This window comes from Lontra canadensis, unplaced genomic scaffold (genome assembly GCF_010015895.1).
Source record: "Lontra canadensis isolate GAN:19392208 unplaced genomic scaffold, GSC_riverotter_1.0 scaffold2, whole genome shotgun sequence".
NCBI lineage: Eukaryota > Metazoa > Chordata > Mammalia > Carnivora > Mustelidae > Lontra > Lontra canadensis.
Window position 1 is genome coordinate 41,996,288 of NW_022630996.1, and position 132,279 is coordinate 42,128,566.

The window sequence follows — 132,279 nt, forward strand, 5'->3', positions numbered from 1 at the left end:
GCTAAGCAGGATTTATCCCTGAGTTATACCGGAGAGTGGGGAGAGGCAGGGGATAGCACAGGCAATATCAGAGCAAAGGGTAAATTGTAGCTAGTCTCCCAGTCATCTATGATGCATACAAATCCTCTGAAAGCATATTGGCTTACAAAAACTATTTTTCTCAAGGTCTGGACTATGTGAGGAGAGAGGTGATTCCCACGGAAGAAGGGAGGATTAGTGAACAGGCAACTGAAAGTATCTCTCTCATGCAACTTATGATGGTTTACTTGAAAGTCAGATGTAGTCACATTTATATTATTCTTTTGGTTGTTCTTTCTACAAAATATGTGTTCAAAATGGCATATATTAATTTGGTCAATAACAAATTGATTGGCTAATTCAACTGATAATTTTCTTAGTGGGTGGTAAAATCATGTTAGCTCTTTTGCTTTGTTTTTCCCTAAATAATGAGCCATATTATGGACTCCACATAAGGGTTTGCCATTAATAACATTAATGCTTGCTATACTAAGCCATTTCTGCCCTAAATTCTTTAGGCTGTAGATATCTGAGAATTAAGATCAGAAGGATAGCAAATAATTCTTTTAATTTTTCAAATAATTTGATAATTCACCATGAGAATATTACCCTTTTGAAAACGTGGAGATCACAGAAGCTTGTGAGGATAAAATTATTAAATAAGCATTCCCCCCTTTTAATCAGGGCACGTAGGAAATCACAAAATAACATTCTTTGTTTTGTAAAGTCACTTCTTTGCCCTAAATAGGCCTTCTAATTCTCTTTTAACTTTCATATGTGTGAGGCAAGAAATTCTTTAGTGGCAGCTATAGTTAGATTCCTATCATTTACTAAAATAACACATGGACTCCCTTTCGTGATGATATCTTCCATCTTCTAATAAATGTATAACTGCCTCTATAACAATACCCAGTCAGATGATGAATGTTCATATAATAATACTACTTCTCTCCCCCATTTTTTTTTTCAAGAAGTTCATGGAACGGCTTGTACAAAATCAGATGTATTTCAGCATCATCTCTGTGAATTGTAGACCATGAGAGTCGGAATCACAGCCCTCTAATCTGATGAGTAAAGAAAGTAAGGCCCTAGAGTTCAGAGAACTTTCTGGAAATCACCAGGCCCGTCAGTGGCAGAGTAGGATCTCATTTTGTTTTCCGGTTGACCATTCTCTATGTCACACCATGGTATTAATGATTAACCTTAAGGACAGAACTAACTCTAACCAGGTTATCAGGTCAAATTCCAGAATAAGAATAGGCTCGGGGGCTCCAGGGCAGCTCTATGGATTAAGCATCTGACTCTTGAGCTCAGTTCAGGTCATGATCCGATCTCAGGATCAAGAGATCAAGCTCCACATGGGGCTCCGCACTCAGTGGGAAGTCTGCTTCTCCCCTCCCTTTCCCCTCTCCTTTTGCACCCCCCTCACTCCATCATGCTCTCCACTCCCCCCAGTAAATAAATACATACATACATACATAAATCTTTAATGGGAGAGTCAGCGGCACCCACTCAGCCAGGTCCCTGCCGGGGCAGGGTCTGGTTATATCCTCCACTTGTATTCTGAACCCCTAGCCCAGTACTACCTACATCCGAACCCACAGGTACCTAAGGTCTCCTCAGGTCCCTGTTTCATTACATGTCCCAGCAGCCCGGCAAACCCAGGGTTCAAGGAATGTCCTTGACAAGGTGCTTCTCTCCTCCACTCCCTCTCACCATGAGAAGAAAGGGACACACAGAGGAGCACAGCTGTAATGCGTTGCTCACCATCATAGCACCATCACACTGAATTTAAAGCCGAATTTGAAGAATAGACTCTTTCAGCTCAATCATGAAAGTGGGTTTTTATTTCTCAATGTTAATTGTATTTTCCCGCCTCCAGTAATTGGATTTAGAAACACTGGACCTGTATTTTTTCAGAATTATTCCATTTGCAGCCTTCACTCAAACCCACAACTCGTTTGTTCAAATCGTATATTTCTAAACACCAGAAAAGAAAATGTGCTCCAATTCCCTGATTTTTTAAACAATTAAAGTACAGCTAAGAAAATGAAGCCTAATTTCTCCTCCCTAGCCCTTGCCTCCTCTTCTTCTTTGACCAACAATTGCTATAATCCACACTAATGAGGTAGACTGTGTTAAGAATTTTCTTCACTTAACATTTCTCATTATTAATAAATTTTACACTGACAACTATAAAGTGAACACTTTGGATTTATGCACCTAACCTAATTACATATGCTGCATGTACGCATTTCATTATTTACTTGACAGATTCATTCCTTGATATCATAAATAATTAAACAAGAATCAAATATTAACAATCAGATACATGTTAATTCTCCTCAAATCTGTGGAAACAAACTATATTTTTATCTTCAGTTCAACAAGCACTGATTAAAATTTCTTCATTAGGCAAATTTCATAAGCAAAGTTCTTGATCTACTTTTCTTACTTTCACTGAAAATTAAACCTGGAACAAATTATTCCAGGATCACTTCATGGGGAAAAAAAAATGAACATAACGGTATTTCTAGCAAGACATTGGATTCGTAATCTTTTTCAAGCACGGCTGTATCTTATATATAAAACATTAATCTGTGTGTTTGTTAGGAATTTTCAAATATGGGGTTTATTATAAGCCAGGAGATAGCACCATATTGGTTGCTGATAGTATATTACCAGAGCTGCTTGTCTAGTGAGGTGATGGTTTTAACCATACAATAATTTTATAACTTAAAGAATAATATCTAGCCATTCTGGATAATGGTAGAAGCAAATTTACTGGGGCTGAAGATTTACCCCGAGGTCACAGTATAGCTGTTGCTTTTTCTGCTTTAATGAGCTAGGTTTAAATTTCTTTTATTCAAGTATATCAACATCTTCATTGATCAAACTATTCTCACATTTTATCAAATTTGCTTTGGTAGAGCATACCATACAATTTCATCATTTAAAAAATATTAAAGATTCATAGATAGCCACATTATTCATAATACAAGATTAATGCCAGGCTGACAGGTTTTTGTAAAGATCTGACTCTTTTTTTCTAAGTGCATATACCATATCTATGTGAAATGTACCTCTGATGTTGCATATTGATTACTCCCTTCTCTTCTCTTCTGATGCTAAAGAGAGAATATTATGGAATGATTGTCAGGGTTAGTGTGTCTCTGACCTACACATGTACTATTAATAATTTATGAGCTGATTTGAAATACAGCACCAAGAAAACAACCGAGGACCACTGCCACTGCCTGGAATGACATACACCCAAGGTTGACAGCCATGTGCACCCGGATTTTGAGGTTCCATTGAAATACACAAAGAGACACAAATGCTCTAAGTGCCAGAGCTAACTGCATGGAAGGGAGCCATGCTTCTTTGTTAGAAACTTCAAGCAGCTACATTTATCTCATTTCATCCTGTCCTTTCTATGACATTAGATTTCCTCTTTAAATTATTTAATTAGATTGTCAAGTGAGCTCATAGCCTCTAAAAACATTACAGAATCTAAATTCAAGGAATATGGAGGTATATAAAGCAAAAAGATCAGGGCTTTCTTCTTATTTCCCCCATGCTTTCACATCCAGGGGTTGTCTGACGAGTATCCTTCCAGACTGTTCTATGTTCATGTAAAGACAGAAGCAATGGAGAGTTCACCTACCCTCAAAAATGGCATCACACTCTACATACAGTGTTGCGATTTGCTTTTTTTCACTCAACCATCTATCGAAGACATGCCCTGTATCAACACATACATTTGTAACTCATATTTTAAACAACAGTATACTGCTCCATTTTCTAGAGATTGACATAGTCCATTTATCCCTTCCTTCATTAACAGATTGTTAAACTGTCTCCAATTTTTCATGAGTAAAAAACAGTGCCACATACACTGAACATACACACTTATGCACTTGCTCAACTATTTCACCAAGAGAGAGCACCAAAAGTGCCTAGCCATTCGCTCGGTCAGTAACTGATTTTTACAATCTCTTTGATCCAAAGTGCCTGGCCAGCTCAGTCAGTAGGCATGTGACTCTTGATGTCAAGATCATGCATTCAAGCCTTACATTGGGTGTAGAGCTTACTTTAAAAAAAAAAAAAAAAAAAAAACTAAACTAAACTAAAATCTCCTTAATCCATTAATTAGGCAAGAATACATAGCTATTCCTCTTTAGGGTTTAGGTATAACAACATCACATTAATAGGTTTGCACATAACATTTAAGTATGTTTTCTGACAAGTATAGTTTTTTTTTAAGGTTTTATTTATTTATTTGACAGAGATCACAAGTAGGCAGAGAAGCAGGCAGAGAGAGAGGGGGAAGCTGATCAGAGAGCCCGATGTCGGGCTCAATCCCAGGACCCTGGGATCATGACCTGAGCCGAGAGCAGAGGCTTTAACCCACTGAGCCACCCAGGCGCCCCTATAGTTTTAAAACTGGAATAGTATGAAGTAATTTAGGAAAAGATCATCTAAAGTTTTAATTACATTGATTTCATGTGTGAGTAGCTTTATGCAAAAGCAAACTAAAGTCTAAGTTGTTCCTCGTGTTTTAGCAATATGTCATCAAGCCCCATGTCTGTCTGTTTTATTTTTAATATCAACGCCCAAAGCAACCAGTCTTCATTTTAGCAATGTTACATATAACGAACACTTTCAAAGTGTATTGATGGAGATTGACAACTGTTAAACTACTGAATACTTTTTTTTAAAGATTTTATTTATTTATTTGACAGAGAGAGCAATCACAAGTAGGCAAAGAAGCAGACAGAGAGAGGAGGAAGCAGGCTCCCCGCTGAGCAGAGAGCCCGATGTGGGGCTCGATCCCAGGACCCTGAGATCATGACCCGAGCCGAAAGAAGAGGCTTTAACCCACTGAGCCACCCAGGCGCCCCCTGAATACTTTCTTAAAATATATCCAAAGGATTTTAAAACATTTCATCCACAAATTCTAATTAAAAAACAGTATTGTTACATTTATTTGAAACCATCACAAGATAAGTATATTTGTAGAATTTTCTGCTTTCCCCCTAAATTGTTTGAAGCTTTCTACAAACAGTGTAATGGTTACCTAGTGTGTCTGTCAAGTTCCATTATATGAAGTAGAATATGCTTTCAGAAAAGATGCCTTGCATCCGATGACAGGCACTTCCTATCTGCTAGGATTCATAAAAATTGGAACATTGATAATTTCATGTAGAGATTTTCCTTTCACAAGAAGATAAAGGGAAACCTTGTTATGCCAAATGACTTACTAGTCAAAAGTATCCAGGACACTGAAACCTGGAAACTAGTTAATGGTTTGTAACAAGTCAGAAATAAAGATGTTCAACCAAGAAAATGACATTAAGCAGCACTGGCTACAAGAGAAAAGAGCAGCCTGTCAGAATCATGAAAGGGCTATGGTGACAGGTAGACAATAAAATGGGATGACACCCGTTCCTCTCACGGGGGGTGTTTTCAGCAGCTTTCTCTTGAGACTCTCCATGCACTTCCTTTGCAGGAGACCTTCCCTCTGAAAATGGCAGCAGACCCCTTGGAGGTCTTATTAAAATTCTCCTTCTGTGTTATACAGTACATTGTAAAGGCAGATGGGTGTAGCTGAAGAGTTAATTCTTCGTTGTGTAAAGGAAAGTGGGCACAACAGTCATCCCAGAAGGGGGCTCCTTAGCTGACATATCCCAGCAAAACTGCATGGGAGGCATCATGAAATGGGAAGTGAGTCAGGGGGAAAATCAGTCCACAGCACCACCTAAAACGGTGGAAAGCACGAATCCAAACAGAAGCAATATACTACATAATTAATATTTCATACTTAGATCGGTAGCCATTATATCTGCACATGAATTCCACATACTAGCTTAAATTTCCACTGTTTATAGCCCAACAGCACCATTAGGATGAACACCATTTTCATTTTTAAGAGAAATTTTCTTTCCTTTCCATCAGAAAACCACAATGGTAAGAGTGTACCTCTACTTATCTCATTATGGGCTATGAAGTCTATGTCATCAAAGAACAGGAAGAAAGCAAAGCTCCCAGCTAGTGCCCAGTGAGTTCTTTAATGTCAGCAATTTCAAGGAATGAATCTGCCTGATCTAAAATAATACTATCAGTGTTTTTTACTTAACCCCATTCTACTATAAAGTGATATTATTTCACATGTGTCTATTTAAAGTGTTATAATACCACTGAACTAATTTCCAATAGAGTAATAGCTATTAGAACAGTTCTCGAAACCATTTCTCTTTTTAAAATTCTATTCCCAACATATTTTAAGTTGTATGACAAAAGAAACATAGCATAACTGTTTTCAGCCAATTGTTTTTTCTACTAATGTCATTTCAACCGGTGGGAGGTCTATATTTTCCACACTGCAGTTCTACATCTAAAATTATTTCTGATATAGATTAGCTGTCCCTTAGTGAGCTCTGAAAGACAAAATCTTAGTGTCTTTAACCCTGTCTTATTTGACAAGCACATATTTACATGAAATAAAAAGCAAATGTGTGTTCTTTTCCTACAGCTGTCAGCACAAACTTGGGTTGTTTAGAAACTTGTTCACACACAGAGAATTGGTGTTTAATACATGACCTATGATAAAAGGTCAGCGATAGGTAAAATCAAAGATTATTTAAAAAGTTAAGAGTTGACACACATTTTTGGAACAGAAGGTGATGGTGTTATGCTGTAAATTATATAGTCCATTGACAATGAGAGCTTCGTTGTGCATTCATTTGATTGTTTAAGAAAACATAGGTTTAATTTTAGTTGTTCGCTTAGTGGACTATCAACTTTGGGTCTACTCTCAGGAATAGGTATAAGAATATGGTGTTTGTTACCTTAAATTATTTCCAATTAAAGTTGTTTTCAGCCCTTTCCTCCAGGGGACTTTCTAATCGCTAATGAGAACATTTTCTGAAGTCAGGCAAGCTGAGCATTACTATTGCCACCTAATCAGGGCCCCCGGAGACACACCACCTCTGGTTACCCAACAAAGTCACTCTCTTGCTTTACAAAACTGGCAGCTCCTGAGTATGCAGGAGCAGAGACTGACCAGAGGATGCTTTCAGGGGTAAATTTACTTTCCTCCTGCTTCCTCCTGCTTTGCCCTATCCTGAGGCCAAACTTCACTGCCCCTAAAACCACTCTGTTCTGAAGCCCCAAGGACAGAACTCATTCTGCTTCCTGTGGACAGCGTCCCATCTGCTGAACACACATTTTAATAAATAAACTCTATTTCCGGGGAAATACCTATTGGTATTAACAAGAAAATAGCATCTCTACAAGCTTCTCTGAAAAGAAATCCTGTCAATGCCACTCATTCTACCTTCAAAGACAAGTCCCTGTAATTACTTTCTCCTCTTCGTTTCCTTGTCTGGATAAAGCAACAAGATCAAGAGAGCCTATCCATTTTCCCCAGATACCTTCCAAAATGTGTGTCTGCTTTGCAGGCTGAGATCAGAAATTTCATTATCTGTATTTGTATTAGTAATTCACTGCACAAAGAGAACAGGGGGCAGAGGAGGAGAGCAAGCATGGAAGCAAACATCAGACAGACAATTGTATATATGCAAATGCTTGCAAATTTCTGCCAGCATCTCCATATCTATAACCAAGCAACATGGAAGCCTATTCATCCCTCATCTTCTTTGCTGCCAACTATGGTTGCGGTTTTGGAGGAAATTATTGAGAAAACGTTGAACTTCCAGCCACCAGGGCTAAATCTAACTCAAAGCCTCACATAAAAGGCTAAATATAAAATGCATAAATATAATCAGAGATTTTCTAGAAAGACATGAGATAAGTATCCTCCTGGCTACAGGGTGTGGGAAACAATATGCCCTGGGAGGGGATAGGGGAAGGGAAAGGTTGTATGTGGCTCTCCAGCTGACAGAGAACCGAAATGTTGCTTCTTGGCTTGTTCTGTGTATTTGCATACGCAGCCTGAGCAAGAAGTGGAATGGAAGACCCGGAATCAGGCATGATGAAGAAAATGCCCCAAATTCAAATTCATAAATACTCCCTTTCAAATGAGAATGCACGGTGATTAAAAAATGACAGCAAGACTCATCATGTATATTGTTTTGTCTTGAAATCAGTTATAATAATTGGTGTAGAAGTCTCCATGGCTTTCTTTATTCTTATATATTTATTCTATTCACTGCAAATCAGGAATAAGAGTAATAACTCACGCATGCATATTCATTTCACATGCAGTGATTCAGCTCACCCTCACAATCACGCTCTGAGGTAAGGTCAGTATTATACTCATTGTACAGATAAAGAAAGCAAGGCTCAGGTGTTCGGAGATTTTCATCACTAATAAATGACGGGACTGGAACTCAAATTCTCATGATCTGCTGAGACCCAGGTGCTACCACACTCTGCTGCTAAGCTACATTACCAAAGAGAATTCATTCCAAAGGTAATGGAAGCCGCCAATTTTTTTTTCTTTTTAACCTCTCAGCCACGTCTGCCTGCGGCCCACCCCTGCGTTCTTGAAACCCTCTGCTTCCTTTATTCTTGGGAATTGCTCGTTATTGATTTGCCTCCTACCTCAAAGACTTTCTCAGTTTTCTCCAAGATTTCCCCTTCCTTGGCCTTCCGTCCCCTTCTCTTATTTTCCACCATCAGTGAGCAGTCTCACCCACTTTTGTTCTTTCATTTATTCATTCAACAAGTACCTTGGAGGCACCTCCTCTGTGCGAAGCACTCGTCTGGCACACGGGGTAGCACAGTGATGGAGAGCCATCTCCCTGCCCAAATACAGTTTATATTGTTGGGTGGGTGCGGAGGAGACAGATAGAAACAAATAGATACGAAACATGGATACAGGTGGTGAGTGCTGGGAGGGGTATAAAGCAGAGAAGAGGGGTGGGAGGAACGGTGAGGGAATTCGAGGAGACTGCAATTTTGGGGTCAAGGCAGGCCTCACTGACTACACGTGTGCAGAGATAACCTCTGTTGATCACTTCGCAGTTGATTTCCGAATTTCCATCCTTGACCTCTCTGCTTATTCCAATCCCCCCCACCCCACTGGCACTTCCAAATACCATCTCTTCCTGTAGCCCCACCCCCAAGTCATCACCTCCACCTTCGAGGCAAGTGCACTCTTCAAGGAGCTAAGAGAACAGATTAATCAATATGAGCTGCTTTCTTCTTAGGAGTGCTGTCTAGGGAAATCATACAGGGAAATGACTTAGGATTTATAAACAGGCCTGTGTTCAATTCCAGCTCTCCCATTAATTAGCAGTAGATTCATCTCCACACTGGGATAATGGTACCTACTCCTATTAATGTTCCAGGGATGAAATGCCGCAGCGCCAGGAAAGTGAGCCAGTGAGTGAATGAGTGACTGCATTGGTGAGTGGTGTGCTTCCGGCAGTGCTTGAGGTGGGAAGTATTTAAGAGATTTACCATGATGGCATCAAGGCCACTCTCTCATCTCTCAGCTCTGTGTCTCTCTCGTGCAGCCTCATTCTCAAGCAGGCTCCCCTTCCAGGGGCAAGATGGCATTCTGGAGTTCCTGGCTTGCATCCTCGCCCAGTCACTCCAGAGCGTGAAAGAGAGTTTCTTTTACCCATGACTGCGCAAAAATCATTGGTTCTGATAGAGTCACGTACCCATTATGGAGCCAATCACTTGGGCCAGGGAAATACCATTGCTCTGATTGGCCCGCCAGGCTTGGAGGTTGAATGGGCTCCACTCTGAACTGAGAGCAGAGAGGGGCGGCTCCTGTGGAAAAGCAGACAAGATGTTCTGTCTTACGTTATGGTTAGATGCTTCCATGTGCATCTGCCCTCAGATGGAGACCCCTGAGAACAAAGACTATCTGTTTGCTTCATTGTATCCCTGAGACCCAGGACAATCCTTGAATATAGTACAAGCTCAATAAATGTTTCTTGGCATGAATTGATTCATTAAAACTAGTCTAAACTAGTTCTTTTGCTCATTTTAAATTCTGTGGTGTCTCACTCTTTTTATCACCTGAAGTTACATCAGGTCTTAAACACACATACACCTTTTAACACCTTACAAGATTCCAAAAGCAGAAGCAAATAAGCCATCTTCATAACTTACATATATATTGACTTTCTTCCAAAATCATTATCTCAGCTAATTTTACACAGGTGAGAAAAAAGCAAGATTCTGTGATGCCTTTCTAAATGACTTCATTTTGCTGTTCTGTTTTTGTTCAGCAAATGTTGCATTTGCTAAAAATTCAAGAGCGTAACACTCTCGGTAGCCTTTCACAGGGTATCAGTGTGCAGTGTCATTATTCGGTTTTTATTGCGGTCTAGAAATGTCCTTAGTCTTCCCTTGAGCGATTTCACGTCAATCTTTGTGGCCTCTCTCAAGGATCCCCCCGCCCCCCAAATCCTGTGATCTCAAGTGCGGCATTTTCTCCTCTGTCCAGGGCATGCAGCCGCCCCCTTGACGCCCTCCCCAACCCTGCTTGCAGCTAGATGCGACCAGGTGACTGAATTCCCACCAAGCGATGCAGCAACGTCTGCAACTTTCAGATAGCTTCTTAAAGGGGTTTGAGATTTGATTTAAAATAATCCAGCAAAGGGGGAAGGTGCATTTGGAGGACATAAATGGTGTGATGGTGTATAAGTTCTATCACAGGAAGGTGATGTTGAGTGATGGCCACAAGGGAGTACATTTTACTCCATTATCTTTACATGTGTATATGCTTTAGAGTTTCTATTGACAAATAATCGAAATAAATTAAAATGCAATACATTAATTTACTTAATTAATTAAAAGGTGCTTTGCCCCAGTTATTCTCGCCTTTCCATCTTATGAACTAGACCTAGGAGTGAACGGGGCAATGCTGGAAAGCACTTGTGGAAGCTGGCAGGGTCACCCCACCAGCCTGGGTCCCTCAGGGATTTCCTGGGGCAGGGCTTGCCTACCTGTGGTGGAGAGTTCCTGAAAGAGACATCGATTTCTCGCTCATGTGAGCCACTGCTCCTCGGGCTTTCTTTATGACGACAGTCTTCTCCATGTAACTCCAGCTCCTGATTTACTTCCATTCTATTTCAAAACAGTCTCCTTTCCGGTAACAGGCGGTATAATTCACCTGCCTTCACCATTCTTTTACCTTTTTCTGGTTCTCTTCGGGGTCAAAAGAGTGGCACAACTCAATACGTGTTTACCATGGCCACGGTCTTTGCTCCTCTGGGGGGCCGGCTGGACGAACTCCTTGATGGCACTAAGACAACCTTACATTAAACTGCTCACAATCCACTTCACTGTTGAAACTCTTACAAAAATGTCATGTTTGCATTTAGAGGTCTACTATTTACAACAGTTATGGACAAACTTGATTCAGAAAAAGACCATAAATTATGACAGCAAAACTTAGAATGAAATAGTCATGTTGAGAACATTTCAACTAGAACATGAAAGGTTTTTTGGTTTTCTTTTCACATAAAATATGGTTGTATTCTATGGGGTGCATGGGTGGCTCAGTTGGTTAAGTGTCTGCCTTCAACTCAGGTCATGATCTCAGGATACTGGGATTGAGCCCTGCATCTGACTCCCTGCTTAGTGAGGAGTCTGCTTCTCCTTCTCCCTCTGTCTCCCGCTCCCCCTGCTTGTGCTCAATCTCTCTCTCTCTCTCTGGTCAAATAAATAAAAATAAATAAATAAAAACTTTTAAAAATAAAATAAAATAATTTTCTAAAAAGAGCTGTTAATCCTTGTGGTGGATTACCAAAGGACTCTTTCTCCAGTGGTTCTTAGAAATAAGGTTAATTTTCACATTATGGCTTTAGGTGAATTCCCATGAAGGTCAGAGAATGGAATTGGTAGATAGAAAATAAAAAAGGGGTGAGGGGCGCCTGAGTGGCTCAGATGGTTGAGCATCAGCCTTTGGCTCAGGTCATGATCCCGGGTTCCTGGGATTGAGTCCCATGTCAGGCTCCCTGTTCCTCAGGAAGCCTGCTTCTCCCTCTGCCTCTGCCTCTCTCTCTCTCAAGAATAAATAAATAAAACTGCAAAAAATACATTCTTAAAAAAAGAAGAAAAAGTAAAAAAGGGATGCAAACTATGGTTTGTTATTACTGAACCTAAAAAATTAAGAGTTTCAGGAAGCTCTATCAGCAGGGGTAGACTACAGGGTTCCTCTGCTCACTTCTGCAATGGGAGAAAAATATTTTGTGAGTAGAACCAGCCAGCCCCCACCTTCATCCCCAGCATACCCACAACCACACCACCACGACGCCCCCCCAACCCCCAGCCCCCTGCCCCTGCCCCATAGAAGAAACCTGTCTTTGCCAGACTACATGAGCTCTGGCTGTGCAGGTTGGAATTCACGTGGGCAGGAACCAAGAGGATCAGAGATTGTCGTCACCAATTTACATGACAGAAGAGCGAAAGATGGATATGACAGGATAGAGAAGAGGGGGAGCAAGATAAGAGCCAGTGTGGGTTGGAACTGGGAAGTTTGGACAGTCATTGAAGTTGTCAGAAGTTTAAAAAAAACTGACAAGGAATGTGAGGGGCGTATGAGTGTGTGTGTATGTATGTGTGCGCGCGCGCGTGTGTAGAGAGACGGAGACAGAAAGTTTGGAGGTTTTAAATTAGATTTCTTTGGTGTTTTTTTAGGAGACTTCAGTAAAACTTTAAATTACTTTTTAGTTCCTCTTTAAAAGTCAGTCTGGGCTTCAGCTTTATATAGGGCTGTATGACCAAGCAGCAGACGTTTGGAGAAAATGCTAACCTGTCCACATAGTCCAATCTTTCCACCTGAAATCACCTACCAGTTTTCAGGTGTCTCTCTACTATATACACCCTGCACTGGGCACAGTGTCTTATCAGAAACAAGTTGGCCAAAAGAAATATTTTATCAAAACATTCCATTGAACGGTCTCATTGATCAATGAAAAAAGTCATCTTAAGCAAAGCATTTCTTGACTGCCCTGCAGACATCACAAATGGACAATTATGTACCATCTCAAGGCCCACTGAGAAACAGAGGCGCTGTACCAGAGGGTTCTCATACACCCTCAGGATGACCAAAGTTTCCAAGTTCAAGGAGGTGAACATCTCTGAATTACCTGCTCCCGCTCCCCAAGCTCTTCTTCTTCTTTTGCTGGTTCTGCCACAGGAAAGGGGCTTCAAGAGGGTCTGCAGGCCTTTCGCCCACCCCCATGGCAGTAATTCAACTTTGCCTCTAGAATGTGCTTCGTATTAAACCGTAGGCTGGTGCTGGGTGGTAGGGAGTAGGCGGCAGAGATGAAAGGCAGTCTTCACCTTCTAGGAGCTTCTGCCTGACCAGAGGGACAGAAAGACGAGTGACCCACCATGCAGAGCAGGGGGAGAAGTGCTGCCAGAAAGGCACGTGGGATATGAGGTTGGTCGGGGTTCTTGCTGCAGAAAGGGCACCTGATGTGTAGTGGGTGTGGTCAGAGTCGACGTCAGTCATCAGCGCTTAGGAGACAGAAGACCAATCCTGAATAAGTGGTAGGAACGAGCCGAGCAAAAAGGCATGGGAAGGGTAAAAGGAAAGACCCTTCTAAGCAGAGGGAACACGGAATGACTTCATCAGCACTTCATACCTGGTCTCACGTTGTATCATGCTGTAAATGAAGAAACAACAAATTCCATAAAATTAAGTGACCTATTCCCCAGTCACTTACCTTGTAAGCAGTGAAACTAAGATTTAAACTTAGTACCACACTCCCTGCCTCTTTCTAGAACTGGCTATCTGAAGGGGAATCCTTCTTAGTTAGTTATAGTCACACATTTCTCACATCCTGTCTCAGGAGCACCTAGGGTGAAAGCAGGTGCCCCTTATTCATTCTGGAAAGAGGTCCAAAGACTCAAAAATCATAGAATTTTAGATTTCTCTTCTTCAAACCAGTTTAAGGAAACTGCGTACAGAAGCCCCCACCCCCACCGCGCCCTCCCTTACGCACAAATATCTAAGAGATTCACATATTAATATATGAAAGGAACTTACAAATCCTGAGGAAAAATTAATGTGAAATTTTGACACAATGTGTCTAAAATGTAACTGACTGTGGAAACCTTCAACCTACTTCCTTTTAAAAAAAAAAAAACAACCCTTATGAACATCTTTAAAGACATTCTGCATTCTGTATTCAATCTTCTCATAGCGGTGATGATGAAACAGCTATCCAGAGGGCTTGGGGGCCACCTTTGAGTATGTACTAGTGGCAGAGCCAGAACTCAATTCACTAGACTTCCTTCCAGTCAACACTCTAACAAATCATGCTTCAATATGTCCATTCCATACTTTCAATACATAAACAGTACACACAGCACATGAGTTGATAACCTTGTAATTGTCAACTTACAAATTACCCTTGGAAAAAATACAAAGAAATCTGTAGGTGAGAGCTGAGATCATATATACAAGTTTGAAGTGTGTTTATATACACTATTAATCGCTCTTGTCATGGTTTATATTAGTTATCCAAGTCTTGCTGATATCAACAGTTTATCTTCACAGCCTTCCCACTGAAATAATAATACCAATAACAACTACTTGCTCTCTCAATGAGAAGGATAACATTAATATATTGATACCAATTTCTAGTGTTTATCTTTATGCATTCATTTAAATGGAACCAAAGCTGAAGAAATCAGTCATTAACAAGATAATCAGAAAACAAATCTTTGTACCCAGTACTCTGTTGCTAGATCAAATCCCATTATTACTGACTAAAGAGAAAATGCTTTACTTTGCAATTCAGTTGGAATCCTGACAGCACAAAAAGTGAGGACTGGAAATCTTTTTGTTTTGCAAAGATTTATATTATAACAATATTTGTTATATAAAAATTTAAGTTTGCTTGAATGAAAAATTTTTAAAGGCAATATACAAGTGAAAGAATGCAGGCAGTGCCCAACTTTGGAGAGTATTTATGAAGAATAATGTGTTAGGAAAGATCAATTGGGCTTTCTATCCAAAAGTTAAATATTCAGTGTTTGCTTCTGTATCTGTTACCAAAGGCTTCTTTATCGGTAGAAGGAGGCAAATGATACCTTGAAAATGTTTTAAATGTGCAACTTTGCTTATCTTCCTGTATTAATGGTCCCTACAGCCATTGGTGCATTAACCTTATCACATAGCCCAGCAATAGGGGAAAAGAATTGTGAAAGGAAGGAAAAGAAAAGACATTTAGTTTAATCTGGAGACCCTTTTTTCAACCTCGCAATTTTCTGATTGTCAAGGGGGAAAAATGGAAGTTGGGTTTCTACTGGGTTTTCTTGGATATTTCCAAAGGGGTGATTCACTAGACATCACATACTGTGAAGAGGACAGAGATTAGATGATCAATGAAAGGCTCATTATGTGACTCCCGGGTTTTGTGAGGCCCATGAAAAAGCTCTGAGCAGAAGACAGTGAGTGGCTCCTGAGAAAGCCAGGCTCTCCTTCAAGGCTCTGAATTGCTCATTTGTGGATATGACATTACAAGAAATACCGTTTGTCCCTCAGAGGACTTCTATATCCTTCTTCATACAGTCTCTGTGTTCACATAGAGGAAATTCAAAGGCTCCGTCTTTTCATCCCTTTTAACTTTGACAACAATGCCAAACCCGAGCCCGAGACCCCTCTACCTTCTCATTCTTTCAAGGTGCTTAGGAAACCACCTAACTTTATGATTGAAATTAATGTTTTCATTCGACTGCAAATGCTGGAGCCCAACACACATAACAGCAGAGTGAACACAAGCCCCTTCGACGACTTCAGCCAGGTAATACACCTCTTTTTTTTTCTTTCTTTCTTTTTTTTTTCCATTATCCCTTTAATGCAGAACAGGGCTACTGATTACAAAGAGGCAGTTTGACTCCAGCAATAGGTCTTCTTCACTAATCCTCACTGTCATGGAAATTCCAGCTGCTACAAGAATAAGAGGTTCAATCCATATTTGCCAGCTCTAATATGAAATCTGTCAGAGCCCAAATTAATGAGTTCCAAATTCCTTACATCACGATAACAGGTTAAGACTGGTCAATTAATTACATAAATCCTTCCCGATTCATTGTGCGTTTGCAGGCCAGATTGTGTCTTACATTACTCCATGACACAAGGCCTTTTGGCTCCTGTTGTTCTGCAGAAAGGCCCCATTTAAGTGGAGGCTGCCTGCCACGGCAAAATGTTAAATGTCACACGTTAAATTTGCACTTTTCTGTAATTGCTTTTGTTAAAAAAAAATTAAATTAAACCAGAGGGCTCCCAGTACACCATGATGCAGAGGGCTGGGATAGTACTGAATGAATCCCCAGGCATGCAAGTAGTCACCTTTTACCTCCAAAGGTTCACATGGTCTCTGTGCCAGGAGCTTCCCTGGCCGTGGAACTCAGAACATGCATTTTGTGAAAATAAACCAAGTTTCCCTAGAATCTGTGGCAGCAAAAATATACATTTGGAAGATTCTTTTCTTTATAAAAGATTAAAATAGGATTCTTTACATAGCCAGATTCCCTTTTGTCTACCAGCAAAATTAGGTAAGACACTGGTGATCTAATCACCTGTTCAGGAACATACATTGTACAAGGGAGTGTGTGCTACACTTGTGTAGGTCTTTGCCTCCAGAAAAGATGTTGCTGATGGCTTTGCTATTTGGATTTGTAACTGGTACACATCTACAGAGGGAAAATCATTGAGGATTAAGAACTCCAAGGAGTTCAAAAATCATCCAGGTCAAACGTTTTTCTTTTTAAAACATCAAAATGAGTTTGGAATCACAGCTCATTTGAACTAGACCTAGAACTGTGGACTTCACCTTCCTAGGGCGACGGGTCTTTACCCCAGCACATTTTCTTGTGAAATGGACTTGCATGGGCCTAGGTGCTCTGTATTGGATGGAACTGGTCCCCATGCTTCCTACGTCATCTTCTCGTTGAGGGCCGGGAGGTTCTGCGAATACTCGAGCAAGAAGACGATACTCCTAAACACGGACGGAAATCTATGTGGGGCGTAGGTTCCTTCCACTGGGAACCCCTAACACCACTCCACCACGCGGACAACTAGCCAGACCCGAGGCGGCGCGTTCTTGGGTGGTCAGCCGCCGCCGCGGCACTGGCCCGGCAGCGCCCCCCTCTGTCCTTCGGCGGTCCTGCACCGGGTTATGTCACCGGCCGCGCGCCTTTTTTTTTTCCCAGGCGAAGAACAGCCCCGCTTCTGAGACTGCAACCTAAAGAGGCGGCCCACTGGTGTCTCCCCGCCTGTTCCTCACCCCCCCATTTCCCCCGCACACACAGACATTAAACTCCGACCCAGGGCCGTTTCTGGACCCGGAGGGACGCCCTTCTACCCCGAGGCCCAGTCCCGCCACCAAGCGCGACGGTCCCCTCTCTCTCCAAACGAAGGGCGGCGAGTTCAGGCGACGGCGCGTCCGTCCAGCAGGCTTTAAGGTCCTGGGGAGACAGCAGAAGAAAGAGGTTAACTGCTGGGTGCGGTGCGGCCGCAGATAACACACACTGAGCGCGCGGGTTGTGCCCCACCCTCGCTGCGACCCCGGGGCGGCTCGCGGCCCGGCAGGCCTCGCCGCCTCCAGGCCGGGGCAGCCTGTTGTCGTCCCCTCTTGCGCCGGCTGGCTGGGCCGGGGCGGGGGGGCGGGGGGGGGCCGCAGCGCCGCGACCATCTGCAGAACAAAGACTCGGGTCTAGACCGCGCAACCACGCGCCGCCGCCGCCTCCCTCTGCTCCGGCTCCGGCGCGGCCGACCCCGACCCAGCCGCCCCGAAACCCACCGGAGCGGCGGGGTGGCGGCTCCACGCGCGCTCACAAACCCCAGGGGCCCCAGGAGACCACTGAGCCCGGAGCCCCGGGGCGAGGCGTGGGGGTGGGGGCATTGCCATTCAAAGCTCTCTGCCACACCAACCGCCCCCCACCCCCGCGAGGTCCCTCTGCATTCTCATTTTCTTATTATTTTTCAGGCAGCCCGAGTTGTCATTTTCACATTGGGAAGGGGGCCTCGCGGTGCCCACGCTGGCGGCAGGTGGGGCAGGGGAGCGGGCGCTGTAGGTCTCCGCTGTAAATCGCTGTCTTTTTGCGGTTGTTGTTCCCTCTCGCCACCCACCGCCCCCCTCCACCGGGTTTTCTTTCTTTCTTCCCCCCCCCCCTTTCTTTTCGCAGCGCAGTTGCTATGGGTTACCAGGGCGGTTGCCATGGGTTACCGGACCGAGGCCGGCTGGCTCGCTACCTGCCACCCAGTCGCCGCCGCAGCCGCCGCCGCCGCCACCGGCGGAGCTCCGGGGCGGGAGGAGGCGGGAGCGCGCGTGTGCGGGACGCGGCGCGGGGGAGTGTGCGCGAGCCGCCGAGGCGCTGCAGCCAACGGGCGGCCGAGGGTGCAGCGGCGGGAGCGCCACCGCCAGTGGGGTGGGGGCAAAGCTATAAAGAAGACCCGGAGGTAAGAAACTAACAAAAACACAACCACAAGTTACGCCCGTGCTGTGCCTCCACAACAGCAAAGACAAGCGGTGTGGGGTTTGGGATGCATCTACACTTCTGTGTGGGAGAGAAAGGGTATTTTCCTCTTTAGCATAATAAGCCATTTGCATAGTGTCGTTAGACTAGAGTTGACATTCAGCAGAAAACCGTGGCTTAATTTTTTTTCCTCTTCTCTTCGGTATCTTTGGAAAAGAAGTCTTCGGAATTTTAGAGAAAGAGAGAAGGATCATTCACTACCAGAGTTTGCGCAGCTAAAATAAATTAGTGTCCAATGCGGTGTTCATAAGAATGATCTAGAAAAGTTTCCAACAAGAGTGAAGAGCAATTGTGTCTGACTTGAAGGGACAATGGTGACTCGTTTGTGAGATGCATCTGGCAAAGAACAGAGGCAAAATCTTTTGTAAATATTTCAAATTTTGAAGAAATGGTTGTTTACTTACATTCTTCTACAATTTTTGAACTCCCTCTATTACATTGTATTAGTGTCTTATGACCTTTATTTGCAAAGAAAATTGTATCTATGCTTTGAACGTCAAACTGGGGATATTAATTTCAGATGGCATTTCTTTTTGAAACTGTGTTTATATATAATAAAGTAAGAAAAGGTCTATATTCCAAACAAAAAGAGAAAATTATGTTGATATAAATGGTTTTCTCCATTGAAAAGATGCTACATTGAATTCATAGGACCAAGCAATTTAAATATTAAGAAGAAAACTATTTAGAAACAGAATAAGCTTTTGTTTTGTTGTTTTTGTCTTAAAACTGTAGAGGCCTTTCATGGGAAAGGATCTTCTCCTTTATAGCTGAAATACTGAAAACCGTATTTGTACCACAGTAGCTCAATAATGATGTATCCTTATGGCACCAAAAAAACATACTGAGTTCGAAAGAGCATTCAATTTGCTGCTGGATATAACGGTAATTGTGACTAGGCTAAATGAATTTGGTTATGTTCTTAATAGCCATAAAAGAAATTTTATTCTTTTACCTTACTACAGTCAGGTTATGGCATATCACTTGTTTGTATTTAATTATTCAATAAAATGTGCATTAGACTTGAAAAGCTCCTGCAAAATACTTAATATCTTAAGGGTCACAACTACTTAAAGATAAACATTTCTGTTTTTCCTCGGTAATTTTTAAAACTTGCAATTTTAACTGGCCATCTAAATGACTTTCTTCCAAGTGAGACTTTAAAAAAGCCCTAAGTAACAGGTTGTTGACTTTCATTGTTGACACCTCTGGGTTATGTATACGATCAGTTCTCAAACAAAACACATAAAATGGCTTTACAGGTGAATCATTTATCCTTTCCGAATTAGCCATGGAAATACAGTTTTGCTGTACGTGAAATCATAAAGCATCCAAGATTAGAATTCTTTAAATTTAAGTTCCATTAAAGATAGTTTTAAATAAACAATTATTTAATTTAGTTACTTAGGAATTATGTTCTTTTCCTAAAGAAAACTTTAGAAAAATACACCAGAGAAATATAAGGGACTAGAACAAAGCCAAAAAGCCACTAGGGGCTGAAGTTCACCTAAATATCTCAGCTCCAGAAAATCAGTTTTAAGAAGCCAGTGGTTAGATATCACAACCACCAAACCAAGGCTAAAAGCCTCAAATGTGCACAACTATAGTGACTCTTAAACCAAATCCTACCAAAGCTTCTCATTAAAATTTACAGCTTGTTCAAAAACACACTGAATTTAGGTGTAAGTCAGAAGAAATATATCCTCTTGTATAAAATAAGTGATCCAACAAACTGAACTTGTTTTTTTCACGTTTAATGTGAAAACGATGATCTTGTGAAGTTTACATACCACAGTATTAGGCATACTTAATATCAATTTTGATGGCTATGTTACATCATCTAAAAATAATATGACAATCGGTGGCACATTACATGCTTTCAAAAACTGCTGTAAAACAGAAATAATGTGAATTCAAATACATATTGCCCAGCAAGCTAGGGATCGCTCTTAAATGACTGGATGGCAAACTTTACATGTTAGCAAGAGAAAAAGAAATTGCTCACTCTTTTTTTCCCCCTGTACTAAAACAATGAGTCTTAGATGATAAAGTAACAAGATCCAGGACACACTAAATCAAAATATTTACAAAAGCTCAATAATGCTCTGGACCAAACAAAAAGAAGAAGGAAAAAGTAAGATCATTCTTATTCTAAATTGAATTTTTTTCTGTTCTTAGTTATGAGTGTTTCAAAGACTTTTTAATAATATGGTAACTTTTAAACTCCCAGTTAAAATAAAATGAGGTGAGGTAACATTTAATTAAAGCAACAAGTTATTCCAGTTATGTAAAAATATCTTCCCAGTGGTTTCAGAGATATTTCGTACCATTCAACGAAGAAGAAACGTGGATAATTATCTCAAGAAAATGCTGCCTCATCTGAAATTTGAAGTTCGGTGTAGTTTATCTAAAGACCTTTTATCTTTGGGCCACTAAAAAAGAAGATATTTTATTAAATGACCAATCCTCAGGCAGATGCCTTAAAAGAAGGGCTTTTTAAAAATGAAGAATTCTTAAATTAGCAAGTTGACATTCTTTTCGAAATTATGGGAATATTTATTGATAAACTTACTAATTTTTAGAAGATCCCACTTATAACTTAAAAATAAGTGACAAGTGACCACCACTGACACTGGAAGTTATCTAGTGATAAGAAATTGCACATTTAGTCAGAAAATAGTTAACCCGTAAATTCTAATCACACAACGATAATGAAAACTATTTGTTTCCAGAAACCATGTGTGAATCTGGACCATGAAATGTATTTCTGCATCTCTAGATTGCAAATATAAGCAACATGACTAGCGCTACTTCTGTTTTTGTATAAGACATCAACATTATTTTAACATGTCTCTACTCATAAGATGCACCTTCCATCTAAGTGTGACATAAAGTACTGGAAAGGTGAGACGTCTTAGAATATTTCAAACATCCAAAAGCAAAGTGTCTTTCCCAGGGCAGGGGAAGTGCTCACAAGATGTCAGCCACATGTCTGAGAGAGGCGGCCTGGTCTATGCTGTCAGGCTTCATAGCAGTTAAGATCATACAGGCTGTGTTTCTGCGAACACTGTCCCACTGATACTTCAAGGAATGCACTATCTGAATTTTTAAATGCAGGCTACCTATATACCTGTCTTTTAAAATTGAGTAAAACCAAGTAGGTTTTTCTAAACATAGCTATCATTTCATTCCAGGGCAGGATCTTGTTTTTAACCCACAATGTTTGCCTCTAAGGGGGACTTGCATTCACAGGCCTTTTTGCTTTTTACAAAAGCTTAGCCTAAATAAGACAACATAAAAATGCCACTAATAAACAACCTGACGTCTTCAAGAATTTAAATGCCTAATGTCATGACAGTGAGCTTTAGGTAAGGATATATTATTAGCAAGCTTTCTTCTCCATGAGTGGACCCCATTTGCTCTTCCTAAGATGGTAACATTGGAATTATTTTTCAGGATTCCTGTGGAGCGGTGCTCATTTTACATCCGTGTGAACTGCTGTCATCACTACTGTGTCCAAACCCAGAGGATGAACTGGAAAAGAAGAGAGGGGGAAAATAATAAAAAGAGGAAATTGGTTTTCACAACACACTCAAAGCCTGAGTAACAGAGGAGAACTTTAATTATCTCCAGTCACAAAGAGAGACAGGAAATTTGGACTTTTAATTAGCCATTTGGAGTGCAGTTGGATATTTTTTTAGCTAGATAATTTAAACGCGAATAATTCAAGTCTGACTAAATGAAAGTCACATAATCAGAATGCAGATAATTGAATTTCTACTGCATTCATTAATTCAGTGTGGAGGTGTGTGTGAAGACTGCTATGATGAGCTGTCACAGCTCAATAAAATCTCAGTCAATTAATTTTTTCATTATCTTAGTATTACATCAACAAAAAAGTGAAGTGTGTGTATATCTCTAGACACACGTGTATGTGCACTCCGTGTTACACAAACAAATACGCATCACATCGAAATGCAAGGGAATACCTTTCCGAATCGTAATCTATATCGTTCTCTTTTTTTCCTTCTTCGTCTTCTTCGGGGAAACGTCTGTTCATCAAGGCAAACTTGTGAATGGCGTCTTCTACAGAGTACTTAGTCTGCCCCGAAACGCAAGCCTCGATGTCTTCCGAAGTCAGATGGCTCTGCAGGAAGAGGTGGAGGCAGCTGTCGGAGAGCAGGAGTGCGTTCTGCAGGACCCTGGGCGAAAGCAGAGAAGAGCAATGAGAGGTGGTCGGGGATGGACGATTAGAGGGTAGAAAAGAGCAAAACATTAGAAAGGTGCCACCGAAGTCGTCCCTCCACTGTGGCAAACTTTGCGTCAATTACAGACTCTGCTTATTAGAAGGATGAAAGCATATGTTAAGGTTTATTCAATTATTTGGAAATTTAGGTGAGTAAAAACACGAAGCTAATAGTTAAGAACATCTGTTAAAAGAATAACTTCAAGGGCATTTCTTCAATTTAACCATCTGCTATGACCATGTGGATTAATTACGGAAAGATTTTGCTTATAGTCATAGAAATGTATGCTACTTAAAAAATTTTGTTTTACTGCCAACCAGTAGGTGTGCTCTGTGATCTTTATTGGCAATGCTGTCATGAAACATCAAAACTTTCAACGACTATTAAAAACTGTATTAAAAAGCCAATACATCTCTCAGCATGTTTTACATTTTAAAACTTTACAAGTGTGCTTATGTACATGTTTACAAGGGCTGATTTGAGAAGTGGCTTTTTTTGAAAAACCTAAGATGGACTAGAAATCTCCATAATTTTCTGTGGCACTGTGTTTCTATGTTGTTAAAATAAGCCACCAAATAAAATTGCTCCAACAGATTTTACCATATATCCACTTAAAATATGATAATTTTGTGCTAAGTACATACTAGCCTTCCCACATTCAAGGTCAAAGTTTACAAAGTGAGTACAGATTTCAACCAGTGCATCAGAACTATATGGAAAACTAAAAAACGACTCCAGCAAATCTGTACCTGCTTAAATTTATATTACCACCAAACATGGGCTTTTCTTTTTCCCCCTGAAGTGCATGTCTCAGAACAGGAAATTAAGTCAAAGTACACCCTTATTTTTAAATAAAAACTGGTTTTACCTTTTTAGGAAAAATCTTGACATATGATCATTTCATCTCTATGAATAGTTCAATAATGATCTATTATGAGGCACTCAGACCAGACACAGGGGACAAAACTAAAACATGAAAACCTGAGAATAATTTTGTCCAATGTGGGATTTTGCACAGAGAACTCTATGAAATAGATTATATATTTCAGACCAAATGAACCTTCCCTTATATTCTGCATTTTTACACAAATAATTAGAAAAATAAATCTTTTTTGGCCATTCATGTCAATTTACTTAAAATCCAAGGTCACTAGAAGACTTCCTTTTCTCCAAAATAAAACAGAGTTGTTTCCTCAAGAAGGCAAAAGTCTACACGTGTATAGGATCACAGCCAAAAATCTAGCCTCAACAGGCTTCCCAAGTGTAGCTTGGGAAAATATTTTTACTGGCCTACTAAAAGGAAAAGTTAAAGGTTTGTGCCTTTTAAAAGGGCAAAATCTCCAGCAAAGCAGCTAAATACTTCCCCTCCCCTCCATGTCCTCTGCCCTGGCTTCTCCCAGAAGATGACCAAATCACATGGTAGAGATTAATTTACCAAGTACAGGTAGTAAAGTAGTAAATCCCTTTTACTGCTCTTTGAGATTTATTTTCTACATTTACAAATGTTTACCACTCTTGTTTTAAATACTTCAAATCAAAAGAAGATTTATAGGGCAACAACCCGTTAATATTAACTTGTGTTTGCAGAGTTTCCCATGTCCTGTCAGTGGTTTTCCTGCCAGCCACGCACAAGTAACTGTTCATAGGATTACGCTCACTGCTTTATTTCTGTTGGAAATGTGTTTTATTTTCTTTATAAAATAATAGGTAATCTTTAAAATTGATTTTAGATGGTTTGAGGCATTACACCACAAAAGTAATGAGCACTAATGCCAATGATATTGGACACAAATTCATTTTAGCTTTATTTCATGTCTAAAGCAATTCTACCGAGCCTTGAACTGCTCACGTGCGGTTATTAACTTGCTAGTAACCTAACACATGGGTACAGCAAACAAAAGTGATCAGAGTCCAGGCTGATTGGGACCTCAAGGCTACTGTCCTTTTTCTTGAGCTATAATTCAATTTCCAATTTTACTGTACATTAGACTCATTATTTCCCAGTGTTTTCTTTTCTGCTTACTGCTGCCATCTGGAGGACATGACGGTGAAAAGCAAGAGGGAGCCCAGCCCGCACACACCCAGCTCACAATTCTGACGTGGGAGGATGTGACCGTGGCCCAGTGGTCCGTGGCCCAGGGAGGCCAGATCTGAACAACCACAGGGGCCTGGAGTGCAAAAATAGGACCCCTGCTAGGCACGGTTTTGGTTACTGGAAGGCTTTCTGACAGGCTGGCTAAATTTATGCTACTGTGCTCCATGGGGATGGGTTTTAAATGAGCAAAGTAAATTTTTAACATATTCATAATTTTTACTCTCAGGTATTTCATCTCGCAGTTAAAAATACCAAATTTTGAAAGTATTTTTCCATCTGGTTTGGTGAGCATAGCTAGTTTGTTTTAAGGAATATCTGGTTTACTGTATTTCACAGAATGTTGTGACTGCCAGCGTCATAATATTAAATTCTGTTTTTACCTTAGTCGTATTTGTGCCACATTTTCCACCAACAAATCTAATAGCAGAAAATCAACTTCAAGCTTAATATAAAGAGTACTTTGTAAAACGGTCAATAAAATGTCATCTTTATAAGCTTCCATAAAAGTAAATGTATATAATTTTCAAGGCTTTATAAAAAGAGCAGAAAACAGCCTCTAGAATTTTAAAGAAACGTCTTAAAAGATATTTACAACATGAGTCAAAAGTTATTCCTTTCCCCCAAAACAACTTTAAACTAAACAAAGCAAATCCTGTTTTTCACTTGAACTGGACACAGTTGAAATCTGGTTTTCCTCAACATGATTTTATTAGGTGTATTATATACTAGTTCAGTTGGGAACAATATATAGCTATGCAAAACCACTTAATCCTAACTAAGGATGCCCTGTCTACTGAACCCAATATAATGATATATACACATGTGTATAGAGTGTGGAAGGTTAGCACTGGGATGTAGGGAAAAAAAATTAATTCAGCCTGTTTACCTCTTACCATGAGAAAAAAATAAATAAATAAAACCTACAAATCTTTACTGAAGACATTCATGATCTGTGCTTTGGTGCCCTCTATTGAACACAAAGACTTATAAAGATATGTGTGTGTGTGTGTGTGTGTGTGTGTAAGAAACTAGTGTTTCCATGGTTTCCATCCTTTAAATAAAAACTATAATATTCCTTAAATTTTTAAGAAATAGAAAACTGTAGGGGCGCCTGGGTCGCTCAGTGGGTTAAAGCCTCTGCCTTTGGCTCAGGTCATGATCCCAGGGTCCTGGGATCGAGCCCCGCATCAGGCTCTCTGCTCAGCGGGGAGCCTGCTTCCTCCTCTCTCTATGCCTGCTTCTCTGCCTACTTGTGATCTCTATCTGTCAAATAAATAAATATTTTTTAAAAAAGAAAAGAAATAGAAAACTGTAATACAAAAGTCTACACTGAAAGGTATATATAGTTATATTAACAGGATGAATTCAGTAAAGAAGGAAAGCTGTCTCCCATCGCGATATGAATCAAACATAAATTAGTAGGACTGCCATGTTTATAGCTGGTGACTTACCAACACTTTGTAATTTTAGTCTACAACTTTCTTTTTCCATAACTATTCATAGAAGAGACTTACAATTTACAATTAGCCAGGGGGGAAAAATCCAAAAGGGCAATTATAGCCAAGATTGAGAGAAAATGATTGCATTTGAAAAATGTCACCATCATCCTGACTAAATTTAGCTAGCATTTAAGAGGTCCACTAATTATAAACTTGCCAGTTCCTGGAATTAATAGTTGCCTCCACCTTTCCTATAATTTCCTTGTCTATAAAATCAAGATGATACCCAATTCCTAATATTATTGTAGGAATGGAGATAAAACATGTAAAAAGCTAAACACAGAGCAAGTGTTCAATAAATGGTATGACTTATTATTTGGTGCCTAGTCAAAGAAACAACTTCCCAACTCCTTTATAAAGACTGGCCTGGATATGTACTTTGTTATTAAAGATATATAATTTCACCTTAAGGTAAAAAAAACAAATATATACTTATGAACACACATATGGGCAGAGACAGCAGCATTTTGTTTCAAAGTATTTGAACATACATACTGTTCTCGGTTCATAACTTCAAAACCTCCATAAAAACCAGATTTGAAAAATACATGTTAAAAATCTACAACACAAGCATATTTCCCATTTTAATGTTAGGGTGTCTTCCCTCTCAAGTTCCTAAAGTTACAAAAAAATCGAAGTGTGGGCTATTGATAGTGACCTTCCTTAACGGGCAGTGAATGGGGCCTCGGGGGTATGTCATGCTGGGGTCAGGACCCAGCACCGAGAAGGCAGAGCTGCACGCCGTATCCAATTTCCCCAAGTGGGCTGGGGCTGAGGGGTTCCCGGGGGGGCAAAGACCTGCAAGGTTGCTACTTCTACACAAACTGGAGAACAGGACCGCCAGGCGTCAGAATGTGGGGGTCACAGAATAGAGGGTCAGGAGGACCCGGAGCGGCCACAATGTCTACACCATTTAGGTCAGGCTTCAATCCAAATCGTGGTAGTACAGACTCCTTGCTTTCTTCAAGTTCCAACCATGTAGAAGGACCAGCTTTTATCTTCAATGTGAACCCCATCAGCTTTGAGACTAGAGTTCACACACTGTAGTGGAACAAATAATGACACCAGGGAACTCGGTCTGCGCTCCATGACTGCATTTCTGGGTGACCCTCCAGACCCAATTTTCCCCTGACATGGATACAGTACTTCCCCACCAGAATGGAAGCTTCTAGAGAGTAAGGATCTGGGTCCACCATGTGCGGTCGTATTTCCCCAGGACCCAGCCTGGCCCCGAGTAGACAATAAATAGGTTTCCAGCGTCCTTTCCAAGTGTCATCTTAATGACACAACCCACGAGGTCAAGCAGCACCTGTGTTTCATGATCGCACTTTTAACAGCAACCTGAGGCAGGACACAAGAATCAAGGGGCTTTTCTGAGGTTGGATAGCCAGAACAAACTTCGGAGCTGTGATTCACGGGAGCCCAGGAACCCAGCCCCTCAAGCTCCTGATCCAGGATCCCTTCTGCTAAGATGTCCACATCGAACGAATGCAGTACACAAGCAGCCAAGTGGCACAGTTTGCAAAAATAACCAAGCCCAAGCCTGCCCGCTCTGCAGCCAAGTGGCATCACTCAGACGTTAATTTGGTAGATCAGCTGTGGAAGGAAAGGTCGTTTTCAAAACAGTGAAGTAGAGGCGCCTGGTTGGCTCAGTGGGTTAAAGCCTCTGCCTTCGGCTCAGGTCATGATCCCAGGGTCCTGGGATGGAGCCCTACATCCAGCTCTCTGCTCAGCAGGGAGCCTGCTTCCTCCTCTCTCTCTCTCTCTCTCTCTCTGCCTACTTGTGATCTCTGTCAAATAAATAAATAAAATCTTTAAAAAACAAAACAGTGAAGTGATTCCTGGTCAAAAACACACGCCCCATGCTTAACTCACAGTATAAATACAGAGACACATGCTGTCCTTTGATCTCCAATAAGGAGACTTCTCCACAGAAGACAAGCAGCTTCCCAGTGCCAACAGTGACTGCAGGATGGGGCTGTCCCCATCCAGGCCTCACTGCCAATGGCCAGTCTGTGGCTCCCCCAAGCAGCATCTGCACTGACAGGCCGCTTGGCAAACTTGGACTCATGGGCCACATCTTAAGGGAGACGCCATCAGCCACCTGGGTCTCAGAGGGACAACAATTAAAATCAGAGCTGTCTCCGAAGGGAATGGGCAGAAAAAACTTGACCAGGCCATTGTTCTGTCATGCCTGTGATATCCAAGAGAATACCACTGTAACGGATCCTGAGGACTTAATGGGTTCTTCTGGTCTCTTGTCATTTTTATTCCTCTGGCTTCTTTTTCTTTTCTGGCCCTTCCTCAATTTATAATCTTGGATGTTTCTGTATGTCTCCATGACCCCTTCCAAAGAAAGACACTATATCAACCTAATGGAAATAAATATTAATATTCATGTGCATACTTAATATCCAAATCCTTTATGAGTGAGCCATATGGGGAGAAGGCAGTATATTATTTCAGGTTAGCTCTAAGGGACCATGCAGTGAACGCCAAAGGACATTACTTCAGATCCTGAAGTCAGTAGAAAAAGAAAGGGAGCTTAGGAAACTGGGCCCTGCCTCTAACCAGTAGTCATATGACTTAGCCCATTTCCTAATCTACAAAATAAGAAGTTCAGAAAATTAGCTCAAAGCTATTTCATGTCTAAGTGGATTAAAATAATAATGGTCAAAACCACACAATACATGCCAAAGCGATGTGCGTGCTTTACTGTCATCAACTCACTCCTCTCAACAACTTACAAAGCACATACTATTATTAACCCCATTTTATGGATGGCAAAACGCAAGCACAGAGCAGGTAAAAGACTTGCCCAAGCCCAGCCAATAAGTAGCAGAGCCAAGATTTGAACCCAGGAAGTCTGGCCTGAGCGTCTGAGTACAAACAATGTGCTGTTTCACGGGATGGGTATTCTAGCACTCCAGAGTGGGAAAAAGAAATTACAGTAGTGCAAATTAGAGTTACTTTAACTGCAGTACCTACCATCAGCAAGCAATCCAGAGTTAATAACCCAGACTATTCAAACACCAGTAACTACTCCCTTATAAAACACTCCCTCCAAAGAGCACAGTTAAACTTTTTCTTTAGAAGAACCCAGGAAAGTATTCACTAGCAGCCCATCATGGAGCTGATTTTGGTCCATCAGTCCCAAGTGTGGTAAATACAGACAGTTTTTAAGAAGTACCTTCTTAATAAGGCACGTTTGCCTCCTGGCAAATTTTACCTTTGTCAGCTAAACTCCCAAGTAATTTGGCTCTTATTTGTAGCTTCACGGACCATACACACATTTATTACCAAACTCAATTAGCTCATTGTTTTCCTTCTAGAAGATGCGGTCCCGGATGTGCACCGTGTGAGATAAGCCACAAGATGGCGCTCTAATATAGGAAATGAACTACGGAGCTCGGCTCTAGATTATCATCATTAGCATTTCCGAACAGTGATCTTCTCCCCCACATAATTAGAGGACACTTCACTCATGCAAAGCACTTTGCTCACAACTGCTGTCTGGCCACAAGAGTTTCTGTGCACTTACTTTCTGAGGAAATCTTCCAAACCCTGACGACGCTGATCTACATGCTGGCGATTATTCATGTTGAAAAACAGGTTTTTAGATGGAAGTTCTGGTAGTTGTCTTGTGAGAAAGAAAAAAAAAATTTTAAATTATCAAATCAAGGTGGTTTAGTGAAAGCAAATTATGTGTGAGAATTATCATGTAACTATCAGATAGTTGTGTATGTACAATATGGCACATATAGTTACATAATAAGGATATAAGAAAATCAATTAACTTAAAGAAAAACCCATTTTTAAACATTTTTTAGACCTTTCACGGTCAATACACATCAAGCTGGGGAAATTCAAGTGGTAAATTTTGAATTCAAATGTAGTAGCTACAAAACTAACTCAAATTATATATTGCAATCAAGAAGAAAACCTACAAAACCCTTCATATATTATATATCTTAATGCCCGACAAATTTTTAAATGTTGGCTGTAATAATAAAGTCTCCTCAGTATCCCTTATTTAAATCACTTACACCAGCAATGCATTACTTTGGAGTCTCTGCCTCAGCCACACAAATTCTCTGTATCTTCTTCGCACACAGGATGTTTTCATGGTAAAACACATGCTATTGGTCTGTTTAAAGAAAAAGAAACATTTAAGCCTCACTTAAGGAAAAAAAAAGAGTTTTTTCTTACATTTCTAATTCACTATATATACACCCATATTCCTTTTTAATAGGATTTTTAAAAACCAAAAATAAATCTGTATGTATTTTGTACTTTTTTTTTTGTACATCCCATCTTGTACAAAACCCACCTCTGAAGACCAGTGGGGTGACATCAATGAGCAGTGTTGCCCTGAGACAAGGCAGGACCCTGCTGTTCCCTGAGTCCTGAGGTAGCCTCCTGCTCACCTATTAGTGCTTTCAAAGATGAATCATAAAAATTAAACAAATCCTGAAGTTTAAATGACCAATAAAAACTCAGGGTCGTCCCTCCCATTTTAACACCATCATTCCGTCTGTGGAGCTGCAGAAGCCTTCGGGAATTAGAGAGCCCTTCTTACAGCCCTTGACACGATACCACAAGAAGCCATCATATCCTTGATACGGCCATCAGTACAGATCACACAAATCATCAGGCATCCTGAAATCACTTTTGGGGGAGCGGGTGGTAGGGAGGAGTGAAATTACCGCAAGAGCTGCCACAGCACCAACCCAGACATTTTCCTGCACCCAAACCATGTTTATACCCTGAACATTCTCAGCAGACTGCTTCCCCAACTTATGCCCAGATTTTCTTCTAGAACCTATCAGTGTCATTGATCTTACTTCCAATGTTCTAACTTGCTGAATGGTGGGTCTTCTCTCTCCTATGTTTATCTTTTGTCTGCATCTTGGGAGGGTCTCCTCTGACTCTGCCGAGCTAGAAGCAGCAGCCCCCCTAGAACCACCAGGATCAAGGCAGACACGCCCATCCCAATGGGATTCTCTCTGTGTAATCATGATTGTCTGACACTGCGATCAGGATGTCTGGGGGGAGTGGGTGCTGGGGGCTGACCACGGGGAGGAGAGGCTGTGTCTACCACAGCAGCCGCTCTGGCCCCACACAGCCCAGAGTAAGTGGGGCTGGGCGGCCTGTCTGTATGCTTGGGAGCTCTTTGTCCCGTGACCTCCAGGTGCAGAGGGTCACCAGGGTGTCCTGAAATCACTTTTAAACAAGAGAACTCGTCCTCCTTTTCTATGGGATGTGCAAGGCAGAGTGAGGCGTGGTACAGAGGGACAAGCATCTGTGTGGGGAACCCACATGCCAGGCCCGGCTCTGATGTAGAGCAGGACACTCAAACTCCAGTTTGCTGAACGGTAAAATGGGGATGGAGGAGGACATACCTATTTCATAAGCACCTGGCAAATATTATCTATTAATATTATTATTAGAGAGGAGATGTTGGTTTCCTTCCAACTACCTTACAGCCGACTTCGGAAAAGCCACCTACAACAGAGTCCCCATCCTAAGCAAAACAGCAGTGAACCCAAGACTGGGAAATAGGTTTCTCCTCTCTCCTTTGTGCAAACAAGAGAGTGGCAAAAATCTGTCTACTGGTTTTTCAAGGAGATCTCTATTCTCTATATTTATTTCAAAATTCTATTTTATAACCTTTACATTGCCAAGTGAGAAAACTGCTTGCCCCCAAGATTTATATCCTTTCAAAATCATTATGATTCTACCACTTAATAAGCACCCAGCAGTTGTTTTCATTGGCAAATGTAAGTGACTTCGGGCCGGAGTTCTTCAACTGTTTCCATGAAACGTATGGCACAGTTCCTGCTACTCCTGAGCTTGATAAAGTTAGAAAACCTCAGAAGGCAGAGAGGTTCAGACATTTGCCTCCAAAGCAGCTACTGGTCTGAACCCCATCACCTTTGACAATACGGCAGCAAACGCAACAGATGGAGTTTGGGGCGCAGTAATGTTGTATGTGTGGATTTCAAAGCACACCAGGGCCTCACTCTAACGAGACCCTGGGGGACTAAGACTGCAGGCTGTTGACACCAGAACGGTGCCCTAACAAGGCCTGGGCAGACATCTTCTCAGTGCTCCTACCACAGATAGGACCAGGCCACTGCAGGGAATCCTGACACCTCAGGTATGGACTCGGTCCATTTCAACTCCCTTTCATTTCATGTCAATAACATGGAAGCCAACTGGAGAGCCATCTGGTACCTCCACCAGACAAAGGTCCATCTGTAAGTCCTTCATCAGCAGGAGAAGGTCAGGAGAGAATATACTGTCCACTAGTTTAAAATTCCCAATAATGCTAAGATTTCAGAGTCACCTGGTATCATTTTCCCTTAAGGTTAGTTGAAATGGGTTAACCCCCAGCTTCTCTACCTGTCTGGCATCTGAGTGAGGCTCAGGAGAGCTCTCCAGGCCCCTCCCCCACCCACTCCTAATCAGAAACAGGTATGGACAGTTTAGGACCAGACTATGCTGAGATCACTCATTTATTAAGCTCCTCTAAATGTATTTGCTTATTTCTGCTATCTACCAAGCCCAGAAGATCTATACATTGTTAATTTATTAGCATTTCAGAGAAATGCTGCAACACCATCAAATAATATTGGAGGAACCTATCATTTCTGGCACAAGACAGACATTTCTGGAATCACCTTACGCTATTTACGTAGCAGAGAAAAATCTATGCTTTCATTAATCCCTGAGGATAATTAAATTTCACATCTACCATAAAGTGTGATAAGGACCGACATATTTTTTAGAGGAAGTTAAAAAGGTAACTAAAGAATTTCATTTCATTTTCAAATGCTTAGTCTTACATACTCATGTTACAGTTTTCCACACAGAATGCATATCTGGTATGACTTTATGAGTAAAAAACCAAAGCAAAATCAAAATACAAGGTATACCCTGGCAGCGGCCTTCCATGCAATCAACAAAAAAGCAATTCTTAAAAAAAGGCGGGGGGGGGGGGTTATGGCTGATGCTTGGGTTCCAACAGACCAATTTAAGTATTCACAATGGGAAATTAAAGGTGGTTAAATTTTACTTCACTTGAACTATATAGTCACAGATAAAAATCTGAGTCTATTTCCATGCTCCCAAGAGAATTCCGGACAAAATCAGATGGGAAAAGTGACTATCTTCATGATCAGCAGCCAATAAACTATCACTAGCCTGCCACTTGTCTTTGCAAATAAAGTTTTACTGGAACACAATTATTCATTTATGTATGGTGTATGGTTGCTGTCGCCCTGTAGCAGAGGAACTGAAACGTTTCAAGAGCAAATACATGGCCCACAGAGCGGAAGACATTTACTACATGGATCTTTATAAAAACAGTCTGCTGACCCTTGTTCAAGTTGATCACAGAAGGCCACACACCACACAACGTTACTTGAAAGATTATAATAAAGTATTACTTCCAAACAAAGTACATCATTTCTAGTTATTTACTGACATTAATTACTCAGAATCTAGACTAAGGCAAAATAATTGCACATGTTCATTTCCTCCTTTCCTACTCTCCATATAAAACCACCACACATCAGTTTTCCAGAGAGCTCTACATCCTTTCAAAACCTAAGATTTATCAGGCAATATATTACCCAGAAATATGCTATAACAGATCATAAAGAAATGCCATTAGTGAGCTATAAATACTCTTTACCTGTGAATTTTAGATGTATTCACATATTCATACATGAGGGCAATAAACATTAAAATATTAATATTAGTGAAGGTACAAGAAGGAACTCAAATGAGGAATTTTCCAGCTTTAGGAGCCCTCTGACTACTTTGTTTGAGATACAGGCATTACTTGTAATCTTTCAAATCCAGCTGAGTTAGGAAAATCGGTACAAATTTCAAGTATAAGAGATGCATGCCACCTAAAAATTGCTATGATCTCTGTCAACATTGACTGCATACTTACATGAATACATATCTCATAGTCAATATAGGAATGCCAAAAGTCCTCTTTCTGGATCCGAGGATCTCGAACCCAGACGCTTACAAACTCCTGTAAGGGCATCATAAACAAAGAGATGTCTTTCAGAATCGCGAGCAAGGCTGGAAAGAGCAGAGGGAAGTGATGGCACAAAAACAAAACTGAAATGAGCTGTGGTCATGAATTCTTTAAAAAAACAAGAAGTAGAGCTAATGAATCAGGCACCACAGGAAGTCCAAAGGCACTTTTGCCACAAATGGAATTTTTTAAATACTGCAAAACCAAGCCAGGTGCCCTGCTTGGTAGTCTTACAGGTTATAGGATGGTAAGAAAGTGTACTCAGAAATTAGGCTGTCATTTTTAATCATGAAAAATATGTTCACATTTTTCTCAAATCTTAAAAGTAGCCATTTCTTACTTTCTTCATCTCTCTACATGAAAATGAAATCACTCCCTTGAACAAAATATAAAAGAGTAGCAAAGGTCATATGAAAAGCAAGCAATGGGAGATGAAAATGACTTTGTGTAGGCAGCCAAGCTTCATGAGAATAAGCAGCGATAACTTATTAAGAGAAGGATGAACACGTTTTACCCCATGCTTTTCTATTTTTAAAAATATATTTTCCCCATAGTAAATCATTTCATCTTCATAATAACTTCCTATTATAGGTAAAAGTTAGCGATATTAAAAAAAAATCACAGCAGATAATCTCGTTCTTTTTTAAAGAAATTAAGATTTGGAAATACAGGATAAAGTTTAAAACACAATACTTTCCAAAAAGTGCTCTCTACTAAATAAGCTTAGTTTAAAAATATGAAAGCATGTACAACAAATGATCATGTATGGCATAATAAATTTTGAATTTTAATTTATTCACTGGGTGATCAAATTTGCTAAATGAACGAATTATTTTATTTTATTTAAAGATTTTATTTATTTCAGAGAAAGACCATATGAGAGAAAGCGAGCATGAGCGGGGGGGTGGGGGGGGACAGAGGGAGAGGGAGAAGCAGACTCCCTGCTGAGCTCAGAGTCTCCCAACCCTCCCAACCCCCCCCAACCCCATGGGGCTCAATCCTCCCCCGCTCAGCCCTGAGATCATGACCTGAGCCAAAATCAAGAGTCAGGCAATCAACTGAGCCACCCAGGCACCCCTAAAGATTTTAAGTAACCTTTACACCCAGCATGGGGCTCAAACCCAATGCCCCAAGATTGAGAATTGTGTGCTGTACTGACTGAGCCGGCCAGGAGCCCCTAACTGAATTTAATTTTAACCATTTTAACTTTTCATCTAAAAACGGTGCATTGAAGCTGAAATTCTAGACATTTGTTACTGCTCTGTTTTAGCACATCTGAGAGGCAGGCTATGAACATTCCAGAGCAGAAGCTGAAGGGAGATTATGGTGTTTTCTAGGCAGAGCACCTCCATTCTGTCACACAGATCATAAAACAGGAATTTTCCAGTACAGAGGGTTTTTTTTTAAAGGCAAAAAAATAGTTCACATTCCCTTTTGCCACCTATCAAGTGTCACCTACTAAGGCAACATACACTTTGTTCTTGAATTTGAGACTTCTGCCCCACTGCCCGCCCTCAGTCTACAGGGACTATAAATTAATCTTCCGCAAAGTCTTACTTTAAAATCTTTTCATTCTGTATTTTTAAAGTCATTTAGAAGACAGATAATAAAAATGAGATAATATTATAGTGATGCTCTAAACATTTTTGGCCATTACTTCTCAAAAGCCCATGAAAGTCTAAGAGAAGCCGCCCAGAGAAACTGGAACAAAATCCAGGCACGATGCCTTTGTGCACATTTCATCTCTGTCTCCTGTCGACGTGCATGTTTAACTCACTTCCCCGAGTGCTCTGCACACACCTAGAGTTCTTAGAAGGAATGAACCTGTCATCAACGAATCAATAAACAGAAGGTCAAACAGGTTAGGAAGAGAAGACCAGAGTCCAGAGTAGACCACACTTATCTTCCCAAATCTACCCCCCAGGCATACACTCAGGGCTGCCTTCTGACTTCCTGGGCTCTGGGTACTTTTGCCTTCATGGGCCCTATCTGCCAAAAAAAAAAAAAAAAAAAAAAAAATTAAAAATCATACTTTATGACTATACTGACATGAAGATGACTATATTAATGTTATATAATAAAACCTTCAGTTTGATCTAAAAGTGCATATTATTTTTCCGATTTTAAAGGAAATTAAAACATTTTCCTGGGCCCCTAAAAGCATGGTGGGCCCTGGTCACCACTGTGCCTGTGGAGAGTCAGTGGAGCCCACACTGAGCAAGGCAGAAGGCTGGTAAGAGCGGCCAAGGTTATCCTGTGCCACCCCTTCCCGCCCCGCCAGCCAGAGGCACCCAGTCATCAGGTCACAGGGAACCATGTGCCCTCACAGGGTGCGGGCAGCTCCATTTTTCCACTGGAGAGGCAGGAGTGCTTGAATAGACCAAAAGGGAAATTAAGTATTTCCGACAGCTGAATGTTCTACATGAACAGCAGAAGACATGTACCTGTTACCGAAACAGTGGGGCTTTACACAGACGAGACAAAAGTGAAAAGAAAAGGAAACCCACTTGTCAACATGCCACAAAATTGTGATTTAAAAAAAAAAAAACAAGAAAGATTCTGAACTAAAACTACAAAACCCACAGTTACTACAGTATCACAGAACCCCTGAACACTTGACACACTATTCATTGACGATGGTGGCAATGACAAATAGTTCTGAAAAAAAATCAGGGCTTTTTCCCCCCTGTTTGGTTGCAACCGACCAACTGTGAACTTGGAAGCGTTGAGTAACATGTCCCTGTTCACGGAAAGAGCACTGACTTATGGTCACAAGACTAGAGATCGTTTACCCACTTTCTAAATTATGAACTTATTCATTGAACCTCTGTTTCCACATCTGGAAAATGGGAATAATGCCTGTTCCAACCTCTCTCAGCTGTTTGTTAGGAGTATCAAATCAAAAAACACTGCTGAAAATGCTGGGAAGTTGTTCATTTAGTGCTATGTGAATGGAGGGGTGCCTGGGTGGCTCATTGCTTAAGCGTCAGACTCTTGATTTTCGCTCAGGTCATGATCTCAGGGTTGTGGGATTGAGCCCCGTGTCAACCTCCTCGCTGGGCATGGAGCCTGCTTAACCTGCTTAAGATTCTCTCTCTCCCTCTGCCTCTCCTCCCCACCCACACCCTTCACCCCCACTCCTTGCTTATGCTCTCCCTAAAAAAAAAAAAAAAAGTTTGTGCTACAAGAACATAAAGTATTATCACAAAGAAAGGAAAATGCTTATAAACCCAAAGCATTGAGACCCTCCCACAGACACTGGCAATAAGCAATTAAGCTAACCAACTGTATGTATTTTTTAAAGTACAAACTATTAAGAACCCAGCAGCAGACACTCTAACTCTGTTAATTTCTCAGTGAAACATAGACTGACCTAAAAATTTCATAGCACTTGCTCAGAGCAAGCCCTTCCTAATATTTGTAGAAGGAATGGACAGCATAATGGCAAATTACAGTAAAAGTCTTTTCTTCATCTTAGTGGGTGGGAATTCTCAGACTCTACTATTATTATTATTCATTAGGTCTAATCTTTACATAGGGTAGGGGTCTGCGGAATACATATTCTAAAACTACGCTGGGGGAGAAGACAGTCTTCTATGAACAGCAATGCATTTCAAATGCACACGCCAAGTTAACTACGGTGCTAAGACTGCAAATATTTTTTTTCAATCTTGAAAACGTTTCACCTGGTAGGAGAGCTAAATGTCACTATTCTTTTGTGGGTGGTAAGCTTTTCCTTTCTCACTCTCTTAAACATTGCTATGGCCCGGACGGCCATCCCCAGCTCCTGTTCTTCACACCCTGTTGCACTTCTGGGACAATGGCATCCAAGCATATGGCTTCAAGCACCCAGCATGAGCTGAGGATCTCCTCCCGGTCCCAGTCCAGGCATCTGTCCACGTACCTACCCAGCCTCTTGCTTCCAGGTCCCAGGAGCACAGAGTCCACACCATCTTGCTCCCCATCTCCTTTCTAGCAAGCCTGCCAGAAACCCAGTTACCCCAGACTTCTCTCTCTGACTCACCTCCCAAATCCACACTGACCGAGTTCTCAAGATTCACCCTCCTTTGAACCCCCACAACTCTATCCCCCCTGCTACTGCTTTGGTTCAAGGACCACTCATCCAACACTAATGCAAGGGCTGCTGATGGATCTCTGGGCCTGTCCCCAGTTCATCCCCCACACTAAGACAAGAATGGCCCCAAGGCACACATCTGGTGATGTCATTTTCCTGCTGAAAGTCCTTCAAAGCCTGTCCCATAAACTTCAAGATCAAGTTCAGACTCCTTAGTGAGGACAACAGTGTTTTATGTTTTTCACTCTACTCATCTCTGGAGGTCCCCCTCGATGACATGCCAGTTTGTGCCTCCGTGCCTTTGAACATACTGTTTCCTCCGCCTGAACTGCTGTCCCTAATCCCCTTAGCGCTTTCTTGTTGACCTCACCTTCCTCTTGCCTTCATCTTCTGCTAACTCCAATTCCTTTTTCAAAATGCAGCTCAGTCTCTGGCAATCCTCTCATTCACCCACTCTGATTAACCTGATCCTCCTCCAGACCCCTAACACCTCTGGGCCCACCGTCGGCACTGACCCTACTCAGCATAGCTCGCTGGGCTGCCTGAGGCCCACAGGCCTCCTCTACCAGATGCTGAGCTCCTTCAGGGGAGCATAGGACAGGAGTGGCCTGGCACGGCCAGTGCATCCCATTAGTATCATTTAATGAAGAAATGAAAGCCTGCAGGAATGAATGAACTGCCTTCAGGAAAAAAAAAATGAGATCAAACTTCAATTGAAATAAAATCCTCATCCACTTGGGTTCTTGGACTCCGTGAATTAACGGTAAGTTATTTAGCAGCTGATCTAAAGTTTATCTTAATTTAACAAACCCCTTCCTCTAAGGGTATGCCAATTAACAGCATATGGCTCCATGAGCAATATTGAAGATCTATGAGAACACACTGTTTTCGAGCACCCTGAAGAACTCCAGAAGCACCTATTTACATAGAAATAATTGAAAATCATTCTGATAGCCTCAATAACTTGGGTCCCCTAAGACCTGTACCAGACAACAATTTGTTTGCCTAGTTGGAGTTAAAATATGTACTTGAAAGTAATAAAAGTACATTTATTTTAAAATATTCTATAATTCAGATGGGCCTCCCCTCCCCCACCCCGCAATTAGTAGGAATTAGTGAAGTTTCTCGGCGCTTCCAGCTATGAATAGCACACCCAGGAAGCCAAGGTTCACCTATAATCTCTTAATTAGACGCATCCCTCACGAAGCTGCCCACCATCCTTCAAAGGAATGTTGACAGCCTGTCAGCCACAGAGGACAGCTCCGAGATCCACACCTAGAATCATATGGATTTCCTATGAAAATTGCTTCAGCAGCAGCAGTTAGTCAATTTAATAACCTTATTAAACACTTTAATGACTTCTTGGGCCTAATGACTATATCTAGTATGAAGGAAGAAGCCAGGCAGAGTAGAATTAAAAATTTAAACTAACAGATCCCTACTGTTCTCCATGTGGGAAAAGGCTTCTGAAGAAAGAGACTGCTAGACTCTGAAAAATCTAATTCCTGTATTCTCTTATAATCATCGCTCTTTGATTTCGGTGCACCCTGTTCCCCACCCCCCACCCGACACACACCACCACCCCAGGTTCAACCTTTGTCCATTTATCCCTCGACCTTGGCTTCTTTCTTTTCCTTAGCCTGGATATGAGATGAAATTAACCATAAACATAGCTGTATTGTGTAGGGCACTGTGACAAGTGTTTTACACATGTTTCTCTTTAATCTTTACAACAATCCTAAAGGGTCAATAATATTATCATCCCATTATACAGATAAGAAAAGTAAGGCTTCTAAAGCTGAAGCAACTGGCCCAAAGCCAAATGGCCAATAGGCTGAGCTAGGTTTCAAACTCCCACCTTGCTCCAAACCTGTGCTCTAACGTATCCATCTAGCAGTTCTTTTAGCAATGGTAAATCCTAGATAATTTCCATTTTCATTGTAATTATATTATTTTGGAGGGGAAAAATTACCATCTTTGCTATTAGCTAAAATACCAGTTCAAAAAACATGGACTTCTCGAAGGCTTTCTATCCCATCCTTACAGTTCTAGCCCCAAGCACAGTGTTAGCACATAGTAAGTCCTCATGAAATGTTTAAGAATTAACCAACCAATTGATGACAAGAATGTTTCAAAAACAAAGGATGTACAGATATTGTATGATGAAAATTACAAGATGCAGTTGAAAGAAATCAAAGAAGCATATACTCCCTTTGTCTATATCTATGTGAGTATATGTCTATACCGTGTTCATGAATTGAAAGACTCAACACAGTAAAGAAATCAATTCTCCCCAATTTGATCGATAGGTTTAGTGCAATTCCTGTATAAATCCCAGTTAGAGTTCTGAAGACACAGATGAGCTTATTCTAAAATTTACATGGCGAAGGACCCTAGAATAGCCAAAACAACTTTGAAAAGAACTAAGTGAGAAGAATCCCTCTCTCTGATGTCAAGGCTCACTAGATAGCTACAGTAATCAAGACCATATGATACTGGAAGAGGTACACAGATCCATAGAACAGAACAGAAAACCCAGAAATAGACCCCTACACTGGGGCACCTGGGTGGCTCAGTTGGTTAAGCATCTGCCTTTGGCTGGATTCTGCCCAGGATCCCAGGGTCCTGGGATCAAGCCCCACAACCGGCTCCCTGTTCGGGCAGCTAGTCTGCTCCTCCCTCTCCCTCTGCCTGCCCCTCCCCCTGCTTGTGCACGTGCAGGCTCGGGCTCGCTCTCTCTTTCTCTCTCTGTCAAACAAATAAATAAATAAAATCTTTTAAAAAAAAAATAGACCCATACAGTAATGCCCAACTGATTACTGACAAATGTGTAAAACCAATTCAATGAAGGACAGAGAGCCTTTCAATAAGTGGTTCTGCAGCAATGACATATACAGGCCCAAGATGACCTTCAACCTGACCCTTGTATCTTCTACAAAAATTAATTCAAAATGGATCATAGACTTAAATGCACACATAAAACTGTTAGGAAAAAACAAGAGAAAATGTTTGGGGTCTGGGCCTAGACAAAGAGTTTTAAGATTTGATGCCAAGAGGATAATCCACGTAAGGAAATGGTGATATGCAGGACTTCACCAAAACTAAAAGTTGCCCCTGCAAAGAAGCTGAAAAGACAAATGACAGACCGGAAGAAAATATTTACAAACCACACATCCCTCAAAGGACTTGTACCTACACCCTATAAAGAACTCTCAAAACTCAACATTTTGGGGGCGCCTGGGTGGCTCAGTGGGTTAAGCCTCTGCCTTCAGCTCAGGTCATGATCTCAGGGTCCTGGGATCGAGCCCCACATCAGGTTGTTTGCTTGGCAGGGAGCCTGCTTCCCTCTCTCTCTGCCTGCCTCTCTGCCTACTTGTGATCTCTGTCAAATAAATAAATAAAATCTTAAAAAAAAAAAACACCTCAACATTTTAAAAAAGATTCTATTTATTTATTTGAGAGAGGTAGAGAGAGAGACAGAAAACACAAGCAGGGATGGGGGATTGAGGGAGGAGAAGGAGCAGACTCCCACTGAGCAAGGAGCTCCAGGCAGGGCTCTATCCCTGGGACCCGAGGATCATGACCTGAGCCGAAGGCAGATGCTTAACCAACAGAGCCACCCCTGCTCCCCTCAAAATTCAACATTTAAGAAAAAAATGAATTCAATTAGAAAAGAGGCAGAACACCCAAAGAGCCATTTTACCAAGGAGGACACAAAGACGGCAAGCAAGCGCGTGAAAAGTGGTGCCACGTCATCAGCCGTCAGGGAAACTTGGCTGGCCACCATCACGTGATACCACCGTGCCCAGCACAGGGGCTGCTGGTGGTTCTGCTCTAGCATGTTAGCCACTTTGACAGGTGTGTGTTTTTCTCTACTTTTCACTGTGGCCCAGCTTTATAGTACCGTAAACCTAACCATGTGCTCCTCATAAGAATATTTACTCAGATTACAGAGCACATGGGTGGCTCAGTGGGTTAAAGCCTCTGCCTTCGGCTCAGGTCATGATCTCAGGGTCCTGGGATCGAGTCCTGAATCGGGCTCTCTGCTCAGCGGGGAGCCTGCTCCCCCACCCCACCCTCGGCCTGCCTCTCTGCCTACTTGTGATCTCTCTCTCTGTCAAATAAATAAAATCTTTTTTTTTTTTAAGAATATTTACTCAGATTACAGAAAGATGAGTAGGGGGGACAAGGGCTAAGCAATCAGAAACTCTAGGTGTTAATGAGTATTAACTGTTCAGAGCCTTGGTAAGAAATTTCTATCATAAAAATGAAGACTTGTTTCATTTTGTGTTCGTTTTCTCAGGATATTTCTTTTTCCCCTATTCCAAAGGACATTTTACATGTTTATGTATTTAAACAAGGGACTTGTTCATTCATTCACTCAATGAAAGAGCGCCGACTCCATCCACACTGTTCTAAACTGGAGCGTTTAACCCATGTCTTATTCACCAGGGTTCTGTTCAGGACTCCCACGTAACAATCTTAAAACTAAAATACAGCCCATTTTACACACTACATTCTTTGCAAATAACAAGCTTGAAAGGCAGAAGGAAGTAAGCTTCCTGTTTCCTAATAATAGTTATGACAAATCACCTAAAAAGACATACTACAAGGGATATTACTTGCCACTTTAGAGCGTAGAGGGTATTTAAATGCCATGCTCTAGCAGCTTCGAATGATGATTTTTAGGAAAGCTTTTTATTACTTCAGGAGAAATAACAGTGGATGAGATTCACTTAGACCTGCCTTTTATGGGACTTACAGCAGTTCGTGCTGTTGCAAGCGTCTTTACACAAGTAGAGGCCCAAATTATGGAGTTACCTTTGTATCTCATAACACCTTAGGAAAAGTGTGGTGGAGAGAGTCATCTTGTGCATTAAGAAGTAACTGTCAACCTGTGTTGAACTACACCACAAGGATACAAACTCCAGTTTGTGAAAACCCCTATAAACAAAAAATGCAGTTTCTTCAACAAATAAGTTGCAAAAGGTGAAAATAACAGAATAACAGACTTTAAACGATGTATTAACTAAGTGCAATGTGTGGTCTCTATTTGGATCATGATATATATCATATATATATATATATAAATATATGTGTGTGTGTGTGTGTATATGTATATATATCCCTCCCACCAATAGAATCAGAAAAACTTGAACCCTGACTATTTGATGGAATGAAAGAATTAACTCTAATTATTTAAGGTGTGATAATATGGCTTATTCCTAAGAAGGGCCATTAGTTAGACATGTGTACTGAAATATTTACAGATAAAAATACACAATGTCTAGAATTTGTTTCAAAATAATTCACTGTCTGATAGCAGGAGAAAACGGATAATGGTGGGGGGATAGTTTGGTCATGAATTAATAATGTGCTAATTGTTGAATCCCTAGGTACATAAGGGTTCCTTATATTATTCTCTCTGCTTTATGTTTAAAATTTTATAAATGAAAAGTTAAAACTAGAGAAAGTGAAAGGAAAGAAGGGAGGGAAGAAGGGCGGGGGGGGGTCCTCCCAAGTAAACCGTTCCCTTTATGAAAGGGAACAAATGCGGCACTCGAAAGTGAAAGCAAGTCAGAAACATAGATCTGATCTGAAATGCTAACCATTTGTTCAGCATTTATTGACACCATTAATGTAACGATAGCCCAATACTTGCCAAGCTTAAAAAATATGATTTTTTCATTATTAGAAAAATAAAACATCTATGCAAGTAAAGAAAGATATATATAAAATTTCAAAAACAGATGAGTACAGCATGAAAATAAAGCCCCCTACCTACTGGACTCCCAGTTTTTTGCCCACCTAAGGCAGGACTTTTATATATTTTTTATATTATACATATATAATATATATTTTATATTATATCTACATTATTATACATTGTATAGTATTATATTATATATTACATATTATATATTGTTACATTATACCTATATTACTATATACATTATTATATTATTATATATTATATATATATACTTTCTAACACAAATGGGAGCATAATATAAATACTGTTTTATACCTTGCTTTATTTACTGCACAATCTTTTAAAAAATCTCTAAATGAGGGGTGCCTGGGTGGCTCAGTCAGTTAAGTGCCTGCCTTCAGCTCAGGTCGTGATCCCAGGGTCCTAGGATCAAGCCCTGAGTTGGGCTCGCTGCTCTGCTGGAAGCCTGCTTCTCCCTCTCCCCCTGCTTCTGTTCTCTCTCTCACTCTCTCTTTCTGTCAAATAAATAAATAAAATCATTAAAAAACAAAACAAAAACCAAAACCAAACCTCTGTATGTGAGCATATATAATTCAGTGTGGTTTGTTTTAGTAGTGTTCATTTTAGAACAGCTTTAGATATACAGAAAAATCTCCATATATCCTACATCTAGTTTCCCCTATTATAATATCACATCACACAGGCAAGGAAGGAAGGCGGAAGGAATAACAAAACAATTCATTGTAGCGAGTAGGAGAGTGCTCTGTCTTGTCACTTCCCTTCAAAGTCCCCCACATCAGAGGACCCGGGGGAAGGCCCGCTTATGGGATAGTCTTTAATGATATTCATTGGTTCCAGCCCAGTCAGTTTCCAATCAGTTTCCCAATAACAAAATCAGGCTTTCCTAGAACAAGCCCAAGAGGTTCCCATCAGTCAGCACAGGCATATCCCAAACATGTCAATGTTAAGTTTTCCTCATGTCTGTCCCTGCAGGGTCCCGTCTCCTCCTTTGGTGGCAGGGTCCTCGAGGTGCCTGGAATTCCCCTGGGCACACCTGGGTCTGCTCCAGTCAGGATATCCGTTGCCACAGAGCTGAGGGATTTACTGCCCCTGAAGTGTCAATAACTGGTCGTTGCTGTCCAGTGTGAAGTATGCACACTTTGAAGAAAAACCCTTATCCTAATGGCCCAGATTTCTGGAGGCAGAATTCAGCCATCATGACCCAGGACAGCAGGGGAGATATACACCCCGCCCCCAACACCCACACACACAGAAGGGGTTTCAGTCTACCCTTCCGGTCCTATCACATAGGCAGGGCCATCCCACTGACAACACGGGAGCCTGGGGCAGAGGAACAAACCCAGTGCCTTGGAGGTACCAGAGTGTGGGACCTTGTGAAACACCGTCCAGCAGGAGTGAACTGTTTATTTACCCATCACAGAAGAGGAGCTCAATGTAGCAGGAAGCGAGGGTCTTTAGCAATGCAGAAAAACCAGACAGCTTGCTCTGGACATTGGAACATAAAGAGAATAAAAAACGCCTGACTCCACGAAAGACAGCCTGAAACGTGTATCCTGACACAGCCACCTGCATTTCCATTAGGATTCTGGGTTCTGTCTCATTAAACAGAAGAGTTGATTCAGTTGGGTCCATCTAATTATTCTTATTAAAATATGTAACCATAATATTTTAATTGTAAATTAAAGTTGCATGCATGAATGAATCTGAATTCATTTTAATTTTATAATGGCCTCATGCCAAGGCCTTTTTTATGGGGGAAGATCCATCAGCTGGGATACTGCTCTCCTGGGAATCCAGACCAATGTGCAAATGGAACGTGTTTAACTAACAAGGGAGACTCTGGCTCCCTGTTCTGCTCTCTCTTGATTTATTACAATAATAAAGCTATTTTAACAAGAGAGACTCCATTTGGTTACCCACCCCCCCAACATCTATTAAAAAAAAAAAGAAAAAAAACCTTAACCAAACTTCTAGGCTGGAACTACCAGTTAGGTGGAACTGTGTCTCTCCCAGGCTGTCTGAATTTTTAACAAGGATGGCAAATAGGTCTCAATTCATGTGCCAATGTCAAGATTAATTAGTAAAGTCTGCTATGGGCACCGAGTGGAAAGGGGTTAACACACACTGCCTCCTTGGTCTAGATGCTAGGACAATCGGTGATGTCGCATTCATTCTGCCCTTACATATGCAGTCAGGTGGGACTGGAGTTATTTCCACTAAACAATAACCAGGCACTAGGATATTTAAAGTCTCAGCCCAAACCTCCTCCACTGCTAACTGCAGTGACTACAGGGTAGGTGGTGAGATAAAAATACCTTTTGTAATTGAGGCTTTAGAAAGGCCTCTTCTTGACTTCTAAGCAGAGGCCTGAGGATAAGCAGGAGTTAGCCAGTCAACAGGGAAAGAAGTCTGGGGGAAAAAAGATTATTCCAAGCAGTAGGAGAAACATCTGTGAAAGCCCAGGGGCGCCGGGTACACAGGGCGTTCAAGTCTGCAGAACAAGGTCCAGAATAAGAAGTGAGAAGTGCATCGGGGGAGAAGGGAAGGCAGAGGATGAGTCTGGGGAAAGAAGCAGAGTCCGATCACACAGGGCCTTAGAAACCACATTTACGAGTTTTGACTTTGTTCTAAGAGCAACGCGTTAGACATCAAGAGATCATTCTGGCCACAGGCAGACAATGGACTGATATGTGATGAAAAGCACTATATTACAATACAACCAGGGGCATGTGAGTGGCTCAGTCGATTAAGTGTCTGTCTTCAGCTCAGGTCATGATCCCAGGGGCCTGGGACGGAGTCCTGCATCGGGCTCCCTGCTCAGCGGGAAGCCTGCTTCTCCCTCTCCTACTCCCCCTGCTTGTGTTCACTCTCTCGCTGTCCCTCTCTCTGTCAAATAAATAAATAAAATATTAAAAAAAAAACAATAACAACAACAAAAACAAAAACCAACAATAATACATCCAGAACCTAGCCTGACTATGCTAAGCTCTTGCTGACAGAGGATAAACTTCTAAACATTTAATCTCTTTCTTCTTACTATTGTTTCCCTTTTCAGTTGAAGGACTTCCTAATTTAAAATTTCTTAATGTTATTAAGGAATTTATATAATATAATTATTTATAATAAAGGACTTTTGGGGGCACTTGGGTGTCTCCTGTCAGTTTAGCATCCAAATCTTGATTTTGGCTCAGGTCATGATGTCAGGGTCGTTGAGATGAGGCCCCGGGTTGGGCTCCCCACTGAGCACAGAGGCTGCTTAAGATTCTCTCCTTTCCCTCTGCCCCTCCCCCGACTTGTACTCCCCCCACCAAAGAAATAAATAAAGCCTTTTAATAACTTTTGCAAGATCAAAACTACATAAAATACTTTATGTAGTTGGCTAAAATGTGTGTAGTTTTTATTAATTAAAGTGAGCTTATAATAAAAATGAAGTGATTAATCCAACTGAGCAAAAAATGTAAAAAATTAAAAATTAAAAAAATTTAAAGTAAACCTTCTTCTAATTGGGGAAAAAAAGTCTTTGTTGCTTTCATCGGCAGTTTTTTCCCCGTAAGAGAACAACTTTCAAAATGTGCCTTTGGATGTGGTGCCTGGGTGGCTCAGTCGGTTAAGGGTCTGCCTTCAGCTCAGGTCATGATCTCAGAGTCCTAGGATGGAGCCCCACATCGTGCTCCCTGCTCAGTGGGGAGTCTGTTTCTCTCTCTGACTCTCAAATAAATAAACAAAGTCTTAGAAAAAAAAAAATGTGCCAGTGCTCACATACCCCCACTCCCTTGGCACAGCCTGCCCAGCAGCCAGGCCAATGTAGATGTGTAGTGAAGAATTCACTCACCCAGAGGGAGGTCTGGCCTCTGCCTTTGGCCCCTGGGGGGTGATCTCCAGGCCCCTGGAATGCCTTGCCTGACAAAAGTACCTTTGCTAGCCTGGGCTTTGGCCGCTGGACAGTCCAACAGTGCAAATATGATGGGGGTTTAGGACCACACTGTACCTACTTCAACCTTTGGAGGAACCAGAGACTAACGATATTAACCTGACCCCAGGAGGAGTGGAGACTAAAAGTCAGCCACACAGGCAGTTTGTAACCGAATCCCAGTAAGAACTGGACACCAAAGACCCTGCCGAGCTCCCCTGTGCAAATCATCATACACAATGGTGGCAGCGTGACTCCAGCAACTCTGTAAGGAGAGGACTGAGCTGCGGATCTACATTTGGACCTGGACCCCTCCCCAACTCTATCCTCTGCATCCCTTCCCTTGGCTCATTCTAATTTGTGTCCTTTCCCTGTAATAAAGCATAACTGTGAGTATAACAGCTGTCTTCGCAAGTTCTGTGCATCTTCTTGTGAATTAGTAAAACAGGATGGTTCGGGGAACCCCTGAAATTGTAATTAGTGTCAGAAGTGAGAGAAGTCATGTGGGGACCTACAGTGGGGCCAACTTCACAGAGAAGGGATTTCCTGAAAGAAACAGCCTGTTCCCAGTTTTATTTAATACAGAGACAGGAGAAAAGTCTTGGTATTGTATGGGGTTAGCTCTATAGGGAGGATTGGGGGACTGACTGGAAAAGGATGCACAGTGCCTTCTGGGGTGCTGGGAACATCTGCACCTCAACCCGAGTGGGGTTACACAAGTGTACACATAAAAGATAATCTGCTGAGCTATACACACAAGATTAGGACATCTGATGCATTTTACCATACATATGTTATACCCACAAAGTTAAAAAACAAACCAAAACACTGTCTTTGAAAATGGGGGAGCCCCAAAAAATAGTAAAAAGAAAAATAAAAAAAGGAAAATGGGAGAGCCCACCCTAGAATTAAACAGCAGAAATGGGTTAGATTAATGAGGAGAATCTGAACCCAGAGACAGGGCTGAAAGACAGGATGTGGGATCTAGCAAAGAAGCTTTTGGAAGGATTCTCTGAAATGGATTTTTTGAGTTGTACAGTGCTTTAAACCTGGGCAAGGCAAACAAAGGACCATGTGGCTGTGTGCGTGTGTGTATGTGTGTTTACTCCCTAGAAGTTCCTCTGCCACTATTCAGTTTCATTAGTCTCACCTAGTGGCAATGTGTGTGGTATAGTAGTAGACAGGGTAGGACAAATGAGTACTTCCAAGGAGCACGTGGGTGACTCAGTCAGTTAAGCGTTAGACTCTTGATTTCTGCTCAGGTCATGATCTCAGGATGTGAGATCGAGCCCCAAGTCAGGTGGGCGTGGAGCCTGTTTAACCTGCCTAAGATTCTCTCTCTCCCTCTGTCCCTCCCCCTACCTCTCTCTCCCTTAAAAACAAGCAAACAAACAAAAAAAACTTTCAAGGGAGGGGGCTACTCAGCAAAGTGTTGGTGGGGTGATTGTCCTGCCCTCCTCCCAGTTAGCTGAAGCTCCAGAAGCTGGGACAAGAGGCCTGGGAGAACCATCAGACTGGGTTCAGGAAGGGACAGTGTTCTCTGAACTGTGTGGAACCAAGCCAACAGATTGAAGAGGCAATAAGCAAGGTAAAAGTGAAACTAATGGCAGACAGTTCCCCTGGGTTATTACCAGAGGTAGGGGGATTCACGCATGAGGCAACAGAGGAGAAAACCAAGAAAGTCAGAGGGAGGGAGTCAGAGCCTGGGAGAAATGTGAGTCACGGAACAATATACTTTTATAAGCAGCCCGTGGGAGTGAGCTAAGAGCCAGCTCAGTCACTGGAACCAAGGAACGAGGGCTGAGGACACACCACAGCTAGGGAATGTGGGGAGCGGGGGCGCTGGGGGAGGCAGGCAGGTGTTTTGTTTTTTCACTAGCCCTCCTCTAGGAGGCCCTGAAGTGTTTTGACTCCCCACCACAGACTGTTGGTTAGTGAATGAAGAACTAACTTGCAGTGAATCAAAATGCATGGACTATTTACTTTCGGATTTGCGATGACATACCTCTTTCTGTTGTTCTGGAAACATCTTCAGCACAGGACACAATCAATCTGAAAAATAAGATACCAACACTCAGTGATTTGAAAGTTCCATACTGGAGCAGGTATGTCGCTCTCGGCCTCCCACCAAATCCTCTAAGAGCAAATCTCTCTGGCTACCCACAGTCTCTGGAAGATGAACCTCTGTTCCTTCTTCCCTCCTGTCCACTGCCGACCAGACCAAGGTGAACCTCAGGCTGCCTGGGGACTGGGAGCCCGAGACGTGGCAAATCCAAGGCAGTTGGATGATGACAGGCACTCAGACTGGAAGGCCAGGCAGAGTCTGGATAGAGTTGGAGCTCTGGTGAGCCAGAGGCTGGATGGGGTGGGGAGCAGAGTGGCCATGAGGGGCTGGTTGGCAAGATAGAGGGAACAGAGATGCCCAGAGAGATCCACCATGGAGAACAGCATTGATGGCTTTACCAGCAACCAGACCTTTAAGAAACAGGTCATTCCTGTGAAACTTAAGCCACTCCAGAGTTCAGACAAGAAATGATGTGGCCCCAAGAGCGGTGCAGGTCAGCACCTTGACTGCACTCAGTACCACCAACCTGAAGGTCGATCTCAGGCCTTGACCGTCCCTGGGGTTGTCCACTGTATTTTAAACGCCACTTATTATATGAGCTCGTTGGAGTGGATACCTGGTCCATGTCCAAGAAAATCAAAATCCCCTGACGATATCCATACGTATGGATTCTCACAAACTGAAAGGTGGCTGTGACTGTATGGTCACTGTCTGTCTTTATTTTGAGAATATAAGTCTGACTCCATTTTCAGGATACTTTTTACCATCCACAAATACTTCCTGAGTCTAATAACATCCTTGGCACTGTAGGGAATATGAGAACGTGAGCTTCAGCTTCCAGACCCACATGTGGTACTGCTAAGATGTCCCACAGCAGACAGAGGAAAGGACCTTCTGCAGGGAGAGAGTGGACTGTAGGGACAGGCTGCATGATTTCCAAGGGGAAGATGGTTCTTGTCACCCGGAGGGCATGGGAGGACCCACAGGGAACTCAGGAATGTCAGTGTTCATGGAAGGAAGATGGAGTTCCAAGGGAACAGAGCGGCAATCGCATGCACAATGGATGGAGAAAAGCATAATGGAGAGTCATGAGGCAGTGGGTGGGTCAGTTCTACAGAGGGAAAGGGACAGTGGAGGGGGGACTGGGTTGAATTGTTGCTGCCAGAAAGATATGTCTGCGTCCTAACCTCCAGAACCTATTTGGAAAAAGGGTCTTTGGAGACATAAATAAGAATCTCAGATGTGATCACCCTAAGTTATGGGTGTAGGCCCTGAATGTGGTGACAAATGTTCTTATGAGAGGCAGAAGAGGAGAAAATCCACACACAGAGGAAAAGGCCTTGTGAAGACGGAGGCAGGGTTGCTGAGCTGTAGACACAGGTCAAGGACACCTGGAGTCACCAGAGGCAAGGAAGAACGTTCCTGTAGAGCCTCCAGAGGGAGCACAGTGCTGCCAACACCTTGATTTCAGACATCTGACCTCCAGAACTGTGAAAGAGTTCATTTCTCTTGTTTTAAGCCACCAAGTTTGTGGTAACTTCCTTGGGCAGCCACAGCAAGCTCATGCAGAACGGGTCTGCGGGGATCCAACAGGAGAGCTAGGCTGGCACCACAACTGTGGAGGGGGTGGAAAATCATGCATTCATGCAGCACTCAACAAATATGGTGCTCCTAGCAGGTGCTGTGTGCTGGGCTAGGAACGGGCGTGCAGCGGAGCATGGCCTACACCCGGAGCTTGTGAGATGACTTCAGAACTATAATGTGGAAGGGATGGGAAGGGAAAGGTCAGCTGTTGCAAGAATGGAGGGACAAAATGGGATGGGGGTGCTGGGAAGGCTTCACTGAGCAAGTGGCACTTGAGCCGAGGCCCAAAGGAGGGTACGATTTAGCCAGGAATGCAAAGAGAGAAACACGTTCTCAGCAGAGGGACTGGCGTGTGCAAAGGCTGGAAAGAAGCAAAGCTTGAGAGATGGGTTCTTGAAGGAATTCCTGTGGTGCCTAAACCTCAGACTGAGGGCTGTGTTCATCTCAGGGCTGGTCATGTTTCCTACACATGCTGTTCTGCTCTACACACCTGAGCCGCTGCCTTCACCCCTTTCAGATCCCCCTGCAAACTCCCACTGCTTTCCCATGATTCTGCTCAGAAATCACTTCCCCTCTCCTGCCCCCACTCCCAGCCCCATCACAGGTCCCCTGCCATCATCAACCTTGCTTGCATCACAATATTTGTATATTCTGTCTCCCCAACTGATTCAATTTCTCCAACACAGCATTTCTGTATTTTCCTGTGTCATTAAACTTTGAAACCATCCTGTGAGGGAGATGTGAGCCTCCTCAATTTACGGGTAAGAAAACAGACAGACCAAGTTGCCCAAGATCACACAGCTCATGAGAGAACTCCAGTCCAAATTCATCAACTCAAGCCAGACTACTTCCCAAGGCTATTCTTTCCATTGCCTGAGGCTGCGTCCATGACCGTGTCATATGAACCAATGGGTCAAAGTTTGGGCCTTAATCCTCCTTAAAGAGCTTGAGCTTTTCCCACATAGGCGGAAGGACGCTGCAATCCCAGTAGGGTGCTGGCCACCCTGAGATGTTATAGACCAAGTAGCATGGAAGTAGGAAACAAAGTTTAAACTAGTTCCAAAACATCACAGAGAACCACAGAGTCAACCTTTACTATCTGAAATCACAGGGAGAGAGGTAGAAGGGGGAGGACTTTCACTGTTTACTCTACAGACTTCCATATTGTTCGAATTTTTCTGCTTAATACAAATTCATTTTATAATTTTTGAAGTAACAACTGTCTAAAGAAAATTAAACACCATAATTCAATTAGAAATAATGATTCTAACATAAATTAAGGAAGATTTTTATTTCATGTAAAATAAATAGCAGATTCGAATTACAAAGAGATGCTACCTTTATAACACAAAATGTCATTTGGTACGACACCTTGCCATGGCATTTACTAATGAGAGAAGGAAATTAAATGATCGCACATAGTATGATTTGGGATAAAAGGTCAGTTGTGTATAATTACGTAAACCAAAGCTGCTCACCAGAAACTGCCCTCTGAAAAAACAATACCCTCTTGGTGGGTTGTTATATTAGATTTGTTTAAATTTCCAAATTCCCCAAACTAGCCCATGTGTCTGTCATTATACTGTATATAGGGAACTCTTGCCTCATGGAAGATCTTCTTCCCAACAACTATGGAACCCTGCCTATAGGTGGCCATCAATAAGGCTTTCTTTGGAGAGAGCACATTATCTCCCCGCCACCAATGGGGAACAACAGCACACCTGGATAGTCACCTACTGAGACCCATTATTCTTCCTACTTACCTTCCTAGAAAGAATTATTAAATCTCAGGGTGCCTGGGTGGCTCAGTTGGTTGGTCGTCCAACTCTTGATTTTAGTTCAGGTCATGATCTCAGGGTCATGGAATCAAGGCCTGAATCAGGTTCCACACTCAGTGCAGAGTCTGCTTACCCCCTCCCTGTGCTCCTCCCCCCAACTCATACCCCGCCCCATAAACAAATAAATAAAATCTTTAAAAAATATATTAAATTTCACCACTACTCCAAACCACAGGAATGTTGTTCAGGTTAGAACTGTGTACACAGTGATGGCAGATATGGTGGTTGTCCTGTGCTAGGAAACATGGTGGCCACGGAGATTCATCTGACAGACTCAATGTATCTTCACAACTCTATCACCGCCTTGAGAATATGATGTGCCCAAACCAGAAACATCAGGAAGAAACTGCCTTCATTTTCCCTCTTGGAATATTTCTTCTATAAAATAGAAAATGGCTATGAAACAAAGATAGAATTCTATAGAGCGGGGCTTGGCAAATTTTTTTCTCTAATGGGTCAGAGAGTATATATTTGAGGTTTTGCAGGCCAAATGGTCTCTGTTACAACTATCTAAGTCTGCAATTTGTAGTGAGAAAGCACACAGATGCTCAGTGATCTAATGCAGACGGCTGTGTTCCAGCAAAACTTTATCTACAAAAACAGGCGGCAGTCGTTTGCAGACCCTACCTAGGGAGCAATCAAGTGTTGTGTTTTCAAGTCTCTAACTTAATAAAGCTCTTAGATCAACAAGAAAAAATTTTCACAGTGTTAAGCTTGGTCTGCCTACCTGAAGGCGATCTCCATTCTGACAAGCAAAGTACTGCCTGAGTCTGTGGACCATACATGTGGGTGGAAAGAGAAGGGATCATGTACTTCTCCCAGGGGCGAATAAGGAACACAAGTGCAGTTTACATCATTCTCTAAAGTGAAAATGAGGGTGGGGGGTAAGCTTTCAGCAGCATAGTTTTGGGTTTCCCTACCATCCCGTGTCAAAGGCTGATTAAGGCGACTTGTTAATCATGAACTAGATTGGAATTTATATCAAAGCCACAAGGAAAACCTAAACAGAACAAAACTGGTTTTATCAAAGATCTACAGAGTTATTGATTCACCGTAACAATACACAACTTCATAAACCGAAGAGATGTTTCTCTATATTTCCCACACAAAAGCGAAGAGAGATGACATGTGCTCCTAGAAGACTGTGCAGGAAATTTTTAACCGACCTCACAGTGGGCAGAGCTTTGTGAAAGTAAGGGGACAGGTTTCATCAGGAAACCACTGTTGTTTGTTTGTTTGTTTGTTTGTTTTACTATGTGAGAAGAAGTAATCAACCCTCAAACAAAATACACTTAACTTCTTCTCCCTTCTGGAGATATGGCCGGATTCCAGGAGCTGGGGCCGGAGCCTGGAGACCGGCCCGCAAGCCGTATGCGGAGGAGCAAGTACGAACGAAAGTTAACACCCTTTCGTTAGATGTCGCCACGTCTCACCATCTCAAGTGGATACCTGGCTTCTTCGGACGCATTTCCACCTTCGTCTTAGGGCCTTCACAACAATGCGCTACCACTGTAATGTGGAAGAGACTCTGCTCTGGGTCAACTGTGTTTTAGGAAAGGCATCCGTCCCCATTTCCTTTCCTTTTTTTTTTTTTTAAAGATTGTATTTGTTTATTTGAGAGAGAGATTGAGCGAGAAAGAGAACACAAGCAGGAGCAGGGGCAGAGGGAGAAGGAGAAGCAGGCTCCCTACTGAGCAGAGAGCGCGATGCAGGGCTTTATCCCAGGACCCCGTGATCATGACCTGAGCTGAAGTCAGATGCTTAACCAACCAAGCCACCCAGGTGCTCCATCCCCACTTCCTTTCCTGTTAGAATTCTGCCTCTGGAGAGGGCTTTTATAAGAAAGTTAGAAAAAGCCCTGGTATTGAAAGGATGTAAAGTAGGAATCCCAGTGAGTATTGGAGAAGGACTGCAGGAGGAGCTGCGTGCGTGAAGAGCCTGGGTCAGGTTCAAAGGTATCCAAGAAGGTGACAGTAGATGGAAGGATGGCTGCTTTTAGGAGTATCCAGGAACGTGTTGATCTGCGGTTCCAAAAACCTTATTGCCCATCCTTCAAATGGAGACTCTCTTCCTACCTACATGCTCCCTGCAGTGTGCAGGGAGGACGGACGGGGCAGGGTTCTGTCTATACCTGTGCCTCGCCAGCTCACTGCCCAGCAGGGGATAGGCTCACCATGGCAGGGGATTGATGCTGTGCCGGCCTGGGAAATGCCCCAGGGCGCTGAAAGCCCCAGGGAGGCCTCTGGAACACCTAGTATGATGGTTAGTAAACACCTCCCCACCGTCATATACACAAAAAATTGAAAAAAAACTTGAGAAAACAGTGATAGACATGACCATATGAAAATTTAAACCTGTTGTATGTTTCAAAGGGATATAAAGCCAAGTATTATATAGTACTATTTATAATACATGACAAAGAATTAATAATTTATGAAAAGCTCTTATAAATCCGTACCAAAGAATATTTCTGTAGAAAAATAAGCAAAATTAGGGGTGCCTGGGTGCTCAGTTGTTAAGCCTTTGCCTTCCTTCCAGGTCATGATCCCAGAGCCCTGGGATGGAGCCCCACTTCAGGCTCCCTGCTCAGTGGGAAGCCTGCTTCTCCCTCTCCCACTCCCCCTGCTTGTGTTCCTTCTCTCACTGTATCTCTCCCTGTCAAATAAATGAATAAAATCTTAAAAAAAGAAAGAAAGAAAAAATAAGCAAAGTTATCAATAATCAATTCGCAACACAACAATAATAAAGGTCAGACTCAACAATGAAAAAAAAAAACCTGATAAAAAGCTGGACAAAGGATCTGAACAGACATTTCTCAAAGATGATTTACAAATAGCCAAAAAGCACATAAAAAGACAGTATCACTAATCACTAGGGAAATGCAAATCAAAACCACCATGAGTTATTATCTCACATCCAGTTAGGAAGGCTACTATCAAAGAAACAGAAAACAAGTACTGGTGAGGATATGGGGAAACTGGAACCTTTGTGCCCATGGGAATGTAAAATCATGTCGCTCCTTAGAAAACATTATGGAGGTTCCTTTAAAAATTAAAAATGGGGTGCCTGACTGGCTTAGTTGGAGGGGCATGAGACTCTTGATCTCGGGGTCATTGAGTGTGAATCCCACACTGGGGATAGAGATGACTTAAATAAGTAAATTTTTTTAAAAAATTAAAAAGAGAACTACTCTATAGTCCACAATTCTACTTCTGGGTTTACATCCAAAGGAAGTGAAAGCAGGATCTCGAGGAGATATTTGTACACCTATGTCCATAGAAGCATTGTTTCGAAAGCCAAGAAGGGTGAGCAACCCAAGTATCCACTGACAAATGAATGAGCAAGACGTGGTATGTACACACAATGGAGTATCAGTCAGCTTTTTTTTTTTTTAAGATTTTATTTATTTATTTGACAGAGAGAGGTCACAAGCAGGCAGAGAGGCAGACAGAGGGGGTGGGTGGGAAGCAGGCTCCCTGCTGAGCAGAGAGCCCGATGGGGGGCTCGAGGCAGAGGCTTAACCCACTGAGCCACCCAGGCACCCCTCAGACAGCTTTTAAAAGGAAGGAAATTCTCACATATTCTACAATATGGATGAACCCTGAGGACATTAAATGAAATAATCAGTCACATACACAAAAACCAGATACTTTATGATTCTACTTACTTACCTAAGGCTTCTAAACTAGCCAAATTCATAGAAACAGAAGGTAGAATGGTGGTTGCCAGGGGGAAATGGAGAGCTCTTATAAATGGGTGCAGAGTTTCAGTTTGGCCGGATGAAACCGATCTGGAGATGTCACACAACAACGTGAATACACGTATTACTAGTGAACTGTACACGCAAAATGGGCGAGCCAGTAAATTTTATATATTCTTAGCACAATTAAAAAGTTTTGGAAAAAAGGTCAATGATCTATTTAAAATGTTTAACCTTGCTATAAACAGAAATGCAAATAAAAAATAAGATACCATATTTGTGTCTATTAAATTAGAATGGTTTTTTGATGATAATATCCACATTGGCAAAGATCATAAGAAATAGGACTGATTGCTGCTGGTAGGAATAAGAGCTATTTCAATATTCCAGAAAGACAATTTGGCCATATGTTTCAAAAGAATTTTAAATTGCTCATGTTCTTTGACTCAATTATTCCACATCTGGGAACTCAACCTAAAAAAATTAATCAGACATGTGCAAAAAAAGTTCTGTATGTAACAATGTTTCCAATGCAGTGTTGTTAAAAAAAAAATAGATCAAATAAAATGGAAACCTAAATGTCCATCAGTAAATTAGAAAAAGTGAATGATAGTAGAGCTGAGTAACAGACCAGCTTGTACCACTAGAAATTACATTATAGAAGATTATTAAATGATAGGGTCTGTTGAAGAAGTATTGTCAAGTGATTTTTCTAAGTACGTATCTTTGTTGTTGTTGTTGTTGTTTTAAGATTTTATTTGTTTGTCAGAGAGCTCCAGAGTGCACACAAGCAGGGAAAGCAGCAGGCAGAAGGAGAAACAGACTCCCTGCTGAGCAGGGAGCCTGATGCGGAACTCCATACCAGGACCCTGGGATCACAACCCCAGCTGAAGGCAATGCTTAACCAACTGAGCCACCCAGGTGTCCCAGTATGTTTCTATTTCTTTACTTATTTGAGAACTGGAGCCTACACAGGACAAGTTAACAGTGGTAATTTCTTTTTTTTTTTTTTAATTTATTTATTGGACAGAGAGAGAGAGACAGCTAGAGAGGGAACACAAGCAGGGGGAGTGGGAGAGGCAGAAGTGGGCTCCCCGCTGAGCAGGGAGCCCGATGAGGGGCTCTGTCCCAGGACCCTGGGACCATGACCTGAGCCGAAGGCAAGACGCTTAATGACTGAGCCACCCCGGAGCCCCAACAGTGTCATTTCTGAATGGCTGGAATTCTAATCACTTTTTTCTGTATTTTTCCAGAAGTTTACAATGCATTTGTTACTTTCAAAGTCTGAAAAAGCTATATCACTTTTTTAAAAAGTAAAACTTTATATTCTCAGTTAACTTTATATTCCCATTTCCAAGAAAACAAACAACTACATTAATTTCACTGTTTTACTTCCTGCTACGATGTTCAGCAACTTTTCTATATAAATGAAAACTTACTGACTTCTTGCTTTCATCTCATAAAGATATGCCTCCTTGAGGTGGTTCTAGAGTCAAAGTTGAACTCCGTACCAGTTTTTCTCATACTTGTTCTCAGTACCACCTATGTCCTTCATGCTGCATTGGGCAGGTCTGGGAGGGGGGCTGTGGGCCCCCAAAGCTCCTTGAGGGGAAAGCTGTCAGCCAAGGTCCTACGGGAGAGGTAGCTCTACAGGTATCATGGCAGGGGAGGGGGAATTCCTAGACACAGGTGACAGCATCAGTGATAAGCATCGGACTCCAGTGAGGCCAGTCCACAGGTTAGTGAGGCGCCCGAGGCACAGCCTGGCACCGAAAGAAGGGCAGGGCACCCACTCCCTCCCATATTTGGCCCAGGAAGCACTGGAAGACTTGGCAGTTCCCTGGGACCTGAAGCTGGGAAATGACAAAAGAGAAAGGGAGGAGTAATGATGTCGCAGCAGGAGTTCTGAGGGACCAGAGCTTGCACTTATTAACAGAAGCCATGAGGAAGATAAAAGTTCTCATGAGATATTAAAGAAACTGGCCACCAGAAAAGCTGAAGTATGGTGCTGGCTTCAGCTGCTGACATCCACGGAGCTGCCTGGAGCCAGCGCCTTGAGTGCCCAGTGGCTCAAGGTTTCACGCCTCCTGGGTTCCCATGTACCCCTTTACTCAAGGTAGCTTGAGGTAGATCCCAACGTGGACAATCAAAAGAGCGCATCCAAAATGAAAAGGAAAAACAAGCGTATCCTCCTTGACAGAGCACAGCTGCTCCACTGCGGTCCAGTTTCCATTTTGGTACAGTTTATGCAGAACTCCCTATAAAGCCCACCAAGTTCTTCTCAGTCTGAACTTAGAACTTAAGAAAGACAAACTGAGGGGCACCTGGTGGCTCAGTCAGTTAAGCATCCAACTCTTGGTCTCAGCTCAGGTCTTGATCTCAGGGTCATGAGTTCAAGCCCCACACTGGGCCCCAGGCTGGGTATGGAGGCTACTGGTAGGTATTAAGGAAGGCATGTATTGCATGGAGCACTGGGTATGGTACACAAACAATGAAAAAAGAAAATAATAAATAAATAAATAAATAAAATTTTGTTAAAAACACCAAAATGGAAAAACAAGAAGAAATCTGAGGTTCAGTTAAAGTTGGACACATACAGGGCGCCTGGGTGGCTCAGTGGGTTAAAGCAGAGCCTTCGGCTCAGATCATGATCTCAGGGTCCTGGGATTGAGCCCCACTGCTCAGCAGAGAGCCTGCTTCCTCCTCTCTCTCTACCTGCCTCTCTGCCTACTTGTGATCTCTCTGTCAAGTAAATAAATAAAATCTTAAAAAAATAAATAAAAATAAATAAAGTTGGATGCATAAATAAAATTGCCATTTAAGTTTTCTGTCATTTATCCAAAAGAGAAAAATTAAAGAGGATAAGACATTGCTTCTTAAGGTTTATTAGCAGTAAAAAAATACTGATTCATCATATGAAAAACAATGAAACCACTAACTTGCTATTCTCGACAACATATGGGTTCCATTAATGGTTGTGAAAATGATGTTGGCCAAATTGGGGGTTTAGAATTCAGGAACAAGAAACAACACATCGAATTTTAGCCTCACAACTATTTTGGTGTTATTTAGGAAAAGTACTACCTTAGACTTAGCCACTCTGGACACATAAGACATGCATGTGGTGGGCCTGACCTCTACTTCCCATCATATACAAACTCAGGACAGCCACCTGAGGGACAGCTGGGGTGTGGGGGAAGCATGGAGAACATGACCAGAAGAAACAGAATTGAAGAAAAGAAGCCATTAAAAGCAGATGTAGGAGAGAAGCTGACACTAGAGCAGACACACAGGTAATACTAGACTCCCTAACTTGTAACATCCTCTCTCCCCAAAACAACCCTACCCTCCCAGATCAAACCCAAGAATATTTTTCACATTTTCCAAAGGGTCTCCTCCTTTTTCCATGCTATTAAGGTTCTTCTACATAGTAATATGTCTGGGCTACTCCTTTTCTTCTTCTAGAAAAGCAGATAAATTTGAAATGGCGGGGGTGTCAGTAATTTAAATATTAGTGTGAATTCATCCAATCAGATTGCATTCCTATTAACCAAAAGCCATCTACAGCTATTCACTCCCCTCCCCCACCCCATCACCACGCAGTTTGGATTAGGAAGAAAAAGAGGGGAAACCATTGGTACTTGGGGGTATGGAGTTCTTTGGAGATTGATGCATCCCCAGTGCCATTTCACAGAATCATGAAAGACGTGAGAACACAGCCCCTTGAAGAACAGCAGAAAATGCTCTGCTCTTCTTTCCTGCCAACTATTGGGAAGACATTTTTTTCTCTAGCCCTTCACCTAGTAAGGGGGCTCTGCAGAACTACTACCACAACTTCCATCAAAATACTACCTGAACAATAGCATCAAAAGGATAAAATACCGAGGATTAAATTAACAAAATAAAAACAAAGTGTATATTCTTAAAATTACCGAAGGACACTGAAAGAAATTAGAGAAGATTTATACTAGAGAAGATCTAAATAAATGGAAAAAACATCCTGTGTTCATGGATTGGAAGACAACATTGTTAGGACAACAATTCTGCTCAAACTGGTCTATAGATTCAATGCAGTTTTTATCAGAATCTCAGCTGACTTCTCTGTACAAACTGACAAGCTGATTCTAAAATTCCTCTTTAATTGCAAGGGACCCAGATTAGTCAAAACAACCCTGAAAAAGAAGAACATAGTAGAAAGATTCCCACTTCCTGATTTCAAAACTTACTATAAAGCAATAGTACTTAAGACAGTGTGCAAGTGTCACAAGGATAAACAAACAGATTAACAGTAAAGAATTCACAGTCTGGAAGTAAATCCATACCTTCATGGTCAACTCATTTTCAACAGAGTGCCAAAACAATTCAATGGGGTAAAAAGTCTTTACAACAAATGGTTCTGAGACCAGGGGATAGCCACAAGCAAAAGATTAAAGCCAGAGGTTTACCTACTTTATACCATTTATAGAAATTAATTTGAAATGGGATGACTGGGTGGCTCAGATGGTTAAGCATCTGCCTTCAGCTCAGGTCATGAGCCCAAGATCCCGGGATAGAGTCCCGTATCCAGTTCCCTGCTCAGCAGGGAGTTTGCTTTTCTCTCTCCCCCTGCTTCTGCTCCCTCTCTCTCACTCAAATGGATAAATAAAATCTTTAAAAAAAAGAAAAAAGAAATTAACTTGGAATGGATCAAAGACCTAAATGTAAGAGCAAAAACTGCAAAATTCTTAGAAAAAAACATAGAGGTAAATCTTCATGACCAGGGATTTAGCAAAGGATTCTTAGATATACCAAAAGCATGAGCAACAAAAGAAAAAACAGACAAATTAGACTTCATGAAAATTAAAACTTTCTGTGCTTCAAAGGACACCATCTAGAAAGTGAAAAGACAATGCACAATGGGAGAAAATTTGCAAATCACGTATCTGATAAGGGACATGTAGCTAGAATATACAAAGAGCTCATCCAACTCAATAATAACAAACAAAAACTTAAGGAGCTAACATATAACATGGTGACTACAGTTGATAATACTGCATTTGTACAAATGAAATTTTCTAAAGGAGTTAAATATTCTCTCCAAAAAAAAAAAAAAAAAAAAGGAAAGGAAAGGGAAAAAAGTAAGGTGATGGATGCATCAAGAAAGTATTATCGGGGCGCCTGGGTGGCTCAGTGGGTTAAGCCTCTGCCTTCGGCCCAGGTCATGATCTCAGGGTCCTGGGATCAAGCCCCACATGGGGCTCTCTGCTCAGTGGGGAGCCTGCTTCCCCCTCTCTCTCTGCCTGCCTCTCTGCCTCTCTGCTTACCTATGATCTCGCTTTCTGTCAAATAAATAAAAATAAAAATCTTTAAAAAAAAAAAAAAAAGAAAGTATTATCAAATCTTCACATTAACATTTTAAATATCTTACAATTTTATTTATTAATTATGCCTCAATAAAGCTGGGAAAATAATAATAAAATATATACATATTTTATTACGTACATAAATATAATAATAAAATGATCTTTGATAACTAATAAAGATAACAGATAACTGGTAACTCATTTCAAAAACAGGCGAAGGATCCTCAATAGACATTCCTCCAGGGAAAATAGAGAAGTGGCCAATAAGCACATGAAAATATGCTCAATATCATTAGTCATCAGAAGAAAGCAAAGAAGAAATCAAAACCACAGTGAGACACCACTTCACTTCACTCCCATTAGGCTGGCTAGAATCATAAAGTCCGATAGTAACAAATTTGGGCAAGGATACAGAGAACTCGGAACCCTCATACACTGCTGGTGGATTTGAAAAGGTGCGGCCACCTCATAGAACACTCCAGCAGTTTCTCAAACCATTAAACACAGACTCACCATTTGACCCAGAAATTCTCCTAAGTATATACCCAAAAGAAAGGAAAATGTCCACAAAGAAATTAGTATATAAATATTGGCATTGTTCATAATAGCCAAAAAAGGTGGAAATAACCCAAATGTCCATCAATGGACGAATGGATAAACAGACTGTTGGACGTCCATACAATGGAATGTTATTTGACAATAAAAAGGAATGAAGTAGTAATACCCACTACAACTTGGATGGACCTTGAAAACATCATGTTAGAAATGATCCACGAAAGTCCACATATCACACAAGTCCATTCATATGAAAGTCCAGAATCAGGAACTCTTATAAAAAGAGAAAATAGATGACTGGTTGCTTAGGGTTACTGGGTTGGGTGGGTAGAGAACAGAGGGGTGGAGTTCAGGTATTCACGGAAGTGATAGCTAAAGGGCAGTGAAATCAGCTAATAAAAATTTTCTAAAATTGACTATGGCTGGGACAGATGCCTGCGTGGCTCAGTGGGTTGTCTGCCTTCCGCTTAGATCATGATCCCAGGGTCCTGGGCTCGAGTCCCACATAGGGCCCCTTTGGTCAGCGGGGAGCCTGCTTCTCCCTCTGCCTGCTGCTCTCCCAGCCTGTGCTCTCTTTCTCTTTCTCTCTCTCTCCCTCTCTGATAAAATAAAAAAAAAAAAAACCCTTCTAAAATTTTTTTAAATTAAAAAAAATAAAATTGACTGTGGTAAAGGTTGTATACATCTGTAAATATACTAAAACCAGTGAAGAGTACACTTAATTGGCCAAGTTGTATGCAGATATTTCAATAAAGCTGTTTTTTTTTTTTAAGCGTTAACCTGAAACTCAGAGCTTGACCCATTTTATTCATACCCCCAGGGTATGTATCCTGCAAATCACAATGTCTGCCAAGCTGAAAGCCCTGCAGGCACCATCCTGGGTTCTCTCATCCCTACTTGGCTGTGACCCCAGCCTTGCTCTGCGTTCCCTCTTGCAACCCTTCCTCCCACTAACCTCGGGAGCTCTTCTCCTGGAGCCAGCAAGTGCCCCACACTCACTCTCCTCTCAACAGCTCTACCATGGCTGCACCCTGGCTTCTCCACTTTTCCCTTCTCTTGTGACCCTTACAAAGCTGCTCAGGTCCTCAGAACTCCCATTTCTAAGGACCAGGATTCCTTACCAAATTCCTTACCAAAACCAAATTCCCCCAGTCGCTACAGTCTCCAGACAATAACCTACTTGACAAGTACCTAGAACCTAAGAATTCGTGACCAGCTCCCCATTCCACTTCCTGGAACGACTTCCTTCTCTCCAGTTTCCTGCTTCTCCTTTTTCTACATTTTTAGGAACCTCCTCTCTGTTCTTTTCCACTTTTTCCTGATCACTCTTGGGTAATGACCCAACATCTCCTGGCCTTGCCTTAGGCTTTTCGTTCCTGTGACCTAAGCTCTTGCCAACAATGCTCACCCTGTGACCAGATCGCAACCCAGGAACTGCTCTTTAAAAAGGAAAACTAGAACTCTCCTCTGATTATCACAGCCCACCCTTCCTTTTCTCACTTCCTCATTCTCACCCAATTTGCTCTTCTGCTTGAATGAAAAACCACAAGAACTTTCATCCTACCCTTCCTATTCTCCCTCTGGACTTCATTTCCTTGAACCTTTCAAACACTCTCCCTCCAGCACCCCTCATTTCCTGTTCCACTGACACACTTCTGTCAAACGTCACCCCTGTCACCTCTATTTCTTCTCACCCCACCCACCACTGAAGAAACATCCTCTCACTTCTGTGACTGGTTCCATCACCAAGTAGGAGTTCCAGCTTCGGCAGAGTCCTCCAGGGTTCAGGAATCTTCCAGTCATGCCAGCATCTTCAGACCTTCACCTCTCACCTCCTGCCACCCGTCTCCTCCTGGTCTGCTACCCCTCTGTCATCCAAGATAACTCTTACTTCCTACTTCATCAAAACAGTAAGACCACCAGACTTACACTCTTCATCGTGGTTCTCTGTCCCCTTGAACTCTACCCATATATTTACTCCCTTCCCACAGAAAAGGATCACCCTCTCCCGTCTTCACCATCTTATTTCTCCTACTTCCTTCGAGACATTGGTTCAACGGCCCCTCGCCCTTACTAACTCCGACTGCTTCCTTCCCCAACAAACAAGCTCAGCTTCCTCTCATCCCAGTGTAGAAGGGCAACCCTGGTTAATCCATTCAACCTATTAAGGACCAGGCCCTGCCACAGACATCAGGGATGGGGCACGGAACTAGACACCAGGTCCCCGGTTTCACTGACATCATAGTGGGAAGAGACAGGAAACACACACGTAAACAAATAAATGGACAAGGTAATGAGCAAGCATAATGAAGAAAACAACAGGATGATGTAATCGAGAGTGACGACAGGTACTTGGTGGGGACTACTTCATGTTCGGGTGATCAGGGAAGGCATCTCTGAGCAAGTGACACTTGAACTGGAACCTGAAAGGCAAGAGAAAGCCAGGGAAAAGGCAGTCTTGGGAAAGTGCACTCCATGGTGAGGCTCACGATGGGGGAATGGGTCTTTTTCTCCCTTCCTCTGCACTGACACCCCCAGGGCTGGCCTTGAGGTACACAGTGGATAGTATGTTCCTGGCAGGGGAACGAGTAGTTCTCTGGTGAGACACCGCACATGGCTTCTCAGCAGAAGCCACAGACTCACTGTCCCCTTCCACTTTGAATCAGGACAATTCCCCTAAAAGGGCCGCTGGCAGCCCTCTTCTCTTCCACTCTGCGCTCATTCTGTTTTGGCTACCGCTCTCATATTATATGCAAAGAAGTCCAGAGTCAGAACTGTCTTTGAGGACAGCCTGGTCACCTCCTAGGCAACGTTTCCATCCAGACCTCCTGTCGGCAGCTCTCACTTACTGTGTCCAATCCAGGCCGGCTGTAACGTGACACCTTTTCCCTGTGCACGTCTGAGGCCTTACCAATTCCCCCACCTCGTGTGTTGCCCATTTTAATAATTAATCGTGTCAATATCCACACAGTGCCTCAGATAGAAATCCCAGAAACTGTCTTTGATTCCTTCCTTTCCCTTACTTTCCAAATCCAATTGGTCAGGAAGGCCCACCAAGCCTCTCTCTGAATGTCTCCTGAGTCCACTCCCTTCTGTGGGCCTCCACTGGCACTGGACTAGTTCAGGATCTTGTCATTTCTCTCCTGAACTCGAGCTGGAATAACGTAGATTCCCAGGGCCCAACACACTTAGTAGACTTTTGAATAAACAAAAGAGAAGGAACATGCATGAATGAACAAATTGACTGAGTGAACCAATGAGTGAGAAAATCACTGAATAAATAAAAGAATAAATGCATGTATAGATGCGACCAAGCAAGTACAGGGCATCAGGAGATGAACAGAGAATTGGGGGCGGTGGGGTGGGGCGAGGCGGGGCTGGGTGGGGTGAGGCGGGGCGGGGACTAACTCTCCTTATGTGTCTTCCAGTCCTCAAGTCCTAAACCAGGCACTTCAAACACAGTTCACACGTGACTCACCCGGCAACTATATATATATTGTGCTTCTGATGGGGAAAACGACATTCGAAGGAGTTAAATAACCATCTAAGGTCACCCAACTCATATATGGCAGGGTTCAGATTCAAACCTAGGTCTGTAGGCCCCAAATCCCATCATGGTTAATGGTCACAGAATAGGCTGGACCTCTAAAGATGATCATAATAATAGCCAACACACAGAGTGCTTCTGACAGAGTCACCATTCTAAGAACTTTGCATATATCCTCAAAGAAATCCTATGAGGGGCACCTGGGCGGCTTAGTCAATTAAGCATCTGTCTTCAGCTCCGATCATGATTCTGCAGTCCCGAGATCAAGCCCTGGGTCGCCCGGGGCTCCCTGCTCATCAGGGAGCTTGCTTCTCCCTCTCCCTCTGCCCCTCCCCTCGCTCCTGCTCTCTCTCTCTAATAAATAAATTAAATTTTCAAAAAAAAAAAAATCCTATGAGGTAAGTAAGCAAGAATGTGATCCCCTCTTTACAGTTAAGAAAACAGGGATACCAAGAAATTCACAAGTAATTTGTCAAAGGTCATAAAGCTATGAAGTGACAGGATTGCGATCTGAACCCAGACAGTGTGGCTCCAGCGTCTGTGTGGGTCGTCCCTTCAACCTTCTGTCCCACCGCCTTCATGCTGGAGGTTAAGATGGCAGAGGGTGGTTCCAAGCGGAGGGAACGTGTGATTATGGGCCGCAAGGCCCAAAGGTGGGAACAGGAAGTGGTTCACTGTGGCTGGGACCGAAGTGGTGGTAGACAGTAAGGCCCCAGAGGAAAGATGGGGTCAGACACGCAGCTTCCTGTTACCTGGTCCAGGGCCACCGGCCGCCTTGTTTGATCTGTAAAGTGCGTCCCTCTTTCACAAGGCAGTGAACAGTTAGAGGCATATGTTCATTCTGTTTTCTTAACCAGCATATTTAGTTCTCCTAAATCTGAAAGTGGAAAAGCTAAAAGGCACAGAAATAGTTAATGTGTTCAAGGTCTTACCATGAACTTGCTGGTACAACCTGCCATACTGTCCATGGAGTTAAGTGTCGGCACCCCAACCTACTGGCACTTATCTTCAATGCAGTATTAGTTTGAAAAGATTACACATATTCTTAAAATCTCTCTTTTTTTTTTTTAAGAGAGAGAGAGAGCATGTGTGGGAAGGGGCAGAGGCAGAGGGAGAGAGAGAATCTTAAGCAGGCTCCATGTTCAGCACGGGGACACGGGGCTCAGTGTCATGACCCTGAGATCCTGATCTGAGCCGAAATGAAGAGTAGGACGTTGAACTGACTGAGCCACCCACAAATCTCAAGTTTTTTTTCACAGTACATCAAATGTGAGCCAATAAATTGCCATCTTTACGCCTCCGAACTGTGAAGTTACACACAAATCAGTGAGATCTAAATTTTTCTTAGGAAAACTTTTGTAGAAACAAATTAAAAGGCAGATCCCAAAACAAACCTTTCGCTCTAACATGGCTTCAGAAAGAAAAGGAGAACAGGACTGGCAAGCCATCTAAAGAAGCCCTTAGGTCATTCTGGGTCAGATTCTTATTCTCATCAATCATTGGAAAAGATCATCTGGGGGAATCTGTAAGGGCTACTCTAGTTCCTTTCTTCATGGGAATCTAAACAATCTCACTTCAGTCTCAAGGCCTCCCAAATTGTAGGAGACCAACACAGTCATTCCTCATGGTCAAGGGGAGGGACCTCAGGACTAAGTGAAAGATCCTAAAGAAATGTTCTCTTCCCTCTGAAAGTAAGTATTCAAAAGGGCTTGTTTGGCTCCATGGGAAAGGGACAGCATCAGATCACCCAGTGCCCTCTGCCATGGGGGTGCCAAGCAGGGAGAAGATGGGAGATAAAGCAGAGGCAGAGTGACGTGAGCAATGCGTCAGACAGAAATAACCCCTGCCCTAAGCCTTGTCAGAGCCCCATGTTAAAACCTGGTAAATTACAAGAAAACAAAGTGGCTTGTTCAGCCCCTTAACATAAGCTGTGGCTGAACACAGAGAGGTAGAGGACAGCAAAGTCACTAGGGTGTCCAGTGGTCAGCTGGCCTTGCTCACTCCCAGTATGTGGTTCGTGTCCTGCTCCAGCATAACCTGGGCCAGCTGTCACTATTGGATCCGTGACCTCATGGGACTCAGGTCCACCTAGAAAGGAGCCTTGGCCTGGGGAGTCTGGCTAGGAAAGAACTCAGGGGCAAGGCCTCACAAAACTGACCAAATTAAAGCCAGAAAGAGGGTAGTACAAGAGCTGGACTCTTCATCAACGCAATCAATACATCATGAATAATAAATCATGTTTCTGATTCATTCTGGTTCATTCTTTCTACTACATATGGCTTATTTCTGTTTCGGTTCCTTTTTTTTTTAATTAAACAATTTTTTCTAAATATTTTATTTATAAGTAGTCTCTACACCCAGTGTGTGGCTTGAACTCACAACCCCGAGATCAAGAGTCTCATGCTCCACCGTCTGAGCCAGAGGGGCGCCCCCCCCACCTGCCCCGCCTTGCTGTTTTGATTCTTTTTTCTGCTATTTTAATCTGCTTTCTAAGTCCCTTCCGTGAATATCTGTTTTCTCAAAACACTTGAAGCAGAATCACATGGTGTTCACAGGCTATTTTCTTAACACTCAGCTACGAAACTGAAAGCAACTGGAAATAAAGGAAACTATATTCACAACAAAAAATAGTTACTAAATCTCGGCACTTCTTCACAAGTCACTGTCACAAGGAAAATCCCCAGGGTTTCAGAGCAAAATCTTTTTGTCTTTTTTTAAGTAGGCGCGACGCCCAACGTGGGGCCCAAACTCACAACCCCGAGGTCAAGAGTCACATGCTCCACCAACTGGGCAAGCCAAGCACCCCAGAAATTTTTTAAAGATTTTAAGTAATCTCTACCCCCAATGTGGGGTTTGAACTCACAACCCCAACATCAGGAGACATGCTTGATCAACTGAGCAAGCCAGGTGACCCTAGGCAAAATCTTTTAAGCAAGCCCTAGCACATCCCATGTTATAATCACTCATAATATCAAAATGTGAAACAGTAGAAGGACTGAGTCCTTCACAAGAATGGACTATATTTGGGGTGCCTGGCTGGCTCAATCAGTAGAGCTTTATCCAACTCTTGATCCCAAGGTTATAAGTTCAAGCCTCACGTTAGGTATGAAGCCTTCTTTTAAAAAAAAGGGGGGGTGGGTGCTTGGGTGGCTCAGTGGGTTAAAGCCTCTATCTTCAGCTCAGGTCATGATCCCAGGGTCCTGGGATCGAGGCCCGCATCGGGTTCTCTGCTCATCAGGGAGTCTGCTTCCTCCTCTCTCTCTCTCTCTGCCTGCTTCCTCCTCTCTCTCTGCCTGCTTCTCTGCCTATTTGTGATCTCCGTCTGTCAAATAAATAAATAAAATCTTAAAAAAAAAAAACTTACAGCCTTATTTAAAAAAAAAAAGATAGTATTTGAGAAAGGACTGTATTTTTGAAAACACATCCACAGTAAGCATTTTAGTCCAATAAGACAAAAAAGGAGTTAACTTTTAAAAAGAAAACTACATTTGCTATCTGTCGAAAAATTAGGTTTTTAAAGGGCTTTGGGTCTCATTATCAGTCTGATGACAGCTCCAACTTTGCAATGTTTTTCATTTTTTATACTGCAGGTGAACACTGAGCTCTGAGAGGAGAGGGGAGGTGGAGACACTCCAGGCAGGCGGTTTTGTTACACAAATGCTCAGGAAAGATGGGGGGTGGGGGACCTTAGCCACACGGCCTTGGCAAAGCCCCAAATTCATGAAAGCACTACACAATCTAACCCTTTTTTAACATGCAATCTTTATAGGTATAGAATTCCTTCTGAATATTCTTTTCAGAGCATCATGGATATAGCAGGTCTCCCCGACCTGGCAGAACAATCCTGGAGAACCCAGCCACACAACCTCTTAGCCAAGAAAAGTACCGCAGGTAAGTGAAACAATAGCCTCGCGGAGGAAAGACATCAGTTTACAGTTTACAGGTTCTAACGCAATCATGTATCTTCTAGAAGAACCAGTCTAGAGAGCTGCTGTCTAATACGATACTCATCAGTAACAATCCCACACTGCATACTTAAAACTTGTTAAGGGGAGCTCAGGTGGCTCAGTCGGTTAAGTGTCCGACTCTTGATCTCAGCTCAGGTCTTGAGCTCAGGGTTATGAGTTCAAGTCCTGTGTTGGGCTCCATGCTGGCTGTGGAGCCTACTTTAAAAAAAGGGGGGGGGGGATTGTTAAGACGGTAGATTTCATATTAAGTATTCTTACTACAACAACAAAAAAAATTTTTTTAAATGATCAGATATCTGCTAAGTGGTTTCCTAGTTAGCCACACAGGAAGGACTGAGAAAGAGAAACTGCAGGATTCCCAAATTGTTGCACACAAAGATGTCCCTTCATGCCTCTTCTGTGAACGCGCGCGCACACACACACACACGCACGCCCATGTACACTCACACACAACTAGCGTCTTCCCCTTTTTGCCAGTTAAGTTCGACATCTTGATTCCCATGCGGGCTTCATGGATCTTCTTCACATAAACACTTGGCCCTTCCCAAGAGGCAGCACCGTGTAAAAAAGAAAAAAAAGGTTCTGTTTCCCAAGTCGGCTACCACCTGCAGAAGGAATTGCTCCAAGCTCTTAAGGCCCTGCACGAGCCTATGTGTATACTCCACTTTGAACGAAGTAGCCCAGAGACAGCTCTACGTACGACCATTAGCATCTTGAGTCTCCTCAGAAGATCACTGTAAGCGGCTCAAACTGCTTTATCATGACGGTCCTAAATCTCTAGCTATTCCTCCTGGCAACTATAATAAAGTCAACAGGGGCCAAAGCTTCCATCATTTGCTTCAAAAGCCCAGTTCCTGCCTCCTTTCCTGCACACAGGACTGGGAAGGAGGGAGCCCACCTGCGCGCTCACCGTTCCTCCTGGCCTGGTTCTGAGAAGGCAGTGACGGGAAACGCCAGGCGCCTGTCCAAACACGACCCAGACACGAGCTGAAAGCCCTGGCGGAGGAAAAGAGAACCTCCACTGTGGGATGGAGGGAAAGGAGGAGCAAAGCGCTCACAGATGTGTCCCTACCCCCACCCAGAAACCCAGGAGACCTGGAGCCCAGACCACCGCTTTACCAGAAGGCCTCTGTCCGGCTAACCTGAACGCCACCGTGTACAATGACGACTTGGTCCTGTCACGGACATCGCCCTGTACCCATAAGCTGTCAGCACATATACTACTGTCTCTTGTTTGTGACCTGTCTCCACAAGAGCAGGGCGGGCATTGTGCCTGCTTTTTCACTAGTTTATACCAACCACTGCATAGGGATACAAGAACTATGAAACGGATGAGTGAACCAATAAATGAATGAGTGATATCCTAGTCACACAATCCTCTGAGGTGGGGAAAGTGCTATGGTTTCTGTTTCTCAGAGAAGAGAGACCTAATAGAGGTGATGACTTGTCCAAGGACGAGCAGGCCTGGGCATTTCCTCACATGATCATAAAAAATCCACTCGTTAGCACCCACCTGTCCCTTTGCAAAAGTCCACTTATCAGAGAAGGTAGCAGAGAAGAGGCCTTGAAAGTCGGACACTCTAGCATCGAAATTTTTAGGGGGCAAACAAAACAAAAGTGAGAGGAGAGGCAGAAGGAGGAGAGGAGTTAAGAGCACAGAGTTCTCAGGGGAGGGGAAGGAAGGACACGCTGGGGACCCCCTATTTCAGGGACAGCTCCCTGGGAGGCCCTGGGTATCCCAGAGTCAGCGAGAGGAATCGGAGCTGAGGAAAAGGATTTCCAAAAAAGCAGGGACCAGGCAGCTGGTCTGGAAAATTCAGATTCCCATTTCTACTTACAACGCTCCTCCTCAGGATCATTCTCTCCACGAACTCCGAAAGTTCTGGTGGCTCATCTGCTCAAGAACCAGCTCTACATGTTGAGAGGACACAGACCCCAAAAGGCCAAAAGGAACTGGACTTCTGAAAGACAGCAGGGGTAGGCCCAGGCTCACCCCTGGGCTCAGTCATTAGCCTGTAGGGACCTGTTGAAGCCACAGAGGTCGGGTTTCTGCTCCTCGACCTACGGGGACACAGAAGAGGCTGAGAGCTGGCTTTGAAAAAGTAGGTGACTGTGAGGATCCATACAAGAAAGTCAACGATCAATACCAGTGTTCTCTAGAGACCCTGAACCCTGATGAGATCCTAGGTGGGGGACCCCGCACCCAAATCCTGCAGGGCGGTGGAGGGAGTGCGGAGGGGGATGAAGATGCTCATCTTGGTTAGAAGTCATGCTGCTCATTGTGAGGGGACAGAAAAGACAAGGAAGTGGGAAGACGACTCTGGAGTTAGGGCTCAGAAACCAAACCCGCCTCCCCACCTAAAGAAATGTGATCATTGCTCTACTCAAGTCATCCTACCTGCTGAATCCTCTGGGGCACTAGGTGGAGGCTCTTCAGTCCAGGTCTTCAGGTCACCATCATCTGGCTCTGTACTCCTAAACAGCCTTATTTTCTGCTCCTTCTCCCCGTCAGTGCTCCCACCATTCAACTGAGAGCTGTGAGCTTGCTGTTCTCAGATGCTCCACCATTACTGTCTGCCTCTGCCTTACCCATCCATTAGGGCAAAATAGCAATAGCCAAAACTTCCACGCCCTTGGGATGGCCAGGAACTACCCCAAGCACTTGATACACATTACATTATTGACTCTGCACAACAGCCCTTTGAAGATCCATTATTAGCATCCCCACTTTACAGATTAGAACTGAGGCACAGAGAGATTGGCTTTCTCCAGGCCTCATACTAGGAAGAGGGAGAGACAAGATTCAAGCCCACAGTCAGTACCAGAGTCCTTCTTCTCAACCAGCAAGCTGCACTGCTTCTCACGGCACAAACCCAGCCAGCGTCTCCTCCCGAAGCCTTTCCCGACCCCTTTGTGGACAGCTCCTTGCAATCTTCCTGCCACTTTCCACATTGGCTTGGCATGACTATTGATTAGATTCTTGTCATCACTTCCCTCCTAAATTAGAAAGCCCACGAGAGCAAGGCTTCAGGGTTCTTTCTCCATTATCTCTCTGATCATTTCCTAGAACTGTTGTAACAAATTGTCATCAGTTTTGTGGCTTAAAACAACACAGATTTATTACCGTATGGCTCTGTAGGTCAGAAATCCAACACCAATCTCTCTTGACTAAAATCAAGGCATCTGCAAGGCTGTGGGGGCTCTAAAGGAGAGATTGCTCCCTTGCCTTTTCCAGCTTCTAGAGGCTGCTGGCATTCCTGGCTCCCAGCCCCTTTCTTCATCTTCCAAGCCAGCCACATATCATATCTCTGACTCTTCTTTTGTGGGCACATCTCCCTCTGACCACAGCCAGGAATGGTTCTCTGCTTTTAAGGACCCATGAGATTAGACTGGGCCCCCCTAGAAAACCTAGGATAATCACATCTCAAGACCCTTAACTTAATCACATCCATCCTTGAATGCAAGGAAATATTCACAGGTTCTGGGGATTTGAACATGGACATCTTTGAGGCCATTACTCTACCACAATCTTTGTAGGCATATCTTGAACACAGTGTTCCCCTGACCAATATGAAAATGAATCCCCATCAGACTTCAGCTACACCAGCTCTGAATGCTTGATTATATGGTCCTTCCACTGGTCTCTGATTGTAGTGTGCCCCAAATGGCCAAGAGCTCTTTTAAAGAATGTCTCCCCTTTTCATAGCCCCAAACTGTGATAGCAGTGGACACCTTAAGTCATTTAATAATCTGGGTATCAAACACAGCATTAATGAGTCTATAGGTAGGCTCAATCCCTATCTCAAATACTGTTTTATTGTCCATTTTTGGTTTCATATTTAATATTAATTCTTAAAATATAACACTTCACAACAAAAAAATACAAAAAGGTATAGAATAATAAAAACTCTCCCTCTTTCTCCTACCTCTTAGTCATTTCTTAGAATCTTTCCAGAATCTTAGAATCCTTCTAAGATCTAAGGATCTTAGAATCCTTCCTTCTGTGCATATGCAAGCACATACATATATTTATTTTCCCCCCTTCCTTTCCTGTAAATGGAAGACTCACATATGCCCTTTCTACACCTCACTCTTTACTTAACAATGTAGACTGCTCCCCAGCTGTCCACAGAGCATCCCTGTTCTCTTTCTGTGGCTGTGTACGACTCCCTTGTGTAAATGTATTATAATTCATGTTTGCCAGCTCACACTGATAGACACTCTTACTGTTATAAACACAGTGAATACCGTGAATTTCTCTGAAGGGCAAATTTCTTAAAGTGAATTTCTGAATCAAGCCAGACCATGTGAATTATTAACTCTGACAAGGTGACCCTTGTAGGAAACTAAGACACCATCACCAAGTGCGTATGTATGAGCTCTGTTTTCCCGTAGACGCCCTAACATGGATGGTTTTCAAAATGTTTTTATCTTTGTCAGTCCCAGATAGGTGAAATGTGGTAATATTTCAGTGCAATCTAATCAGATCTTTAAAAACTACATGTGATGTCAGCATTTTTAATGCGTTAGGAGCCACGAAATTATTTCCTATGGATTGTTTGTTCATATCCTTTGACCATTTTCCTAGAGTAAGTGTATTCTTTTCCTTACTGACTTATAGGAATTTTGTATATTAGGAAAATTAATCCTTAATATATAACATGAAATGCAAATATATTTTTCTGATTTGTAAACTGTCTTTTACTTTACTCACAGGGGTTCTGTTATGCCAACTGTTTTTAGGTCATGAATTTTATCGATCATTTCCTTACGGCTTCTAAGTTTTGACCCATACTTAGAAAGCCCATTCCTACTGCAAAGTTATAAAAATATTCTCCTCTGGATTATTCCAGAAGCCAAACATCCATAAGCAGTGACAAGTTATCTCCTATGGTCATGAATTACATCGTAGCCGTAAGTGCTATTCACCAAAATGCACACACATGGAATTTAAGTTTTTTAGAGTAACTTTTATTTTCTAACATTCTGCAGTTTAGAAAGCACCGTCCTGTGACAGTTGCCGAGGCAGGCAACTTATCTGTCTCGTTTTACAGAGGAGGATACCAATACCCAGAGAGGATAAATGACCACCGCAAGCCACGCCATGTGGTCCAGACTCAAACCGAGGGCTCCCAAATGCCAGAAACTGTGCTCACCTCTTCCCTATACTGCCTCTCTTAACAAAAGGACCACATCCACATGCGTTAAAATCTTAAAGGACGTCTCCAAAGTCATTACTAATAATTTCAAAAGAAAGCGAATAATAACTTTTTCATTCAAAAAACAGTATTTATTTAAGTGGGTCACACAGTGATCCAATTAAACAGTGACTCATCTTCAAATGCCCATGCCAATGTTCTCACCAAAGGACAGAATTCCATGTTCTAAACCGTGCCTATATAACCTCACAAATTTAACTGAAGAAGAAGAGATGTGAAAGTTCCCAAGTGGGGCGCCTGGGTGGCTCAGTCGGTTAAGTGTCTGCCTTCAGCTCAGGTCATGATTCTGGAGTCCTGGGTTCGAGCCTTGCATTGGGCTCCCTGCAGCAGGGAGACAGTCTGCTTCTCCCTCTCCTTCTGCTCCTCCCCCTGCTAATGCTCTCACACTCTCTCTCTTTCTCTCTTCCAAACAAACAAAATCTTTTAAAAAGTAATAATAAATAAATAAATGCCATCTCCTCGAAGGAGCCTCCCCTGACAACGCACGAGAGCAAACCCCCCCTCAGTAATTCTCTACCTTTTTATTTTCTCCTGAGAATTTATCACAGTCAGTATTATTCTTTCTATTAATCTATTTTGTTGTTTATTATCTGTCCTCTCAAAGGTCCCATGAGGGCAGAAACCTTGTCCAAATCATTCATGCTTTATAACCCAAACACTTAGCAGAGTGCCTGGCATATAGTCAGTGCCCAATAAATATCGAGTCAATTAAATTTGACTGAAATAGTCCCAACTAATTTTCTTCATATCTGTAACACCATCAAGTTTCGAAGCAGCCCAACCATGTGGGTGGGGAGGTGGAGCATGAGAACAAGGCCCCTGCCTCCTCTGCCAGCCCTCCTCCTCACTCCCGGGGGTCATCATTCGCCTTGGGGGAAAAGAAAGCTTTTAGCCAGCAAGAGCCCAGCAGGGAATGTCTTCAAGACCACGCATCTTCCTCTATTGTTTTCTATCTTTCCTCCTGACCTAACTCCACTGGACAGTAAAGGATGAGAATGAGGAGTAACGTTATCTAATAATCAGAATAATCAGGAATATATAATAATCACTAATAATCAAAAAGAGCAATCCAAGTAAAAACAGCAGATTGCTAACTATGTGCCAGACAGTGTGAGGGGCTTGTAACATGAATTATCTCATCTAACCCTCAAGATAGCCAAATATCATTACTTCAGTTTTACAAGTAAGGAGACAGTGCCCAAGGTCATGTGGCTGGTAAGTGAAGGAGCCAGGATCCGAACACAGACAACCAGCTCTGCATCACTCACCACACAGGACCCCCTACACCCATCATGGCATCCGTGCTGCATCCTTAGAAATAAATGTTTAAAAGACAGCAACCAATAAATTGAGTTATTAATGTCTTGAATTCTTTAGGGGGGTGAAGTGGGGGCAGAGTTCTGTCTGTATATGAACCTGAGAGAGCCAGCAGCCAAACATCTAGACATGTCTTTCCCATCCTCAGGAGTAATACTGAGAGAAGGGTAGGACATTCCCATGAGAGAACTTTTTAGGGTCTGTTAGGGGCTATAAAGGACCCTCTAAGAATCATAGAAGACAATGACAACTCTGTTCAATAAGTGATCACTGAGCACCTACTGTGTGATATTCTAGGTCTGGTCTTGGTCTTAAAAACAAAACAAAACAAAAAAAAAAACAAACTTTTTTTTAATGGTTACGTTACACTGTCTGAGTTCTATGACCTAAAGATCCCCAGACACAGCTATGGAACAGTTCACTTGTAATTCAAAACTCACTGCATGGGATGCAAAAAATGGGATGCACTGGTAACAAGGCTACCAGGAAAAATGGAGAGGCTCCCTGGAGAAGGTGGGGCTTAATGAGGCCTCAATGCTTGCATTAGAACAAGCACAGAAAACAGGAAAACAGGGCCAGTATCCAGGCCCCCGGGAATGGAGGAGCTGTGTTGGTAGAAGATTGCAAGGAAGTAAGTCTAGAAGGGTTCCCATGAGCATCTAGGATGGGAAAGTCCCTGCAGGATAAGAGGAATTTGAACTTCGATCCTGCTGGAAGGCAGAGACGAGTGAGTTGTCGTGCCATGATGGCAATGACTCATCTGGGGATGGGGTGGAGGAGGGATTGACAGGGAGAGAATTTATAGGCTGGGAGCTTCAACAGGCAGTAGCTGGGATGCTCCAGCCAGCAGGAGAGATCGTGGACCCAAGGTGGTGGGGCGGGGCGGGGCGGGGAGCGGGGCGTGGAAAAGCACTTTAAAGTAACAAGAAGCAGAACACATAGGGTGTTGGGGACAGTGAAACTATTCTGCAGGACACTAGAATGGTGGACACACGTCAGACCTTTGTCAAAACTCATAGAGTGGGGGCGCCTGGGTGGCTCAGTGGGTTAAAGCTTCTGCCTTCGGCTCAGGTCATGATCTCAGGGTCCTGGGATCGAGCCCCGCGTCAGGCTCTCTGCTCAGCGGGGAGCCTGCTTCCTCCTCTCTCTCTCTGCCTGCCTCTCTGCCTACTTGTAATCTCTCTCCGTCAAATAAAAAAAAAAACAAAAAAAAAAACACCTCATAGAGTGAACGGCACTACAAGTGAACCTTGATGTAAAATGTGGACCTTGGGTGATAATGGAGGAGAGAAGGCCGGCAGTATACAGGCTCTCTCTGTGCTCTACCCACATCTGCTGTGAACCTAAAACTGCTCTGAAAAGTAATAATTATTTTTTAAAAGATGTTAGTCTATTCAAAAATGTGTACATAATGATAAAAACCTGGACAAGAGCATGATGGGGAGAAGGGAGTCAAGAATGACTCAGCAGTCAGGTGACTGGAAAAAGACCAGTTACCCACAGAGAGAAGAAGTCAGAAAGAGGGCGCCTGTTTTCAGAGCTGAGCATGAAAGAGGAGGCCAGGTGTGGACGTGCTGAGACGATGGAGGACATCCACACAAAATGACCTTCAGGCATCTGACGAACAGCCGGGACTAAGAAAAAAGAACAGGGTACGGGTAGGCAAATCGGAGACAAAAGTGAGCATTATATGTTCCTCTTTCTAATGGAAAGACAAAGTCCCTTTCAGAAAGGAAAAGCGTTGCAACCTGCTGGAAATAACAAGCGTCCCACCGAGCCGGCTGTCTCTGTCACAGAGAAGTGCCGCTCGGGTTTGGTTACTTGTAAGAAGTTTGGTCACTTGTGAGAAGAGCAACATCGGGAACTGTGATCTACTGGTCAAGTTCAAATCCACCCCAAGTGACGTCAGTCCTGACAGGAAGGACTGGCCAGTAAGGTGAGGGCCAAGTAAGAGGGGAGCTTTCACCTCCATCTCCCGCTAAGAGAGTAGGAAGGCCTGGTGAACGGGAAAGCTGAGAAGCCAGCACCCAGCAGCCCGGCTAAGAGTTCCCACTCTGCCCTTGGCCAACGGCAAGCATTTAACCTTTCTGTGCCTCGGTTTCCTCAACTGTAAAAAGGGGGACACTTGCCTACTTTGTGGATCTGCGGCAAAGATCGAACGAGCAAATGTGGAGGCGTGTGCCTCGGGCTCACTGTGTCCGCCACCGTCACCGTTCACTCCCTGCCATCCTAGACTCTTCCGAGACCTCGGAGAAAAAGTGCTGAGGTCTCTTCCTCGGGATCACAGAGCACCCGCTCCTTTAAAAAAAAAAAAAAAATTGTTCTCTTGAAGTATCTGTTTTTTCAGATGGAATAATAATATTTACAGAAGCAGAAAATTTTAGATATCTCTGCTCTGAAATTCAGCCCCACGTGGGGGCAACGAGTACCCTGGCCATTGTCTGCCGCAAATCATGCCCCCGGGAATCTCCGATGCCTGACCTTGATCCAAGAAGGTGAAGATAAGCCAGACAGAAAGTCCTTTTTAAAGTGGGTGAAATAACACTAATAAGTGAAAATATCTCATGATTTAAAAATAATAAACATAAATGAGTCGTGAATGAATGGATGGATTAAGAAAGAAATAAATACACAAGGTGGGTAAAATAGCAAAGTTATTATTCCTTAAATTATTTGCCAAAGGGCTGACTGTAATTAATCCAAGGGCGTTTGACACGGGTTTGTTTACAGGCTTGGTTTAGCAAAGTTCTCAAAACAGAGGTCACAGTTGTCAAGGTTTCTCAACTGTCAGGGAAATGAGCTGACCAGAAAAAACCAGCATCCGGTCTGCACCTCCTTGTAAATCATTGCATTACTTTCCTGGCACTGGAACTTTCACGTGTGTTCCAGCAGAAGGAGGTCAGATTCTCAGGGTCTGATCTCCACAGGTGGCTGATAAAAAGGCTCTGTATCCTGTTCTGAGATACCAGGACCCAGAGCCCTGATAACATCACATCCCACATCCCCCCACCCCCACCCCAGCTCTATCTCCCCCACCCCCCAGCCAGCAGGACCCTGGGGTTGCTGCTAGGACACCTGCCTTCCCCCCTTTCTTCCCTTCTGCTCAGCTCTTCCAAATGCCACCTGACAATAAGGACAGCTGCTATGTCAGTAAGAAAAGGGAAGAAAACTATCAAGTAATCAAAAACTCTTCTTTGCGTGTATTTCTAAGTCCTAAGGAGCACATGTCCCCAATACACAAAGTGCGCTTTGAACTGTTGGGGTAAGTTTGAGGAAGGAACTGTGGAGTAGCCACAGTCATAGAGGGGAAAGCCTGGAGGTCAGACAAAAGTGAGGAGGGCGGGAGGGGCAGGGCTCAGACACAGAGGGAAGGCCCGAGAGGAGCTCCAGGGGCTGCCTTCTCCCTAACCTAGTGAAGTCTCCTGAATGAGCAAGGCACATGGGGGTGCGGATCAGGGCCCACACCAGTGTAAATCAGAGAGCACCGGGGAGCCCTCTCCCACTTGCACCCTAGGGAATTAGCAGAACATCTGGGAGGACTTCGGAATTCCCCAGGCCATGGGCTTGTGGGTTCTCACCAAGGTTTATTAGTTCTCTAAGGAACAGGAGGCCCCCAGATGCCACCTAGCTTAAAAGAGAACGTGCCTTCCTTCCCCAAAACTAACTGAACAGTCTGATTTTCCTACTTAACAAGGAAACACCACAGGAACGGATCCCAAAGCAGAGCATGAAGGGACATCCACCCCTATTTCACTTGCACTCCATGGGTCTCACGTGGCACCCAGGTTCTCTCCGTGAGAGGTGGCAAACTGGGACAGAACCAAACAAGTAGTTGTGGACAAGGAGAGACAGGATCAGAAGCTGATTAAGGGGGTGCTGGGGCAGAAAGCGGAGCACAGACAGATGGGAAAATCAGCCAAGACCTTGAGAGGACTCAGGGATGGGGGAGAAATGGCTCTAGGTGCCAGCCTGGAAAAACAGGCGGATGGCAGTAAAAATTTCTTCAGGTGGGCAAGGGAGGAAGACAGCTTGGTTGAGCGTGGGGAGCAGAGGAGGAAGGACCAAAAAGTTAAAGAAACTCCAGTTTCTGAGGCCACAATCTACACAGACACCTCCGTGGTCCTGTACCATATTTTGCGTTCACAAGGCTTGTTCTTTTCCTTAAGGAGGGCCCCCAAACTGCCCAAGTGTTCGGCCCTACAAAACCAGGGAGGGGATGATCAGTAGTGTTGGGCAGGTTAATTAAAAGGTCTGCGACACATCCAAGGACTCAGATTCAATGTGAACTGCGTAATCTGGACCTCGCAAGAAAGCCAGACCTGAGCATCCAGGAACTAGTAGTTTAAAGTCACAGAAATGAATAAAACCAGGTGGTCCAGTGTTTTCATTGCCTCTGGATCACGTGGGAATCAAGATACAGATTCCCAGGTCTCATTTCAGACCTACTGAATTACACTCTTTGGAAGTAAGGCCCAGAAATATGCTTTAACAAGTTTCCCCAGATAATTCTTATGCACAAAAACATCTGAAAACCGCAGATCTCAGGAGAAAATGTGGAGAAAGAAGACGACCCGGGATGAGCCGAGGAGCTGCCACCTGGAGGGCTCAGTGGGGCCGTGGAAGAACATGCAAAGCAACAGATCACTTATCTGGTCATTAATAAAGTTAAACATTTTTTTTAAGATTTTATTTATTTATTTGACAGGCAGAGATCACAAGTAGGCAGAGAGGCAGGCAGAGAGAGAGGGAAGCAGGCTCCCCGCTGAGCAGAGAGCCTGTTGCGGGGCTTGATCCCAGGACCCTGCCGAAGGCAGAGGCTTTAACCCACTGAGCCACCCAGGTGCCCCAAACATTTTTATATACATATGTGAATTACCTATTAAAGCCTTTGCCCATGTTTCTATTGGATTATTCTTTTTTCTACTGATTTCTAAGACTCCATGTCTGTTATATATTTTGCAACTATTTGCTTTATTGATTTCTCATCTGCCTTTCAACTTTGTTTCTGACATCTTTTTTTCTTACAGAAGTGTAATGTTTCATAAAGTTAAATCAATAATTTCCTTTATGGTTTCTGAGTTTTATTAAAGTTGTCAAACTCTGATAAATAAATAACTCCAAAGTTATTTTTAAAAACCATCTCATCTATGTATATATTTTAATGCCTGTAATTTGGTTTTGACATTTAATCTTTACTCTAAATGGAATGTGTTTTTATGAATGGTGCGGGGCAACCGTCTGAACAAACTTTATTGAAGTCGATTCTGTCATACTTTCAATCCCTGTCTTCACAACAGAACTATTTCTGGACTCCCCACTCCTCATCCTACAGGATATATTTTGAAATCTGGCTGAACAGTACATTTCAAAATGTATTGTGTATCAGTACAAAGCTACTTTTCCAGGTAAGCTTTATCAGTTTGTAAAAATTAAATCAAGTCACGGAGCTGGCTTAAACTCATAAAGATCTCACGACCTTGGGGCACCTGGGTGGCTCAGTTGTTAAGCGTCTGCCTTGAGCTTCGGTCATCCCAGGGTCCTGGGATTGAGCCCCGTGTCCAGCTCCCTGCTCAGCAGGAAGCCTGCTTCTCCCTCTCCCACTCCCCCTGCTTATGTTCCCTCTCTCGCTTTATCTCTCTCTCTCTTTCGCTCACTGTCAAATAAATAAATAAAATCTTAAAAAAAAAGAAATCTTATGACATTTTAGTCTTGCTTAGTCATTGGAGCATCAGCCTTTGGCCAGAAGGTGGCCCTACTTCCTAGTGACTCACACTCACACACTACACAGAAATCTCAGACTTCATGGAATTTTGAATTTATAAACCTCTCAGCAAAAATATTCTAACACTACATTTCCTGCCAAGAGGCCCACATGGCCTCTTTGTGACTCAACCAATGCAGGTTCTGAATCTTTCCCTATCTTCTCCCCCATTTTTAGGCTCCCAGCTCATACCTTTCAGAGTTGCCGATGCCCGCTGTGAATCGTAGTAAAGCGGTTCAATTAATAACGTGACATGCCAAAGGATGCTATATTTTAAGAGGCACTTCCTGGAAGCTTTGCTGGCCTCACTACGCTGGGGCAGCCTCGAGGGAGAGCAGGGAGTCTTTGGCATCTCATAATTTATTCACCTGGCACCACTTATTCCAAAGGGAGATATGGGAGTGTGATGGAAAGATGAAACCGGGGGACCTGAGTTATAGCTCCCTTTCTACTTTGAATGAGCTGTGTAGTTCAGATTAAGTTATTCTGCCTCTCCACTGGGCCTCCGCTGCCTCATTTGTAAAATGAGATTATTGGAAGAGAATGGGCATGTCTAACCTTGCTCTCCACCACAGGTGACCCTTTAAGAATCAGAAGTAAGCTGCAGATTCTCCCTCCCAGAATAATGCACCTTTCCCATAAGTATAAAATCAGACATTTTCAGAGGTTCACAGATCCCCTAAAGCCTATCTGTAATCCTAGGATCAAGATCACTGGGACCTACTGCAAGCTATTAAAAATAACAGAGAATACACAAATGTACACAGAATCACAAAAACTTAAGCAATTTGAATTATTTTCAGAACTAAGAGCATCTCCCTTGCAGATACTAGGAGGGGGGAGTAGTTACTTGGGGAAAAATAAATGAAAGTGCCAATGAGACTTGCCCTTGATTGATGCCTGGCTTACCCCTTTACCTACATTCACAAGGGACTAGGTGAGACCTCCCCTTCCAGAGCCAGGCTGCCCAGTTCAAATTCTGGCTCCATCATTTACTGGTTGTCTGCCCTGGGCTCTGTACCAGTTTCTTCATCTATAACAGAAACAGGAGAGTAAGGGGGTAGAAATAATACCAATGTCAAGGACTGTTAATAATACACATACAGTATTTGAAACAGGGCCTGGCCTACAGTAAGCCCTAAATAATTATCAGCTATTACATTAAGGTGGAACACATTTGCTGAGTGATTAAAATTGTGAGCTATGAAGTTTAGGGAAGTCTTAAATACCTTAATGCTTTAGTTTCTCCAGATGTAAATAGGATCTGCTCCATCAGTTTGTGGGGGGGATTAATGCGACTGTCACATAAAAACTCTCTCACAATGCCTAGCACATAGTAAGTGCTCAATAAACATCAGCTGTTGCTATGAACAATTCTGGGAGGGAAGGATTATCACTACCTTTTTTAAAAAATGTCCGAATAAAAGATAAGTTAGACAGTGTGCTCTGCTGATCGTACCTCAGATACCGAATGACTGTGTTCAAGACTTCAATCTGAGGAGTCTGAAACCAGAATTTGTAACCACAACCCTGTACTATCTCTTATCTGAACAGGGCTAAGAGAGCATAAATGCTGATTCATACCTACTACGTTACCAAGAGAAAGAAACCGGTGGTTGATAGCAGTCTAAAATTTGGGGTATTCTCCATGGAGGTGAACCCTGACTTTGGCAAAAAGCCCCTCTTTGCCACTCTTAGAAATGAAAGACTACAGTAGCTGGACCCCTGACTCAACCACTTCTAAACCTTTTGCAAGCAGTTGTTAAGCCACAGCAATGACACCGAAAGAGGAAAAAAGAAGCCATTTCCCATAATAGCTTTGCTAACAAACTGAACCCTTTAAAATGAAAGTAGCGATCCTAAGGCTGAAAAAAGCTATCAAGAGGGCTCTGAAGCCGCCTAAAAAATTGCAGTCTAGAACACAAACGTCAGTCTTTAACTAACAGGTTTTTACTTAGAAAGGAATGACAGTTTATATCTATTTTTTTGAATATCAAACTCCAGGAGGTCTTCCCCTAAGTAAAATAAGAAGTTCCCACCACAAGCCAGAGTGGCGGGGAGAGAAGTGGAGTGCCAATCAAGAGACCCCTTGGAGAGGAACAGGGACACCTGGGCAGGTCCCCACTCTTTGGACACGAATTTCCTCACCATTGAAACGGTAGGTACAGCCGGCACTGAGAATTTCTGAAACAGGCTGCCAGGAGAGACAGGATGATCAATTAAACACAAGTCGGTGCTAATCACGTTGCTTCCCATCTTCATATACTGACTTTTAAATATATTTTATTTGTGTACCTTTATCCCAAACATCCCCTGTAGCCGATCTTAAATCTACCATTGCTTAGTACAAAAGAGGCCTGAGGGATAGCCACCCCTGGAAGCGACTGCCGAAGGGGCAGGAGCCCTCACCTCATCTACCTAGTACCTCCTTTTTCGGACTGAGGTCAGTCCTCACTGGTCTCTCCCGCGTCCACCTTACCCCGCGGCCGCGCTCAGTCCCGGGGAGGACCGCGAGTCCGGCATTCCAAGCCCGCCCCCGCTTCCCGCCCCGAGGGTGAGAGTCAGAAGCCCACTGGACTGTCAGGCCTGTTTCTGCTTCCACCTGGCTGAAGGGCTCCCCTCCCCGGGCCTTAGTTTCCCCGTTCTTAAAAGGAAAGGTTTGAAGGCGATCACGTGAAAGCCTCGTTTCTGCTCTAAATTTCTAATTCCATCATTCTTACAAGTAAACGGGTCTTGCAGAAATAGACGCCCTTCCTCTCCAGCAGGACAGGCTGCCCTACGTCTCCGTGACCATCCCCCTCAATAACCCCTGAGACCTCACACAAGTATGATGCATCAGAACTGGAAAGCCGGCTGTTGCTTTCCCGAGGCACCAAACCTGCTTATCATCATCAGTCAACGTGGATTTTTCTCTCGGGCCTCTTCCCTCAATCCCGCAATCCTACGAAAACCCCTGCCTACCCTTCCCAATTTCTAAACTCAAAGCTACCCATTTCGTGGGTTCAGTAATAATAACAATAATAAAATACCCACCCAAACCCGGCCTGGTGTAGGGTGCCACAGCACTTTTTCTGGCATCCAGGATTCCCCCTCCGCCCCACCCTCTCCCTGGGGGGTCTCTTTAGCCCCGAACCCCTGGACCGGTACGCAATACCCCGCATGTCCTCCCCTGGCAAACGGGCCGACCATTTCTCCCTCCCCTGCACATCCCGGCTGCGACGGTAGCAGCTCCCCGCTCCAATCCCGAGCACCCAAGCTCTTCCCAGCCCGCAGGCAGCGGCACCTGGGGGCAGCGGGCCCTCTGGGGAGAAAAGGACGGCAGGCTCGCCCTCGGCCGCGGTCCCCACCCAGGCGGCGCGGGGAGGCCTCCCCTGTAGGGCTCCTGTCACTTACGGACGGCTCCTCCCGGCAGGGCCAAGCCGGCGGGCTGGCAGGCGGCGGAGTTTGCTGACTCAAAGGCACGGCGGCGGCGGCGGCGAGCGCCCAGGAGCGCACCCGAGCGCAGCCCCGCGCGCCCCGCGCACGTAGCGGCCCCGCGCCCGCGCTCAGCGCCCGCAGACCTCGTGGGGCCGCCGGGCCTCCCGCTTCCGCCGCCCGGGCTGTCACCGCACCGCCCAGTCGCAGGTGCGGCCCCCGCAGCCGGCGAGCCCCGCCCTCCAGCGCGAGGAAAATGAGGCGCACCCTCGGCCTGCCGAGCTGCAGCGAGCGGTGCAGCCGCCGGGGGGCGCCCCGGAGCCCCGATTCCGCTTTGCGCGTCCGCCTAATCCGGGAGGGAATACGGGCGCTTGCCAGGACGCTAGAACTGAAGGTATGCAAGGGGCATCCTCTGGAATCACCACTTAAAAGCCACCTGGAGTTTGTTAACCCCGCCCCCTTAGTGAGGGGGAGGATTCCTGAATGGGGGAGAGATGGATAGTGCGATCAGAAAGAAAGATTGAATGTTAACGGTAGAGTCTCGGTGGTGGACATATGGGGTGTTTACTGTAAAGTTCTTTAAACTTTGCCGTATATTGGAATTTTTTCATAATAAAATTTCTAGAGGAAAGAAATGAGATCTGCCAAGGGGCCAGAATCCGGAAACCTTTTCCCGAACGGCACCCTGCCCTGAGTGTGACCCACCTGTTTTCATGGAAAACCCCAAGATTCACTTAAACAGCTCCTGGATGCCTAAAGGCCAGAATAATAAAGTAGCCTTATACTTCATTTTTCAAGCACGAATTTTCCCGTTAGACAGCTGGCTGCAGATTATCGTTCAGAGCCATTCCAGGCCCACCAGAAAATGTGCCTATCTAACCTCCACACCTAGACGGACTTGGCGTAACAAAAGTTCTGTATCTACCAAGTGGTGGCTTAACTTGGATCCTGAACTTGCAGCTCTGAAGCTTGAAGCACTGGTGTTTAAAAAAAAAAAAAAGAGAGAGAGAGAGAGAAATAAACAAAATTTAACAGAGTAAACTTAAAGATCTTATTGGCTTTACTCACTGACCACGGATCTGGCGGCATCCCAACTTGCAGACAGAGAGGAGCTCTGAGGAGCGGACAACCGGGAAGATTTTTTAGGCAGAAGGGAACAGGACAAGTTATAGGAACAAAAAGCAGGTTGGTTGCAGCCAGGTAATTTTCCTTTAGGGTTCAGCTGGGACCTATCAGGCAGATTCCCTAGCCAGTGCTGACCAGGTTATTTCCGACTGACTGGCTTAAGATTGCATTTCTGGGAGACACCAAAACTGTAAGGAAGTCTCTGGGGATGTGGGGATTTGCATAACCGACTCCATGTAGGGCCTGTTGTCTTGTTTTCGTTTTGGTTTTTTTTTTTTTTTAAGATTTTATTTATTTATTTGACAGAGATCACAAGTAGGCCAGAGAGGCAGGCAGAGAGGGAAAGAGGAGGAAGCAGGCTTCCTGCTGAGCAGAGAGCCTGATGTGGGGCTCAATCCCAGGACCCTGGGAACATGGCCTGAGCTGAAGGCAGAGGCTTTAACCCACTGAGCCACCCAGGCACCCTGTTGTCTTGGGGTTTTTTTGTTGTTGTTTTTAAGATTTTATTTATTCATTTGACAGAGATCACAAGTAGGCAGAGAGGCAGGTGGGTGGGGTGGGAGCAGGCTCCCTGCTGAGCAGAGAGCCAGACAGGGGGACACAGGACTCTATTCCAGGACCCTGGGATCACGACCCAAGCCGAAGGCAAAGGCTTTAACCCACTGAGCCATCCAGGCACCTCTGTTGTCTTGTTTTTAACATTACTATTTAATTTCTTAAAATTGCACCCAAGTCATAATACACAAGTGAATGTAAACTTGATAGCTTTTGAAAATCAAATTAAAGTGTGATTTTCAAAGTCTCGTTCCTTTGCTCCACAAAGAAAAGCATTGACTGAAAAACAAAATGCAGCATATGTTTAAGATCCCAAGAGATTCTAGAAAATTAAAATCTTTCTGAATGTATTATTGTCAAAGCACAACCTTACAACTGTAGACAGAGTAGCAAAAAAACCTTTGGAGAGTCTATAGAAGGTCATTTAAATATCTGTTAGAATTATGACCCTAACAGAGAGGGAGAATATAAAAAGAATTCAGAATAGAATGAAGCAATAATGGAATATTTTAATCCACTCCGTGGATGGTGTTACGGGTTTAAGAATTGTAATGTGCAGCCTGAATCCAGAGGCTAGAGCTAAGTGACCACCACCTTTTTAGGTTCTGACTTTGTTACACCATCGGTGGGCAAGTGAAAAACCAGGACTTTCTGGTGCTTAAGAAATCCTAGCCAGCTGAGAAAATCATCATAAAATTGCTTTTAAGAAGAAATTGTTTTAACTGACAAATCCTTCCTCAACTGTGGCTGCTAGGATCCTGTTAACTGAGTTTAAACCCTAGCTTTACCACCTTTCGTTTTATGAGCTTAGGAAAAGAACTTAAACTTTCTGGGCCTCATTTTCCCATTTAAAAAAGATGGCTGGTAAAAATAGCACCAGCCACATAGGGTTGTTGTGGGGATTAGGTGAAATAATCTAGGTATGGGGCATCTGGCTGGCTCAGTCAGTAGAGCATGTACTCTTGAACTTGGGGTCATGAGTTTGAGTCCCTTATTGGGTGTAGAGATTACTTTAGAAAAAAGGTAAAATACTTCAAAAAAATTTTTTTAATAATCAGGTAAAGTTCTTGGAACTGTGCTAGGTACATAGTAAGTGCTCAACAAATATATTTATTATGATGACATTATTATAATTTTATCATAACTGTTATTATAATTTGATCCTCTTCTCTAATCTCTTCCATCTCCAAGCTACCCTTAGTAGCCATATTAAGGAAAGCCACCTCCAGTACACTGCCTCTAGCTCAAAAGTCAGTAAGTAGCTACTGAGTTCTTCCTCCATCCCCGGGAAAATTACAAAATCTACAGACAGTAAAAATGGAAGTTGCCTGGACCCAGTGCTCAGAAATTGTAATTAACTGATACTATAAAGAACAGAACATTATATTAAAAACTCTTTACCTTTAAATGTACATGAATGGTCCTGCCTTCTTGAGAAACATTGTCATGGTAGATACAATGTACAGAAAATGGCTTTTATCATTCATCAAACAATAAGGGACATGAGTAAAAAAATTAAACCACAAATAATTTGGATTTTGATTTCTTACAATCATAATCCTTTTTGAATAGTATGAGGACAGATTAACATGAATAAAAATAACCACTCTTGACCATTAATCTAACATTTTTTTTTCAAAATAACTCTCTTATGCACCCCTGCCACATAATGACTAAAGAAAACTTTTGAGCCTGATTACCTATTTGTAAGATAAAGTGGTTTAGACTTCTCATCTATCTACCCACCACTCCATCTTTCCTAATTTTTTTTCAAAGATTTTTATTTATTCATGGACAGAGAGAGATTATAGGTAGGCAGAGAGGCAGGCAGAGAGAGAGAAGGGGGGGAAGCAGGCTCCCCGCTAAGCAGAGAGCCCGACGTGGGACTCTATCCCAGGACCCTGAGATCATGACCCGAGCCGAAGGCAGAGGCCCAACCCACTGAGCCACGCAGGCATCCCTCCATCTTTCCTAATTTTTATTAGTGGAATATATTTCTCTCAGTTAAAGGCCACAATCCTACCAAATTTGACCTGCTCCCTTCCCCAGTCCACACAGATCCAGCCCTACGCATTTCACTGTGATCAGATCTTGGTGTTTCCTCGCCTTCTGCTTTCCATTCTCCTATCCAGTTCTTCACTCCTCAGAATCCTACAACAGCCTCTTTACTGTGGTCCAAGTTATTGATTTTCCAATGTTTTTAGCAAGGGATCCTTTTTTTAAAAAAGAACACCCTTTTTAAAACTGAGAAAAACAGAATTGCATTACTATGCATGTATTTGAAAACCTTGATTTTGTAACATTTGTATATCGTAAAGAAATCCAGGACCACCAGAATCTGCTTTGTTGAACACCAACAATTGAAATCAAGGATTTGTGAACAATTATTGGAATCTCCTATCAGGATCAACATCCAATTTATTTCTGTATTTGATTGCCCAGTACTGAAAAAATCCTAATCGACTTAGAGAGGTGTTTGTAAACAGTCACAGCTTATGAACAATTTAAGATCGTCTTCATTCTAAACTGTTCAGAAATTTAATGAGGGATAATTGAAACTTTTGTCTCAAAGATGATTCACTAAGTATAACACATCCTTATGTCTTATTGCAAATAGAAAATGGAGGTCAGGGGGCGCCTGACTGGCTCGGTCAGAAGAGCATGCTACTCTTGATCTCTGGGTTGTATGTTCAAGTCCCACATTGGATTTAGAGATTACTAAAAATAAATAAATAAATAAATACACTTTAAGGAAAAAAAGAAAAGAAAATGCAGGTCAGAAGACCAGTATTTACAGTGGGTGCTAACATATATATAATCAGAATTATCGTCACACAACAGGCTATGGGGTCACTTGTCTTTACAGAACTATATAAGAAAAAACCCTCTTTTCTCCTTTACTCCAGATGTATGAGTTTTCCAAGCAATTCTGCAACACCAGATGGGTGTCCTACCATTCACTTCAGTTCTGACGCTGTCTCCCCGGAGCTAGCATTCTGTCCCATGAGATTGCCTTAGTCCCGTTAAGACTTAAGATGCCGGTTCAAGTTCCAAGTTTTCACTGTACAGATGGTTCCTGACTTACGATGGTTCGATTTAAGATTTTTTGACTTAACGATGGTGCAAAAGTGGTATAGCTTCAACAGAAACTATACTTCAGATTTTGATTCTTGATCTTCTCCTGGCCTAGTGATATGTGGTAAGATCTCTTGTGACACCAGTCCCTCTCCCCTTCCCAAAGGATAGGAAGTGGAGTGGAAAGTTCTAAGCTGCTAACCAGGGTTTGGTCTTTCTTGTGACCAGCCTCCATCTTAAATCTATCCAGGAGCCCACCCAGAGTTACCTCATTAGAACAAAAGGCACTCCCAAGGATCTTGGAAATTCCAAGGGATTTAGGAGCTCTCTGTCGTGAACCAAAGTCAAAACCAAATATTAGAACAAAAGATCTCCCAAAGCTCTTATCACTTAGGAATTATAAGGATCTATGCCAGGAAACTAGGGCAGATAGATAGATAGATAGATATATGATTTATACTATATATAGTATTATTAATATATATAGTATTATTTCACAACAACCAACAGAGGCACACCAGGTTTGGTCCTGGCATAGGAGCAAATTGGATGTTGGGTACCTTGCCTAGTATTCCACAAGACCCACCTATGGACGTATGCTGCAGAGATGTACTGTCATTCTGATCAATGAAAATAGCTAACAGCTTCATTCCCTAAAAAGGAAAGAAAGAACCAAAGAAAGTGTTGCATTATTAAGAACTTTATTTTATTTTTTATTTATTTTTTAAAGATTTTATTTATTTACTTGAGAGAGAGAGCAAGCAAAAGAGTACAAGCAGCAGGGAGGGGCAGAGGGAAAGAGAGAAGCAGGCTCTCTGCTGAGCAGCGAGCCTGATGTGGGGCTCGATCCTAGGACCCTGGGATCATGACTTGAGCCAAAGGCAGATGCTTAGCCAACTGCACCATGCATGCACCCCAAGAACTCCATTTTTATTTATTTATTTATTTATTTTTATTTTTTTTTTTAAAGATTTTATTTTATTTATTTGACAGAGAGAGATCACAGTAGACAGAGGCAGGCAGAGAGAGAGAGAGAGAGAGAGAGAGAGAGAAGCAGGCTCCCCACTGAGCAGAGAGCCCGATGCGGGACTTGATCCCAGGATCCTGAGATCATGACCTGAGCCGAAGGCAGCGGCTTAACCCACTGAGCCACCCAGGCGTCCCAAGAACTCCATTTTTAAAAGGATTGGTTTTACTAGCAGATTTTTACAAACTAAAAATAATAAATTTGTTGGTTAGAACTGACCAAAAACAAGGAACAAACCTTAGCATTACTGAGCATATCTTGAACATAAATCCGGGCCTGAGACACCTAACAAATAGCAGCATGTATAATTAGCACCAATAGTCAACCAAAGAGCAAGAGAACAACAGAGAAGCCACCCTCCTGAATGGAGGAGCTCGGAGAGGTTCCTGCTCTGCAAATGCTGTAGCGTCTATTTTGTACCCACGGTGCTAGTTCTAGATTATGGGTGCATTACAGCCAATAGCCATATGGAGGTAGTAGATCGCAGTGGTTACAGCTCCAGAGCCAAAAACTCTGCTTTAATCCCAAAGCTTTTACTTAGTAGCCATGTGACCTGGCAAATCACTCCAAGTCTCAATTTTCTTATCTATAAACTAGTATCTACCCAAGGGTTGAAATTAAGAGATAATACATATAAATAACTTAGCCTGATATTGCAACAGAGTAAAAAGGAGTTTCATAAGCATTACTTATTGCTTCTTTTTTGTTTTTAAGATTTTATTTATTTACTTGGCAGAGATAGTGAGAGAGGGAACACAAGCAGGGGGAGTGGGAGAGGGAGAAGCAGGTTTCCCGCCGAGCAGGGAGCCAGATGCGGGACTCCATCTCAGGACCCCAGGATCATGAGCTAAGCCAAAGGCAGATGCTTAAGGACTGAGCCACCCAGTCACCCCTTAGATATTGCCTCGAATGCATGCCTCAACCTTCCTAAATAAATGGTTGCCTAGTATCTAAATCTCATTGTGATAATTCCTACAGAAGAGGATGTGCTTACACTCACGTATACAGTTTTCTGTGAATGGACATACACACGCCTATGTTTTTAAACATAACCAGTCTGTGTGTCTGTGTGAAATATCTCTGAAAGGGTACACTTTGGTGAGGAGAAATAGGGAGCTGGGGCAAAGGTGGGAGGAAGATTACTTTTCCCTCTATCTCCTTCTGAACCTTTCAAATATCAAAGAGCACATTAAAAAATATGTAAACAAAGAGGCAAGCCCTAAAGCCATGAACAGACAACTCCACAAAAGAAGTTCCAATAGCTAATAAACCATAAAAGGAGAATCCATTTTCAACAGTTAGCTTAGTTTAAAAATTGTAATTGAGGGCGCCTGGGTGGCTCAGCCAGTTGAGCATCTGCCTTCAGCTCAGGTCATGGTCCCGGAGCCCCTGGGATGGAGCCCCGAGGTGGCCTCCCTACTTGGTGGGGAGTCTGCTTCTCCCTCTGCCCCTCACCCCGCTCGGGCTCTCTCCCTCGCTCACCCTCTCTCAAAAAAAGAAATAAAATCTTTTTTTAAAAAAATGTAATTGAGAGTATTACACGTTGACCGTAGATATTTTGATAGTCTACGCATGTAGTGTAAATTGGAAAAACAATTCCCAAGAGTGATTTGGCCATGTCCTATCAAGTAGCAAATACCCCGTAGACCAGCAGTACCACTTCTCAGCCTCCCTGCTACAGAAAACCTTACTCATGTAAGGGTTTACTCATGTGATTGAGTGGGTACCTGCGAGGATGGGCATTGCAGCATTGTCAGTGACAGCAAAAAACTGGAAGCAAGTTCAAGGTCTCCCAGTAAGGGAATGTTTAAATAATCAATGGTACATGCGTATAGCAATGTCTGTATGCATTGACATTGAAAGGTCTTCCAGACATAGTAAGTGAAAAAAGAAATGTGGAAAATAATATAGTATGCTACTATTTATATAAAAGAAGTTTTAAGCTTGTAAAACCTGTTCTGTTTGTGTGTGTTTGTGTTGTGTGTGTGTGTGTGAATAGATGGTCTAGAAGAACTAAACATTTATAGAGATTTCCTCTGGAGAAAAGAAAGCCCCAACCCCGCTGCAAACCCTTTACTAGAATTTGTTAAGAAGCTCTCTTTCACCAGGACACTTTAAGGCCACCTGCTGCAACACTATCCTTTAAAATATGTGAAAACTTACTAGCCCATGAAGAGCTCCCCCTAGTGTTGTTCAAGGGTGCAACCCGTATAATCCTGCTCTGTGGCCCTAGAGGACATGCCCTTTATGTGTAACAATTGAACTTTTTTTGCAGTGAGAGGAAATCAAGTTTTATTCTGAGTTCTATACAAAATAAGTTAATAGTTAACCTTGGCCACATCAGGAACACCAGATAGTGTTCAATAGGTTAAAATTTAGCAAGTAACACATTTCAGCGTGTGAAGGTAGCTAAGTGACAATGTGGTGGGTCTGTGGGTTATGTCATGGCCATTGTCAGAGACTTACTGCTTCTGGGGCACCTGGGTGGCCCAGTCAGTTAAGTGTCTGCCTTCAGCTTAGGTCTTGATCTTGGGGTCCTGGGATCGAGCCCCCATGTTGGGCTACCTGCTCAGAAGGGAGTCGGCTTCTCCCTTTTCCTCTGACCATACCCCTTGCTTGTGCTCACACACATATACATTCTCTCTCTCTCTCTCTCTCAAATAAATAAATAAATAAATAAAATCTTGAAAAAAAAGAGAGAGACCAACTCAAGTGCAGGGAGGATTTGAACAGGAGCAACTTTGGGTTTCAGAGCAGACAAATTAATTACCTCTCAAATCCTTTCTTTTAGATGATAAGAGTGTAATAAATCCTGCATAACAAGGTATCATTTCTCAGTAACACCAGGCATCCATTTTCTTGCTTCCCTTTATATTTCAAACCATGTGCGGTATTTACAACAATTGCTCCTGGCAGTTTAGAATGTTTTTGCAATATTAAGCAATTCAAAGAGCTGTTAAATTTCTATGTGGGTGTAGATAGACAAGGGTAAAATGTGCTTATTTATAGTGGCAATTAAATTGGCATTGAATATTAAAATTGTGAAGAATTTTGTTGTATGAAATATTATGAAAATATTAAAATATTTTAATATTTTAAAATATTAAAAATATTAAATATTAAATATTTCTTTTTTCAAATATTTCATTAATTTTCAAAAAATCAAATAAAAAAGTACCAGCATATTTAAGTAATTTAATTAACAAGTTTTATGTTTGGTATATATCCTTTATTTTTGCTTTTTTAGTTTCTCATGTGTGTTTTTTGCTTTGGGGTTTTTTGCCCATGGTTTTGTGGGTCAAGAATTCAAGTAGGACTCAGCTAGGTGACCCTCCATGTGTGTTGCCTGGGGCCATTCACTTGGTTGTATTTGGCTGGTAACTTGGCTGGCCTCTCTGACATGTCAGTCTCAAGTCACTTAGCCTCTCTAGGCTGGTTCCCTTTCTTCCCATCTCAGGTGTCCCTGTTGGCAGCAGCCCATGTGGAGCCCAGGGAGCCTGCTTGGGCCCATTTCCAGGAGAAATCATGGAGTCTCCCAGGGAGAAGTGTTTTGATGTATGCAGTCAGGGCATAAGGCAGTCAATGTGCAGCTCTGTAGCGAGGACCCATCTGCCCACCACAGGGAGCTCAGCTTTTCAACCTGTGGTGGGCATCTCTGGCCACTCCTGCCACTGATTCCACCAGCTTCTCAGGGTCTGTTTTTGCTTTTTAATTTTAACAGGTGATAGTGAATGTTTTGGAAGGAATAAGAACTTTTAGAAAACATCTGAAACTTTCTATTCAAATTTTGGTCATTTTGACTGTAATTACATATTTGTTTGGTTGGTTTTGTTTTTTGTTTTGTTTGGTATTTTTTCTTTTTTATTTATTTTTTTGACTATAGTTCCATCTTATTTTCCATTCTTTAGATTGTGACTGTCAACAGAAAACAAATAATGTGGAAATTCTTCATTATAATAATAAAGTTAATGATTTAGCCAAATCAAAGAAAAATAACTTTATGGGGTAAATATGTAATAATTTATGAATTGTGAATGTTTGTTTTATCCCTCATATAAACATCACCAGTCCATCAACAGAACACCAGACATGCCCAATAATTATTAAATTTAGTCATCTTGGGTATTTTATACGTCAATCACATAAAAACATGACTATGAACATATTTTTTAGTTTTGACATTAAAAGGTAGATCTGTCAAAGTAGAAGAATTATATTTCATTTAACAGTTTGTCAGCTTGATTTATAACTTGTAAACATTTAGAAATACACTAGGTATATCGCCATTATACACTTGGCCTGGGACCTATAAATGTTAGGGACACATTTATGAAAAATATATATGTATTTACATTGTGTGTATGTATGTGTATGTGTGTATGTATATATATATATATATATATATATATATATATATATAGTGTATAATAAAATTACCATCACACCATACAGAAATATCATTTCAACATGCATGATAGACCTAAATGTCAAAGGTAAAACTATTAAGCTTCTTGATGAACATTTAGGATACTATTTGTTGGACTTAAACAGGCCATCAAAAGCACTAACCATCAAGAACAATTGATAAGTCGGACTACCTTAAGATTAAGAAGTTCTGTTCATCAAAGTACACCACTAAGAGTGGAAAAATTAACCAGAGTAGAAGATACTGAATCTGTGAAATCTAAAAAGGACTTATATCCAGAAAATATAAACAACCCCTTAAAATCAATTTTTTAAAAGCCAGACAGCCCAGTAGGAAAATAGACAAAGTCTTGAACTTCCCAGACGATGCTATTCAAATAAACAATGAACATATAAACGTAGAACAAGGTGTTCAGACTCAGAAATCTTCAGAGGAATATACGCTTAAAATACCTACCAGAATAAGACTAATAATACCACATTTTGCTGCTGATGAAGAGCAACTGCAACTCTCATGATCCATTTTGGAAAATCCTTGGGTATAATGTAGTGAAACTCAACATACGCATACTGTGTGGCCCAGTGAATGCACTCCTGGCTCTGGGCTCAACAAACTGCACATGTATGTTCACTAAACATGAATAGGGATGTTCAAAGCAACGCTATTCATGATATCCCCAAACTGTCAACAACCAAATGACCATCAACATCGGGAGAGGTGAATTGCAGTGTATTCATACACTACTGACAGCGAATGCACCCATGGCTGTGCACAATGATGTGGACAACTCTCCTAGCATAACGTTCCATGAAAGAAGCCAAATACAAAAGAGTATATAAAAATCCGTCAAAAGTCATCTGCAGCATTATTAGTCATAGCAGTGGGAAGTTGTGCCCGGAAGGGACCTGACGTGATGGTCTATTTCTCGATCTGGCTGGTGTTCACACAGGTGCAGATACGGAATGGACGAATACATGGAGACAAAGGGTCTAATGTGATGTCCCTCGCATGCCTTGAGGCTTAGCCCCTTGCCCAGCCAAGACCGTCCTGTGTTATCTCCCTCCTGTAGACTCTTCACATTCCCGGGAAAGGCTCTTCCTAGGATTCCCTCTTGGGAATGAGAGACTGCTGGCTCCAGTGAAGTGCTTCGATGATTCTCTAGGACTGGGTCCGCAGGGAAGAGCACATGCCACACAGCGCCCCACGGTGTGAGAGGTCTTCCCCTTATATCCTGTCGCACCCCAAAAACACCACTGAAGTTGAGCCTCTCGTTTTGCTGGACCCGACAGTGGTCCCAGCCTCTCCTTCACATTACTTCAGTGTTTGGCAATTTTCTTCTCACTGCCTCTTGAGTGTTCTGATAAAGCATCATTGGAAGATACAGATGGAGCTTCAGGAATCTCCCTGCCCAGCATTTACGTAAGCATGAATTGCAACAATAAGAATTTGAACAATGGGACTTCCGCGCAGATCTTCATTCACCGCAGGTAGAATTTTCCCTGGGTTAACACAGCCTGACTTTACAGCCCCAAGAAGCATGCGTGAGCCAATAATGACTGGTTTTATTTGGTTGAATCCATCAAAGTGGGATAAATGGCTTTTGTGAGCAAATGTTCTGCAATCCCGATTAGATGTGACTATTGCATTAATTCCTGCATAGTGATGCATTTTTTCTCACTTAATATACCCTATATGCAGCTTCCTGCATGCCGCCAAGCCACCCTGCCCTCTTGACCCAGGGACACCAGTGATAACCTACTACAGATCATGGTGGCATCACTATCATTATTACTGAAAGCAGAAGCAAGAACAGCGTCCTGGAGCAGACACAAGGAAAAGAATGTAGAATGAAGCAAGGCTCAGCGATGGGTGGGATAGAGCGTAGTGTAATTTGTGTCTAGGGCTCACTCTTTTTTTAAAAAGAAAACTCAAATGTAATGGTTTGTTATTTTGTCTGCATGAAAGTATATTATGTCAAAACATCAGTTTCAACTAATTTACATCAAGGTAATTATGTCAACAAGGTCACACCCTATATATAATAAGAATCTGATTCTATATATATATATATATATATATATATTCTGATAGCTTTTTTTTTTTTTTAAGATTTTATTTACTTATCTGACAGAGAGAGAGATCACAAGTAGGCAGGATGGGGGGAGTGAAGCAGGCTCCCTACTGAGCAGAGAGACTGATGCGGGGCTTAACCCCAGTACCCTGGGACCATGACATGAGCCAAAGGCAGAGGTTTAACCCACTGAGCCACCCAGGCACCCCTTCTGATAGCTTTTAAATCCTACACCTTCCTCTTTCCTTCCAACCCCATGTCTTGACAAGCTGATAGAAAAGTGTGCTCCCCCTTTGGCACCAGGAGGAAGTTCAGACACACACAGGGAAACCTTACCTGAATTTACCCCAAACGTAATAAAAGCACCCTCAAGCCAACCTCTTTTCCCTGCTCCCTCAAATTGTTTTTGAGACCTGCAAGGGAGAGACCCTACTCTCCGCAGTGAGCAGTAAACCTTTTCATCCCCCTTTGGGGTATGTGTGCCATAATCAGTCTCAACATCCCAACCAAATGCTTAGGTAATTAATTTGGACAGATGTGCTACAGATGCACTAGGGTTTAAAATAACCACCAGTGAAGGCCCCCAAGTGAGCGCCATCTGTAAGTTTTTAAAAAAAAATGGTAAACCTGCATTAATGCCCAAATCCCAAAGCTTTGAGTTGTCACCGACTTGAAAGCAGACCTTCAGCTTCTCTCTTCCCAGACCCCTCCCCTCCTTGTCTCTGGAAGCCCCGAAACAGGTCCTCATGTGCAACTGTACACCTGTCAGCCTTCGTCTCCATCTGGAATCACCAATTCTTTCTCTCCTGCTCCAAGAGTCACACGCTTCTGTCCGCTGTCCATGAGGTTAACTTCAAGGAGGTTCCCATTCATGGCTGCGGTAGAGGCAAATTGGAAGAGAAGCTCTGTCTCTTCTCATGTGAGCTTCCGCCCTGACCCAGCATGTCCGTCCTCCCATGTTGCTCTCCAGTGCATGAGACAGACAACCACAATCCAGTCCACCTGCTGCCATGTCACTGGACGGGAGAAGGCCCTTTCCTCATACAAGCTGGCCTGGAAGAGCAGTCAGGAACTCAGACAACCTGACAGCTTCGGAATGGTTTCCTGTGAGCTTTCCCCAACGTGGTTTCCTCTCCATACCTTGGCTGGCGCTACCACTCTTTGACAGACCATCCCCAGCAGCGCCTGGTCTCTGTCTCCATGGCAACCAGCAGGCCTAAAGGAGCACAGTCTCCAGCTTCCCTCCAGAGGACAAAATTAGGGTGCTCACCAGTTAGTTGACTACGGAAACAAAAACAAGTAGTTCAAGAGAAAATGGGGTAAGAGAAGGGGGGCGATTCATCTGAACGACGACCGAGATGAAGTTAACAAAAGTAAGAGAAAATATGTAAGGATGGAAGGAAGTTCTTGATATAAGATCTAAGGAAAAAAAAAAAAACAGTTTATAAAAGGTATGTAAATTATACTTTCATATTTGTTTTCTTCTGGAAGGCACATATAGGTAGGTATAAAGTGGCAACTGTGACTTTTTTTTTTTAAGAAATGACTCATTTTTATATTTTGTCTATGAAAATAAATTAGACTCTAAATTCTACTGCACTGGGTCAGTGGGAGAGTTGATTTCAGGCATTAGGTCACTTCCCCCCAACCCAATACCTGCCTCCCCAACAGGCTAAAAAGGAACCAAAGGCCTTGCTTAGAGCTAAATATTTAAAGAAGCTTCAGGTCTCCAGGCTCCACAGGTCCCCACTGAGATGTCCATTGTCCAAACTCTTGTAGCCCCTTATTAACCTCTATGCCATGGGAACTTGATGAAGCTCTCTGGAAAAGGCATTGTCTGTGCTCAGGACCTTAAAAGAGACAAATAAAGGAACAATATCCATTAAAGGGGGAAAATTAAAAATCCAAAAAAAAAGAGAAATGAGAATAATCAGGTAGACAAAAGTATCAAATGAAACTGTAGTCAGTGAAGTTTAAGACTCAGCATATGAGATAAACACCAGGCTGGACGCAGGTGAAGAAAGGATTACTAAACTGGAAAACGTAATTGCAGCATTTGCCCAGAATGCCTCCCAGAAACAGTTAAGAGATACGGATAATAGGTCAGAAGACTCCAAATCACTTACAAAACGCTGCTCCAGAAGTCACTGAATTGAATGGCAGAGAAGCAATGTTTCAGGTGGTGACAATTGGAAATTATCCAGCATTGTTGAAAGGCATGATTGATTCTTCAGATAGAAATTGTACTTTAAAATACAAGAAGGAAAAAGAAAACTAAACCTTCGCTTAGACCTATAAAAGCGAGACTGCAGAACATCAGGGGTAAAAGAAAATCTAGAAAGTTACCAGAGAGAAGAAGCTGTTGCAGGAATGATCAATAATGGCCATAGGCTTCTCATCCGCAGCCACAGATACTGGAAATGCTGAGGGAAAATAGCCGACAACCTAAACTTTTTACTCAGCTAAGCTGTCATTTGAGAGTGAGGTCAAAATTTGAGGCACACAAAGATGAAGAGAGCATACTATCTCAAAACAAAAATATCAGGGCTCCTGAGGGGACCCAAGCTCTGGTCCACAGTGAGATCAGGTGTTGCTGAGAAAGCACACTGGTTCTGAAAACAGTTGCCATAAATCCGTATCCCAGGGGCCTGCATTCTTATATACCATCTTGCTTAGTCCTTTAACATCCTTGCCATGGAAGTGGTCGACATACACGAATGTCAAAGAGGTATCAGTATTCCTTGTTATACGTTCCTTTGCCTCTGTAATAACTCCTGTAATAACTTGACATCTTTGGAGAACAAAGTGTTACACACTTTCCAGATGAGATGAAATAAGGAAGAATGACACCCCTCTCACCTAGAGGATTCTAGCCAGCACAGTTGTCTGCAACAAAGCTCCATGGTTATTATAAGGGATGTACAAGCCTCATTATTAAAGCCCAATACCTGACAGGGAGGAGACCGCGAACACTCAGTCTGACCCCTTTTCCTTTTATTTACTGCCAATTCTTGAGTAAACGGTAGCCCAGAAAACAGAAGGGCAGGAACTGTTAGAGGTAGACAGGACGACACCAGAAAGGAGAGAGAAAAACATTTTATTTATTTATTTATTTATTTATTTATTTATTTATTTATTTATTTTAAGATTTTATTTATTTATCTGAGAGAGATCACAAGTAGGCAGAGGCAGACAGAGAGAGAGAGGGGGAAGCAGGCTTTCTGCAGAGCAGAGAGCCCGATGTGGGGCTCGATCCCAGGACTCTGGGATCATGACCTGAGCCGAAGGCAGAGGCTTTAACCCACTGAGCCACCCAGGCGCCCCTTATTTATTTTTTTTAAAGATTTTATTTATTTATTTGACAGAGAGAGATCACAAGTAGGCAGACAGGCAGGCAGAGAGAGAGAAGGAAGCAGGCTCCCTGCCATGCAGAGAGCCCGATGCAGGACACGATCCCAGGACCCTGAGATCATGACCTGAACCAAAGGCAGAGGCTTAACCCACTGAGCCACCCAGGCGCCCAAGAAGAACATCTTAAAAGTAAGTCTGAAAAGATCCCTGAAGTTCCAACACCACCACAAAGCCGATGTCTACTTTCCCCGCTGGCCTGTGAGCTCCCTGAGGACAGGGACTGTGCTTGTATACAGTAGACTTCTGCAGTTCCAGACACAGTGCCTGAAACACAGGCAATAAATAGTCATTAGGATAAAAGGGTGAGGGGACAAAGGAGGAAAAGAAAGAAAGGTGGAAGCAAACTGGGGGAAAAAAAAACAAAAACACTGAAAAAACCCAAGAAAGACCCAGTCGGCTGATCCTAAGGTGATCAGCCGACTGGGTCTTTCTTGGGTTTTCTTATTTTCTGTATTCTTGATGCTGGAGAGACTGCTCCTCCCACGGCTAGCTACTTCCTAGAGATAGCAAATGACTCCCCTGCCAGTGTGCATTTGATATATAAACCCACCAATCCAGAACCCACATCCTCAACCATCTCCTTTATCAAACTCTCCCACACCACGCCAAATTCCTCTCACTCGAAACCACCCCAGGGCCAGGTACTAGACAACTAGAGACCGCCCCTAGAGCCCAGAGTTTGCCCAAATTATTCAAACCATCCCATCCTAAGCTGACTCAGTGGACTTAACCTTCCTTGGTGGTTCCTTCCAAGAGAGGTCCAATGAAGGTTCTGGGCCATGCTCAGCCCTCTTCTGTTCTTCCATCTCCTGACTATCCCTGGTCTTTCCCCATGTGGCCCTCCATGGCATGGCATGCCTCCTGTTTCAAGGGATCCCTGAGTATAAACCTCTTCCTTCCTGACAGCCATGTCCATGTCTGCTGTCTTACCACACCTGATTAAAACAAATCTAGCTACATTTTTAACACATCAGGATAACCTTTTTTTTCATAGAAATATATCTGGAGAAGACAGGCAGGATATATGGAATTTTCCTCTATTATCTATTGCATAAAGCCTAGGGAGGCTTGCAAAAAAAAAAATATCCACAAATTTATAAGATGAGAACAAACAGCCCATATCTTTTGCATCCAGTCAAAGATATGAGCCATTCAAGGACAAGTGTCCCTTCTTTCCTTCCTCAGGTATACCTTGGTCAAGCCCTAAAGAAATTATAGTTTGATCCTGGAATTTTATTTTATTTTAGCTTCTAGAATTAAAAAAACAAAAAAAACAAAAAACTTTACTATCCAGCAAGCCTGTTTCAGTTTCAAGTTGGGAGAAAATGAAATTAACAATAGAAATGTTCATTCTTTTTGTAATCAATACAAGGAGCATTTAATTGGATGAGGCAGCAACGAGACAAAGTTAATCATGGTTTGTACTATTCCAGTAGCTCATTTGGAATATTTCTCTTTCTTCAGTCTCACTGTTTGTGATTCAGTTTTCCTGGAAATGATGAAGCCAGTCAGATGAAGCCAGTCACAAGCTGTCCTAGAGTATTTTTCCTATGGAAACATTGATATACTTTGGCTATATACCAATATCTTAGTTATAAAACATCACCTCCCTACCTACTTATTTTTAAAACAATATTGAAATGTTTTTCTCTGTTTTCCACAATCCCCTCTCTGTAAGAAAGGCCATCAGAGTAGACCCAGAACCATAGGTGATCATTACCCTCTCCTTTGCCCCTGCTTTGGTTTCTACTTGTCTTCTTAAAGTTTGTTCCTTCATTCAAGAGGCATTTATCAAGTACCTACTATGTGTCAGTGCACAAGCTAGTTTGTTCACTAGATATTGTCCCTTTTCTCATGGAGCTAACAATCTAATAAGAGTGATGGATGTTAATCTAATAAAAACAAAAACTAATAATTAAGTGTAACCTGTGTTAAGTGCTGTGAAGTTAAAGTACTAAATGTTCCAATAGCAAAAACCAAGAGACCTGACCTGGAAGTATCACAGAAGTTTTCACTGAGAAAATTTGGAATTCGACACAAGATCTAGAAGGATAGGGAAAGAATGCAGGAGATTGTTCCTAGCGTTTGGAATGTGTGCATATCCAAAGGCCCTGTGGCTGAAGCACGGGGCTGGGAATGACAACAGGAGATAAAGCTGCAAAGCTGCAGAGATATATAGCCATGTTAGGGATTTGGGGTCAAATCCTAAAACATCATAAAGCCAGTGAGAGGTTTTAGATAGGACAGAAATATGATCAGCTTTCTATTTTGAGAGGATCACTCTGGATTATATTTGGAATGGGGACAGGAGTGGGAAGGAGAAGAGAGAATGCAAGGAAACTAGTGAAGAAATGACTACAAATGTTTAGGTAGGAGATAATGGCCTAAACTGTTGGCAGTAAGTGTGGAGAACACAGAAAGTTTGGAGAAGTATTTAGAAAGCGACACTGGCAGTCTAGGTTAAATATATGTGGATTGCTTGGCAGTAATTTCAGGAGAGTTTCATTCTCATCATGCCTGAGAGGTAGCAAGTTAAAATGGGAAAACCTGGTTTGTGGAAGGAAAAGTATATTCATTTTTTAACTCTGCTGCTTATTAGCTGTGTGGACTTGGACTTGTTATTTAACCTTTCTGAGCTTGAATTTGGTTGCAAGTAACCCATGTTAATGTCACTCTATAAAGTGAAATGTGTGAGAAATATATTGACTTTCTCCAAATCAACCAACTGACTCTGGTTCCCCATTTCATTTGACTCGTGGGGAATTCAGTCTTTGTTATTTTGGGGGCTACCTTGGGTGTGGTTGGGCAAAAGTCCTGGAGTGTTACACAAAAGTCCTGGAGTCAAGGCACCAGGGAGGCCTTGGGTCATCAGATGAAGTATCTCCTGGTTACGACCAAGCCATGCCTTGTTTCAGAGTCCAGGATCTGCCACTCTTGTACCTTTCAGATGGAAAGGGTATCTTTGGTAAAGTCCAGAGGTCATTTTCCAGGGGTCGGCTTCCTAAGCAGGCCTCCCGGGTCCCTGAGCTACCCAGAAGATGAAATGCAGCCACCCAGTCCTTTCAGACAGGGATCAGAAAGAGGGGTGGTGTGCAAACAGGACAAACTACCTACACTGCAGTCTGGAAGCAGGTGTGGGACCCAAGCACCCTCTCAGGGGAACCTCACTTTTTTCCTACCAGTCAGAACAAACTTTCAATGGGCCTTCTCGGAGGACTCACATAGTTTCCATCTGGGGAAACTCTCCTGTGCATTTCATGGCATCTCAAAGGTCCCTCCTTCTTTCAGTCCCTGTGGGACACTCGAGTAGTGTTTCCATCAATGATCTCGCAATGAGAACACCTTCTCCGGGTAACAGGTAGATCCAGCTAGAAGTCTGACACCTTTAGATTCTGGAAAGGTGATAAGTTTCAAGAAAGGGGGAAAAAAAATGTAAAGACAGAACAATGTACTACAGATAGTATTTCTTTTTTTTTTTTTAAGATTTTATTTATTTAACAGACAGAGATCACAAGTAGGCAGAGAGGCAGGCAGAGAGAGGAGGAAGCAGGTTCCCCACTGAGCAGAGAGCCTGATGAGGGGCTCGATCCCAGGACCCTGGGACCATGACCTGAGCTGAAGGCAGAGGCTTTAACCCACTGAGCCACCCAGGAGCCCCTACAGATAGTATTTCTAAGGGCAGAGACAAGATCTAACTCTGCCAACCTTGGCTGAACACAGTGGCCGCCTGGACCTCGTGTTGTGTGTGAGAAACACAAGAACCAGATGAACAGGGTCCTGTTGAGACCAAGGTTAATTTCTACCAGTTGGTGAAAGAGCAGTTGTTAAAAGAGGAAGTTCAGTAAGGCCCGAGTCAGCGCAGACAGAGGGTTAATCCCGATAGGGAAACACAAGGAGCCAAGGTAGGGTAAGGGTGAAAGATGAGCACATGTGTGTAATTTCTTTCCAGTAAGTATCACTCTCTTCCTACATGGCAGTATATAGGCAGTTGGTTTTCTCCCTGGCATAAACCCAACAGGTAAAGTTAAGGAAGCAGATAACAGATTTTTTTCAGACTTGTTTTGAATTCCAGATGTTCTGGTCGGTTCTCAGCACCCCCCCCCCACCTGGGAGTGTGGGGTGGTGAGTGGGGGTGGTGGAGAGGGAACAGCACTAGGCCAGAGGACTACTCACTGGGTGAGACCCGGGCCTGGGAATTAACCTAGATGCAGGGCTGGCCTCCTGGCTCTAAGCTGTAGCCATAATGAACCACTGTAACATTTTAAAGCTATTAACTTGTGTTCTTCCTGTCCCTCTCTTTACCTCTTTTCCATCCAGTGTTCTCCTTTTCTCATTCTCTCTCTCTTTTCCCCAATCAAACAAAAATCAGAAATATCATTAAGTCTCCTGGCTTTGGTTTCCAAAACTCTAACCCCACTGAGATTAAACTAAATGCCCCTGAGTGAACCATCAGGAGAACGAGGGATAGTTATTAAACATGGCGTTTGTCTCAACAATCAGTGGTTTAATAAAGAGGAGTTTCTTTTTTTCTTACACAGCAGGACGTCCTGAGGTAGGGCTTTGTTCTTTGGGTTCAGTGGCTCTTTGATGTCGAGTTCTGAGTTCTGGTGGGCAGCTCTGAGTTTTTTCAGCTTTCCCATCTTGGCTGCAGCAATGCTGTCAGTACCCTACCCGTAACTCCCTTGGCATGTACCATGTTCATGAATGCAGACCCAGCCTGCATTCCTACGACCTATCCCACCCGCGCTCCTTGCTGAGGCTTCTCTCGCCAGGAGAACCTCTGGGATCAGCAATCAAGCCAAAGCTGATGGAAACAGCTGAGTAAATCCCACACTTTACCCTTGAAGGGGGGGGGGGGGCTCACTGTGAAGTTATATTCTACATTGCTTCCCAGTGAGATTATGCCTCAGTTACCTACAAGGGAACTTGCCTGGTAACCATCATTTATTGGCTTCTTGCCTTCCGCAATGTCACTTCCCCACTCCCACCCAATGTTGCCTGGGAACATCTTCCAAACCAACTCCCGATGCTCAAGGGCTTATTTCAGAATCGACTTCGCGGGGAGCTCAAACTAGAACAAGGTGTGAATGAGGACAGCAACTGAAGCTCTCTCTTCCTGCTTCCCTGACCTGGGGCTGGGGAGGCCGGTTCCTCTCCCGCCCAGCCGAGCCCTCTACAGACTCCCCTGGCGGCCTATTGGCCCAGACTGGGTCACGTGGGCTCTCCTGCCCCAGAGGCCCAAGAGCCTGCACCTGGCAGAAGGTGGGCGAGAGATGCGGGCAGGCCTGGGCCTTGGCTGTGGCTTTACCCAGTGCATCGGTTTGGATGAAGCTCAGCAACAAGGGACGGGAAACCCCAAACAAGAATGTTGTTTAGACAAGATAGAAATGTATTTCGCTCTCTCTCACAAAAACGGAGAAGCGGTCGCTGCCTGTTGATTAGTGGGCCGGACTTGTTCGTTGCTCCACGAGCCACGGCTTCCAGTGTCCACACCAGCACGTGGTTTGCGCCGCAGCACGCCCTGTACTCTTGTCTGCATTACTTCGTATAATCCTCTTAATCCTGGGAGGTAAGTGCTCTTTTTCCCTCTGTTTCACAGGGAAGGAAGTGGAGATACGGAGAGGTTAAGTTACTTACTTGCCTGCTGCTAGGTGGCAGAGCCCAGGGCATTCTGGATCCAAAGTTTATGCTTTTCAGCAAAATTTTTTTTTTAATATTTTATTTATTTGACAGAGAGAGATCATAAGCAGGCAGAGAGGCAGGCAGAGAGAGAGGGGGAAGCAGGCTCCCTGCTGAGCAGAGAGCCCGATGTGATGCGGGTCTCCATCCCAGGACCCTGAGATCATGACCAGAGCCGAAGGCAGAGGCCCAACCCACTGAGCCACCCAGGCGCCCCTCAGCCACATTTTTAAGACATCTTCCTACCCAGGAACATGCTTATCTCTGAATTTATTTAGGTCTTCTTTAATTTCTTGTACATCTTTTATTAAACTTACTACTAGCCTCTCTATTTTGCTGTGGTTACTGGCATCATTTTGGAAATTAACTACTCTTTGTGGCTAGGATATCTAAATATAATTCATTTTTTTGTGTATGGACTTTATATCCAGCCATCTTACTAAACTTTTAATTATAATTATAATTTGTCTGAAAAATCTTGAGTTTTCTAGCAAACATTTGTTATCTGTGAATAAAACCAATTTTGTTTCTAACTTTTCTACTCCTAATGCTTGTCTGTGTGTCTTCTGTCCATTTTCACTCCCTCCCTTCCCCTTCTGCCCTCTTCCTTCCTCCTCTTAACTGCACTGGCTACAACTCCTAGTGTGTGGAATAGAGGCGGTAAGAGAGCATCTTTTTTTCTGTTTATTTGGTTAAAGAAATTTCTCTCCTAGTTTGCCAAGGATTTTTCACAAATGTTTTTTCTTTCTTTTTTTTTTCTTAAAGATTTGTTTATTTGTCGGAGAGAGAGAACAAGCAGGGAGAGTAGCAGAAGCAGAGGGAGAAGCAGACTCCCTGCTGAGCAGGGAGCCCGATGCAGGCCACCCAGGCATCCCCACAAATGTTTTTTCTACAATTATTGAGAATATATTATTTTTCTTTTTTTAATCTGTTAATGTAATGAATTACATTACTCTGTTAATGTAATGAATTACAAAACTTAATACTAAGGGGCGCCTGGGTGGCTCGGTCGGTTAAGCATCTGCCTTTGGCTCAGGTCATGATCCCAGGGTCCTGGAATGGAGCTCCACATCAGGCTCTCTGCTCAGTGGGGAGCCTGTTTCTCCCTCTCCCTCTGCTGTTCCCCCTGCTTGTGGTCTTTCACTCTGTCAAATAAATAAAATCTTTTAAAAAATTAATAAATAAAACTTAATGTTAGATGAAACTTGTATTCCAAGGATAAACTAGACTTAATTATACTGTATTTTCTTTTGTCTACATTACTGGATCACTTTGCTAATATTTTGTTTGGGATTTTGCACCTATGTTCAGGCATGAAACGGTCCGTTTTCCTTCTTGTACCATCTGTCGTATCTAGTCTTGTTACCACGGTGGCTCTAGCCTCACAGAGTGAACTGAGGAGTGTTTCTTCCTTTCATATTCCTTTGAAGTCTTGTATTAAATTTGAATTGTCTGTTCCTTGAAAGCTTAGTAAAATTTTCTTGTAGGTATGGTGATTTATTTTTATATTTTAAACATTGTCTTCACTTTTTGTTTTTAAATAATTTCAGCTTATAGAAATGTTGTAGTAAGTACACTACAAAGAACTCCCATATATTCTTTACCCAGATTTCCCAGTTGTTAACATTTTATCATATTTACCTTGTTATTCTCATTACAGTACGTTTTTCTGAACAACTTGAAAATATGTTGTAGATGTGAAGTTCCATTACCTCTTAATACTTTAGCGTATATTACCTAAAAACAAAAACACTCCCCTGAATAATCAGATAAAACCAACAAAATAAATGAACAGATCCTGTATTTTCATCTATCCACGGACTATTTTCAGATCTCACTGGCTGTCCCAGTGATGTCCTTTACTGGTCCAGGATCCAATCCAAGCTCAGAATTATACCTGGTTGTTATGTCTCTTTATTCTTTTCAATCTGGAACAGTTTGTCTGTCTTTCGTAACCCTGACATTTTGAAAAAACAGGCTGGTTACTTTGTAGATTGTGCTGAAATTTGTGTTTGCCCGATGATCCTTCATAATTAGATTCAAGCTATGCATTGTTGGCAGAAAAAAAACAAGCAGGTACTGTGTTTTTCTCATTGTAACATATAAAAAAGCACATAATGTAAATCTGTTCCATTGCTGGCGACATTAGCTATTTTTTTAATTTAATTTAAATTTTTTTAAATTTCTTTTCAGCGTAACAGTATTCATTGTTTTTGCACCACACCCAGTGCTCCATGCAATACGTGCCCTCCCTAATACCCACCACCTTGTTCCCCCAGCCTCCCACCCCTCGCCCCTTCAAGACCCTCAGGATGTTTTTCAGAGTCCATAGTCTCTCATGGCTCACCTCCCCTTCCAATTTCCCTCAATTCCCTTCTCCTCTCCATCTCCCCATGTCCTCCATGTTATTTGTTATGCTCCACAAATAAGTGAAACCATATGATAATTGCCTGTCTCTGCTTGACTTATTTCACTTAGCATAATCTCTTCCTGTCCCGTCCATGTTGCTACAAAAGTTGGGTATTCATCCTTTCTGATAGAGGCATAATACTCCATAGTGTACGTGGACCACATCTTCCTTATCCATTCGTCCGTTGAAGGGCATCTTGGTTCTTTCCACAGTTTGGCGACCATGGCCATTGCTGCTATAAACATTGGGGTACAGATGGCCCTTCTTTTCACTCCATCTGTATCTTTGGGGTAAATACCCAGTAGTACAATTGCAGGGTCATAGGGAAGCTGACATTAGCTTTTGATTAAGCTAAGATCTCCCAAGTTTTGCCACTGTTAATTAGTATTTCAGACTATCGATTAATAAATAATCAATGACTATTTTTGTGAAGAGATACTTTAGACTATATAGACATCTTGTTCTCCATTCAACTTTCACCCATACATTTTAGAATTTTGAGAAAGCCAACAAAACTTTTGAGCAGGAAAGTATTTTGCTGTCCGTGTGAGGGCTGGACTTGAGGAAAGAGGAGTAGAGACAGGGAGACCCAGGTGAGAAGTGCTTGGGTCTGAAACAGGCCGTGAGGCTGGGATGGACGGGATCTGAATCATTTATTACTATTGTCTGAATCATTTATTACTATTATGGTGGTTGTCAGTTGGTGATTTTCTGATTCTGTCATTCCCTCCACATTTATTTGTTGGCATACTACTAAAAGACAGAGCTTTATTTTGCCATTTGTTTATCTGTTCATTTATTTGTATCACAATAGACTCCTGGATTTTTATTTTACTCAATAGGTTATAATCTGATGCAAGGGCTTATGTAAATCAAAATTATTTTTATAGCATAAATTATACCATATTTGAGTGGCAACCTCCTAATACTGGCTTTATGCCCTGTTGACATGCCCCCATAATTCTTTGAGCACTTCATTGCTTCTTGGCACAATAGGATGTTCCAGACATATTTCTAGTTTCTCTAGTTTCTAGTTTCTCTAGTTTCTAGTTTCTCTACCCCAGCCAGTTCTACCACAGAACCTTCCAGTGACAATAGGCATATCCTCTATACATTGTGTTCCTTTTCTTCCCAGAGGACAGAACTATTGACCAAAGGTTTCCTTGAAAAATGGAGTCAAGGTATGGATTGTGAGGGTGAGGAGGGTGTCAGACTGAAGATATATTTATTTAATCTACGAAATGGAGGCACACATTTGGTGGGAATAACAGATTGGTATTCCTTGGAAGTAAATTAAACTTAAATCTATTAAACAATAAAATGCACATATCCTTTGTTATAAGAATTTTACTACTAGGAATATAATGTCACTTTCACTTGTGCAAAGGACTTACATCCAAAGATATCAATTGTAGTATTGTTTAGAAACAATCTAGGGCCCCTGGGTGACTCAGTTGGTTAAGCAACTACCTTCGGCTCAGGTCATGATTCTGGAGTCCCAGGATCAAGTCCCACATCAGGCTCCCTGCTCAGTGGGGAGTCTGCTTCTCCCTCTGACCTTTCCCCTTCTCATGCTCTTTCTCTCTTTCATTCTCTCTCTCAAATAAATAAATAAACAAATAAAAGAAAAAATCTAAATGCCCATTACCAAGGGACTGGTTAAATAAAGACACAGAATATCAGCTGATATTCAAAAGAATAAGTTAGTTATAAACCAAAGAAGAATGACTTCCAAGGTGAATTTTTAACCACTTGTTTAAAACTTATGCAGAAGGGGCGCCTGTGTGGCTCAGTCCGTTAAGCATCTGCCTTTGGCTCAGATCATGATCTCAGGGTCCTGGGATTGAGCCTCACATTGGGCTTCCTGCTCAGTGGGGAGCCTGCTTCTCCCTCTCCCTCTGCCCTCCACTCATGTTTGCTCGCTCTCTCTAGTTCTATTTCTCTCTCATAAATAGATCTTTAAAAAAAAAAAAAAGCTATACAGATATACAGAAAAACTATCCATATATATATATATATATATCTCCATCCATCCATCATCCCAGGAAAGACATATAAGAAATGGTAATAGTGGGCAGTTGTGGTTAAACTACTTGGGGCCACCCCTACTGCTGAGGGGGCCACACCAGCTCAGGAGTCTGATAGATAAAATTTGCTTAGCATCACCTGTGATAGGAAAAAATGCACAGTCCTTTAGCCCTTATCCCTTTGTGTCCAGAAAATCCTACCCTACTACCATGGAAAGAATTGAGAACAGCATGATCAGATTAAGCAAACAGGGTTGCACTTCCAGGTCCACTGCTCATAAATTACGCAACCTTGGGCAAGTTACTGAGCTTCTCCGTGATAAAAGGTTGTCTAGAAATGAGGATGGTGAACAGAACATATTCAGAGAGTTGTAGGGGATTCGAGTGAGTAAATATATGCAGGAAATCTGGTTTCTGGAACATAGTAACCACTAAAAAAAGGTGAGCTATTATTAGTAGTATTATTAGGCCCAGCAAGGAAAGGAGAACAGTCTCTAAGTCTGACAATCTTTTTTTTTTTTAAATTTGTTTATTTTTACTGTGGTCAATTAGAGAACTCCAGCAGTGTAAAGGAAACTTGCTTTTCACTATATAAACACCAGTCATTTTTCATTGTTGTTGTTGTTGTTGTTATATCATGAGCATGATTTCCTCTAGGGGAAAAAGAATTATTCTGCTAGATTTAAAAGAGAAAAGAAGAGAAGAAAATCCAGTAATGGTAATTCAGATGAGCTCCCCAGCTCCACCCAAAGGTACACTAGGGCAAAGCATTCATTCATTCATGAGCATGAGGGCCAGGTTCCCTCTTCCCTTCACAGAATTGGTTAAAGGCACCCAAACTTACTATGCATTTCCCCCCTTTTTGTTAATTCTGTCCGAAACCACAATGTCAGTGATTCACTTGGACCTGTCTTAGTTCCATCTGCATCAGACCACAGTGCCCTGAGATTTCGTCCAGATGATCTTCATTGGATTTTGACTACCCCGCACACTGCAGTCCCGTCCATCCCAGCCTCACGGCCTGTTTCAGACCCAAGCACTTCTCACCTGGGTCTCCCTGTCTCTACTCCTCTTTCCTCAAGTCCAGCCCTCACACGGACAGCAAAATACTTTCCTGCTCAAAAGTTTTGTTGGCTTTCTCAAATGCATGTAGAATTAATACTGATTAAAAGTGAAATAAAATAACAAATTGAGGTTTTTGTGTGATACTCTGGTAAGAATTAAAAAGGAAAGAAGGGCCCATTTGGGTATTGATACTGAGAATCGATTCTCATACACTGTTAGTGAAATCAACCATTTCTTCTGGGGATAAATCAAGGAATATGGATCAGCATTTTAATGTGCATGTCCTTTGCCTCAGCAGCTCCCCTTCTGGGAATTTAACTTAAAATAATCTAAGTACAGGGCACCTCGGTGGCTCAGTGGATTAAGTGTCTTGCCTTCTGCTCAGGTCATCAAGCACCCGCATCAGGCTCTCTGCTCAGCAGGGAGCGGGCTTCTCCCTCTCCCACTGCCTGCTGCTCTGCCTACTTGTGCTATCTCTCTCTCTTTCTGTCAGATAGATAAATAAAATATTTTTTAAAATAATAATAATCTAAATACACAAAGATGTATACATAGGATACAAGGGTGGAATGTAGCTTTAAATGGTAATGACAGAGGACTGGTTACTTCTTTTCTTTTTTTTTTTTTAAGATTTTATTTGTTTATTTGACAGAGATCACAAGTAGGCAGAGAGGCAGGCAGAGAGAGGGGGGAAGCAGGCTCCCCACTGAGCAGAGAGCCAGATACGGGGCTCAATCCCAGGACCCTGGGATCATGACCTGAGCCGAAGGCAGAGGCTTTAACCCACTGAGCCACCCACGCGCCCCTGGTTACTTCTTTATGATGTATTATACGACAGAACACTATGCACCCATTAAAATGATTATACAGATTTATATTTATTGACATGGAAAATATCTATTGTATAAAACAATGTGTGGCACATGGTAGATGTTCAATAATTGTTTATTGAATGAATGAATGTTTATAGTAGGTAAAAAAAAAGTTATGAAATGGTATATACATGCTCCTATTTTTTGTTTTTAAAAATCCGTGTCTCGGGGCACCTGGGTGGCTTGGTGGGTTAAAGCCTCTGCCTTTGGCTCGGGTCATGATCCCAGGGTCCTGGGATTGAGCCCCGTATCAGGCTCTCTGCTCAGCAGTGGGCCTGCTTCCCTCTCTCTCTCTGCCTGCTGCTCTGCCTATTTGTGATCTCTGTCAAATAAATAAGATCTTTAAAAAAAAAAATCTTTTTTTTTAAGATTTTATTTATTTATTTGTGATCTCTGTCAAATAAATAAGATCTTTAAAAAAAAATCTTTTTTTTTTTTTAAGATTTTATTTATTTATTTGACAGAGATCACAAGTAGGCAGAGCAGCAGGCAGAGAGAGAGAGAGGGAAGCAGGCCGCCTGCTGAGCAGAGAGGCCGATGCGGGGCTGGATCCCAGGACCCTGAGATCATGACCCGAAACCAAAGGCAGAGGCTCAACCCACTGAGCCACTCAGGTGCTCCCAAAAATCCGTGTCTCTTGATGTTATAGTAAATATATACTTTAATCTTTCTTTTCTGTCTACATTTGTCTATCTGTATCTTACTATCTGAAAATACCCTGGAAAGATATTGACAAAACAGTGGAAAGTAATGTTAGGAGAACAGGTCATTTTGTTGTTGTTTTTTAAAAAGATATTATTATTATTATTTTTTAAAGATTTTATTTATTTATTTGACAGACAGAGATCACAAGTAGGCAGAGCAGCAGGCTCCCTGCTGAGCAGAGAGCCCGATGTGGGGCTCGATCCCAGGACCCCGGGATCATGAGCTGAGCCGAAGGCAGAGGCTTAACCCACTGAGCCACCCAGGCGCCCAAAAGATATTATTTTTAAGTAATCTCTAACCTAGCACGGGGCTCAAACCCACAACCCCAAGACCGAGTGTTGAGTGCTCTACCAGCTGAGCCAGCTGGCACCCTGAGAATAGGGTTTTCACTTTCTACTAATGGGACTTTGGTACAGCTTTAGTTTTTTTAAATCACGTATATTAATTTTTTATATATTTCGATGGTGAAAGAGTGAGTGTGGGTGGAATTTATAAATAATAAGGAATTTACTTGGATGATGGAAGTATAAATTCCTATCATCTTTACATGGATAATTTGACATTGTGTTTCAAAATTCTTAAAAACGTACATACCACCTGACAAGAAAATCCTTTTTTTTCAACAGAAGAGAAAAATACTTACAAGAGTCAAAAAAACAAAGTATAGTATAGATAGATGAGAATGAACTCAGAGTAGACAGCCAGTCTTCTCTTTCCTCCCCTCAGCCCTGGGGAGAGAGAGTGAGATTTAACTTCTGCTCCTAGATGGAAGGGGCTTGAAAAACAATAGTAGGTTTAATTAAGCAGAAGAACTTAGAGTGGTAATTCTTGTATAACTGAGTTTTTATTGAATATGACTGATTCTAAGATTTTAAAAAGAATGCATGAAAAAGATTGAAGAATATATACCAAAATATTCACATAGTGAATTTTTAAAAATATATCTATTTCTTTGATTTCTTTTCTAGAATGAATAGGAATTACCTTTGGACTTGAAAAAAAATAGTTCTGTTAGGAATGCTTCTGAGCATGACTTTTCCTGCTTTGCCTTTAAAAACATTTTGTAAATCTGTCCACTTTGCTCCTACTGTGAAGATGTTTGTAATCGTAGCTGTTGACTTTGCCGAGCTGATCTTTTCCACTTTGTATTAAATCTAGTTTTATGGGGATCTTTCTCCCATTTATGCTTTTGTTTTCCCATGTTCCCATGGTGAAGGCAGAAGTCAGCTCTAGAACCCGTTGTCATGGATATAGCTAACACTGAGTTGGCTTAAAAGTATGTGATGGCAGGATAATGCAACTATGCAGTCTTTGAGACAAAGTAGTCCTCTTTTTAAAAAATTAAGTGAGTGAAGAAAAAAGTGACAGTGGTTTCCATAGAACGTGTTATGCTTTCATTGTTCTTTATTCAGTCACATGGCTATGAGGAGAGATGGCAGGTGGGATGAAGGTCAAACCTGGAGGTGACTCGGAGCCCTAGACAAAATTCTGACCTGACTTCCAACACTCGTCACTTGTCTGCTGTGTCTGAGGCCTTGGGAGCCTGAAATGACCTGGTAAGGCTTCCCAGTGTTCAGAATAATGCCCTAAATCCAGCTTTCAATATATTTAACAGTCAGGTTCCCCTGTCTTTCTCAGAGTAGTACATATTCTGAAAACAATTAAGGTATTTAATTTACAGTTGATGAAATCAAGGGGTAGGTTAAAAGTTGACCGAGGTCACTTAGGTGGGTTGTGAGACCACAGAGATCCAATCCTGGGGTTTCCAGCTCTGGAGCGTTCATCATTACAGGACAGATACACAAGCAACAGTGGTTTGTGAAATGTCTCCCATGAGCAAGCACTGTGACAGCTGCTCATTTTATAGGGTTTTGAATTTCCCCACAACCTTGAAAGTCTGAGGGAGAATTAGTATTCCCATTAAACAGATGGTAAATGCAAGGCACAAAAAACATTTGTGATTTCCTCATAGGCCATAGCTGGTAAAGGGCAGATCTCAGGTATGAACCCCAGCCCTCAGGTTCTGTGTCAAATATTTTTGCATGGATTTTGAAAAAATTTGAGCATTAACATTATTCTTAAAATGGTACTGTCTGAAGGTCAGAATGTTGGTTACCTCTGGGATGGGAGTGAGGATTGACTGGAAATGGGCTTGAATGAACTCTGTAAGAAGGAAATGTTCTCTATTTTGATCAAGTCCTATAGTTACATCCACATGTAAAAAGTCACTGAATTGTACACTTAAGATTTATGTATTTTACCACATGTATGTATATCTCAATAAGGTACTGTAAAGAATACCACTTCTTGGGGTGCCTGGGTGGCTCAGTGGGTTAAGCCTCTGCCTTCCGCTCAAGTCATGATGTCAGGGTCCTGGGATCAAGCCCCGCATCGGGCTCTCTGCTCAGCTGGGAGCCTGCTTCAGCCTCTCTGCATACTTGTGATCTCTGATTCTCTGTCAAATAAATAAATAAAATCTTTAAAAAAAAAAGAATATCACTTCTTGTCCTATCCTAATGCAAGTATGTGATGTGTTCTTTTCTACTTACTTTGAAAACACTTTTCCATGTTGTTGCATAACATGCTTATTTGTCATTTTAAAATGATGATGATGACACTTTGATAAATATTTTCCTATTCCTTTCACTTTGATGATTCTTCTTCTTTTTTTCACTTTGATTCTTAAAGCCCTTCTGCAAGGTAGGAAGGGCCAGCATTATTTTCCTCATTTAGTAAATAAAAGGAAATAAGACCCAGAAATTAACTAATTTTACTTATGATTTATTTTCAAGATTTTTTCTTTTAAAGATTTTATTTATTTATTTGAAGAGAGAGAGAGAGAGACACAACAAGAGAGGGAACACAAGCAGGGAAATGGGAGAAGGAGAAGCAGACTTCCTGCCCAGCAGGGAGCCTGATGCGGGTCTGGATCCCAGGACGCTGGGATCATGACTTGAGCTGAAGGCAGAAGCTTAATGACTGAGCCACCCAGGTGCCCCTCAAGCTGTTTCTAAAAAATATTTGAGGTGGCCATTAAGGGGTTTGTTCAAAGCCATGAAGCAATAGGGACAGACGTAAAGTGAGCTTTGGTTTTCGTGCTCATTCCTCTGGGCCACAAATTCCCATAGCTACCTCCCATCCGTGCCTCTGACAGGGGTCAGTATTGGGGCTCAGTTCAACTGTCCACATGCCACCTGGGGCATCAAACTGGTCTCTGGTTCTAAATTTAAGGAGAGAAGAGAAGAAAAGAATATGCAGCACAGTTCCATGTCTAAGATTCCCATCACCTTTTTTAAAATTACATGAACTATACATTTTAATTGTAGAAGAGTCCGGAATACAGATTAGCTAAAAATTCAAATAATAATCATCAAAACAGCACTGCTCACACATAGCTATTGTTAAATTTTGGCATACATCCTTGTAGACTTTCTGCTGTGTTATTGTATATGCATAACTCTTTGCAGTTTCTTTAGCTTAGCAGCCTATCAGCAACATTGGTCCATATTTATATACATAAATCTTCATCACCCTTCACAGAGTTCTCATGATATAACTACATATTTCTCAGGGTGTAACTGGCCCTCTATTTTGAACAGCATAGATTATTTCTAATATTTCTTTATTACAAATCAGGCTTCTTTTGAGTAATCTTTTTTTTTTTTTAAGATTTTATTTATTTGACAGAGAGCGATCACAAGCAGGCAGAGAGGCAGGCAGAGAAAGGGGGAACTCAGGCTTTCCTTCAAGCAGATAGCCTGATGCGGGGCTCGATCCCAGAACCCTGAGACCATGACCCGAGCTGAAGGCAGAGACTTAACCCACTAAACCACCCAGGCCCCCTCTTTTGAGTAATCTTAAATGTGCATTTTTCTCATGTTTGATTATTTTCTCAGAATGCATTTCTAGAAATAGAATTGCCTGAATCAAAGTTCTAGTTTAAATTTTTTTTGAACATTTTAAAATTACACTAAACATATTATATCAATAGTAAAGACAATTCATGAAATAATATCATTTTAATTCTAATAACATTTTCTGATTTTTTTCTTTTCAAATCTTGTCTCTAAACATAAGTGATTTATGTGGTTACAGCATACTTACTGTTTTGTCTTTTTTATTATAACTTTAAAAAAAGTAATCTCTATACCCAACATGGGGCTCAAACTCATCACCCTGAGATCAAGAGTCTCATGTTCTACTGACTCATCTAGCCAGGTGCTCCTATTATAACTTTATTATAACTTATTAGCACCTACTTTTTATAATTTTCATTTTTCATGGCCATATACTAGTTTATCAACTTCAGACAATTTTAACAATCCCTTCTTGGGCATTCAGATTGTTTTCAGTTCTTCAGTGTTATGGTATAATAAATACCTGAGGCATTTAGCCTTTTTTCTTTTTCTTTTCTTTTTTTTTTTTTTTTAGAGATTTTGTTTATTAATTTGACAGAGAGAGAGAGAGCACAAGCAGGGGGAGTAGCAGGCAGAGAGAGACAGAGAAGCAAATTCCCTGCTGAGCAAGGACCCCCCCACCCCCCACCCCCGGATCATGACCTGAGTCAAAGGCAGATACTTAACTGCCTGAGCCACCCAGACCCCCTAGCTTTTTCTTTTTGAAAATGATATCCTTATGTACAGTTACTCCAAAGTGATATTACTGGGTTCAAGAACATTATTTTTAAATCATAATACATTTTACTATATTAATCCAAAGAAATGATCCCACTTTCCAAAATACCAACAGCACTAACCCCATCTCTCCCTGGCAAGTCTTCTCACTGACATGCTTGGTTATAAGGATTCTTCTCTGCACCACCCTCGGTGGGGTCATACTATGGTGTCCTACCCCTATTCTTATCACAGATCCAATCCCAAACTCAAAAACAGTCACAAACTCATGTGTTGTCCCTATGGCCCCTACTTCGCAAAGAAATAAAAATAATTTGAAAGTTTTAAAAATGGAGTCATGAGTAGGAGTGCAGTAGGTGTTATATTTTTGCTGATTCTTTTTTTTTTTTTTTAAGATTTTATTTAGTTATTTGACAGAGATCACAAGTAGTCAGAGAGGCAGGCAGAGAGAGAGAGGAGGAAGCAGGCTCCCCGCGGAGCAGAGCGCCGGATGCGGGGCTCCATCCCAGGACCCCAGGATCATGACCCGAGCCGAAGGCAGAGGCTTTAACCCACTGAGCCACCCAGGTGCACCTTTTGCTGATTCTTAATGTATATAGCAGACCCTCCTGCTCCAATCTGTGGAGGATACAGTCTAAGACTCCCAGTAGATGCCCAAAACCATGGATAGTACAGAACCGTAAATATATTGTGTTCTTTCCTATGTATACACATCTATGATAAAGTTTAATTTATAAATTAGGTACAGCAAGAGCTTAATAACAATACTAATAAAATAGAATGAGTATAATAATATGTTATAGTAAAAGTTATGTGTATGTGGTCTTTCCAACAGACTGTCAGACTGTACCCTTCTTGTGATGACATGAAATGGTAAAACGCCTCCATGATGAGACAAAGTGAGGGGAGTGACAGGGGCACTGTGATGTGGAGTCAGGCTACTGTACATGTCAGGAGGAGGATTATTTGCCTCCTGACGACCGTTGACCCTGGTCACTGAAACCTCAGAAAGCAAACCACAGATAAGGGGGACTGGAAAAGAAATACACATACCACTGTGAGCATTTGCATGACTATAAAAATGCTGCTATAGAATTTACTCTTAAATTTGCCTCTGTGCCTAAATAAATGTTTCTATTAGGTAATGTACAATGTAACTTAAAAATCTATAGTTGAAAAGTATTTATAATTAATATTCTATAAACAAGAATGAAAGATTATGGAAAAAGTATTAACACTTTTGTTTTCAGCTTGTATCCTGTGGTCCTAGGATTCTGTTTCTTGTAAAGATACAAATGCCCTTAAATAAAGGCTATTCACTGTGATGGTAATAATGCAACCTTGGGTTAAAAAGGAACTGTAAATAGAAACTGACATTCTGTTTGCTTAGTTTTCTTTTTGTTTTCTATAATTTTGAATAATTCGAGTATTACTATATGCCATCCAAGGAAATATACCCACTGTTACAGGAGTCAAGGAATTCCTTTCTGGGCCTTTATGCAAATGGAGAAATGACTACTGTGTTGTTTTTGTTCCCCCTCGCCCCCAGACAATCAGCTGTCCTTATTCTAGAGTTCTGTTATATAGCCAATAGTGTGTTATCGTCTGCTCAAGACTGTCTAGTAAGATAGTGTCTCCCCTGAAATCTGAAACAGCCACACTCACCATCGACCTTTGACCTTTCTTCTACGAGCCCGTTCCTATTTTCCCCATTAACAACTTGAGCTATCCTTGGTCCCACCAAGTCTTCCAGGTGGGGGGTACCTGCTGACCTTCTGCTTTAGTCTCTGTCCTCTATCTCCAGCCATCAGCCCAGCTGAGTCCGACTCAGATCATCATTTCCTCTGCCCACAGCCTCCACTGTAATGCAACCCCATGCAAGGCAGCATTCTCACCATGGAATGTTCCTCCCAACTCCAAACTGTCTGGGCTCTCATGGTGGCATGGATGACCTGGTGTATGCCTGTCTTCCAGCCACCACTTACTTATGATGATGGACACACAGCTTGGTGCCGTTTCCTGTAGGTCCTCTCCCACGGACTAAACCATAGTCTCCTTAAAGCAAGAAGGGTTGGGAGAGGAATACAACTGAGATGCTCAGCCAGGAGTGATTTGCCCCCCAGGGGAAAACTGGCAACGTTTGGAGATAGTTTGGGTTGTCACAACTGGAGGGGAGCTACTGGTACCATGTGTGGAATGGGCCGTACCGTGAAGAACTGGGAGGCTCAAATGTCGCTCACGCCAGGGTTGAGAAACACTGTCTCTAGTGCTTGCCAAGGCCTAAAAGGATATTGTCCTCCTCCTTTTCCACACAAGGACACTTTTCTTTTCTTGGCTCTCTTTTCCAGGAACTGAAGCTGAGAACAGTTACTTGCCCTACTTCCACCGTATAGTGGAATGAGAGTTTGCACTCATGTCTCTCAGCTTAGAGAAACGGTGGCCTTTCTTCTGCTTGCTTCTCAGGGAGCAGGTCTCCACTGACTGCCAGTTAGGAACCAGTGGGGCAGGACTGAGAGGACCCAGGCCAGAGCTGTTCAAACTGCAGGTCCCATCTGTTAGTGGGTTGTACATGAAATTAGTGGTGGTGTGGGACCAGCAAAATAATAATATTATCATAATAAAAGACAACAAAACAGATCAGAAAACATGTAGAAGTATCATTTTGTGAAACTGTAGTTCTGGACACATGTGCAGGGGGGTACATATACTGTTGTATCCTAATGTAAAATTTCCTATTAAGATTTGCCGTTGGGGCACCTGGGTGGCTCAGTCAGTTGTCTGCCTTCGGCTCAGGTCGTGATCCTGGAATCCCAGGATGGAGCCTTGCCTCAGGGCTCGCCGCTCTATGGGGAGTCTGCTTCTCCTTCTGACACCCCTCTTGTGTGCTCTCTCAAATAAATAAATCTTAAAAAAAGAAAAAAAAAAAAGATTTGCCGGGACAGTGTTTGACAGATCTGCTCCAGAGTTGCTGAGTTGTGGGTATAATCCATTAAGAAACACTTAGCCATGAGCCCCGAGGGTATGTATGATTTTCTGTACTCCAAGGTCAGCTTGACTCAAGCCAGGGAAGATAGGAAGGAAAAGGTGCCGCTGAGTGTGGAACTGGAGCCAGTCCTAGCTCTCATTCATTCCCCACATATCTGCCAAGCATCTGCTTGTCCTTGGGCTTATTCTAGGCGGTAAAGCTTAGTGGGCAGCCCAACAGTTAAGCTCAAGTGGACTCATATTCTGGTGGGGGAAGGGTGGCCATAGTCAGGCAGGGGGAGGAGGGGAAAGTCCTGGCCTGTTGGGGGACTGCTGTGTTTCCCGGGCCCTTCCTGCCCCCTGCACTCCCAGCCCACTCACAGGCCACACTGGGCACCCCAGGATTCCAGTTCATGTCTCCCTTCACACTTAATGCAGCAACCAACCTCAGTACCCATGGAAATGAGAAACAGGAACAAGTAAAGAAAGAGCCGGGACTGAGACGGAACAGGTAATGTGATCCCCAAACCATACTATTTATTAGAGTTTTAAAAAATACCGTGAAGATGCTTCAGAACTGCCATCAGGAGATGATAAGTCGTAGACCTTTTAGCCCCCTAGTTAAAAATTAGACAACTTGTCCTTTCTCCTGTGGGTTTTTTTGTTGGATGAGTGGATTTCTTCCTCCCTATTTTTTTTTTTTTTAAGATTTTATTTATTTATTTGACAGAGAGAGTGAGTGAGAGCACAAGCAGGGGGAGTGGTAGGCAGAGGGAGAGAGAAAGAGAAGCAGGCTCCTGGGAGCCCCATGCGGGGCTTGACCTGAAGCCAGGGATCATGACCTGAGCGGAAGGCAGACGTTTAACCGCTGAGCCACCCAGGCGTCGCAAGTGGATTTCTTCACAGGTTTTTGGGCATCCACCTCACGTTTCTAGATGTTGACTCTTCGCGAACAATGGATTCTGTATGCAGGAAGAAAAGGGCTATGAATTCCTGATGTGCTGTCTGTAAATAATCAGAGCAGGGCTTCCTTTGTTGCTGGGATGTAGGAACACTGTGTGATGCACATGCACTGCTGTATTAGAGATATTATTTGGGATTTTATGAGATGTTACGTACATACATGAACGGCATTTGTTTAGGGCTAAATGTGTTTGTTTTGTGAAGTGGGTTGAATTTTTAGCCAACGGTGGGTAAGGACATTGCAAAGCGTGAACCTGTAAAGTTAGATGGAAATGGTCTTCAGGCTCTGGGAGCACATGGCTACATGTGGTGCTTGAACAGGTAACTGGTTGAGATTTTATTCCTATCTTTGGCAAATGGTTAATCAGAACAGGTTGGGTGTGGGATAGGAACAGAGGCTCAAACAGAGAGCAAGAAACAGTTCCTGCCTCCGTGGAGGGCTTGTCATAGGAAGACAGAAGATAGGAAGACAATTACAATACTGTGAGAGGTAAGGGGATTGATGGGGTGGGCAGGAAGCTCACGGTAGAAGTCTGAATTCAGAAATGTATTTTTACGGGGAAAATGCAAATTATAGATAGTAACTGCGGGCAGAAAGAAGTAGGTAAGAAGTGGGGGAGGTTAAGTTAAAGAGGAGAGGGGAACTGAATGGCAGGGGATGGGCAGCCATTCTGTCAGACGTCAGGGGGCTTGTTGTAGCATCTCGAGCATCTTCTATGCTACAGATGGGGGTACTGCGGCAATCAACGGTGATTTTTTTTCCTTCTAAATTTAGTCAGTCACTTTAGTACAAGGGTCCTTTCAATAAGCATGAAATATGAGGACTTTCAAATTTTCTGTCAAAGTCTAAGGACTTTTATGGCTTACAGTCTTCTAACTAGAGTCTTTATTTGTTGCTGCATAGGAAAAAGTTGGTAATAATAGTTAATTTGACATTTTAGGAGAAAGAATTCTTGAAATTCACCAGGTTGTTTAGCTATTTATTTCGGGGTCTTCTTTGGGCTACTTTAGATATTGCTCTGCATTTTGATTTTGGGATTTGTTTTCCGGAGGGCAAGGAGAAAACAGTAAAAATCAACCCATGAACAAATAGTGAATAATGGGTTATTTTAAAATTTTCTGATGGAAACCTGGAAAATCTGCTAAAGTCTGGGAATCTTTGGAAGATGCATTTCATTCCGATTTCTTTCTCTTAACTGATACTTTAGTTTCCAGTCTGCAGGAAATCACTGGAGCCCCAGGAGGGTCAGATCAATCTAATGGGGGCCCCAAAAGACCACCCCAGAATAGTACCGAATTCCAGTCTGTAGCCAAGAGTGAGTCTGTGAATGGAAAGCAAACTTGGGTCCTCTTGCTGGCAACATCATACATAGCATCTGGGTTCTCTTGGCCTAAGATACTAGACAGTAGACACATCTTCATCTCCCTAATAACTGAGTCGGAAATCTGCCTGAAAGAATTTGTCACCCCCAGCTAAGCTTTGTGGAGCCGAGGGCTTTCCAAGACTCAAGTGTTTACTCAATTCAGGTCACTGTGTGCCAAATATTTTTATTATAATTCTGTTAACTCTGTGAGATGGATAATATCCTGTTTTATAGATGTGACATCATACAAGCGTGTGGAAGGGAAGACATGGTGGCAAGAGTAGAAGAGAACATTTCAAAGGCCGAAAATGATGGCATGATCAAATTGAAGAACTTCCAAAGAAGAAAAATAAGAGGTATGATTTTCCTCTTAAAGTTTTTTTTTTAACTAAGAGCTTTCTTATGCCTCAGCTTTTTTTCCCCCCTTTTTCTTAAAGACAGCTTTATTGAGATACAATTTACCCTTTTGATGTGTACAATTCAATGGCTTCAAATATCTTTGCAGGTTTATGTGACCAGCGGTATGGCTCTTAAATGTGGCATAGTCTTTTGGACTGGCTGAACAAGGGGTCACAATTCCATGTGTTTTCTTCAGTCCTTTATTTTCAGGTCAACTGAGTGTTCTTACCAGTGCCCATCTTAAGATGTAAATGTCACCAGTCAGAGGTATCTGTCTAAAATAGACCCGGGTCCAACATCTGGGGCAGTACTGAGCAAGAACAGAGCAAATGGCCAACACTATTTCATGATAATTGTACCATTTTTAATTTGAACCTGTTTGTTAAAAGGAATGGTGTTAATGTCCATCACAGATTTAGTTTGTCCTTGAAAATGAACGTATGTTCACAATCTCTGGGTTCTTCTCACGGCTCCTCCCTTCCATTCTTTTCAGGTCAAAATAGGAAAACAGGACCATTCTAGTATGCTTTTCTTGGAATACATATATACACATATACATATATCTACACATACATTTTCTTGGAATACACACACACACACACACACACACACACACACATACACACACACACACATATATATACTGAATGGGGAACACAAGGTTGCTACTGAAGACAAATATGGTTTTAGACAGACAAATGAGAATGGAAAGAGATATTATCAAGTTTAGAAAACAATGATAGCAGAAGGAGGGTTATTATAAATTGTATGCAGTAAAAAATAAAAATAAAAAAAATAAATTGTATGCAGTAAATTAAAGTAGGGTTCATGTTTGGGGGGGAAAGTGTACCTTCCCAGATCTATTTTATTAATTTAGGCACTTGACTCCCAAACCACAATCCTTTAAATTAAAAAAATATACTTTACTCCTCCAGCCTTAATATATGACCCATAAATGAACTTACTCTATTTTAGGGTTTTTTTTTTTTTTTAAGATTTTATTAGAGAGAGAGCGAGCTTGATCACAAGTAGGCAGAAGCAGGCAGAGAGGTGGGGGGGGAAGCAGGTTCCCTGCTGAGCAGGGAGCCAGATTCGGGCCCCATCCCAGGACCTTAAGATCATGACCTGAGCAGAAGGCAGAGGCTTAACCCACCGAGCCACCCAGGCGTCCAATTTAAAAAAAAAAAAAAAAAAAATTATTTATTTGAGAGACAGAGGGAGAGAGGGCACAAGTAGGCAGAACAGCAGGCAGAGGGAGAGGGAGAGGCAGACACACCCCCCCACCCCCACTGAGCAGAGAGCCCCTGTGGGACTCAGTCTCAGGACCCTGGGATCATGACCTGAGCTGAATGCGGACAGATGCTTAACCAACTGAGCCACCCATATGCCCTTAGGGGTTTGATTTTCTTTAGGCAGATCCTATTGGGAGTTTTTAAGTGGTAGAAACACTATTATTAAAGCAAATCCAGGGCCTTCCCTTCCTCCATTGACCTCTTCTAAGTGCCAGGGAAAAAGACAAACACTTCCCCCAGTGACCCCTACATTTCAGAAGGGGGAGAAAACAAAGTTTGAGGCCTTCTCTGCCCTTATTTGCATAACAAACACCTGCAGAGAGCCAAATACCCTATTTGTGATAAAATAAGAGTGCTCTGTAATTTAAGAATCCTCTCCAATTAGAAGATGTAATGTCTGGTGCTAGAAACTTGCTAAGCCTGACTTTCTGGGGAGAAAAAGTGGGATTTTGGGGTAAAACGTAGTTACCCCTTGTTGTTGCCACTCTGAAACTGCAAGAAAGCTGAAGCATTCCCACTGCAAAATGCCCAAGTTCTTATCCCTTTCAGCACATCAGGTAAGTTTCTATTACTGTACTCAAAATTTTCCTAGTGCAGAGGTATCAGATATCCAGGAGCGTGAAACAGAGACCCGAGGATGAGAAAGTGTAACAGGAACCTCATTGTGACACTATGCTAGAAATGAATTCACTTTAAAGGGAGTCCATACTGGGATCTAAAGGTTTCGGTTCCTGAGCTACCAACAAGCCTTGTTGAGTGCTGGCATGGATCCCAAATGCAGTATGCATCTTCTTTGGTTTACCAATCTCATCCTCAAATTCCCCAATGCCCATTTTTGTCTAGACTTCCCTTCTTCGTATCTCCCCTTTCTCTTCCCACTTTTCCCCTACTGCTCATCAAAATGGCTTAGAGCTTTGAGACACCAGAAAGTGGCTCTGGAGCTCTAAAAATACCAGCTTATTATGCCAGAACAACCACTTCAGGATATTAAGTTAGGGTGTTGTCAGTATCCAAAAAAAGTGCATGGGGGGGGGGTAGGTAGGAATCAGTGGATAGCACTGAGCTTGATCCTTAAAGACACTGAAATAAATGTAAGGAAAAAGGCTGCAGTGAAAAGTCACTTAGTATTAGTTTCTGTGTCCTTATTTTTCTCCTTTAGGAAGCTAATATGCAGAATTTTTGAATAAGGATAGGTTTCATTTTTAAAAAGTAAAAATTCTCTGTACATTCACGGAGCTACAAGAGCAGCTTTAAACATCAATGTTCTTGTTCTGCTCTCCTAAGTGGATTTTTTCCCCAACACTCAAATTTAAGGAAAAGGGCAGATTTCAATCCTCATTTGAAAAAAGGGTAAGAGTTGATAGGAAGTTCTATGATGCTTCAGGACACGGCAATATTCACATTAGAAGTTTTCAAAAAAGCAAGGACAAAGGGTATTTTAAAAAGGTGCTTTCAAATTGGCTGAAATTCTTTGCTTTAATTATACATTTTGTTTATATAAAGCTCCCATCTTTTTTCTGAAAATGACTCTTCTGCAGTTGATCCAATCCTATTTCCCCACACAACTGGTTCCAGTTGATAGTTCCAGAGAGGGCATTTGTGGACCCTTAGACAGCAGAGAGAAAACCTCAGTGCCACTGTAGAAACAGACTTGGGGACTTGGGTGCTGCCAGCACCTGTTTCGGATTTGTGGAGATTAGTTCCAGAGAGCCAGCCACCAGAGATGGCGAGTCTTGGGATTGTACCACTCCAGGGTCCTAGTCATCTTGAGGCTTACAGTGGAGACTGGCAATGACTTAACTGGTCCTTCTTAAGTACAAGACATTCAGCTCTAGGTATTTTTCATGTTTCTCATTTAATCTTGAAAATCCCATGAGATAAATACCATTAGGTCCTCCCAGCTTTATAGAGAATTCTGAGGCGGAGGGAACTTAAGTACTGCAGTAGCTGAGCTGGGATTCAAACCCTTGGGGTCAAACTCCAGAGCCAGTGCTCTGAACTACATTATTTTGTCTCTAAGCCAGTGAGCAATTTCCCTTATCAAACAAGTTTTGAGTTTACTATCTTGTACTTTCAGTCAAATTATGTAATATGTATGCATTGTAGGTATACTAAGTAATACACTAATCAAAGTAAGGAAAAATACCTGAAAGTATGTCCAAAGCCACTTTATCTTCCTCCTTGAACTTGCTTCCATTCCCTTTCTCACTAAATGACATTTTCATCCTTACAAGATGAAATGAAATCTTGGGAGTCACTCTGGATCCCCTTCTTCCCAACTTCCACATCACCTCATTTTATATCCCAAACCACTTTATTCTACAATCACATATATGGCAGTTAAAATGGACAAAACCGGATCTTCAAATCAGTTCCCTTCTCTTTATTCCCACAACTAATGTCCAAAGTCATACAAATGCCCTTAACCTTATTTAACCTTTTTGTGCCCTAGCATCTTCACCTGTAAAATGGGGTCAATCATACCTACCCTGCATAGGGCATTTGAGGAAGAAAGAGTATGGAAAACAGCACAGTATTCAACAACTGTTAGATATTTCTTTTGGGAACTAAACTCTTGTATGTGCTCATGGAGATCTGCAATGCTTTTATAGCAAAAACATGAACTGAAATGAAAGTCTTCAGATGAATACGACTTCATATTTTTGCACTTCTCTAGGTGACTTTTCAACGTAATATAAATTCTTAGCGCACACACACACACAAAACCTCACCCCCACAAACCCAACAACCTTCAATCCCCCCTCCTTATTCCCTATTAGCAGATATGTTACAGATTGTCATGTATCTGAAAAGTATAGCACATTACACTAACATTTAAAATCAACTTCCTTGATTATATCAAGTCAACTACTAGAACTTTAAGTTGTTAAAATAGCTCTTGTTCAGTGAATATTCAAAGGTACAAATTCATTTATTCATCAGAACATGAAAGAGTTAATGTATCTTATAGGTTACATACAAATATACATATTATTCATATTCCACTTCATATTAGATTCTTTTGCTTGATACCCAACTTTTATGTTGGTTTAATAAAACATAAAAATAATGCATATTGTAAGGATCAATTATAAGACAGCCACTCAGTGCGATCTATTAGAATACACACACCCACACACCCACACACCCACACACCCACACACAGGAATATCGAAGTAGTATTAAGCACTTCTCTTCATTAGGCTTCTAGGGAATGTAGCCAATGTAAGCTTATGGGTGGGGTATTTAAGACAAAAGAAACCTGAGTTGTTCTTTGTTAGATAGAAAAGGAAAATGTAATAATCAAGCCCAAACTCATATGTCTTTACATTTTTCTTTCCAACATTTATCTTCATTGCCTAGTTAATTAAGGTTCAAACTTGAAAGAAGAGTAAGGTAGTATATTAATAGTTACCCTAAAGGACTACTTCCCCTTACTGCTTTTCTTACCTTGCACTACTATCCATGTTGTTTACTACATTAATACCTGAGCGGTATCAAGTATCATGTCCTGTTAGAACCAAGAACCAGATTTCTGGCTTATAAACGAGAGATATATAATTTGTTTTCAAACACAAAAGCAAAGCACAGGGAAGGGAAAGAGTACTGAGGAATCACATTATTAAAACTTCAGAGGTTTTAGAAGTAGCTTATTGATAATGGTAATAAACTGCAGGTCAATATTCCCTTCTGTTCTCAATGGTATTAAACCTAGGAATCTTGCCACACCAATACCTGTCCAGGTATTTGAACAGATTTCAGGCCCTTTATGAGAAAGAAAAACTTCAGTTTTAAACGCTGACCAACATTTTTATAGTGGTATATGGTTTTCTTTGATCCAAAGGATTAGGCAAACTTTGTTACCCACACATCTCACTTCTTCAGTGGTACTGATGTCCATCTTGGGGGTAAAAAATAAATAAATAAATAAAATAAAATCAGAAGGCTTCATCACAGTATCTAACAAAATCTGATTAAAGACTTTACTATAAAAAATGACAGGGAAAATTTAGGACTATCCATACAACTTCCGGACAGGAGAAACATTTTTCAACATGACAGGAAATCCAGAAGACGTCAAAACTGACAAGAGTTGACCATATAAAAATTTTTAAAAAGGTACAATCAAAAGATACCATAAATCATGTCAAAATATAGACACCAGGAAAAAATATTTGCAACACAAAAAATTTAGGTGTTATTATTCTCACTACAAGAATAAGTGCCAATTAAAAATTTTTGTAAAATTGGCAGTTTATAGATGAGGAAATGCAAATAGCCATTAAGCATTAACAGAATGCTCAGAAAAGATCATAGACATGCCAAATTAAAACATAAAACCATCAGACTGGCTAAAAAAAAAAAAGGTCAGTATTATTAATTTACAGTACAAGTGGGATTATAGGATAATGGTGACCAATGGGGAGAGAGAATCACTGCAAGCTTGACTTCAGTAATACATGGTAGCCTCTATCTACTTAAGTGTAACTACACATTATATATAAGAACATTCACTACATTGATAGCAAAAAAATGACAACCTAACCTACCTACAGTGGTTGGTTAAGTTGGGGAACCATTATACAGCAGGTGGCTATGCTACTGAAAATAAGACAAGGAAACAGATTTTACCATTAGAGCCCCGAGAAGGAACCAGTGGCCCTGCATATACCTTTTCAGGTCAATGAGACAAATTAGAGTTCTGACCTCCAGAACGGATAGTAAATTTATGCTATTTTAAGCCATTAAACATGAAGCAATTTTTTACAGCACCAAAAAGAAACATACAACGTAATAAGGGGTAATAAAAGTAGTATGTGGACAATACGGTCTCCAGAAATTCCCTTGCTGAAGTTTAATACAGGGAGTATCAACAGGGAATTTGGTACCACCTATGAACCCACTGTTGAGAGTAGTGCTAGGTACATAAAGAGACAAGTAATAAATAGCCTAGTATAGATAGGATTTAAAAAATTGTTTTTTAATTGAGGTATAACTTAACATATAACCTATCAGTTTCAGATATACAACATAATTAAATATTTAGATATACGGCAAAATGATTTCCTTTTCTCTGTATGAATTTTGAAGATTAGTAGAAATCTGTCTCTCGCAACAGGATCTATCCTATCATAACTTTTTCAGACAGCAGTTTCAACGAACTAGATTCTAAGTATCAAAATTTCATTTTAATGAAGCAGATTCCTCTTAGGCACCCCAAAAAACCAATTTTCATTTTTGTGGAAATACATCTACTAGTAAGTTTGAAACTCCTCAGCTCAAAGATCTAAGACATGTACTCTAATGCTTTAGTATTATTTATAAACATGAACAGGATTCTAAGGTATGTGTCTATTCCCACTAGAAAATCAAATTAATAAAAAGTCTAATCACATAAAGGAATATAAAACTATTTATTGACCACTGTTTACCAGTATTTACAATAAAGTAAACAATATACAGTTGGATAACATTCTGACTACAAAGTTACTGTTTTTCCTGGTTTGTGCTGAACCAGTAACTCAAATACTGAAAAGACTGAGCCTACATGTCAGGAATGAACTGGGGTAAAGAAAAAACATGCAGGTGAAGAATTTGGATGATAGAAGCCTGTCCACCCATTTACTCCAGCAGGTGCTAAACTGCCAACATCTCTAACCATCTGATTATAATTAGTTTCCATGAAGGAAGCTGTAGACAGTCCACGAATCATGACCTTTTAGTCAATATAGCACAGAGAATTTCAACTTCTTAAAAAGGAATGGTTCACTAGAAGGAACCTTTAAAT

General features: G+C 42.2%; 1 protein-coding gene across 3 annotated transcripts; it reads right to left on the reverse strand.

Moving 5' to 3' along the window:
- Positions 1 to 20,239: 20,239 nt before the first annotated feature.
- On the reverse strand, positions 20,240 to 86,579 carry SNX10 (sorting nexin 10). Of its 3 annotated transcripts, none has more exons than XM_032872877.1 (7): positions 86,407 to 86,579; positions 50,123 to 50,169; positions 34,306 to 34,392; positions 30,389 to 30,489; positions 29,884 to 29,982; positions 22,491 to 22,703; positions 20,240 to 22,035 (listed from the first exon to the last, which is right to left on the reverse strand). In XM_032872877.1, the coding sequence occupies exons 2-7, from the start codon at positions 50,144 to 50,146 to the stop codon at positions 21,954 to 21,956; spliced, it is 606 nt and encodes a 201-aa protein (XP_032728768.1). In that variant the 5' UTR covers positions 50,147 to 50,169; positions 86,407 to 86,579; the 3' UTR covers positions 20,240 to 21,953. The 3 variants fall into 3 exon arrangements, with proteins under 3 accessions (XP_032728768.1, XP_032728772.1, XP_032728773.1); XM_032872881.1 differs by lacking the exon at positions 86,407 to 86,579 and adding an exon at positions 64,393 to 64,407; XM_032872882.1 differs by lacking the exons at positions 34,306 to 34,392; positions 50,123 to 50,169; positions 86,407 to 86,579 and adding exons at positions 30,673 to 30,709; positions 30,741 to 30,850.
- Between the last annotated feature and the right edge of the window lie 45,700 nt (positions 86,580 to 132,279).

Bases quoted from the DNA above. Each gene is read 5' to 3' on its own strand.
- SNX10 (XM_032872877.1), bottom strand. From the start codon at position 50,146: ATGTTTCCAGAACAACAGAAAGAG. The intron at 30,490-34,305 runs GTAAGTATGCAG...TTCTTTAAACAG, and splicing joins ACTATGAGATATGTATTCAT to ACCAATAGCATGTGTTTTAC. The intron at 22,036-22,490 runs GTATTCCCTTGC...CTTCTTTTCCAG, and splicing joins ATAGATTACGATTCGGAAAG to TTCATCCTCTGGGTTTGGAC.